At 36.1% G+C, this 137060-nt stretch overlaps 2 protein-coding genes across 2 annotated transcripts; both read left to right on the forward strand.

Annotated features, from left to right (window-relative positions):
* The first annotated feature begins 64077 nt into the window (after window positions 1-64077).
* On the forward strand, window positions 64078-70730 carry LOC115421784 (H/ACA ribonucleoprotein complex non-core subunit NAF1-like). The gene is made up of 9 exons (XM_030137714.1): window positions 64078-64181; window positions 64715-64956; window positions 65061-65205; window positions 67275-67368; window positions 67451-67533; window positions 67624-67784; window positions 67883-67934; window positions 69187-69265; window positions 69347-70730. Exons 1-9 carry the CDS (start codon window positions 64098-64100, stop codon window positions 69715-69717), a joined length of 1311 nt encoding a protein of 436 aa, XP_029993574.1. The 5' UTR covers window positions 64078-64097; the 3' UTR covers window positions 69718-70730.
* A 14083-nt stretch (window positions 70731-84813) lies between these two features.
* LOC115421799 (CD209 antigen-like protein C) lies at window positions 84814-97416 on the forward strand. The gene is made up of 6 exons (XM_030137738.1): window positions 84814-85063; window positions 91599-91688; window positions 94027-94101; window positions 94181-94332; window positions 95282-95385; window positions 96677-97416. The coding sequence occupies exons 1-6, from the start codon at window positions 84952-84954 to the stop codon at window positions 96819-96821; spliced, it is 678 nt and encodes a 225-aa protein (XP_029993598.1). The 5' UTR covers window positions 84814-84951; the 3' UTR covers window positions 96822-97416.
* Window positions 97417-137060: the final 39644 nt, after the last annotated feature.

Raw genomic sequence — 137060 nt, forward strand, 5'->3', positions numbered from 1 at the left:
GTTAGGTTTAGGGTAGGGGTTAGGGTTAACGGTTAGCAATTAGCACAATTAGCGGCTAGCGCAATTAGCGGTTAGGGTTAGGGTTAGCGGTTACAAATATGTAAACTGGAGATCTTGGCGTACATTGACACATGGTCAAATGGCATTGAATAACACGCGAAAGGATGAAAATGTATAGCAGTGTTTCTCAAAAAGTGGGGTGGGCCCCCCTGGGGGGGGGGGGGTCACGAAGGCTTGCCAGGGGGGCATGGGATCATTCCTAGGTGTTTATTTTTTCTTCAGGTTTGAACATGTAGCAGGTGGAACTAATGTTTTAGCGTTGGAGCACCCTGGACTCATTTTAGGGACGTACAACAAACAAATCTACTGCCATGGTGATCTGTCACTAGACTAGACAAAGAGTTTAGGTTTGGAGAGTGGACAAGGACTGGACTGGAAAAGAAACATGTGCAATGTTTGTGTTTTTGCACAGTTTGTACAGTTTGCACTTTGATGTTCTCAGATGTGCAACGTAAACGGGCTCATTGCAGCCACTGATATTGTTAAAATGTTCATCTTTGTTACCAAAATGTGTTTGTTGTTCTGAAAAAAAATGTTTTACCTTATTGTCATAGTTGTAAGATAATTACACATTTCCTATTTTTATTTTGAAAAATAATGTCTCAGGGAGCAGTCTTGTTGAGTTCATTTGTATTGTTCAATCCAAATCTACGTTATTTTTAGTTTGCACAACGAATTATTCAAGGAAAAGCAAAAAGTATTCTTACGATATTGATGTTTCTTTCAACAAAAGTAATAATTGCACCACAGGTACAATGTTGTTGGGGTTGAGGGGGGCTTGGAGATTTTTCATGCTCAAAGGGGGGCCCGGGAGAAAAAGACTGAGAACCACTGGTATAGCCTAACACGGCAAATGTAAAAAGAACTGGCGTGACATACGATGTGATTTCATGAGATCAGTCTGAAAAAAAGAGCCCCAGAAGAAAAACTACTGGGCCAAAATTCAAATACTTGTGAAGGATTTCCTTTTCGTTTTTGGCAGACAGATAGAAAAAGTTGATTTTTACCTTGACGTGTTTCGGCCACAATCTGTAGCCTGGATAAAACAGCTGACAAAGACACGTCACAGGAACATCAAGGGACTTTTCTGAGGAAGGCTACAGGTTGGAGCCGAAACACGTCAAGGTAAAAATCAACTTTTTCTATCTGTCTGACAAAAAAGAAAAGGAAATCCTTCACAAGTATTTGAATTTTGGTCCAGTAGTTTTTCTTCTGGGGCTCTTTTTGTCAGGCTGATCTCATGAAATCGCATTGTATGTCACGCCAGTTCTTTTTGCATTTGCCGTGTTAGGCTGTACTTTATTGTTTATTGCTGTACTGTATTTTTCATTATGCCTGTAACGGTACACAAAATTTTCGATTCGGTACATTTTCAGTTTTCAGAGCCACAGTTCAGTTTTTTTTTCGGTTCAATACGGGAACAAAGAAAACCCCTCAAAATGTCTATTAATGCATTTATGAATTTTTTAACATTTTCCCCCCAATTTTTGGAGACAATAGAATATAGAAAAACAGGAATAATATAATTCTGCTGCAATAAATCAAATAGAAAATAAAATAAATTATTAACCCTTTCATGCATACTGGTCACTACATCGGACAGCTACTCTACAGCTGTTCTCTTGTATGTTCATGGATTTGGTTGTTCTTTTCTGGTTTTTTTTGTTTTGTTTTGTTTTTTTTGTTTTTTTTTACACATATCTCTATTAAAGTTTTAAGACACTACATATCTTTTCTGACATGAATTGGTGAAATTATGTAGATCTCTCCTGAGCATAAACCCCCAGAATCACAAGCCCTCCCCATAGTTTTCACACAATTTATCAGTAAATACATGTTTCTGTGCATCAAAAATTAAATGTGTGGTGTCCAGCTGAATGGATATTTTTTTTTTTTCTTTTTTTTTAATGTATTTTAAACATTTTTATTTTATTTTATTTTTTATTTTTTTTAATTAATTTTTCAGAAGAAAATTTTTAATCGCATTGTTGTTTTCATGCCTAAAGAGGAATAAAAACACTCAGGAACAAATTTTGATTAAGTTTCTCATAATTTGTGCATGAAAAGGTTAATATTACTAAATGTATTCTAAACATTAGTATTGCACTTTTCCCTGAAAGGTAGTTTCAAACAAACAAGAAAAATCTAATCACAGTTCTGTCAGTTCAAATTCTGCATAAAAATAACAAATACATAATAATGATACAAATAATAAATAAATAAAAATTCCATATGAGGTGAAGAATGAAGAAATGAAGAAGAGATGAAGAAAAGGAAATCCTTATAGTTTCAGTCACAGTATGAACCTAACCAGGTTGTTAAATACTTATTGTTTTTCAGTTTGTTCCAGTTCACAGTTCATGTTCAACATCCTAAATCTCTTACTGATGTACATTCTGAGTGCCTTATTTAGTAAAAATCTGTCAAACTTCAATTCTTTTTGCCTTTTTCTGTCATTCCACCCGGTTTTGACCCTTAAACACACAGTAGAACAAAACCACTGCAGAAAAAAAACACAAACACATACTCACAGCAGCTTTTACGACAATAAAACACGCAAATTCACAGCAGCACCTTTACCTGGAATAATATCTCAGAGGTTAAAGGGTTAAAAGTGAAGGACAGAACTCATCATCCCAATTAAAGTGATCAAATGCCCGGCGAGGCCCCCCACCCCCTGGCTGAGTCCATTCACACTTGACCCCTTTGACACCTGCCGTCATTGGCTCTTTTCTCCGGCTAATATGAAAACACTCCTTCCTAATCCTCCCCCCCTTTGGAAAACAGTCACCGCTCTCCCCCTCTCAGCCACTTTTCCTCATTTCAGCTCAGTCCTGATCTGCTCTGCTGGCATGGCTTTAAAGAGAGGTGTGTTTCAATAGTGAATCAATCCATCTGGTACAATAGAAACCGACAGATGAATAAAACCCACTGAACAAAAGCAAGTAGACGTCATGTACGTAAAACAATGAACTATGACATTTTTTAAAGTGGTCCGCTACGGAGAGATCGTCCAGTTTATACAACAGAATCAGTGTTTGTGTTTCTGCCTCTCGTCCTGATCCAGAATCAGCAGAAAATGCTCCGGTTAAAACTTTAATGATATCCTGTGCACCAGAACAGATGATTACAATCAGTTAGCAAAATATACTGGGAGAGATCCGGCTTTCTCTTCACTTCACATCAATGACTCTTACAAACACGCCTTTGGTTTTTGCATATTTAACCCGTAAAGTACGACTTTTGTGGCAGTTCCCAAATGAATTTTTCTCACTATTTAACCCTTTCATGCATGAATTGTGAGAACCTTAGTTAAGATTTTTTTCTTCAGTGTTTTTATTCCTCATTAGGCATGAAAAAAACAATGTGATTGAGTTTTTTTTTTTCCTATGGAGTTACAAAAATATCCATGCATTTAATTTTTGAAGTAAAGAAACGTGTTTAAAACCCAATATCAGAAAGTGATATGAAAACAATGAAATAAAAACATTTTTAATGCTGCTAATCTGATGTCTTCTCACATTTTAACATACTCTAATGCTAGTAATTACTCACTGCATGGAGATAATATGCAAAAAAAAAAAAACAAAACCTTCTTCTCTAACAAATAACAGCAAAGTTACAGTAATGGTATGAACGTCAGTGTATGGGATGGTGCGTAAGTGATGGCTGATATGGAACTAAAACATCAAAACCCATGAATATACAAGAGAACAGCTGGAGAAGAACTGTCCACTGGAGTGACCTATGCATGAAAGGGTTAATCTTTCCTCAGTGATTTATTACCATTTAGTATAACATTATCGTTTGTATTTGGCATTTTTTCAGTGGAAATCATGTGTTTTCCTATATTTAATTTACTGATCATGAAGATGTTGATAAAAACCCAGGGTAAAGTTGAGGGTTGTTATATCAGAAACACAGAAAACTGAAGAAAAAGTGACTTTTTCACTAAAATCTCTCATTAACTGAACATAAATCAAGTGTCTCCATTGACTGCCACTGATCCAACTCCATGGATTTTTACTGATGAATCAATGTTGTAGAAGATAAACGGTGTTTCCACGTTCACTGCGGAGTCTCTGAACATCCAAACGAGTCATATCTGATGACCATGAAAAGATGACAAACTGTATTTTACACCAATTATTTACATGTATTGATAGGATTAATGGATCAACAGGTATTTAACAGTTTAGATCAGTAGATGGTTTAGGCTGACGGTGGATATTTAGCTCTTTATGGGTTAACAAATGAATCCAGAACATTGGTAAGACTGCGTCAATTTGACGAAGAACATCTGGAGCTGGAAGTTTTTTTTTTCCATCTCACTGTTTTCAAACCGATTGTGGAGATAAATGCAGATTTCCTGGGGATATGTGTAAGAAACGGTTATGGAGTGGGCAAATCAGGCCATGGTTTCCACTCTGATTTATTCATTTAGTTGACATAGAGCAGCTTTTTCTGTCCAATGCCAAATGACCATTTTTTGGTTTAACTGTGTCCAACTTTTCCCACTTTTGGACTTTTCACAATTTATTTTAAAGGAAACTATCTAAATTTCCTAACATAAAAATCTAATGGTTCTTAAATGTCAAATTCAAGGCTGTAAAATTAGAATTAAAATAATTACAATTATTTTTTGGAATCTTTATGAGTGCAAAATCCTTGAAGCAACTTGTGAAATGTTAATCATGTTGTCAATAGGGGTTATTTTCTTCATTTTCCACTGTTTAGTAAGTGTTTATCATGTTAACATTGCGTTAGTGTGTGTTCCACAAATAATTTCAAATCACTCAAAATAACTGTCTTGCTTCTTCAGTATGGATCCTGGGCTAAGAATCTGTCTTTAAGCCATATTTTGATGATTATCATGAAGACATTTTTTTCCATAATAATACCACAACCACTGGCAACCCAAATCATCGACCATTATAAAATGGTTAATAACCTCTGATCCATTAATCCTATCGATATATGTAAATAATTGGTGTAAAATACAGTTTGTCATCTTTTCATGGTCATCAGATATGACCCATTGGATGTTCAGAGGCTCCATAGTTACCATGGAAACACCATCATCTTCTACAGCATTGATTCACCAGTAAAACCCATGGAGTTGGATCAATGACAGTGGATGGACACACTGGGTTTATGTTCAGTTCATGATAAATTTTGTTGAAAAAGTCACATTTTCTTCCTGTTTCTCTGTTTATGATATTATGACAATTAGCTTTAATATGAGCTTTTATGAACAGCTACATAACCAGTAAGTTTAACATGGGAAAATACTTGATTTTTATTGAAGAAATGCAAAATATAAAGGCTAATATTATAATAAATGGTGATAAATCACTTAAGAAAAGTTAAATAGAGAGAAAGATTCATTCTGGAACTGCTGCAGAAGTCACACTGGGTCTTTATGGGTTAATAAAATCTCTAAATGCACTGGATTTATCCTAAAAACATTTGTTCTGTTTCTTTTGACCCTCATTCACTCACAATTTGAAGTAAAACACACCTGAAGCATCCCTGAAGTTCAACCATAAGGATTATTAACCACAAACCTTGAACCCATAAAGACCCAGTGCTTCTTTTGTGGCAGCTGTCCTAAAGGAACCTTTCTTTACTGATTTATCACCAATTTAAAATATATAATCCTCTGTATTTTGCTTTTTTCAGTGTAAATCATGCATTTTCCTATGTTTAATTCACTGATCAGGCAGATGTTCATGAAAACTCAGAGTAAATTCAAAGTTAGTTATATCAAAACAGAGAAAAATGGAAAAAAAAGTTACTTTTTCATCAAAGATATAGCTAACTGAATGTAAAAACAAGTGTGTCCATCCACTGTCATTGATCCAACTCCATGGGTTTTACTGGTGAATCAATGTTGTAGAAGATGACGGTGTTTCCATGGTAACTACAGAGCCTTTGAACGTCCAAAAGGTTCATATCTGATGACCATGAAAAGATGAAGAACTGTATTTTACACCAATTATTTACATGTATTGGTGGTTCAGGAGATATTAAACATTTTAGATCAGTAGATGATTTTAGTCACCAGTGGTTAATAATGCTATAATTATGGGGAAAAAAAATCAAAGTTCATGTCAATCATCCAAATATGACTTAAACACAGATTTTTAGCCCAGGATCAATAATGAAGAAGTAAGATACACCAATTATTTACATCTATTGATGGAATTAGTGGATTGACAGCTATCAAACAGTTTAGATCAGTAGATGGTTTATGTCACCGGTGCCTATTTGGGTCTTTATGGGTTAACCCGCCAGTATTCCGTCCAGTAAAGCCCTAACTAAGCACCAAGTGTGCCTTTTTGGCACACTTGTGGAATAATGTCAAAAAATTTTTTCATACAATTTGTTTTTAATTCTTTTACACTTTTTTTTCTATTTCATCAACTTCAGCCATAAACAAAATACCAAATACTCAATAATTGTCAAATTTTTTAACCCTTTAAATGCTGTGTTTGTAATGTAAACAAACCATTTTTTTGGATGCAAAAAACAAAAAATTAAATTAAAAAAATTTAAAAAAAAAAAAAAATTCAGTACACTACATAAAAAGTGGATCACATATTATTTGATTTTTTTCATCCTGGCATATGTCAATGATTAACTCTAACATTGGTTAATTGGTTAAATTGGTTAATTAAATAATGTTCAAAAATACTAGCATCTGTCACCATAAAATGCACACCTATAAATCAAACTATTAAATATTATATATTGATTTATTTTTCTGCTCTAATTTGATTTTATTTTTGTAAATCCAGGTCAGTCCTAATCATACAGATCAAATGTTAGAAATAGTGCGTTTTAGGCACACGCGGCAGACAGATGCTAGTCTGGGCATTTTCTTTTGTTTACAATGTGCACATTTTAGTTGGTGGACAGAATTTTAAAGATCATGCACAAATGAAGAACTTTGAATTCTAACTTTATTTAACCCTTTCATGCATAGTGGTCACCACAGTGGACAGTTATTCTACAGCTGTTCTTTTGTATATTCAGTAATTTTGCTGTTTTAGTTCTATATCAGCCAACACAGTGGACACTTATGCATCATCCTATACACTGATATTCATACAGTTATCGCAAATTGTTGTTTTTATAAACCTAATCTGCAGTGACATATGTTAAAGTGTAAAAAATTGCTTGATATCATTATTTGACTGTAATTAACAACTTTTTTTTTTTTTTTTAACAAAAAGGTGTTTGGTTTTTTGCATATTATCTCCATGAAGTGAGTAAAAACTAGTATTAGTGTATGTTAAAATGTGACAAAACATCAGATTAACTGCATTAAAAATGTTTTCACACAGTAGATCAGTAAATACATGTTTATTTGCTTCAGAAATTCATCGCATGACATCCAGCTGAGTGGATATTTTTGCAACTTCATAAAAAGTAGGTTCAGAATTTTATTTTTATTTTTTTCAATTGCACTGTTTTTTTTTTGTTTTTTTTTTAATGCCTGAAGAGGAATAAAAATACTCAGGGAAAAAATAAATCTTGATTAAAGTTCTCATAATTCATGCATGAAAGGGTTAAACTGTGAAAAATAATATGAAGTTTTTTTTAAATGAAGTGCAAAGTGTGCGTAAAAGACGCAGCCAGATACCGGAGGGTTAAACAAAGTGACTTCAGAATTCATTCAGATCCATTGTACCCCCCCCTCCTGACCCCTTCACTGTCAGACCACCTCAGCTCCTCTCTCCATCTCCAGACTCTAAAGCTCAAAAAGATGAAACCCCAGATCCAGTGCAGCAGACCCTCCTCTGTAATCCACGGGATCACATGCAAACCCCGGTAATCCCAACGCAAACAGTGACATGACCCCTGCGGGACCCCTCTGGATCCGCATGACGGACCCCCCTGGTGGTCTGCGGACTCCATCCTTTTCCACTTAATTGGGTGAAAGTGAACCGCGGGGCGCGCACGGAGCGGACCCGGAGGTGCGTAAACTTACCGGCGCGTCCATCTGCTCGTGCTCGTAGTAATCATCATAATAATAGTCGGAGTGGCTGAAGTCACTGGCGAGGTTGGAGTAGAGCAGATATGCCAGTAAAAGAGATATTCCCAGTAGGTGCATGTTTATAAAGTCCTCAAGTGTTTATGATCCGCGAACCACAAAAAACAGGGGGACTTGGACAAAGCCTCCCCGCAGCTCACACTGGCTCATGTGCTCTGCCCCTGCCGGTCTGGGTCCACTGCGGCTCTGCAGCATGTGTGTGGGAGCTGCGGATGGAAGCCCGGTCATATGGAAACACACAAATCCGGTCAGAGGGGCTTACAGTCCGGCTGCGTCTGTTAAAGGCGTTAAGGCGCAAAATGACAGGGAAACCAACGGGCTGCCTTCAAAATAAAAGCCCAAATGTGGCCAAAAGCTCCTGCAGAACGCACGCATGTGTTCGGACTGATCGATATTTTCTACTGACCTCTGTCGCCAGATGATGGGAACTGCAAAGACGCGTGTTTGGACCTGTGGAGAGCCTGCACTGGGGATGGGACTGAAGGGAGTCTCAAGTCCATTAGAAAATAGAAGCTTTATATTTAGATAAGTGTTGAATATTGTTATTGCTGGAACAGATTATTGCACAACTTATTGAAAATAATTCACATTTGCAGAGTTAATGCACATTATTGAAAGTGATTATATGAGGATACAGGTTCAATAAGGCTAAATATTAAAGAGACGTCGACACTTTAGACAACGACCAACTGGCCTTTAACATCATACTGACCCAGGGATGGGAATCAAGAAGAATTTAACGATTCCAATTCCATCATCCATCCATTCATTCATATTCTGAACCTGCTTTATCCTCACTAGGGTCTCGGGGGTCTTTTGGAGCCTATCCCAGCTACATAGGTGCGAAGGCGGGGTTCACCCTGGACAAGTCGCCAGTTCATCGCAGGGCTGAACATATAGAGACAAACAATCACTTTCACATTCACACCTATGGGCAATTTAGATTAACCAATTAACCTATCAGTGCATGTGTTTGGATGGTGGGAGGAGCCAGAGAACCTGGAGAACCCACGCAGACACGGGGAGAACATGCAAACTCCACACAGAAAGGTCCCACCCCCCGTCGACTGGTGTTGGAATCAAACCCAGGACCTTCTGTCTGTGAGGCATGAGTGCTAACCACTGCACCACTGTGTCGCCGATATTTTATCTAATTTACTTACCTATTTATGTTTTTATGTAATTGTATTTAATTTCTTCCTGCCTCACCTCGAGCATTATGTTTTTTTTCTCCATGCCATGTTCTGGTATATGTGTATACGGTATTTTGTAAATAAAGTATGAAAAAAAACAAAAACAAACAATGGTTAACCTTATTAAAACACACACACAAAAAAAATCCAAACAGTTTGGGGCGCTTCTGTTGAAAAATCCGCTTTTTTTGGACATTATTAAGGAAATAGTCAGCCAGTCAAGCTCAAACTTGGTTCATATTGATCGTCCAAAAAATATCTATGATCTTTTCTGACATTATTCAGCAAATAATTTTTCAGGCTGAATATCCCTTATGTGAATGTGATAACCATCCCCCTTTAGCACCGACATAGGTGACCCCCAGGGGAAGAACCCTGTTGATTTTGGTAGTTCCAGGAATATTACCACTTGTCCAAATGCTTCTGTTGACAAATCAGTTTTTTTTAACATTATGAATAGATACAGTCGGCCAGTCACGCTCAAATTTGGTTCATATCCATCATCCAAAATGAAGTTGGTAAATTTTGTGCATTGTGTTGTTTATTTGCTTTATTATACAGGGCGTCCCAAAAAATATGACATCATTTCATCACCTAATAATTTGTTTAAAATTTGCTTGCTCTTTTTGCTCCAAAAAGTGTAAGAATTTTAATTGTTCTGCTTTCAGGAATAGACACGCCGTTTATTGCAACAGAAAAGGTGTTTTATGTATTGAAGTACGCCCAAACTCAGTCAAATGTGAATGTGCAACATGAATTTGTTTGAAAATTTCATAAACAAGTGCTAAAAGGAAAGCAGATTTCGACGCGGTATAAGAGGTTTCAAGAGGAAAACTGTTTGTGTCGGAACAAAGGAGCTCCACTACTGACTGGATGTGTACCGTGTCAGAAGTGGAGCACACACTGAACATTTGTAATAACTGTGAACATTATAAAATTACCATCCTCCAGAATGTTTCCTTTGAAATTTATAGAATAAAACCTTTTATTTCCAAAATAAATCCTGTTAAGTATCATTTCTCCTGACCATGCAGTCACTCTGATATGGACATCTCAAATGATGTCAGTTTTTTTGGGACACTGTAGAGCAGAGGATTGGAGGGGTTTGGGGGAGATACCCTGACTGTGGGCCTCTGACAGCGTAAGCTTGTTTTGTATTTGTTTTTTAATTAATTTTGATCTATCTATCTATCTATCTATCTATCTATCTATCTATCTATCTATCTATCTATCTATCTATCTATCTATCTATCTATCTATCTATCTATCTATCTATCTATCTATCTATCTATCTATCGTTCTATCTATCGTTCTATCGTTCTATCGTTCTATCTATCGTTCTATCTATCTATCGTTCTATCTATCGTTCTATCTATTGTTCTATCGTTCTATCTATTGTTCTATCTATCTGTCGTTCTATCTATCATTCTATCGTTCTATCATTCTGTCTATCTATCTATCTATCTATCTATCTATCTATCTATCTATCTATCTATCTATCTATCTATCGTTCTATCGTTCTATCGTTCTATCGTTCTATCTATCGTTCTATCTATCTATCGTTCTATCTATCGTTCTATCTATTGTTCTATCGTTCTATCTATTGTTCTATCTATCTGTCGTTCTATCTATCATTCTATCGTTCTATCATTCTGTCTATCTATCTATCTATCTATCTATCTATCTATCTATCTATCTATCTATCTATCTATCTATCTATCTATCTATCTATCGTTCTATCTATCGTTCTATCTATCGTTCTATCTATCGTTCTATCTATCAATCATTCTATCTATCGTTCTATCTATCGTTCTATCTATCGTTCTATCTATCTATCTATCTATCTATCTATCTATCTATCTATCTATCTATCTATCTATCTATCTATCTATCTATCTATTTACTTATATTTATTTTAAACCTCGATTGTTTTTTTGTTTGTTTGTTTTGTTTTATTTCATGTAGAAAAGTTTAATTCAGATTCTTCCAGAGGCCTCACATAGAAAAACAAGAAAAGCAGTCAGACAGCGCAGACCTGCGCCACGGCAGATCAGTGGGCCCCTGTGCCCCCCCGCCCCTGATCACCACCAAATTTAATCATTTTTTCCTTGTGCCAGTATCAACATTTCCCGAAAATTTCATGAAAATCCATCCATAACTTTTTGATTTTTTGTTATCTTGCTAACAAACAAACAAACAAACACACACGCAAACACACAAAGCAAAGCGATCACACTACCTCCTGGCAGAGGGAATCAGATGTACAATGCATTAAGTATGAAAAGGTTAAAGACGTGTAAACACAGATAGACCATAGTGATCTTATAAGTTTAAATCATGTAAAGAAAAATACATCATAAAATACATTTACAGGCATTTAAACAATGATTCAGTGAATTGAATATTTGAGTAAATGTTGTGATTTGTGCATTAACTGTGCAGTTTACAAAAAGACCATCTAATGGCATCTTACTGTATGTCGAATAATAAATACTGTATTGGTTATTACATGAAAAACTGACTGATTTACAGTTCTTTTCACTTTCTGTAGCATGAAAACTGGATTAGTGCAGGCTTTTCATGTGTATGGAATAGAAAGAAGAGTTTTAACCCTTTCATGCACAGTGGTCACTCCAGTGGTCACTCCAGTGGACAGTTCTTCTCCAGCTGTTCTCTTGTATATTCATGGGTTTTGTTGTTTTAGTTTCATATCAGCCAACACAGTGGACACTTATGCATCATCTCATAAACTGCAATTCATACCATTATTGTAACTTTGCTGTTCTTGATTGGTTCTTGAGTGGAAATCAATTGTTAATATTTATTTTTTGCATATTATCTCCATGAAGTGAGTAATAACTAGTATTAAAATATGTTGAAATGTGAGAAAACATCAGATTAGCTGCATTAAACATGGTTTCATTTCACTGTTTTCATATCACTTTATGATATTGGGTTTTAAATACATGTTTCTTTGCTTCAAGAATAAAATTCATGGTGTAGCTGAGTGGACAGTGCATCATCTCATACACTGACATTCAGACCATTACTGTAACTTTGGTGTTCTTGATGAACCTGATCTGCAGTAACATGTTTTAGTGTAAATCAATTGCTAATTGTTATGATACTGTAATTAACAGTTTTCTGAAACAAAAAGTTGTTTTTTTGTTGTTGTTGGTTTTTTTTTGCATATCCTCCTGAGACCCAGCAATGTATTGTGTCCTCTATAGGGGACAAAAGTTTAGCAGTTTAACTAAAATGCTGTCCATTGCAAAGGACATTCCATTAAAAAAAATCAATCAATCAATAAAAAATATTTTAAAAATGTATCTGAAAAAAACTGTTGCTTTGCAGTTTCCAATCAAGACAGTTTTTTAGTGTAAAAAAGCTAAAATTGTCAATTTCCTGTGTCTCAGAGGGTGTTATCTCCATGAAATGAGTAATAACTAGTATTTGAGTAGGATAAAATGTGAGAAAACATCAGGTTGGCGGCATTAAAAAGGTTTTTATTTCATAGTTTTCACACAGTATATCACTGTCTGATGATGAGTTTTAAATACATGTTTCTTTGGACATTTTTGTGACTCCACGAAAAATAGGTTCATAAAAAAAAATTCAATTGCTTTGTTTTTTTCATGTCTAAAGAGGAATAAAAACACTCAAGAAAAAAATATTGACTAAGGTTCTTATAATTCATGCATGGAAGGGTTAAACACTTCTCAGGTTTGACATGAAATTGCATTTGTTTTCGGCCTCTTTTTCCAGCTGCACTGCATGATATTCAGTAAGAAAGAAAAACATTTAGAGTTTGTATTTATTAGAGACATTATACTATTATACGAGCCTGGTTATAATCCTGGGAGTTAACCAAACACAAATATGGACTAAATACACCACAACGGCTTTGGAGGATGTAATAATGAATGTGTATAGTGTGTGTTTTGGCAAAGCCCGCTGTGCTGCTCCAGCTGGAATCGCAGCCTCCACAACCACACGTCTGCAAGATGTTAAATCAGAGCGAACGCGCCGCCAGCTGGCACGCCGTTCACGAAAGCGGTGGCCTTTACAGAACACCAAGCGGCTGGAGAGGCCGATGTGGAAGTTCACACTCTGTTAAGCCTGAATGTAGATCTGAGAGTGTGTCCAGCAGCGGGGCCGGTTCTGCTGAAAGCTCCACTGAACGGAGTCAGAGAACTTCTACTACAGCGTAAATACCACCCTGTCGGACATGACAGGACGACTATCAGTGAAACAGTTCACAAACCTCCACCTCCTCAAGGGTGAGTTAGGTCAAAACTGCAGCTCCATGAATAATGAACAGATAATAAAGAATGAAAATAAAGACGAGATTTTAACTCTGAGGTGGTCAGTGGTCTTCATGTTCACCTTCATGTCCGTTAGCATTTTCTTCAAACAACTCCAGATAAGATAAGGTAAGGTAAGGTAAGGTAAGGTAAGGTAAGGTAAGATAAGGTAAGGTAAGGTAAGGTAAGGTAAGGTAAGGTAAGGTAAGGTAAGGTAAGATAAGATAAGATAAGATAAGATAAGATAAGATAAGATAAGATAAGATAAGATAAGATAAGATAAGATAAGGTAAGGTAAGGTAAGGTAAGGTAAGGTAAGGTAAGCTAAGCTAAGATAAGATAAGATAAGATAAGGTAAGGTAAGGTAAGGTAAGGTAAGGTAAGGTAAGGTAAGGTAAGATAAGATAAGATAAGATAAGATAAGATAAGATAAGATAAGATAAGATAAGATAAGATAAGATAAGATAAGATAAGATAAGATAAGATAAGACAAGGTAAGATAAGGTGAGATAAGGTAAGGTAAGATAAGGTAAAGTAAAATAAGATAAGGTAAAGTAAGGTAAGATAAGATAAATTAAGATAAGATAAGATAAGATAAGATAAGATAAGATAAGATAAGGTAAGATAAGATAAGATAAGATAAGATAAGATAAGATAAGATAAGATAAGATAAGGTAAGGTAAGGTAAGGTAAGGTAAGGTAAGATAAGATAAGATAAGATAAGATAAGATAAGATAAGATAAGATAAGATAAGATAAGATAAGATAAGATAAGATAAGACAAGGTAAGATAAGGTGAGGTGAGATAAGGTAAGGTAAGATAAGGTAAAGTAAAATAAGATAAGGTAAAGTAAGGTAAGATAAGATAAATTAAGATAAGATAAGATAAGATGAGATGAGATGAGGTGAGGTGAGATAAGATAAGATAAAATAAGATAAGATAAAGTGAGATGAGATGAGATGAGGTAAGGTAAGATAAGAAGGTAAGATACGGTAAAGTAACATAAGATAAGGTAAAGTAAGGTAAGGTAAGATAAGGTAAAGTAAGATAAGATAAGATAAGATAAGATAAGATAAGATAAGATAAGATTAGATAAGATAAGATAAGGTAAAGTAAGATAAGGTAAGATGAGGTGAGATAAGGTAAGATAAGGTAAAGTAAGATAAGATAAGGTAAAGTAAGGTAAGATAAGATAAATTAAGATAAGATAAAATAAGATAAGGTGAGGTGAGGTAAGATAAGATAAGATAGGATAAGATAAAGTGAGATGAGATGAGATGAGGTAAGATAAGAAGGTAAGATACAGTAAAGTAAGATAAGATAAGGTAAAGTAAGGTAAGGTAAGGTAAGATAAGGTAAAGTAAGATAAGATCAGATCAGATATACTTTACTGACCCTCAAGGAGGAAATTCAAAACTACAGCAGCACAAGACAACATCTATCAAATACAACAGAAAAATAAAAAGATACAAAATATTAACACGTTCATGCAAATAGTTAAATATTTGCAAAATTAAACGTTACATTTTTACACTAAAACAAAGAGAAAAATTTGGAGTCGTCATTATTTATAGGCATCAAGTAATATTTTTTTCTTTCTTCACATTAAACCTAGAACAAATTTTGCGGTCATTATTTATCGGTTATTATTTTACTGATCCGACCCACTTGAGGTCAGTTTGGTCTTGTCATTCTTATTCGTGTAATGTAATATTATTTTTTTCAAATAAATCTGGAAAACTTTGAAATTCAAATTTTCAGCCTTAGTGTGTTATTGGAAGATGTAACAAGACTTTATTACTTTTGTGAACATTTTCAAAAAAATTTTTTTTTCATTGTTATGTTGAAAATCAAGGTTAATGAAGTTACCATTTTTTGTTCCTTACCCATAAGTGGCAAAAAAAAAAAAAAATCTAAGAAGTATATTCCGATAAAAAAAAAAAAATACAAGAAAAACACATGTAAGGTCAAAGGAACATGTGTTTTAGAACATTAGAAGATCACTTTTAGAACATTAGACCAACATAAGTGCTGATCCAGACCCCTGTCCACATCCACATGATCCCTTTGAACATCATTCTTTACATTAGTACCATTACTGCATGGTACCGAACAAAGCAGATACACTCACTGTTCATGCAGAGGTGGACCGTACAGACCCTGGAGACCACACTGGACCTCAGAAGAGGGCCTGACAGACCCTGGAGACCACACTGGACCTCAGAGGTGGAGCTGACAGACCCTGGAGACCACATTGGACCTCAGAGGTGGACCTGACAGACCCTGGAGACCACATGGAGACCACATTGGACCTCAGAGGTGGACCTTACAGACCCTGGAGACCACATTGGACCTCAGAGGTGGAGCTGACAGACCCTGGAGACCACATTGGACCTCAGATTGTTGACTCACTGTCCTCACTGGAACTGTTGATGTCACTGTCTTGTGTGTAATGCATGCAGAAATTACCAAAAATAGTCACTTGCCCAATAACGGGTTAAGGCATATATACTCATTTCACTGCAATATGCCAATTATTCCATTTATTCCTTTTGTTTTGTTGCTTTTATTTCTGTAAAGTCTGAAGATCTTAAGGTGGACGTTTTTCAATGTTTTGCAATAATTTGTTCAGTTCAAATACAATAAGCGTCCTCGAAATGAGCTGTGAACCAAAGCTGTAATGGAGCATGAAAGCAGTTTCTGATCAGTGTGTTTAATCTTTCTGTAAATTTCATTCAGATGCGCTTCGTGTTGTTTTCCATTTCACCGAATGTTTTTGTGAATTTTGCGCCAGTTTTCTCAGTGCACAAACACTCCCCTGGTCTGTCTCTGTTTTTACCAAGGTGTCACGAAATGTTCCTTCTGAATTTCTCAACAGATGATTATATTTTCCTGAAAGTTGATTAAAGTCGGAGGGTTTTTCAGACCTCATGCCCAGGATGTTGAGGTGAAGCCGGTCCCCAGTGTCTGCAGGTTCAGCTGGAGTAACTTGGCTTGAAACAGCCAAAGATGGATCCAGATCAAACTGTTTAACTCCACCTTCAAACCACATAACTGTAATTACATACAAAAGTATTTTTATTTCATTATTTTTGCACACTTATTATGCATATTTCTTTCATTAACATATTGATAATATTTTGTCTAGTGCATATTGTATAAATTGCTGTTTTAATTTTGTGTCTTAATAGAGTGTTTTCATGTGAATATAGTTCATAGTTCAAGAATTTTCATTTTATCTTCTTATCCTAAAGATACAGGGGTTATTCTCTTTTGTTCAGACAAAGTAGTAATAGAGTGATGTTCTCATACCTGACATGTCGTTTTTTATTATACTTGAATGGAGCAACTGTAACACCCAATAATTTCCCCCTGGGATTAACCCATAAAGACCCAGTACTACTTTTGTGTCAGTTCTCAAATGAATTTTCCGCTAGTTTTAACCTTTCTTAAATGATTTATCACCATTTATTATAATATTATCCTCTGTATTTTTCATTGTTTTGTTTTTGTTTGTTTTTTTTCAGTGAAAATCCTGCATTTTCCTGTATTTATTTCCCTGATCATGTAGATGTTCATGGTGAGGTTCTAATTAGGGATGTCCGATATTGGCTTTTTAGCCAAAAACCAATATGCCGACATTGTCCAATGCTTAATTTCCGATTCCAATATCTACCGATACCGCTGCTGATATATGTGTGATATTAAACTAATTTTAGGTAACATCACATATCTCCTGTCATGGAATTAACACATCATGCCTAATTTTATTGTGATGCCCCACTGGATGCATTCTCAAATGCAACAAGGCTTTTAAAATGTAAACACCGTCTGTGCAAAGAATACATACTTCAACTGAAGTTGTGGAAAAAATGCCATATTGATTTATTTTCTCTCCCTCCCTCCATGAGTCTATTACAGTGTGGCAACTCTACTGTAAGATTTTGAAAACTGCACATTTCTTTCAGCTACAAACAATGCTTCATTTACGCATCGGTAAATGCCGGCGAAATTGAGGCATTATTTTATTGGTTTTAATGATAGGCAAAAAAAACGATATTCACCGATATTACATTTTTATGCCAATATTGGGCCGATAATATCGGTGGGCCGACATTATCGGCCATCCCTAGTTCTAATAGTTTTGGATTTTTCATTCTAGTTTAGTTTTATTTAGTTTTAACTTTTTTTTTTTTCTCTAATTCAGTTAGTTTTAATTCATTTTTAGAGTAGGTTCACTAGTTTTTATTAGTTTTTGTTATTTTCTAAATGCTTAGTTTTAGTTTAGTTTTAGTTTCTTTGTATCTTTTCTCTTCTTCTCTGTCATCGTATTCAAATAAATCCCAGACAGGACTCTGCTGCTTTCTCCCATATTTAGTCTCCATGTTTCCAGGTAGAGTGGGGACCAGAACACGACTAAACGAGAAGTGACGGACCGTTAAATATCATATGGTGTCACCAGCTAAAATTGCTTGGGGGAAATAAATTGATTTCATATCAATCCGACACTGACAAAGACGAAAACGAACCGAATTTTATCCAGAATTTTTATCCGTTTTAGTTAGTTTCGTAAGCACATAATACAGTTTCAGTTAGTTATCATTTTTTTCTTTTAATTATAGTTTTTATTTATTTCAGTTATATTTCAGTATTTTCAGTTAACGAAAATGTTCTTACAATTCTAGTTTTCGTCATTTCGTTAGTTTTCCTTAACGATAATAACCTCGGTTCGTGGAAACTCAGAATAAAGTTGAGGGTTATTAAGTTAAAAAACAAAGAAAACTGAAATAAGTGACTTTTTTAAGCACAGATATCAATAACTGAATACAAAAATAACCATCTACAACCACTGCCATTTGTCCAACTCCATGGGTTTTACTGGTGAATCGATGTTGTAGAAGATGACGGTGTTTCCATGGTAACTACGGAGCCTCTGAACATCTAAATGGGTCATATCTGATGACCATGAAAAGATGACGAACTGTATTTTACACCAATTATTGACATATTTTGATAGGATTAGTGGATCAACAGGTATTAAACATTTAAGATAAGTCAATGGTTGCGGTTGCCAGTTGCTGTTTGGCTCTTTACGGGTTAATAAAGTATTCTGATTCTTATTGTTGAACAACACCGATGAGTTATGCTTCTATGTTTTAAGTGACAGTGCACGGAGAGTTACCCTAGCATTAACCATAACCACATGCCTAACCCTTCAACACTAACACAACATTGACCCTCACCTTAAACCGAGACTTAACCCTCAGATTTAATGATTGCATTAGGTCTCCGTGACATACAGTAAGTAATTCATGACCGTTCACTCACATACACAACAGCGAAGAGGAAAGATCGAGCCACGCAGGGGGTCTGTTTCCATGTCCAAGTTTAGCCAAGACTCTGTTATCCTGAGGAATGAGTGTGTGAGTGAGAGGCCATCCTGCAGACATTTAGGGGATATGAAATCCTGCAGCATGGCTGACATTCCACAGTATTACAGAACACTCACACATACACTATAGGAGCAGCAGCCTCAATGGACTCTTCTCCTTGGGGTATATTCAGTTTGGATTAAACAGAAAAAGCCAGCAGAAATAATATTGTGTCGGGGTCATTCAGAGAACCAGAATTTATCCTGAGTGTGTTTAGAAAAGACGAAGACAACGTTTGGCAGAGATGAATGTGGAAAAATTACAATCTGCATATTGGGATGTGATCACAGTTTATCCTATCCAATAGATTAGAAAGATTAGAAAATGACAAACGTGTATGTAGTGTGTAGGGCTGGGCAAGTTAACGCGTTATTACCGCATTAACGCATTCATTAAATAACGCTGACAATTTTTTAATCTCCCGTTTGCATCACACTGCTGCACTGTTTTGCTGTGTTTACCTCCATCTTGCCGATGATTCGAACAGAATTATGGGAAGTTTCTCCGACCCCTCCGTTCATAGTGTGGTCCTGAAAAATCTCCGTTTTGAGTGCAGCGTGTGTTTTGTGGTAATGCCGAATGCAATTCACTCTGTCTGCAAAACAAATCTACCCACGGGTAAATAAAGTAACCTTGAACCTTATACAGCCTTCCGCCTTAGACCTTCCCCTCCAACTAATCGGGAATCGGGACAACACTACGCCTTCACGTGTTCATGCAAAATGGAGGGGTAGGGGTAAGGGGGAGGGGCCAAGGGGTGAAATGGGATCCAGTCTTACACTGTAAGTCTGGATAAATAGAGTTTGAGGCAAGTGATTGCACTGAAATGATTTGAGTAATGATCGACTAATCAACTTTAATGCTAAAAGTATTGAACTGAAACTATTAAGTAGAAAACACTAAAAGACAAGTTATTTGTACTTTAAATCTGGTGTAAAATCAACCCCACTATCCAACCATTCAACTCAGCATTTTAGCTTACACTGACTAATTTTCTCAATTGCAGCCAGATTAATTTATTATTGATTAAACAACTTTTTTTTTAAGTTAATCAAACTCAAAATCCTATTCCTGACCATAATAGTTATGAAATTGTTTTACTTAACATACTACAGCATGAATGCAAGTTAGCTCAATGTCATTTGCCAGTACAGGAAATGCTTGAAAACTGACAAGACATTGAGCTTCCCATTGACTAATACAGTCTACTCTCGTTAAACCGCCCGCCGTTATACCGCCATTTTCGCTCACCGCCGACCAAAACCATTGCACAAAAATCCCCAATGCATTATTCCATTAGCTACCGCCATTTCCGCCTATCGCCATCTGCCAGCCCAGTTCCATGCACAAACAACACTTATACCATTGATTTCCCGACCGTTATACCGCCAGCGTGATTGCCATCGAGTACACATAAATTTTAACAATGCACTGAAACAAACGCGCCAGACGCTGATCGCGACAAGCTACGAGTAGGTCTACGGAACGGCCACCGTTCATTTATGGCAGAACACTCAGTAGGTCAGGATGTCGGGAAGAGGACGTGGGATTAAGCCAAAGCCTCAAGATGATGGGGTGTCATTTCCCGACACGGTATAATAATGCTTAAAATGTTTCCCCACTTTAAATGATCCCTTACAACATAACAGAATCAAGATTTATTTAGAAACGCAATTAGAACGGGTTAACGGAGGCAGCATAGACATCATATAGTAAAGACATGCACATTATGGACGCAACCCGTTGGAACGCCATTTTCGCTATACCGCCAATTTGGCCGTGAACGGAAGTTGGCGGTATAACGAGAGTAGACTATAACAGTCTTAGATGAACAGTAAAGCCATAGTTCTTCCTCTGGTTCTGACTCATGGTGCAGCTGTACAAAAATACAAAAACAAACCCAAAAAGGCCAATAAACACTGCCATACACACATTAAATCCAAATGAACACTAACACCACAACCCTGCTGAACCCCTGCACAGAAAAAGAACACATTTTCAACAACATGCCCAATACCCACAATGCAATGCGAAGATAAAACGGTGTGGTCAGGACTAAAACTGAGTGATTTAATTCCATTCAACTTCAACTTTTTCGTACTTTCAATTATGTCTACAAATTAGTAGAATATACTGAACATTTTATTGTAACATCATAAAACTTAAATCATTTCAGTGCATTGGAATTAAAGCATTTTAGTAAATACAAATTCTGGGCTTACAGTGTAGTCTGTGGTTCACTAAATGTTATCGTTGTCTGGACGTGGACCATTTGGACTCTAATGTTGTTTACGAATCTGTCCTTCTACTGTTATGGACGTCAGAATATGTGGAGAAAACCATACGAGTCACATCTTCATCTTTACTTTTATTGTCGTTTCAGGCTTGTGAGGTAATATGGGATGCATTCCTGCTGTCATCCTGGTCCCAGACCCCAAACCCACTCAGGAAACATACACCTCCTCCATCACAGCATGAACAATGGGATCCCCTCAACCCCTGGACAACAGTGGGAGGCTTTGTGCCAGTTCTGTCCTGGGTGGTTTGGTGGTTTAGTGAGTATAAGTCTGGATTTTAAAGGACCTCTGCTGGCTGATGCTTTTTGACAGAAGCATTAGGAAAATTACACTCCAGTGCTGTCTTATTGTCCTCAAACCTTATTTTTTAATCCAGGTACAGAAGATCAACCTGGAACCCCCTCCAGAAAACTAAACGACATTCATCATGCGTTCACTCAGCCACCCAGTCCAACTGTGGGAATTTTTATTCCACCGGAACTGAACAACAATAGGGAGGGTGGCAGCAGGGTATTTTGTTAGAGGGTGTGTGTGTGCATTTGTGTCTGCAAAATTAAGTGTTTATGTATTTGTAGTTAAGCTTGTATTTCCAAGAATGTATAATCTACAGATCAGCCAAGGCTAAAAGAAATGTTCATGTTGATTATAAAAGTAGAGGGGAAAAGGAAGTCACTGCAACACAGTATTCATTCATGTGGACCAGAGTGAGAAGGAACAAACCCACAAGATGGCGCTCTACCGTTTGGAGTCTCATGAAAACCCATAAAGACCTAAACAACCACTGGAGACCAAAAGCATCCACTAATGTTGAAGATCTTCTGAACCACTCGTCCATCAGTTCATGTAAATAATTGGTGTAAAATGCAGTTTATCATCTTTTCATGCGCTGGAAAAAATCTAAATCTTACCAAGTGTATTTTTCTCATTTCTAGTCAAAATATCTCATCACACTTTTCCAGTTTTTAGGAAATATTCAATACTACTCGTTCATGAACTCAGTGTTTATCACTTATGTTTATTTGTGCACAAGTTTATCAATAATAAGCAAGATCTTCCTGACACTTTTCATAATTTTTTTAGTTTTTCATCCGATTTACATTTATACTCAACTAGACATAGCAACAATCTTCATTGACCCTTCTGTCGAACATCTGGTCATCAATTTAATATTTTATTTAGAGGTCCTAAATTGTGGAACAATCTAGACATGTCTCTAAAGTCTATATTGTCATTTACATCTTTCAAAAACACTGAAAAAACATCTCCTGTCCCGACATTTTCAGTGTTTTCTATATTGTTATTTGTTGTTTAATTATTGTTTTCTTATGTTTGTACATTTTATTTTCTATTCATCGTAGATGATGGGAGTGGAACTCTGTACAAGCCCTTTGGGCTTCATTCCCTCCCTGCACTGTTTTTATTGTGCTAAATAAATAAATATAAATACAAATACACTTAAAATAAAAGATAATCACCAAAACAGTAACTTTTCAATGAGATATAACAACTTAATTTTAGACACTAGATCTGGAAAATCTGATTTCAAGAAACCTTACCAAGATAATTGTCACTTGTTCCATTGGCAGATTTTTGTGCTTGAATTAAGCAAAAAAAAAAAAAGTCTTGAATTGAGCAAAACAAGTATATAAAATAGGTCAAAGTTCAAAGTTGTTATGAATTTTTCAAATCTTTTTTTTTTTTTCCATTTACGTATAATAGGTGAAATCTCACGTCTGTAGCAGCAAAACTATTGGTTGAATTCATACCAAATATATTGCCAGTGACCAAGAATAGATGTCATTACATTGGAGAAATTAAAATCAAAGTTCAAATTGTTTATGAATTTTTAAAATCTTTTTTTCCCCATTTATTTATAATGGGTGAAATTTCAAATGTCTATAAAAAAAAACATCAATTTTGTTTCAATTTACTTCAAACTTGGCACATATGTAGAGGCAATTGATATGCTGACATCAGCACATGCATAGACATGATGACATTAACTGGGTCGATGCCAAAATAAGACAGAATACGTGCGAGGGGCGGGGTTTGTTGTGTCTGGAACCACTTATTGTACCTTGTTCCCTTTCCACCTCTGTTACACAAAAAGAAAAGGCTGAAAAATGTGAAAGTGCCAAAGGTGAAGAGGCAGATTAAAATATCAGATGTGCAGGTTGGTTTCAGCCCGGAGGTAATCAGCCCAGGTATTTAGGGTTAGATACACAATGAAGGGAAAAACAACAGAAACACTTGGATTTCAGGGACCAGTCTACATGCACATAATCACACACCAGCAGGATGAGAAGTTACTAACATTATCTGTCCACACCAACCAAACTGGAGTTTAGTCAAGTACTTTTTCCGTAGTGTTTTTTCTGCTGTGACCATTCCCTTATATGGACCCAAAGAGAATAATGATGAGTTTATAAAAAGAATGCATATTTTCTCATCATGTAATCCCCCATGTATATACAGTACGTTCTATAACTCATACAGAAAAGAAGATATAAAGACTGCTGACTCTTAACCCGTAATTTATTTACACCGTCCCATAGCAATGTGTCCTCACCATCGCTTTATTCTTACATTTTCAGATCTATCTTTAGAAGTAGAAGATATTCTGCCGGAATGAGGGTTTCTATAGTTACATGTCACTTTCATTTTGTAGATGATAAATCTCTATTAAATGTATCATTCTGTTTCCCACTCAGGTTTTGAACATTTCTCCTTTGACATGTTTGTAAACATGTCCGTCAACATCTGGGTTTTTTTTGTTTTTTTTTAACCCTTTCATGCATGACTTGTGAGAACCTTGGTCAAGATTTTTTTCTTCAGTGTTTTTATTCCTCCTTAGGCATGAAAAAAACAATGCAATTGAGTTTTTGGTTTTTTTTTTTCTATGGAGTTCCAAAAATATCCATGCATTTAATTTTTGAAGTAAAGAAACATGTGTTTAAAACCCAATATCAGAAAGTGATATGAAAACAATGAAATAAAAACATTTTTAATGCTGCTAATCTGATGTCTTCTCACATTTTAACATATTCTAATGCTAGTAATTACTCACTTCATGGAGATAATATGCAAAAACAAAAAAACTTCTTGTCTAACAAATAATTGATTTACACTCAAACATGTTACTGCAGATCAGGTTTATCAAGAACAGCACAGTTACAGTAATGGTCTGAATGTCAGTGTATGTGATGGTGCATAAGTGTCCACTGTGTTGGCTGATATGGAACTAAAACAACAAAACCCATGAATATACAAGAGAACAGCTGGAGAACAACTGACCTCTGGAGTGACCACTATGCATGAAAGGGTTAAATTCACGTGACTCTAGTTGCGGAAAAAGGTCTTTCTATTGCAAGTTTGCATGATATACCAATTGCGCTGAACCACCTCTTGCCAGCACAAAAACTTTCAACTGAAAAATGAGACCTTTGAAGAAATTGTCATTTTTTCTTGTTTGGTCAATTTTTATGCGCAAGTAATATTTGCGCAGTAATAGGAAAGCAACCAGTGTGCCATTTTCAGTGTGTAGTTGCAGCTCAGAGGTTTTTATTCCTTCATGTATTAAGGAGGACTTTCTAAACGGTAACGCTAAGAAAGACGACAGAAGAAGAATGTCCTGCCACTGTAAGACTGAAATGTCCATTAGTTTATCGCCTACAAACCAGACTAATACACTACTGAGGTGAAAAAAGATGAAAATATCTTTAGTGCAAAAGAAAGAAATCCTGTTCCTCTCCATAAAAACAGACAGAACCCCATTCCCCTGTTCCTCTGTCATTGTGGACACTGACCTGTGTCCCTGGTCTCAGTCTCATTCAGTGTTTCTCAAAAAGTGGGGCGGCCCCCCCAGGGGGGTGCGAAGGCTTGCCGGGGGGGCATGGGATCATTCCTAGGTGTTTATTTTTTCTTCAGGTTCGAACATGTAGCAGGTGGAACTAATGTTTTAGCGTCGGAGCACCCTGGACTCATTTTAGGGACGTACAACAAACAAATCTACTGCCATGGTGATCTGACACTAGACTAGACAAAGAGTTTAGGTTTGGAGAGTGGACAAGGACTGGACTGGAAAAGAAACATGTGCAATGTTTGTGTTTTTGCACAGTTTGTACAGTTTGCACTTTGATGTTCTCAGATGTGCAACGTAAACGGGCTCATTGCAGCCACTGATATTGTTAAAATGTTCATCTTTGTTACCAAAATGTGTTTGTTGTTCTCAAACAAAATTTTATCTTGTTGTCATAGTTGTAAGATAATTACATATTTCCTATTTTTATTTTGAAAAATAATGTCTCAGGGAGCAGTGTTGTTGAGTTCATTTGTATTGTTCAATCCAAATCTACGTTATTTTTAGTTTGCACAACGAATTATTCAAGGAAAAGCAAAAAGTATTCTTACGATCTTGATGTTTCTTTCAACAAAAGTAATAATTGCACCACAGGTACAATGTTGTTGGGGTTGAGGGGGGCTTGGAGATTTTTCGTGCTCCAAAGGGGGGCCCGGGAGAAAAAGACTGAGAACCACTGGTCTAATTAATGGTGTTTAAGTGTCGACCTGCCAACACAGAAGGCTTATAACTGCACCAACACACTTTCCCTCCCATCAGCTGGAGTGTGTGTTGGACTATTTGGATCTGCAATTCATGTGTTTTTATTCGTCACTCATCCACATTGGGATTTTAGTTTGGAAATTACTTGATTTTCCTGGTTGGCTTTGTTGCTTATATGTGAAATAAACTAAAAAGAAGTTCATTTCATCCTTAAAAGCATCATCCAGGTCTTTGAAATGTTGTTGACTTTGCCGAAAAAAGTTGAGTTGAATATGATATTATTGATATTGTAACCGGTTTATCATTCTGGTTTTATTTGAGTAAAGATTTATGTGGAGAAGAAAATACTAAAAAAAAAAAAAAAAAAACAGGTTTCTGTAAGTGTATTTAATGTTCATGTTGAAACTTTGCACCAGAAAATATTGGAAACAGATTTTTTTTTTTTTTTTTTGAGCTTATCAAATTTAGCCAAAATGTTTTTCTGCTCGAATAAGATGGTTTGTCATTTTTTCCACCAAAGACAAAACGAGTTTAAAGGAAATGGAACCATCTATGTTCAATTAATTCTGTCATAGTGAACATTTAACCCTGTAACACTAGAACCATTAAATCATTGTCAGAAAATTCCAGTTCTTTGGAACTAGAGCCTTCATTGGTCCTTCTGAACAACCCCCCCAAATTTTTTTTTTTTAAATATCAATTTCCATGTATGAGATTCAGTTTTGTTTCATATTTGATACATCAGGTCTCAATGCTCAAATATTATTATTTTTAAACAAACAAAAACATAACACAAACATGTCTAAGAAATTGGTATTTCCTTTTCAAAATTGTCAAAGTTCTTCCTCCTTCCTCATTAACCCTCTGGTATCCCGTCCAGCAAGGCTCAAGCAAGCACCAAGTGTGCCTTTTTGGCACACTTGTGGAATAATGTCAAAAAAAAATTTCATACAGTTTGTTTTTAATTCTTTTACACTTTTTTCTATTTCATCAACTTGAGCCGTAAATGAAAATACCAAATACTCAATAATTGTCACATTTTTTAACCCTTTAAATGCTGTGTTTATAATGTAAACAAACTATTTTTTTGGATGCAAAAAACATAAAATAATGTTTTTTTCAATATACTACATAAAAAGTGGATCACATATTATTTGATTTCTTCATCCTGGCATATGTCAATGATTAACAGCAACGCTGGTTAATTTGCATTATTTTTTTTGGCACTAGGTCAAATGTTCAAAAATACTAGCATCTGTCACCAAGTGTGCCAAAAATGCACACCTATAAATCAAATTATTAAATATTATACATTGATTTATTTTTCTGCTCTAATTTGATTTTGTTTTGGTAAATCCAGGTCAGCCCTAATCATACAGATCAAATGGAAGAAATAGTGCGTTTTAGGCACACTGTGCAGACAGATGCTAGTCTGGTCATTTTCTTTTGTTTTCAATGTGCACATTTTAGTTGGTGGCCAGAATTTTAAAGATCATGCACAAATGAACAACTTTTGAATTCTAACCTTATTTAAATTGTGAAAAATAATATGAAGTTTTTTAACACGAAGTGCAAAGTGTGCCTAAAAAGCGCACCCGGATACCGGAGGGTTAATGACAGTCTTGTAGTGTCACTGGAAAGGCCTCTGGTGAACCAATTCCCCCCCTGGTGGATTATCTGTGTATTGCATGTGTCTAATTGTATACATCAGGTTTTTCAAGACAAAAAATATTACACTGATCATGTAGTGGGTTTCAAAACTCATGTATCAAATATGTTACGTTTGGCGTTATAGGGTTAAATCACATGATTGATCACCTGACTGGTCAACATGGCCTACAGCGCCACCTGTTGATGAATCAGTGCAGCCTGGATTATTTATTTAAAAGTAGTTTGTAGAAACACAAGTGGCTGAAACCCTGGAAAAAGCTCCTGAACTAGTGGAAAATATTCTGTTTGTCACTTGGCTGATTTATCATTTATTTAATCATGGAAAAAAAAAAACAGAACCGCTGATTAGAGCAGCTTTGACTGAAGGAAATGCCACTGATTTTCCATGAAGAGGTCAGCGGACTTGACATAAAGTGTAACACTGTAAAAATATGAAGCCTGTTTTAAATGTTTTCTGTTGCCCATAATCTAGGCATGTCCAAGTCATTTTAGTTCCAGGTCCACATACTGCCCAATATGACCTCAAGTGGGCTGAACCAGTAAAAATAGCCGACAAATACTGACAATTCCACAGCTTGAGTGCAAAGAATTTAGATTTGATAATGAAAATGTTCAAATGTCTACATTTACAAACATTCCTTTTACAAAAAAATAACGAAAAACCTGAACAATGTGAAATTTTAAAGAAAAGTAAGTGCAATTTTAACAGTATTATGACTCAACTTATCATGTATATATGTACACTCAAAAAAAGGATTCTTGGCTCTAATAAACATGAAGTAATATTTTAAAGTAAAATGTGACTGAAATATATGAAATTTAAAGTTTATTTATCCGAAAAAGTCAAACATAATGTGAATATGCTTAGTATAAAGTGAATCTAAACAAATAAAGTAAACTTTATTTACTAGATCACATAAAAAGGCTGAGCGTCACAGTCAAACACAGTTTATGTAAAAGTTTGCATTAACCCTCTGGTATCCAGGTGTGCCTTTTAGGCACACTTTGCACTTCCTGTTAAAAAACTTCATATTATTTTTCACAATTTAAATAAGGTTAGAATTCAAAAGTTGTTCATTTTTGCATGGTCTTTAAAATTCTGTCCACCAACTAAAATGTGCACATTGTAAACAAAAGAAAATGACCAGACTAGCATCTGTCTGCCAAGTGTGCCTAAAACGCACTATTTCTAACATTTGATCTGTATGATTAGGGCTGACCTGGATTTACAAAAATAAAATCAAATTAGAGCAGAAAAATAAATCAATATATAATATTTAATAGTTTGATTTATAGGTGTGCCTTTTTGGCACACTTGGTGACAGATGCTAGTATTTTTGAACATTTGACCTAGCACAAAAAATAATAATGCAAATTAACCAGCGTTGCTGTTAATCATTGACATATGCCAGGATGACGAAATCAAATAATATGTGATCCACTTTTTATGTAGTATATTGAAAAAAACATTATTTTATGTTTTTTGCATCCAAAAAAATGGTTTGTTTACATTATAAACACGGCATTTAAAGGGTTAAAAAATGTGACAATTATTGAGTATTTGGTATTTTTATTTACAGCTGTATGAAAATTTTTTTGACATTATTCCACAAGTGTGCCAAAAAGGCACACTTGGTGCTTAGTAAGGACCTTGCTGGACGGGACACCGGAGGGTTAACTAAATCAAATCTGACTGAAGGTATTTAATTAATTCATATTGACTCAATATGATAGAAAAGACATCGTATTAAATGCAACTCTTTACATTAAACTTATGTAATAAAATTACATGGAAAATTTACATGTAATTAAAATACATAAAGTCAACATTTTTGGCCTAATTATTTTTTTGAGTGTACATTACAGGTGACAGCGGATCTTACGAAGGCATAAAACAATTAGTAACAGGCAGAATATTGTTAAAATTTTGGTTTTGAATTTGAAGCTGTTATTAGTTCCAGGTTATTCTGCTACTGTTTTACTGGTCTGACCCACATGCGATCATATTGGGTGAAAATTAGTTTGACACCAGTGTTTCAGTGTAAATTTTACACTTTGAGAATTCATTCCACAGGCTGGTTTGGAATCTGTGGTGGTGGGGGGGGGGGGGGGTTGGCCCATGGGTCGTATGTTTAATACAAGGAATCAAGAAAAAGGATGATAAATGGGGTAAGTGATTGTCTGACAGGTTCTGGTGTTGATCCGGGAAATGTTGGATCCTGTGTTTTGGCTTTTTCTCCATTTTTGATTGTGACAGTGGGAAGATTTTAGGATTTTTTTTTTTTTTTTGGAGAGCAGAAAGAGTTGGACAATAGCATGCAGCATCCTCAGCTGAACTCAAACCTGGAACATCGTCAGCTCCAGTTTATTAACAGGGAGTGCCGGCTATTTTTAACCACATTTTGGGAATGTTTATCTGCTTTTTACTGTAGAAGAGACATTCAATACAGTAATTCAATTTCCTCACTTATTAACACATGATTTCTAACTAAATGAGAGTCTTTATTGAGGTCAGATATTTTTTCTTTGGGTTTGGCCCATGAGGAAAAGCTTTTTGTTGACTGTTCTAACTTATAGCCTTCTTTATAATGAGTTACAGTGTTGAAAAGAGGGGGCAGCATTAACCCTTTCATGCATAGGTCCCTCCAGTGGACAGTTCTTCTCCAGCTGTTCTCTTGTATATTCATGGGTTTTGTTGTTTTAGTCCCATATCGGCCAACACAGTGATGCTTAAGCACCATCCCATACACTGACATTCAGACCATTACTGTAACTTTGCTGTTCTTGATAAACCTGATCTGCACTAACATGTTTGAGTGTAAATCATTTGTTATTTGTTGGACAAAAAGTTTTTTTTTCATATTATCTCCATGAAGTGAGTAATTACTAGCATTAGAATATGTTAAAATGTGAGAAGACATCAGATTACACTGTAAACCCGGACTTTGTATTTACTAAAATGCTTTAATTACAATGTACTTGAATGATTTCAGTTTTATTCCATTACTATAGAAATGTTCATTATATTCTACTAATTTGTAGACATAGTCGAAAGTACGAAAAAGTTGAAGTTGAATGGAATTAAATCACTCAGTTTTAGTCCTGACCACACCTTTTTATCTCTGCATTGCATTGTGGGTATTGGGCATGTTGTTGAAAATGTGTTCTTTTTCTGTGCAGGGGTTCAGTGGGGTTGTGGTGTTAGTGTTAATTTGGACTTAATGTGTGTATGTCAGTGTTTATTGGCCTTTTTGTGTTTGTTTTTGTATTTTTGTACAGCTGCACCATGAGTCAGAGCCAGAGGAAGAACTATGGCTTTACTGTTCATCTATAATAAATCTTGTTTAATGACAGTCTTTCTGCCTTGCCAAAATAAAAACACTTCCTGTACTGGTAAATTACACTGAGCTATCTTCCTGCTTATCTTCCATCCACACTGCAATATATTAAGTTGAATAATTTCATAAAGCAATTTATATTGCAAAAGATTTTAATTTAAGTCAACTCAGAATGAGTCCAATGCACTGATGATATTAAGTTAGTGATTATCCAAAGCAATTGACATTGCAACAAATTTTAAGTTAAATTAACTTGGCATTTAGTGTGTTCTACTTAAAATAGCGTTTCCATTCAAGTCAAGCATTTAAGTTTAATACACTCAAGTTTTCATTACTCATTACTTAAATTTTTTAAGGTAACCAGTTTACTCAAATTTTTTAAGTAAACTCAACTTATCGGGTCTTACAGTGTAGCAGCATTAAAAATGTTTTTATTTCATTGTTTTCAAAGGGCGACACGGTGGTGCAGTGGTTAGCACTCATGCCTCACAACAAGAAGGTCCTGGGTTCGATTCCAACACCAGTCGATGGGGGATGGGATCTTCTGTGTGGAGTTTGCATGTTCTCCCCATGTCTGCGTGGGTTCTCTCCAGGTACTCACCCACCATCCAAAGAAATGCACTGATTGGTTAATCTAAATTGCCCATAGGTGTGAGCGTGATTGTTTGTTTTTATATTTCAGCCCTGCGATGAACTGGCGAAATGTCCAGGGTGTACCCCGCCTTTGCCCATAAGCAGCTGGGATAGGCTCCAAGCGACCCCCGTGACCCTAGTGAGGATAAAGCAGGTTCAGATAATGAATGAATGAATGTTTTCTAATCACTTTCTGATATTGGGTTTTAAACACATGTTTCTTTACTTCAAAAATTAAATGCATGGAAATTTTTGTAACTCCGTAGAAAAAAAAACTTGATCGATTTTTTTTTTTTATGGCTAAGGAGGAATAAAAATACTCAAAAAATAAATCTTGACTAAGGTTCTCACAATTCATGCATGAAAGGGTTAAATTAAGGAAACGATAACTTTGGACACCAACGAATCTGGCCGCTGAAAGCATTCAACCCAAAAGTGAAGCCGAACAGAGTTAACACCAATGGACACTGGTGTTAAAATGAATAATAAACAAGTTTACAGCCTGGAAAACAAAAAACATTTTTGTCTCTGTAGTAAACCCTTTAAGCACCAAAGCTGCAATGTCGCAACAAGTAACATAAGTGAATGAAACAGACCATAGCTCTAGATCAGGGGTGTCAAACATGCGGCCCAGGGGCCAAACCCGGCCCGCCAAAGGGTCCATTCCGGCCCGCAGGATGAATTTGTGAAATGCAAAAATTACACTGACAATAGTAATCATTTTAGTTCAGGTTCCACATTGAGACCAATTCAATGTCAAGTGGGTCAGACCAGTAAAATACGATTATGATAGCCTACAAATAATGACAACTCGAAAATTTTCTTTTCGTAAATGTAAACATTTTTTTTTGTCATTTTACTGTATTTCTACTAAAAGAAACTATCATTTCTCATAAAAAAAGAATAACCTGAACAAGTATGAGCCTGAAATGTCTGAAGTATCAATATTCAGTCTGTTATTAAATGTTTTGTGTATTTGTAGATGCATTGTGATCTGTAAGTTATTATATACATGTGTAAATGATAAACTGAAGTGTAAAACTGTTAAAATTGCAATTATTTTTCTTAAGAAATTTCAGTTTGTTTCTGTTATTCACATTGTTTTAAAGGACAGTTCTTAGATGTAAACATTTTTAGAATGTAATCTTACTTTTTTCATTCTAAAACATGGAGAAGAGTTTGGAGTTGATATTGTCTGTTTATTATTATGTTATTATTTTACTATTTCACTTCAGATCAAATGTGGCTAAATGTGGCCCCTGAACTAACATGAGTTTGACCCCCCTGCTCCAGATGGAGTTCCAAATGTTGTTACCACCTCCCAACAACAGATGGTGGACATGTGCCCCTTCAATCCTAACACTTTTTAAGGACATGTTTCTATTCAAAGTGAAGAAGAAAATGAAAGATGAAACTTGGTCCAGACATAGCCCATGGTAGGACAAGTAAAAAATTACATCATGGCCCCGCCCTAAACCCAACAGGAAGTCGGCCATATTGGGTGGAAGTGTGGACCTCTAAAATCCCACCCCTCATACTTTCATCATCTCCTCCTAGGGTTTACATCCAATTTGGACCAAACTGGGTGAAAATCACCTACACACATGTGTGATCAAAAGTTTTCACCTACATTTTTGATCAAATTTTGGGCGTGGCTTTGATGACCTCACAATGAAGCGGCCATTTTTACAAGTATAAAAGTGTGTATATCTCGCAAAGAAAGTGTCAGATTGAGTTGGACCCAATGTAACATTTGTGCAAAATGACAACCTGAACATGATGATATGTAACTTATATAGTTGGATCATAAAATGGCTCTCTGGCGCCCCCTAAATTATTTGAATGGGGCAAAAAAATTTTTTTGGCCGTAGTCAAACAAAATTTGACACACACATCCCTGATGCCAAACTGAACCAAAAAGCCAATGAGGACACACCCGTATTTACAATCGTGTTGCCCTGACGACACCAAAACTGTGCCATTCAAATGAATGGGGTTTTGCCACAATGATGCAATGGATGAAAAATTCTTTGTGTTCCACTAATGGTACACAGACTGAAAATTACACTGTGGAAAAGCAGAATTTTCCAGCAAGAAAAAATTTCAAAATATTGAAAAATGACTTGGCCACGCCCCCTCAAAATATGAAAATACATTGCACGGATGGGAACCCACCCAAAAAAATGTCAACATAGAAACATGAAACTTGGTCCAGACATAGCCCATGGTAGGACAAGTAAAAAATTACATTATGGCCCCGCCCTAAACCCAACAGGAAGTTGGCCATATTGGGTGGAAGTGTGGACCTCTAAAATCCCACCCCTCATACTTTCATCATCTCCTCCTAGGGTTTACATCCAATTAGGACCAAACTGGGTGAAGATCACCTACACACATGTGTGATCAAAAGTTTTCACCTACATTTTTGATCAAATGTTGGGCGTGGCTGTGATGAGCTCGCAATTAAGCGGCCGTTGTCAGAATTATAATGCGGTGTATATCTCGCAGAATGTCGGCTCGAGCCCACGATACGGTGTCCTCTCACTGTCGGTGACCTCGGCGGTCGTGCGGGAGGGTGAGGGCCTTAACACCGCTTGCGGTTTTAATTTGCTTTTTCTGCTTTTTTACGCATTTGGCAGACGCTTTTTTCCAAAGCGACTTACAGGGGAAAACCAATTAAATCACTCAATCAATCAAATTTTATTTATATAGCGCCAGATCACAAGAAAGTTATCTCTTGACATTTTATATATAGAGTTGGTCAAAACCAGACTCTAAGTCAATTTACAGAAACCCAACAGAAGCTCTCTAATTTGTGGTGGTTTCTGCAATCCTTAAGTCTCTGAATCTTTAAATGATTTCAGATGACTCATATATTTTTACTGTTGAAGAACTTGAGATTTTGTCCTGTCAGTTACACTGAAAACGCATTGTGAAAAGATATTGAATGTACGGTGTTGACACAGAGTGATTACAGCAGCCTGTTGCAGTGTTCATATGAGAAAAAGAAGTGTTGTTTTAAGACAGAGCTGAAAAAACGAACTGAACCTTTAATCTGATCCCTCTGTAGAGCTGCAGTATATATGGGCCTGGATATAACATGCATGTTAAATGTTCCAGAAAATGTTCCAAAAACAGCAGCACATATAGTAGTTGGAGTAGTTAGTGTGTTGTTTTAATAAGTTTACATTTGTGTCGCTGCTTTCTGCCCATCTTTCTGCAGCTCGGGGTTATATAAACAACAAAATCCTTGGCTCAACGTTGACCTTTCACTCGGGCAATTAATTGTGCGCACACACTCCTAGTCACAGTACATTCTAACATTAATAGTGCAGACCCCCCACAAACAGCAGGTCAAGGTTGTGTGCACTGTGTGTGTGTGTGTGTGTGTTCGTGTTTGTGTGTGTTCCCTAAATTGGAATGCTACGCCCTCGGACACGCAATCACAGACGTCTGAGGAATTTGAGCTGATATGAAAATAATTGCTCGGCTTTGGCTCGGTCAGACGTCGTAACGAGCGCCGTGTTTGCACAGAGTCGGAGATGTAACACAATACGCTCAATGTTTACGCTCAGACTTGTTCTAACCTGTTCGCAGGATGTTGTTTGACCCGGGATGCCACAATCAACTTCCAGATAAACGTCTCATTTTATGTCAGGCAGTTTATTTCTAACGCTGTATCGTGGCAGAAAATTGGCTTGTGTGAGTCTGGAAGTATGTGTTCAGTGTGTTTTTGTCCAGTATGTGAATCCATAATTAGTTCTTTAACGTAAACATCCTTCAGTAACTTATCAAATAGGAACCGCAAATATTGCAGATTGGATGAGATGTAAACTATGTGAGACTTTTAATGCCATAAACTGAGCTGTAATCATAGTTTTAACATAAGGTCAAATGTACTTTGACAATAACATAATGCTGATACTTCGATCAAATATATTTTGTTCATTAGTGTATTGTAACAACATGTACAGCAGGCACGAGCACACACAGGGCCCAAAGGGGGCTTGAGCCCCTGCCCTTTTTGCCTCGTAGAAAAAGTGCCCTTTTGACTTTTAAAAATAAATAAATTCCTGTTCTGCATAGGAATGTAAAAGAAAACGGCTGTATAAAAACGCCACGGTTTGTGTCTGACTGAGGGGCGGGGCTTATTTTCAACAATATATAGCCTGATAATTAGCAAACGTTTTATTGCTTTTTAGAATTGCAGTTGAATCGCATGTCCTCCAAACCTCAGAATTACACTGGTCAACAACAAATGTATTGTTGAAGTTTTTTGAGCTGATTTAGGATAATTTTGGTGCTGAATCCAAAAATCACATTCATTTTGCTCAATCAGGTCAACTTTCTGAACTATGCTACATATTGGCTTTTGAACATTTTTGCTTACATTTATGGGCATTTTCACATCATATGATACAAAATTCTTTCATATTTCTTGCAATAAATGAGTTCTGAAGATTTTACTTTTGCCAACTTATGATTAATGTTTTTTTTAATATTACAGGTGAATGAAATGGCTTCGACTACAAGATCTTGCAAAAATAAGCCTGACGTATTCTGCTACATCTGCGGTGAATACACCATTGTACCTAACAGGAATCAAGTCACAAGTTTCATAAAGTGTGCTTACCAATCTTAATTTGGTATTAATTATTACATTTTGTGAGAAGATCAAATTTTTCAAAATCAAATTAGCAAAAAAAAAACCTGACCTGATTGAGAAAAACAGATGTCATTTTTGGATTTAGCGGTGCAAAATGGTCCGAATTCAGTTGAAAAAACCGAGACAACTTGCAAAAAACATTTTTTTGTAACCCAGTGTTATGATACATTTTGACAATAATTTGTTGACACAAGAGAAACAGCAATTGCATCACTCACAGCTACACAGTATACACTACTATGTTGTTGTTGTTATCTATGGCTACTTTATTCATTTTACATTCAGCCACATATTGTGTTATTAAGGCCTGAAAAAAATTTGGCGCACACATACTGTCTTTTGTGACTTTGAGCCCCTGCCCCTCTATAATCCTGTGCACGTCCCTGATGTACAGTATAAATGATGCCTTCAGGTGCTATCGGGACAATGATCCTTTCCACTTGTGAATTCTAAATTACAAGTGTGTTGAGTTCAAGTGCTTTTGTTGTCATAGTGAAATGAAAAATGGCCGTCACACAATTTATTATGAAAGCTGCTTTCATTTCTTTCTTTTTTAAAATGTATTTATCTAGACAGGGATAATACACAGTATACATAAACCTTAAACAGGACAGATGTAGTGTGCCAGGTTGTAGCACTAGTGTCAATTACCTTCACCAGGAGGGAATGTGATCACTTTGCTTTGTGTGTTTGTTTGATTGTTAGCAAGATAACTCAAAAAGTTATGGATGGATTTGGATGAAAATTTCAGGAAATGTTGATACTGGCACAAGGAAGAAATGATTAAATTTTGGTGGTGAATGGGGGGGGGGATGCTCAAGGTTTTAATAGTTTTGGATTTTTCATTCTAGTTTAGTTTTATTCAGTTTTGACCTTTTTTTTTTCTCTAATTCAGTTCGTTTTAATTCGTTTTTAGAGCAGGTTTGCTAGTTTTTATTAGTTTTCATTATTTTCTAAATGCTTAGTTTTAGTATTAATTTTAGCTTAGTCGTCTCTTTTCTCTTCTTCTCTGTCGTCATATTCAAATAAATCCCAGACAGGACTCTGCTGCTTTCTCCCAACTTTAGTCTCCATGTTTCCAGGTAGAGTGGGGACCAGAAGACGACTGGAAACCACAAGTGAACACAAGTGACGGACCGTCAGGTGTTGTATGGTGCCGCTAGAGAAAATTGCTAGAGCGAAATAAATCAATTTCGTATCAGTCTGACATTGACAAAGACAAAAACGAAGGGAATTTTATCCATAATTTTTATCCGTTCTAGTTAGTTTTGTAAACACACAATACAGTTTCAGTTAGTTATGGTTTTTTTCTTTTAATTATAGTTTTTATTTATTTCAGTTAACGAAAATGTTTTTACAGTTCTAGTTGTCATCATTTTGTTAGTTTTCATTAACAATAATAACCTTGTGACTGATCTGCCTTGGCGGAGGTCTGTGCTCTCCAAGTGCTTTTCTTGTTTCCACCTGTTGTCTCTGGGCAGGCTGGTGTGATCATTACAAAAGCATTCATTCATTCATTCATTCATTCATTTTCTGAACCTGCTTTATCCTCACTAGGGTCACAGGGGTCGCTTGGAGCCTATCCCAGCTACTTACGGTTGAGGGCGGGGTACACCCTGGACATTTCGCCAGTTCATCACAGACTGAACATATAGAGAACATATAGAGGTTCTCAGCCTCATTCCAGAGATGACCAGCTGAAGCAGAGCCAGAGTCCACCAAAGTCCATAAGATGGAGATAAGCTGAGTGAGATGGAAGAAGAGCAGTGTAAACAGAAGGAACGGGCTTTTCTTCTCAAACAAATGGAAAACCTCAGGATTGAAAGTTGAAAGGAAATGGTCCTGGATTGGAAAGCGGCAGCAAGAGTGGTAACATCTGGATAAGATAAGATAAGATAAGATAAGATAAGACAGAATTATTGTTTGGTCTTCTGCCTCTTAATGCAGAAAGGAACAGGAGCTGACTGAAAATATACAAATCCCAGAATCTCAAGGCTCTGAGGACAGTGTTGTAGAAATCTGTAATAAGACCTTCGTCTTGGACTGGTCTTTTTAGCTTACCGGCCAACAGGTTGTAAGGTATTGTCGTCATGCGGCGTCCGTCGTCGTCTGTCGTCCGTTGCAAAAATTTCAGTCATCTTCTTCTCCGAAACTACAATTCTGATTGACTTCAAACTTGGTATACAGCTTCTTTATGATGATGTCAACAAAAGTTAGTGACATTATTTGGATCTGGATCTGATTCTGGATTTGGTGCCACTTTGAAAAATTTCCCCATTATAAGAGATAGGAAGTGGATGGATGCAATAACTCAGTAAATATAAATGATCTCCAGTGTAAATGTCTCCAGTCCAGCCCTGATGGGGAGATGAGCAAAACATAATGTCCACATGCTGATCAGGATCTTCTTCTGGATCCGGGAACTGACGGAAAATTGAACATGGGCTCTTATGGGGAAAACATTTCAATCGTCTTTTTCTCCCAAACTCCAGTTCTGGTCGACTTCAAACTTGGTATACAGCTTCTGTATGATGATGTCACCACAAGGTATTGAAATTATTTCCATTCGGATCTGATTCTGGATTTGGTGCGACTTTGAAAAATTTCCCCATTATAAGAGATAGGAAGTGGATTGATCCAATAAATCAGTATCAATGTTATTAAGTTGGAATTTGAATTTTTTACAGATCTGATTGGAATATGAGCAAAACATGGGCTATTTCTGTAATAGAATAAATACACAGAACTGGGTGATAATTAATGGCATCTGGATACATTTCCCAAAGCTTTGAATTTGGCCGGTAAGCTACAGGGCCATTGGTCCTGTTTTTTGTCTTTAATGTGGCTTTTGCAAAAGGGAAAGTCAAAAAACTTATTTATTACTTATTTATTTGTGAAGCATGGCAAACCAGCTCAGCCAGCCTTACACTTACTTTACATTTAAGATAATCTTGTCACAACAGGGGGGAAAAGAGAGGACTTAAATGCACGGTACTGAAGAGAAAAAAAATACAAGTTTATTTAACCAAAAAAATGAAAACCAAACAACGGAAAACCTAACACAAAAACTAAGACAGAGTCCATAAAAAACAACATACAAAACCTGGATCAGAGTCCGTAGATGAATAAATGTCCGGGTTATGGAGTGAAATGGAAAGAAATGAACCAGCGCTGCATGGCTGCAAACCTAATCCTTAAATAGGTAAGAGGTAATTGGCTGCAGCCACGCAGCGCCAGCAGGTGAGTCAGATGATGATGATGAGAAGGAGGAGGAGCTGAGAGTCATACAGGCACAGATCCTGACAAATCTGAAGGAAGAGTCGGTCACTCAAAAGCCAGAATACAGAACAGAGAACATTTAAAAGACACTAGGGATGCTCTAATATATTAGCTGGATATCTGTATTGGCCGACATTTGCTGATATGTATGTTTAGTATGAGTGGTGTTTGTTCAAATGCTAATGCTAATAGCTTGTAATGCAGTACTGTGAGTAGAACATAGTAATACACGGATACTCAAACCACAGTTAATGTTGTAAGTATGACCTGTAGTGGTACACTTTAACCCTTTCATGCATGTCACTCCAGTGGACAGTTCTTCTCCAGCTGTTCTCTTGTATATTCATGGGTTTTGTTGTTTTAGTTCCATATCAGCCAACACAGTGGACACTTAGGCATCATCTCATACCCTGACATTCAGACCATTACTGTAAGTTGTTTTTTTGTTTTTGTTTTTTTTTAATATCTTTATTTCACACAGGAGAATCCTCCAGATACAGTACAAACAGTCATACTGGGTCTCACTTTTTTACAATTCTCCTTTGTGCGTTCTTCCCACCTTCTATCCCTAAAGAAATAAATCAACTAAACACACACAAAAGTAACAGGCCAAAAATATACATATCTAAAGATAAATAAATAAATAAATAAATAAATACATAATAAAATTATAATTTAAAAAAAAAAATCATCATCCTCACAATAACATTAATAAGGGTAACAACATAAGCATGAACATAATTATGCATGCTGTAACATAAATAGCAATAATAGGGCAGTATTCCATTACTGTAACTTTGCTGTTCTTGATAAACCTGATCTGCAGTAACATGTTTAAGTGTAAATCAATTGTTATTTGTTAGACAAGAAGGGTTTTTTTTTTGTGCATATTATCTCCATGAAGTGAGTAATTACTAGCATTAGAATAAGTTAAAATGTGAGAAGACATCAGATAAACAGCATTAAATATGTTTTTATTTCATTGTTTTCATATCACTTTCTGATATTGGGTTTCAAACATGTTTCTTTTCTTCAAAAATTAAATGCATGGATATTTTTGTAACTCCACAGAAAAAAAAACTTGATCATATTGTTTCTTTTCATGCGTAAGGAGGAATAAAAACACTGAAGAAAAAAAATCTTGACTAAGGTTCTCACAATTCATGCATGAAAGGGTGAATGATGTGCAAACCTTTAACCAGGAGAGTCAAGAGCAGAAAAATGACAAGGAAATACTCCAGTGGCAGGAGGACAGATCTTCTCTTATTCAATGTGCAGAGGGAGAGTAGATGTCGACGTTCTCAAGGAGCTCAACGTAAACCCACACAAAAGAAAGAGGAGGAAAAGTGGACTCTGCTTGAGAATAGGTGGAAGTACCACAAATCATTCTCAGGATTTCTATAAACAACTTGTCTACTCTCTCCATGATTCCACGGCTCATTGACCTTAAAGATCTCATACTGATATTCATGAGCCTCTATGTCAAACCTGCAAACACGCCATTAGAGTCTTAAAATTCCAAGTTGTTCTCTTTGCTTTGATAAAAACATTTCTACCATGCACAACTGGAGCCCGTCTTACCTCTCACCTTCAAACTGAGACTCAGTGACGGAGAATCAAACCGAGTGGGAGGTGAATTCCTCAGAGTCAAGTGGGAATACTGCAGTGATAGGAACAAGAGATAACCCAGGACAAAATGAAAGGTGAAAGATGAGGTGAGACGGAGAAGTGAGAAGTGTGTCTGTGTGGTTTGGTGGCAGTCCATAAAGTCCTCATTCATGGGTTTGTACTGTAGAACATCTAGCTGAATGAAAGATGGGGGTCCGCAATTAACCGTAAACACAATGTCATGACAAATGACTTCATTTTCTGGCTCAGAATTATTAGTGTCATTAACCCTGTGGTACGGCTGCAGGTTTGGGTAAGTTGGGTAAGTAAATTATGTGGTATAAAACTATTACAGACTATTATACAGCATTTTAAAGTTGTGTAAATGATCTTTGAGATAAATAAAGATTTATGCAACTGTTGTTATGACCCTGGGTCATAATTTGTCTATTTATATGTATATGTACAGGGTGGGGAAGCAAAATTTACAATATTTTGAGGCAGGGATTGAAAGACAGTGTATGACCAATTAGTTTATTGAAAGTCATGAGAATTTATTTGCCACAAGAAAATGTCCATAATAGAAAATGTTTTTATTCTATGTGTCCTCCTTCTTTCTCAATAGCTGCCTTCACACGCTTCCTGAAACTTGCGCAAGTGTTCCTCAGATATTCGGGTGACAGCTTCTCCCATTCTTCTTTAATAGTATCTTCCAGACTTTCTGGTAATAGTTTTGCTCATAGTCATTCTCTTCTTTCCATTATAAACAGTCTTTATGGACACTCCAACTATTTTTGAAATCTCCTTTGGTGTGACGAGTGCATTCAGCAAATCACACACTCTTTGACGTTTGCTTTCCTGATTACTCATATGGGCAAAAGTTTGTGAAAAGGTATGGATAATAGTGTTAGGTATGATTATGACATCAGTATATGTTTGGGTTTAAAACAACTGACGTAGTGCCTGCTGAGAAAAAACAACTAAATGTTCATTGTAAATTTTGCTTCCCCACCCTGTGTGTATGTTTCTGTTTAGTGTGTGTGTTCTCCTGTAGGTGTGCTGTGTCCTTTTTGTGTCTGTTTGTGTTGCAGGAAGCTGATTGGTGGAGCATGATTGCCCGGCCCCTTTAAAAATGGCCCTAGATCTCCAATTCGCTCTCTCTCTCTTACCTCCTGCCAACTCCCAACAGAGTGCTCCTGTGTGATCGTCAGCCGTTGTGTGTTTGTGTGACTTTTGTATTTGTATATAGTTGTAAATAGTTTTTTTTGTAAACTTGACCCTTTGTCTGATAGAGGAGGTCGGCTCTTTTATTTTGACCTTTTCTCCTGTTTTTTCGGTTAGGGAGTTTAGGTAAGTTTTCTGTATTTTATTTCGTGCATTTATTTTTGATGAGGTAAGTTAGTTTGAACTCCAGAAGAAGATATTTTGTTTGTTGTTTTCGCTGCACCCTCCCCTAACCCTCCTTTAGTTGATTAAAATAAATCTTGTGAATTTTTGTTTTTTTGACTGACCTGTGTGCTTAGGAGCTGGGAGGGGACAAAGTGAGCATGTTATGTTCGCCCTGGTGAACCCCTAGGCTGGGGCGTAACACTGTTAATTCACATATCCAGCATTATCTAATATAAGACTATTATATCCTGTGTATATCAATGTTCTTATTTCATATATCGGCCAATATATTGGTCATCAGCCAATGTCGGATATCGGCCGATATATCTGATATCAGGTTTTTTTTAGCCCCCAATATCGGTATCGGCATCAGCCCCAAAAATCCCATATGGGTTGGGCTCTAATCCAGACTTCTCCAGGTGAAAGGACTGAAAATGCCAGATGTCAGTCTCCAGGTATAACCCACCATGGAGTCTTCAAAAGAAGTCTGATCTATCTGGAGAAGCGTCTCCATAGCAACCAGATGACCTCTGTGATGATAGCATACATGTTTCTGTAAAACACTTGTGGTGTTCTGTTGTTAAGATGGAGCAAAGGGAGACCTCTAGTGGTCAGGATAAGTTGCAGTAGTGTACATTTTTTACTTTCAGAGTTCTTGTAGTCATTTCAGACCTAAGGAGGAACTAAACAGACACGTTTTTCTTACTCTGTTTGTACGGACAGGAAAACGTTTATCTGTGAGTATTTTTACGTTCAGTTGTTGTATGAATGTTTACTGAATATATTTCTGATGTAAACCTTTGTTGTTGGATAGAATGACATTGTAAACCTCAAATTTATTTGCATGAATGAATGTTTTTATTATTGTGTCTTGCATAAAGAACATGCCCAGCCCTTACATGGGCTTATAAGACACCAGAAATACACACCAAAAATCAAACACCAGACAATAGGCACAAAAGATACGAACAAAACAAAATACTGACCTATTTAAACAAACGAATCTGCCGCTTTTTCCAGGCTTTACAAACAAATAATCCTAATTTATATACATTAGAACTAAACCATTTCATCTTGTCATCATCAGAGCTCCAGAACAGATCAGGATTTCGGGAACACATATCATCAAACACAGAGGTTCTCAGTTCATCATATAGAGGACAAAACAAAAGAACATGGGATTCATTTTCCACTTCCCCCAAATCACACAGTCCACAAAGTCTGGTTTCTTCTGGGCTTTGGGTGAACCTCCCAGTTTCTAAAGCCAAGGGAAGGATTCCTGTTCGCAACTGAGCAATTAGGGACCTTTGGTTCCTGGTCAAATTTGCGCTGACATAAAATTCTGTTTTATATGTTTTTTAGTTGAATGTATGTCCACAGCTTCGGTTTAATCAGGATCCCATTCATCCGTTTTTCTTCAAAAGCAGACATTAGGTTAGCTCCGATCTTATTAATACTACGTGAAAGGTTGTTGTGAAATATATATTGAAGTTGTGCTTCTGCAAAGACAGATCTGACCTCTGCCGCCCAGGCATTGTAAATGCTATTTGTTAGCATGTATATGGAATTTCCTATTCAAGTTAGCCTCGAGCTAAACACTCAGTTTCTATTCAGTTAACATGTAATGTCATGTAAATGTACAAAGGCAACAAACATAACTGAGATACGTTTTGCAGTTTTACAGTGAGTCTTAAGTAAAGCTTTGGTGAGAATTTCAAAATCCAGCTATTCTTTCGAAACCTGTTATCTATCTGCACATACACACACACAGACACACACACACACACACACACACACAAGCAGGGGCAAAATACACTTGTACATGAACATGTGGCGCAGAGGCTCATGATGGGTCAGCCTTAATGTTCTGTCTGTTTTTGACCAGCAGTATTGATTTTGATGCAGCATTTTACATAAATGAATAAATAAATGAATAAGTAAATAAATAAATAAATAACATAGCAGAATGGGTCCAAATGGGTCATATCTGATGACCATGAAAAGATGACAAACTATATTTTACACCAGTTATTTACATGTATTGATAGGATTAATGGATCAGAAGTTATTATCATTAGTTCAGTAGAATGTTTTGGTCATCTGTGGCTGTTTGGGTCTTTAAGGGTTAACACCAGTTCAACACCTTTGACTGTTGCAGTGGTGATTTCTGTCAGACTGCAGTGGAAGCCCGGCTTCCCCTAAAATTACGAAAATTAAATGGTTAAATCTGTTCGGTTGTGTTGACATTTCATTGACTCCAAATGTGTTAGAACACGTTCATCTCACAGACGAGTTCGTTCAGAATCAGTTTTATCACAAATCGGTGTACTGGATGTTGTTCACTTCTCCTCCATTCCCGTGTCTGTGTTTTCTCCTCCATCTCTGCTCAGTGCATTTGTCCGTAGACTGTGTCCGTCTCTGGGCTTCAGTGGGACTGAGTGGAACTGTTTTTTTCATTGCCTCAAAACTGGATGGTAATTGGATAAATGCCACCATGTTGTCCCGCCCCCGGACGCCGGGCGTCTCTGGGGGTGAATGGAGCTGTGGGTGGAGCTCGGCCGGGCCGGATGCCAGAATCCCACGTGCTGATTGGAGGATCAGTTGAAAGGCTGAATCCCGTTTGATTGACAGCTGTTTTCAGATCTGCTCCTTCACTGACACAGTTCAGTTTAATACCGTCACACATTCTGCTGGGAAATCAGAGAAACCACTACGAAATTACTCATTCATTTCTTGCACTGTAAATAAAACCCACTCATTGTACTTCCTTGTTTCAATTTAACATAATTTCAGCGTTTTCTTGTTTCAGTTCCATAATTTAATCATTTCTTGTTTGAGTTTAATATCATTTTGTAGATAGTTAAATCAATCAAACTGTCGGCTAGGTCGCAGTGAAAGGAGCATCTGTAGTTTAAAAGGCTGAAGTCTGACACCCACAATGCACTGGGCCAAGGCCGTCTGAGCAGCCCAGCTCTGCTGGACATTCAGAGGACACTGGTCCAGTCCTGGAAAAACACCTACTTGGTACGATAAGGGCACTGAGCATTTTCTTAAAAAGGAACGGAGGGACGAATGTATGTTTAAATAACTTGACAATTTTTTTTGATGTAATGAGCTTCTCCTGTCTGAAAGACGAGCAGCCGCCACTGATCAGAAATTATTATCATTAGTTCAGTAGAATGTTTTGGTCATCGGTGGCTGTTTGGGTCTTTAAGGGTTAACACCAGTTCAACACCTTTGACTGTTGATACCTTCAGTGTCATTTCTGCACCTGGATTGGAACCTTCAGAGTCTGTTTGTGGCCCGCGGGCCGCATGTTTGACACCCCTGGTCTAGACCATAAACCAGCTGCTACACCTGACTGTGAGAACCTTACATCCTCCCCCAGAGCCACTCTGAAACTGTAGTGTTTTTTTCCCTCGACACAGCGATTAGGAACTGGCAGAGGTTTTGATGTTGAAAAATGCAAAAGTAAATCTCATGTGAAAAAGGCTGGCCACCTCTGGTTTAAATAAATCCATCAACACACAAACACACACTGCGACGGGGTTTGTTACTGGGGCTTTTCAGGCTTTTCCCTGGGCCACTGTTTGCCAGGTCCTGTCAGAGTAATCCTGTGGGAGAAACCAGCCTCACCATTCACACACACTCACATTCCTGTGTTTCCTTAATGGGAATAAACCCTGGGTCTTTATTCTTTCTAGGTCAAACAGCCTCACTTCTCCCGCTCGGCCTCAGCTGCTTTTCTGAGGACAACAAAGTACGTTTGGATAGTTGGATAAGGAGGCCACGGCAGGATAATAAGTTCAGTTATTTATTTAGCTTTTATTGAACCAGCAAAGACTCACTGAGATTAAAAATCTGTTTCGCAAGAGTGTCCTGGATGAGACAGGCAGCGTTTTGGTTAAAGTTTAGACAAGAATACAGTCATACAAACACAAATATATACATGGAAACATTATGTAACATAGAATACAAAAGAATCACAACATCTACAGGCTCATTTATATGCCTTAAAGTTAATGATAAAAAAAAAATAAATAAATAAAGTTAAAATGAAAAAAGAGACCTTACATTTCAGGTCATTTTTACATTCATCTGAATCAGCGTAGTATCAGTTTAGTCAAACACCTTTTCCCAATTCAGCACTTACACTTGAAACACATTTTAACCCATAAAGACCCAGTGCTACTTTCGTGGCAGTTCCCAAATGAATTTTTCTTGATTTAACATTCTAACTCTCTGTTTCTTAACTGATTTATCACATCTTATTATAATATTATTCTCTGTATTTTCTTTTTCTTTTTTTTTTTTTTGGTTTAAATCATATTTTTTCCTATATTTATTTCACTGATCATGTAGATGTTCATAAAAGGTCAGAGAAAATTCACAGGTTATCATATTACAACTGAATTCTATGCCCATACTGATAATTAAAACATTTTGGTAAATAACCCATGCCAATTCTACTTTCTTTTTACATTTATTACATTACATTGCATTTTTTAAATTGTTATTTATCCCTCATTAACCCATAAAGACCCAGTGCTACTTTTACGGCAGTTCTCAAATGATTTTTTCTTTATTTAACACTCTAACTCTATTTCTGAAGTGTTTTATCACAACATATTAGAATATTATTCTCTGTATTTTCTTTTTTCTTTTTTTTTGGTTTAAATCATATTTTTTCCTACTGTATATTTAATTCACTGATCATGTAGATGTTTATAAAAGGTTATCATATTACAACTGAATTCTATGCCGATACTGATAATTAAAACAACATTTTGGTAAATAACCCATGCCAATTCTACTTTCTTTTTATGTTTATTACATTACATTGCATTTTTTTAAATTGTTATTTATCCCTCATTAACCCATAAAGACCCAGTGCTACTTTTACGGCAGTTCCCAAAGGAATTTTTGTCTCTATTTAGACTTTGTTACACTATAATGCTCTGTATTTTATATTTCTTCCGTGTAAACCATGCATTATCTTGTATTTAATTCATTGATCATTCATTAAATTCAAAAGTTATGATATCAAAACAGAGAAAACTGATGAAAAGCAGAATATATTATTAAACTGAACATAAAAATAAGTGTGTCCATCCACTGTCATTGATCCAACTCCACGGGTTTAACTGGTGAATCAATGTTGTAGAAGATGACGGTGTTTCCATGGTAACCACGGAGCCTCAGAGCGTCCAAATGGGTCATATCTGATGACCACGAAAAGATGACAAACTGTATTTTACGCCATTTATTTACATGTATTGATAGGATTAGTGGATAAACAGGTATTAAACATGATACATCAGTAGATTACACTGGTCAATAACAAATTTATTGTTTCAGTTTTTTGAGCTGATTTAGGATCATTTTGGTGCTGAATCCAAAAATCACATTCATTTTGCTCAATCAGGTCAACTTTCTGAACTATGCTACATATTGGCTTTTGAACATTTTTGCTTACATTTATGGGCATTTTCACATCATATGATACAAAATTCTTTCATATTTCTTGCAATAAACGAGTTCTGAAGATTTTACTTTTGCCAATTTATGATTAATGTTTTTTTTAATATTACAGGTGAATGAAATGGCTTCAACTTGAAGATCTTGCAAAAATAAGCCTGACGTATTCTGCTACATCTGCGGTGAATACACCATTGTACCTAACAGGAATCAAGTGATCAAATTTTTTTTTTTTTTCTCTTAAAACCTATTTTGGGTGAGAACTATATAAAAAATCCACTGATAAAGTCACAAAATGTAATCAATTTTGTGAGAAGATCAAATTTTTCAAAATCAAATGAGCAAAAAAACCTGACCTGATTGAGAAAAACAGATGTCATTTTGGATTTAGCGGTGCAAAAGGGTCCGAATTCAGTTGAAAAAACCTAGACAACTTGCAAAAAACATTTTTTTTGTAACCCAGTGTAATTTTTGGTATTGTGGTGAATGTTTGGGTCTTTATGTTAAGAATAACTCTGAACACCTACAACACACCCGACTAGAACTAAACCTAAGACAGATTTATAAACGTCCATCTAACAGTGAATTTAAAGGAGTGGAGAAAACACCAAATGGCCCCTAAAACGCCACAATACCATCTTATATTCAGAGAACGAACTGAATAGAAGTTGTCATCACTCTCAGATGGAGAGGACAAATTTTTCACCGGGGAAAAATACACAACTTATTTATTTGATCGGAAAACTTTCATTTCTCAGTCTGCAGGATGAACACATTTCAACACATTCAGACTTCAGCATGAGCCAGTAGACTGTCAGACATGAAGAATGGTTTTATCCACTGAGGAACCTGAATAAAGACATGTTCTGACTCCTCCATTTATATTATTTCTATTCAAAAACACAAATGAAAACACAGTGAAAGCTCCTGTTTTTAGAGTCTGGACAGTTTTTACCCTCATGTGGGCCGTCTAGACCAGAGGTGTCAAAGGTTCCACATTCAGCCCAGTTCAATCTGAAAGTGAATCAGACCAGTAAAACACTATCATAGTAACCTATAAATAATGAAAACTTCAAAATGTTCTCTTTGTTTTAGTGTAAAATGAATAAAGTTAGATGAAAATGTTTACATTTACAAATCTGTTCACAAAAACAGTGACTATTTTAACCCATAAAGACCCAAACATCCACCAAAAACATCTACTGATCTAAACTGTTTAATACCTGTTGATCCATTAATCCTATCAATCCATGCAAATAATTGGTGTAAAATGCAGTTTTTCATCTTTTCATGGTCATCAGATATGATCCATTTGGACGTTCAGAGGCTCTGTTGTTACCATGGAAACACCGTTATCTTCTACAACACTGATTCGCCAGTAAAACCCATGGAGTTGGATCAATGACAGTGGATGGAGACGTTTGTTTTTATGTTCACTAATCAATATTTTTGCCGAAAAAGTCACTTTTTTTTCAGTTTTTTCTATTTTGATATCATAACCATTGAATTAAGTCTGAGTTTTTGTGACCATTTAAATTAAAAATAGCAAATTAGGTTACAGTGAAAAATGAAGTGGATTATATCATAATAAATGGAGATAAATCACTTACAAAAGGTCAAATAGAGAGAAAAATTCATTTGGGAACTGCTGCAAAAGTAGTAATGGGTCTTTAGGGGTTAATACACATCTATATGGCCACTAGTTCACCAAGGCAAGGCAGCTTTATTTCTATAGCACATTTCATGTACAAGACAATTCAAAGTGCTTTACATAAAACATTAAAAGCATTACAGCAGAAGGCATGAGAAGAACAAACAAACAAACAAACAAACAAAAATCAGATAAATAGGTAAAACAGATAAACAGATAAAAGAGACAAGCAGATTAAACAGATAAAAAACTTTTAGCTTAAAAGGAACAGTGCAGATCTGAACTGATGAATAAAAACTCTATTCAAATGCAGGTGTGAACAGGTGAGTCTTTAACCTGGATTTAAATAATGCAATAATTATAATTACTCACAAATAATAATGTAATGCACCAGTAAAACCCATGGAGTTGGATCAATGACAGTGGATGGACACACTTGTTTTTTATGTAAAGTTATTAACCCTTTCATGCATGACTAATGAGAACCTTAGTCAAGATTTTTTTTTTTTTTCTGGAGTGTTTTTATACCTCCTTAGGCATAAAAAAAAAATTGCGATTGAGTTTTTTTTCCCATGGAGTTACAAAAATGTCCATGCATTTAATTTTTTAAGTAAAGAAATATGTATTTAAAACCTAATATCAGAAAGTAAAATGAAAACAATGAAATAAAAACATTTTTAAGGCTGCTAATTTGATGTTTTCTCACATTTGAACATACTCTAATGCTAGTTATTACCTCATATAATATGCAAAAAAAAACTCTTCTTGTCTAACAAATAACTACTGATTTACACTTTAACATGTCACTGCAGATCAGGTTTATTAAGAATAGCAAAGTTATAGTAATGGTATGAATTGCAGTGTATTATGGGATGTTGCATAAGTGTCCACTGTGTTGGCTGATATGGAACTAAAACAACAAAACCTATGAATATACAAGAGAACAGCTGGAGAAGAACTGTCCACTGGAGTGACCACAGTGCATGAAAGGGTTAATATCTTTGCAAAAAAAGTGACTTTTTCTTCAGTTTCCTCTGATTCTGATATAATAACCTCAACTTTAACGTGCGTTTGTATGAATTTCTACATGTTTAGTGAATTAAATACAGGAAAACCCCTGATTTTTACTGAAAAAGATGGAAAATATAGAAGATAATATTATAATAAATGTGTTAAATCACTTGAGAAAGGTTAAATATAGAGAAAAATTTATTTGGAAACAGCCACAAAAGTAGCACTGGGTCTTACTTGTGTAAATGATAAACTGAGACATGATATTGTTAAAATTGCACTTATTTTTCTTGATAATTTCAGCTTGTTCATGTTAGTCCCATTTTTGTAAAGGATACTCTAGATGTAAACATTTCTATAATGTAATTGTACGTTTCCACTGTTTTTATTGCTGTGGCCCACTTCAGATCATATTGGGTTGAATGACTTTGACACCCTGTTGAGCCACATTATGTAATAAATTCCCATTATGTAATAAAAGTTCAAAATGTAATAAGAATGTCACATCATCTTGTAATGAAGCCGCATTATGTAATAAACTGATGCATTTTGTAATAAACTACTTCAACACATTATATAGTAAATTTTTTCACATTATGTAGTAAGTTATTACAATTTGAGAAATTTATTACAAAATGCACTTCACACATTTTTATGAAAAAAAAAAAGTGATAACATGGTTCATGATGTAACAATCCAAATTAATATAATTTCAGAGCAATTTAGAAGAAATTAGTCACAGGAGCTACAGGTAATGGAATCAGAACTTTAACCACACAGTTTACAGATTAATTTAGCATATTACATTTTCCTGAAAATAAAAATGTGTCAAGTGCATTTTGTAATAAATTTCTCAAATTGTAATAACTTATTACATAATGTGAAAAAATTTACAGCATAATGCATTGATGTAGTTTATTACAGAATGCATCAGTTTATTACATAATGCGGCTTTATTACAAGATGATGTGACATTCTTATTACATTTTGAACTTTTATTACATAATGGGAATTTATTACATAATGTGGCTCAACACACCCCTGTTATAAACTGAAGGGGACACGAGTGTCTCCTTGGGGTGAATAAAGTCTGAAAAATATAAATCTGAGTGCCTCAATAGGTGCTCATATGTAAAAAAGAATCTATTTTTCATTAAGTCTATGAATATTTTAGTAAAACAAACAGTCCCTAAGTGTATTTCATGTCCAAAGTAAAACATGTATATTTCAGTTCTTGTCGACCTTTTATGGTCATTTATCGTTTAAACATTTCCTTTAATGTCCAGAATAGCTGAAACCTGTGACCAGAGCGAGGAAACATGGAAGTGACACATGGACAACAGGAAAACCTCCAGGAATCTGTGGAATTCTGTCTGACACATGCAGAGTAAATGTCCGGAGTGTGACTGAGCGAGTGTTTGTGCATGTGTGGAATTCCGTTGACAGTATTCTGTCATGTTTGTCACAAAGAGTGACACTGGGAACGCTAAAAAGAAGAATGCTCTGTGGCAAACAACACCTGCTCAGTGGACCAAACAATGCAAAGAAAACACCTGCTGCCTTTTAAGAGCAGTAAACACATCCTGAAGTCACCGAGAGGCGCCGGTTCAAGTCAGGAAACAGGATCAGGTGGACCAACTCGAAACTACATGACGCCATAGGGACCGGCGTTCGACGGAGTCTGCACAGGCCTTTTGTTTTGACATTAAAATAGAAGAGGTCATGATTAATTCAATGCAAGGTCATTCACAAGATTCACTACACTAACTCACGATTAGCCAAGATTTATCCTTCTGTAAGTGACGAATGTGGCCGATGCCAACTCTCTCCTGCCGATCATTCACATATGTTCTGGGCATGTCCTAACTTGGGACCATTTTGGGCAGAAATATTTAACACACTAACTGAAGCATATGGTTTTTTTGTTGCTCTTAATCCTATTGCTGAATGAATGAATGAATGAATGAATGAATGAATGAATGTTTATTTCAGTTAAATACAAAATACAAAACACATACATATTAAAAAAAAAAACAACAAAACAAAACACCTACATATTAAAAAAAACAAACATAAAATTAACACATTTTGTAACTGAAAAAGGAAGAAGCTGAAGCCGGAGGCTTATTTCTGCTTCTCCTATTTCCATCCTTAGTCCATGTCCACACCTTAAGTTGCAGCAGATAAATACTTAAACTTAAATTATACTACATTCAGTGTAATAAGTTATTTTGTAATCATATTACTTTCATAGCCCTTCATAATTTGACCAATTAAATTCTTTTTGAAACTCAACAGTGAGCTACACAATTTCACTTTATCCTTCAGTTCGTTCCATAGCCTGACACCAATAACTGAAACACTGTGATATTTAACATTTGTTCTTACTTTACATTTTTCAAACACAAACATCCCTCTTAAATTATAATGTCCTTCTCTTAACTTAAAAATTTTCTGAATACAAAAAGGAAGGTGTTTACTTTTAACGCGAAACATAAATTCCATTGTTTTTAAATATACAATGTCAAGAAATTTTAGTAAACCAGATTCTACAAAAAGTGGATTACTTGATTGGAGATAACCAGCTTTGTTTATGACTCTAATAGCTTTTTTTTGGAGTTTAATTATTGGGTCTAAATTAGTTTTATACACATTGCCCCATATTTCCACACAGTATGACATATATGGCATTACAAGTGAACAATACAACATATGCAAACATTTTTTGCTTAACAAGTCTCGAGTTTTATAAAGAATCGCAACAGCTTTGGACATTTTGCGTTTGCTGCAATTTTTAGTGTTTCTCCTGCTTCAAATGTACCAAAAGCGCTGAAGCGGGCTATAGCATTTACCACACTCTTAGCCCGAAGGTTGATTCTACTTAACTGGAAGGTCTCCCATCCCCCTTCACATGTCCGGTGGGTACGTGAGGTGCTTTACAATCTTAAGGTTGAAAAGTTGAGATTTTCTCTTAGAGGCTCAATTAAATTATTTCATACCACTTGGGTTCCATTTTTACGGTATTTCAATTCTTTAGATTTTCCTCAGAATATAGATGATTAAGCATCATTGAGAAAGAGGGGAAAGGAGAGGAAAAGAGGGAATGAGAAATTATGTGTAGTCTTTTCCTTTCTTCTCTTATTTCTGTGTACTATACTAATTTTTATTTTTATGATTTGAGTTCCTTTATCATTATTTATGGTTTCTGTTTTTGATTTTTATTTATTTTTTTGGCCTGTGGGTTGGGTGGGAGGGAAGGGATGGGTGTTGACAGTCAGATATGTCATTCTTGATTGTGCATTGACTGCTATGAATTGATATGTCTGTCGTGTTCATTGAAAATGTTCAATAAATATAGTTGGAAAAAAAAAAAAAAAAAAAAAAAAAAATATATATATATATATATATATAAGAGGTCATATCTACAAAATAACCTACACTGCAGATCCTTATCGCATTCACAAGTCTGGCCCCAACCCTCTGGAATAGTCTTCCCCATTACATCAGATCATCAGATTCTATAGACACCTTCAAGTGACTCTTAAAAACTCACTTTTATAAACAAGCATGTCATTAAATCTCTTCTGTTTACGCCCCAGTGAATTCATGTTACTGACTTGACTTCTTCCCTGGAGTCTCTGTGCTTTATCACCTCACAGGTTTTCCCAGGATCATCACAGGCTTTCCTAAGATCATCTCTGCTCCTGCTGCTGTGGTCCTGCCTCTCTCCACCTTCATCGTCATCACTCACTTATCCATATAGTTACAATAGTGTTTATTATACTGTTCCACAGATGTTCTAGTTCAGTTATCTGTGCATGCGTCTCCCCCTACCTCCTACCTCCCCCCTCTCCCCCTTTCCCCCAGTCTCTCTCTATCTCTATCGCTCTCTTTTTTCTCCTCCTTTACTTTCTCTCTTTAACCCCAGCTGGTCCTGTCAGTCGTCCATCCTTCAGGAGTCTGGCTCTGCTCCAGGTTTCTGCTGTTAAAGTTTTTCCTTCCACTGTCACCAGTCATAAGTGTTTGCTCCTGGAGGATTCTGTTGGGTTTCTGTAAATTGGCTTAAAATTTGATTTGATTTGATTTGATCTATCTCCCCTTTATGTGAAGCACTTTGTAACATGTTGTTTTAAAAAGTGCTATATAAATAAAGCTTTACTTACTTACTTACTTCCTTAATTTATTGCTCATTCATTCGTTTAAATTGTTTCTATGCAGTATTGGTATCGTAAACTCTCCCCAGCAGGGGTCAGTCCGGCACCAGAACACACTTAGTTCAACCAAAACCACAAATAAATCAGTTCTACATATTTACAGACTGTAAAAGTCACTGAATAAAGTATGAAGCTCATTCAATTCAATTCAACTTTATTCTAGACTCAAGGTCCAAGATAGACTGATTTGGACGTTCAGAGGTTCTGTAGTTACCGAGGAAACACCGTCATCTTCTACAACATTGATTCACCAGTAAAACTCATGGAGTTAGATCAATGACAGTGGATGGACACACTTGGATTATGAATATTAAATAATATATAAAGTGAACAAAAATTATTCAAACATGTAGAAGTAATTAAAAAAAAAACGTGGAAAAAGTTTGACTAAAATGAAGTAAAAAAAAAAAAAAAAAAAAAAAAAGAAAATAATATGCAACAAAATGAAAAAAACAGCCAAAGTCATCAATTCAGTCAGATGAATATATAAAAATGAATTAAGAAAATAATAAACATGAAGAAAGTATGCCACAAACTGAACAAAATTGTAGAAAAAATAATAGAATAGTCATCTTCTACAACATTGATTCACCAGTAAAACCCATGGAGTTGGATCAATAACAGTGGATGGACACACTTGGATTATGAATATTAAATAATATATAAAATGAACAAAAATTATTCAGACATGTAGAAATTTTTTTTTTTTTAAATGTGGAAAAAGTTTGACTAAAATGAAGTAAAAAAAAAAAAAAAAAAAAAAAAAAGCAACAAAATTTAAAAAAAAGCAGCCAAAGTCACCAATACAATTAGATGAATATATACAAATGAATTAAGAAAATAATAAACATGAAGAAAGTATGCCACAAACTGAACAAAATTGTAGAAAAAATAATAGAATAGTCATCTTCTACAACACTGATTCACCAGTAAAACTCATGGAGTTGGATCAATGACAGTGGATGGACACACTTGGATTATGAATATTAAATAATATATAAAATGAACAAAAATTATACATGTAGAAGTAATTTAAAAAAAAAAAAACTTGGAAAAAGTTTGACTAAAATGAAGTAAAAAAAAAGAAAAAAAGAAAGAAAATAATAAGCAACAAGATGAAAAAAACAGCCAAAGTCATCAATTCAGTCAGATGAATATATAAAAATGAATTAAGAAAATAATAAACATGAAGAAAGTATGCCACAAACTGAACAAAATTGTAGAAAAAATAATAGAATAGTCATCTTCTACAACATTGATTCACCAGTAAAACTCATGGAGTTGGATCAATGACAGTGGATGGACACACTTGGATTATGAATATTAAATAATATATAAAATGAACAAAAATTACTCAAACATGTAGACATAATTTTAAAAAGTTTGACAAAAATTAAGTAAAAAATAAAGAAGAAAAAAAGAAGCAACAAAATGGAAAAAAAACAAAACAGCCAAAGTCATCAATACAGTCAGATGAATATATAAAAATTAATCAAGAAAATAATAAACTGCAATATAATAAATGACTGATCTGCCTCGGCGGAGGTCTGCGCTCTCCGAGTGCTTTTCTAGTATTATATTTTTGTTTGTTCAAAAATAATAATATTTGAGCATTGAGACCCAATGTATCAAATATGATACAAAATTTAAGCTCAGACATGGAAATCGATATTTGAAAAAATAATTTTTGGGTTGTTCAGAAGGACCAATAAAGGCTCCAGTTTCCAAGAACTGGAATTTTCTGTCAATGATTTAATGGTTCAGGCTTTACAGGGTTAAGCTTAAGCATATAAAAATAGAAGAAATACTACAAAAGGACAAAAATAGCTAACCTAGAAAAACACAATCAACTAGGAAAATATCTGCAATATTATTAATCAAAAATAGACAAAATTATTAGGTTATTTAATCAGCTGTTTCTATGTAATGTTGTCAGATTAATGTTTGTCGCATCTTTTTGAGATTTATTTTATTTATTTTCATTTTATGTATTTATTTTGCTTTATTTATATATATTTATTTTCTTTTATTCATTTATTTATTTATATTTTTATTTTTATTTATTTATATTTTTATTTTTTCTCTGCCATGTTCTAGGCCATTCAACATGATGTTTAAAGTTTTGTATGAATGAAAAATAATAAATAAATGTTTATTAAAAAAAAACAAAAAAAAAAAACAAAAAAAAAACAAATAGACAAAATTAACAAAGTCAAAAAGAAGGAAAAGACTAGAAAAATAGTACATGGCACCAAACATAACCTTTGAATTTACTCTGAGCTTTTATTAACATCTACACCAGCCAGGAATTAAATATAGGAAAATACATGATTTACACTGAAAGAACTCCAAATAAAAAGAATAATATTGCAATAAATGGTAATAAAACACTTAAAAAAAAGGTTCAATATAGAGGAAAAAATCCTTTGGGAACTGCCACAAAAGTAGAACTGGGTCTTTATGGGTTAAATAAAATGAGCTAAACTTTAATCTTAACCCTTTCATGCATGAATTATGAGAACCCTAATCAAGATTTTTTTTTCCTGAGTGTTTTTATTCCTCTTTAGGCATGATAAAAAAAACAATGTGATTGAAATTTTTTTTTTTTTAAATCAACCTGTTTTTCATGGAGTTACAAAAATGTCCACTCAGCTACACCATGAATTTTATTCTTGAAGCAAAGAAACATGTATTTAAAACCCAATATCATAAAGTCATATGAAAACAGTGAAATGAAACCATGTTTAATGCAGATAATCTGATGTTTTCTCACATTTTAACATATTCTAATACTAGTTATTACTCACTTCATGGAGATAATATGCAAAAAATAAATATTAACAATTGATTTCCACTCAAGAACCAATCAAGAACAGCAAAGTTACAATAATGGTATGAATTGCAGTTTATGAGATGGTGCATAAGTGTCCACTGTGTTGGCTGATATGGAACTAAAACAACAAAACCCATGAATATACAAGAGAACAGCTGGAGAAGAACGGTCCACTGGAGTGACCACTATGCATGAAAGGGTTAATCAATGCATTGGCATCGTTGCATCTTTTCTCTGCTCATTTGAAATGTTTTTGTGGAACTTCTCACTTTTAACCCCTGACCCACACTGTATAATAATAAAGAGAACAATAACAGTAATAATAGCAGTGACCTTGACGTGATTCTGTTATTTCTAAGTGTTTTTTCTTTTACTTTAACTGAGCTGAGACGTGATGAACCCACAGGAAACCAGGTGAGCCGGATCACTGCTGACACCACCGAGTTAGAAACACATCTGAGTCTGCTGAATATAACCCAGAGCCCCCCCGAGTCCATGACGTGGACCCACTGAATTGTTTTCTAAAGTACTGGAGCAAAACTTTTCAAGGTTTTCTTTTCACGTTTTGGGACTTCTGCTGACTGCTTTTGTCCTGTGAGACAATGGGAAGCAGAGTCAGACAAATGCCTCATACATTATCGTAGGAAATATCATAGGACGCAGAAGGAGTACCTCAGTGATGTCACTTCCTGTCGACTTTGGGCTCGGACTGCAGTTCTACTGAAGCATTCTGCAGAGGTGAGTCACACACTCAGCAACAACAATAGCACATTTCTCAACTCCTTTGGTGCATGCAAATATAAATCCTGCTGGGACTCCTTTATAATTAGTCTCAGCGGTGACGTAGAGCTGGACCGACTGGGCTGTTGGTGTCTGTTCTACAATAACACCAGAATATTTACTCAATATTTAGCAAAATAGAAATGCACTATTTTTATATAGACTTATATAGAGTTCATAGATGTACTGTTTTCATTGCTAATATATACTGTTAATATTGTTAATATTATTCATGGATGTACATACTCTCACATACTGTTAATATTGTAAATATTGTGTGTTGACTATTCATAGTTTATGTCTTTTTTTATTCTTAGCTGTATTTTTATCTTCCTTTTTATCCTCCATTTTTTCTGATTTACTCTATTCTTGTTTTCTGAATATTGTTTTTTTTTTTTAATTCATATAAGGCTATTCTATTCAGTTCTATTGTATCCTATCTTCTCCTATCCTATTCTGTTCTATTCTACTCTAATCTGTTCTATCCTGCTATATTGTATTGTATTGTATTGTATTGTATTGTATTGTATTGTATTGTATTCTATTCTATTCTATTCTATTCTATTCTATTCTATTCTGTTCCGTTCCGTTCTATTCTATTCTATTCTATTCTATTCTATTCTATTCTATTCTATTCTATTCTATTCTATTCAGTTGTATTCTATTCCAGTCTATTCTATTCCGTTCTTTTCTGTTCTATTCTATCTATTCTTTTCTTTTCTTTTCATTTCATTCTATTCTATTCTATTCTATTCTATTCTATTCTATCTATTCAGTTCTAGTCTATTCTATTCAGTTGTATTCTATTGTATTCTATTCTATTCTATTCTATTCTATTCTATTCTTTTCTTTTCTTTTGTTTTCTTTTGTATCTATTCAGTTGTATTATTTTCTATTCTATTCTATTCTATTCTATTCTATTCTATTCCGTTCTGTTCTATTCTATCTATTCTTTTCTTTTCTTTTCTTTTGTTTTCTTTTGTATCTATTCAGTTGTATTATTTTCTATTCTATTCTATTCTATTCTATTCTATTCTATTCTATTCTATTCTATTCTATTCTATTCTATTCAGTTGTATTATTTTCTATTCTATTCTATTCTATCTATTCTATTCTGTTCTATTCTATTCTATTCTCTTCTGTTCTGTTCTGTTCTATTCTATTCTATTCTATCTATTCAGTTCTATTCTATTCTATTCTATTCTATTCTATTCTATTCTATTCTGTTCTGTTCTATTCTATTCTATTCTATTCTATCTATTCAGTTCTATTCTATTCTATTCTGTTCTGTTCTGTTCTATTCTATTCTGTTCTATTCTATTCTATTCTATTCTATTCTATTCTATTCTATTCTGTTCTGTTCTATTCTATTCTGTTCTATTCTGTTCTGTTCTGTTCTATTCTGTTCTGTTCTGTTCTATTCTATTCTATTCTGTTCTGTTCTGTTCTATTCTATTCTGTTCTGTTCTGTTCTGTTCTATTCTATTCTGTTCTATTCTATTCTATTCTGTTCTGTTCTATTCTATTCTATTCTATTCTGTTCTGTTCTATTCTATTCTGTTCTATTCTGTTCTGTTCTGTTCTATTCTATTCTGTTCTGTTCTATTCTATTCTATTCTATTCTGTTCTGTTCTATTCTATTCTATTCTGTTCTGTTCTGTTCTATTCTATTCTATTCTATTCTGTTCTATTCTATTCTGTTCTGTTCTGTTCTGTTCTATTCTATTCTATTCTGTTCTGTTCTATTCTATGCTGTTCTGTTCTATTCTATTCTGTTCTGTTCTGTTCTGTTCTATTCTATTCTATTCTGTTCTGTTCTGTTCTGTTCTATTCTATTCTATTCTGTTCTATTCTATTCTGTTCTGTTCTGTTCTGTTCTGTTCTATTCTATTCTATTCTGTTCTGTTCTGTTCTATTCTATTCTGTTCTGTTCTGTTCTGTTCTATTCTATTCTATTCTATTCTGTTCTATTCTATTCTGTTCTGTTCTGTTCTGTTCTATTCTATTCTATTCTATTCTATTCTGTTCTGTTCTGTTCTATTCTATTCTGTTCTGTTCTGTTCTGTTCTGTTCTGTTCTGTTCTGTTCTATTCTATTCTATTCTATTCTGTTCTATTCTGTTCTGTTCTGTTCTGTTCTGTTCTGTTCTATTCTATTCTGTTCTGTTCTGTTCTATTCTATTCTGTTCTGTTCTGTTCTGTTCTATTCTATTCTATTCTATTCTGTTCTATTCTATTCTGTTCTGTTCTGTTCTGTTCTATTCTATTCTATTCTATTCTATTCTATTCTATTCTGTTCTATTCTATTCTGTTCTGTTCTGTTCTGTTCTGTTCTGTTCTGTTCTATTCTATTCTATTCTATTCTATTCTGTTCTATTCTATTCTGTTCTGTTCTGTTCTGTTCTGTTCTATTCTATTCTATTCTGTTCTATTCTATTCTATTCTGTTCTGTTCTATTCTATTCTGTTCTATTCTATTCTATTCTGTTCTGTTCTGTTCTATTCTGTTCTATTCTATTCTATTCTATCCTCAGAAGCTGAACTGGTTGGATCAGAGTGGGTTCGTTGTGTTGGATGTGAGTGGGTTTTGAACACAGTTTTAGTTCACGCTGCCGTCGGTATCTTCGATTACTTCAGTAACAGTAGAAGTATTCAGAGGACACATCAGCTGACTCTGTAGTATGTATCTGACCTGCTGCCAGGTGAGAAGCTGCAGAACGGCCTGCATTCGAGCCCATTTTCAGTGAACAGGGAAGTGGAGACACTGGGAAATGGATCTGGAGGTTCTGAGCTCTGAGCTGTGAAGTAACAAAGGTGATGATAATTGGAAATGTCATGTTCTTCTGCAGGAGTTCAAACATTCTACACCAGCAGCTTCCACCGGCGAGGGGTCACGAAAGGACAACATGAGAACCGGGCAGATTTCAACAGCCGTAGTTGAGCTGGGCTGAAGGAAAAACCGCACAAATGCAAACACTTTTTTTGGCCAGAATTGAACACACACTTCACATCCCAAAATCTGTCTGTGCGTGGTGTCGGTTTCCACTCCACTGGATCATCAGTACAAGCGATGGAAGGAGGACGATGGTAACGAAAACATGATGAGCTTGTCAAACAGCTCATTTCAGCACCAATATACAAGTTTTCCTGCTTCTGATGGACCTTCATATTTACTCTCAGTTCTCATAATACAAAGCCTTTTCACTCTCATCAAATACATTCCTCACATTTCTCTACTTCACACACAATAATGGCAATAAACTCAGTGTAATAATAATGATACAAGGTGATGCTTCCACCTGCTGGTTAATGGAAGTACTGCAGGGGTGTTCAACTCATTTCAGTTCAGGGGCCACATCCTCCCAATGGGACCTGAAGTGGGTCAGACCACTAAAATTTTAGCATAATAACATATAAATAATGAAAACAGAGAACTTTTCTCGATGTTTTAGTGTGAAAAAGTAAAATTACATTGTAAAAACGCTGACATCTACAAACTATCCTTTAACCCATAAAGACCCAAACATCCATCTTTCACTAAATCCATCTACTGATCTAAACTGTTTAATGCCTGTTGATCCACTAATCTTATCAATACATGCAATTAATTTGTGTAAAATACAGTTAGTCATCTTTTCATGGTCGTCAGATATGACCCTTACAGACGTTCGGAGGCTCCGTAGTTACCACGGAAACACCATCATCTTCTACAACATTGGTTCACCAGTAAAACCCATGGAGTTGGATCAATGACAGTGGATGGACACACTTGTTTTTGCATTCAGTCATTGATATCTTTGCTGATAGAGTCACCTTTTCCTCAGTTTTCTCTGGTTTTGATATAATAACTTTCAAATGTAGTCTGAGCTACACAAAAAACAGAGGATAGTATTATTAAAAATAGAACCAATGGCCCTGTAGCTTACCCGCCAAATGAAAAGCTTTGCGAAATGTATCCAGATGCCATTTATTCTCACCCAGTTCTGTGTATTTATTCTATTACAGAAATAGTCATGTTTTGGTATTCCAATCAGATCTGTCAAAAATTCAAATTCCAACTTTATTGGATCAATCCACTTCCTATCTGTTATAATGGGAAAATGTTTCAAAGTCGCACAAAATCCAGAATCAGATCCAGATCCAAATAATTTCAATCCCTTGTGTTGACATCATCATACAGAAGCTGTATACCAAGTTTGAAGTCAATCAGAACTGGAGTTTGGGAGAAAAAGACGACTGAAATTTTTACCCCATAAGAGCCCATGTTAAATTTTCCATAAGTTCCCGGATCCAGAAGAAGATCCTGATCTGCATGTGGACATTATGTTTGGGTCATCTCCCCATCAGGGCTGGACTGGAGACATTTACACTGGATATCATTTATATTTACTGAGTTATTGCATCCATCCACTTCCTATCTCTTATAATGGGGACATTTTTCAAAGTGGCACCAAATCCAGAATCAGATCCGGATCCAAAGAATTTCACTAAGTTTTGTTGACATCATCATGAAGAAGCTGTATACCAAGTTTGAAGTCAATCGGAATTGTAGTTTCGGAGAAGAAGATGATTTACGGCCTGTCGGCTGGTAAGCTAAAAATGGTGATAAATCACTTAAGAAAAGTAAAAAATAGAGGAAGAAACTATTTTGGAAGTGCCACAAAAGTAGCACTGGGTCTTAATGGAGTAAAAAATGTGAAATTTATTAAGAAAAATAAGTTCAGTTTAAGAATATTCTGCCTCAGTTTATCATTTACACGTGCATTACAACTTACAGATCACAGTGGACCTATAATAATGGATTACATTTATATAGCGCTTTTCTATGAACGCATACTCAAAGCGCGTACAGTGGATCCATTATTCATTCGTTCTCACATTCTCCCTCTGCTGGTGGTAAACTACATCTGTATCCACAGCTGTCCTGTATCCTTGCTGTTTTAATTATATCTTGTCTAGTCCTTTGTGCTCTGTTGTCCAGTCTGACTCAGTCATTTATTTTTCTTTCTGCTTCAATATTTTCATTACACCTCAAATGTCTAAAAATTATTATTATTATTTTGTTTGTTTGTTTTTTGTTTCTGATAGTTGTAATAGTTGTGTTTAATCATTCCTCCATGTCTCAAATGTATTTCTGTATTTCTCTTTTGTAATGTTTATCCCATTCTTGTTCAGTAAATTTGCTTTGTACCAATAAAAAATTCAATTCAATTCAATTCAATTAAATTAAAAAAAAAACAAAAAAAAAAACAGCTGGTTTACAGTGCGCAACACCACTGCGCATACCAGGAAAAACATGAGCCCACATGGTGAATACGGAGCATGCACCAGAGGGGTCAGGGTTCACGTGTGAAGCTTCCTGGGTTTACACCGGAAGTGCGTCAAAATAAAAACATAGCATTGTTTTACTACGATTTATTAGCTCAATACAAAAAGACCAGCTGGTGAAATTCAGACATTTTCCACAAATATGAACTCTTTAATGTATATACAGTCATAACACATCCACAGTAATTATTTAAGCGCAGTAGATCCCTAAAGTATTTCATGTTTGAACTGTTATTTTTGAATGGGTGAAATCGTTAGGTTGAGCTGGACTTTTACTTTGAAGGTCACCGGAAGTGGAGCCGGTTTGTAGAAACATGGATCCCGCCGAAGAAACACATGAAGCTTGTCACGGCGCTGACCCATATTCTGCTTCATCGCTGCAGATTAAAACAGAAAATGTAAGATTATTTACCAGACTTCTATAAAGGTCGCTGCGCTGCTGCCGGTCCGTGGATGTTTAAAGCCTGTCGTAGCTGAAAATTTGCCTCGTTAGCTCTGGTTAGCATGTTAGCAAGCTAGCTAAAGAGGCTAATGTAACTAGTGATGTGTGTGTTTTATTTCATGGTATTATACTTTGTTACGTTTTTGTTGATTTTTATGTGTAAACGCTGTACAGCAATCTTGAAATCATACCTGGGAGAGGTTGGCGTTAGTGGTGTATGTTTTACTTTGCTCTGCTACCTTTTCTGAACTAGAAAGGAGCTAAAATAAGAAATGTTCAACTATAGTCAAACTTAAATGATCTGACTTTTAATGTTGTTCTCTATGTTTCTGGTTACTATCCACAGCTGCAGTAATATTGCAGTCTATAGCAAGTATATCAGACAGTTAAAACATAAGCAAACATGAAAGCTGTATATTGAATCAGTAATATACTACACATCACCTGTAAATGTGTCTTCATGAGTTTTCCACTGTGTCTTCTTTCCAGATGGAAGAAAGACTGTTTGAAGAAAATGGACAGGTATTATTAACTCCAAAAGAGGAAGAGGAGGAGATGGAGGTCACAGGAGCGTCTAATTATACAGAAGCAGAAGCACAAGTGAAAACTGAGCCAGAGGCTGAAATGGGAATCACAGACACAGACTCCACTGCAGGGATGCAGTCTGAAGACAACGCGTGGACAGAACCGCTTGAGTGTAAGACGGAGGACGAAGATGATGATTCAGACAGGTATCTGCACACAACGATTTCACAAACAACCTCTTAGATCTGGTTACAGTTGTTTTCATCTGGAAGGTTAAAAGGTTCTGATGCTTTTCTAATGTCATCTATAGTGATAGCTCTTCCTCCTCGTCATCTACATCATCTTCTTCTACATCCTCCTCTTCGCCTTCTGCACCGGTGCATGACATTGATGACGATGATGAGGGTTTCAGCCAATCAGCCCCAGTCAAAACACGAGACGAAGTCCTCCTCGAGGTCAGTCTGCAGTGATGGTTCATCTGAGTTTTAGTCCTGGAAATAAACAGACTGTTAGAATATAATACTTATGAAAGAGAAAATACAACAAAAAAACTGAGTTGTACATGAATATTCTGTTACACATATCATCATGTTGTCGAAGTAATTTTATTTTTTATTTGTATATATACTCTCGTACAACTTCGAAGTGTACTCCATCACAAGCTTTCTGTTTGTTTACTTGCCAAACCAAACATCACTTGGGCCTTTTCGGAATTCTACACAACCGCAGCAGCAAGACACTATGAAGCCGTTTCCGTGTTTGTTGCTACTGCGGCCATACTGTAGCTGCGTGGAATTCCCATTCCCACAATGCACTTCACAACAAAATTTCCAAAAGGCCTGAGTGACATATCGGTTTGGTATGTAAACAAATGGACTCCTTGTGATGGAGTACACTGTGAAGTTGTTCACCGTGAGGGAAGTGATTCAGGTGCGTAATCACAGATTCGTGATACTTAGGATATGACTGGGGTTTTACAGATTTGATGGAAAGTTGGTGATGAAAGTCATAATCAGCTTAAAGACACATAACAATACAATGTGATATGAATTATTGCTACAGTAATCTGCTTTGTCGTTTATTAACTTATCTAAAATTACCTCCCCATCAATGAATTTCAGCAATAGGCATGTGTTTTGTAAATATTATTTTGGGAAATGTATAATACGCTAATATAATACTTTGGTAATGTACTTGATCCTTTTTGGTGATAATGCATGTACACTTTTATTGTAGTCATGTTATTTCTACACTGTGCTATTTCTACGTTTGAGATTTATGAGTTTTTAAAGGGTACCTGTAGTGAATTGTCATTGCTAGCCATTTGTATTTTGGCTGCTCCCTATACAGGGTGAGTCAGAAAAAACGCTCTTTTCATTTAAAGAAATTGTACCACTGAAATGGAAATGCTTATTTTTCTTTTGATCATACAGTCATATTGATGTGGTTATTGAGCATGTCTGGCGATTGAATCATTGATTTATGGCATAGCATAACAGAGGGAATGTCCATTGTTTATTGTGCACCGAAATATCTGCCAACACAGTTTATGCCACCGTGAATGAAATTGAAATCGTCAACCATTACAGCATGTTTACTCACCATCAAAATATTTTGTCTCAACGAAGTCGTCCGGCACGACCTTCAACCTGGCTACCATTCAGATTGATGCAAATCTGTGCTCGTTGTCGCATCTCTAACACAGCTCTTCTCGCCATTCGTGTTCGTCGTAGGGCTCGGATTTCAGCCGTGATGCGATTTCGGAGTTCCTGAAGAGTTTGTGGAACAGTCTGATACACACGGTTTTTAAGATACCCCCACAAGAAAAAATCAAGGGGGGTCAAGTCCGGGGATCTAGGTGGCCACTCTCTCTCCTGACCCAAACAGACAACTCGATGAGGAAATAATACCTGCAATCGCTGTGGTCTTGCCATGATGAAAACTCCCTGGGCACTGTCATGTAGGCCTATGTCCTGAGTGTGAAAGCAAAGCCCCGACTCCTGTAATTGTTGTCAATTTCAAGTTTGTTCACTGTGGCATACATTGTGTTGGCAGGTATTTCAGTGCCCAATAAACAATGGACCTTCTCTCTCTTATGCAATGCAATAAATCTATGACTACATCACCAGACATGCTCAATAACCACATCAATATGACTGTATGGTCAAAAGGAAAATCAGTGTTTCCGTTTTAGCAGTACAATTTCTTTAAATGGAAAGAGCGTTTTTTCTGACTCACCCTATAGGTTCTGCCCACTGGTTAATTCATGTCATAAAAGGTCCAGTGTGGTGCATTTACTTGTTTGTTTTTTTTATTACTGAACGTGCACCTCTTTTGCTTATACGTAATACACAGTTAATGTTGCAAGTATGACCAGTACAGGTACACTTTAAGCACAAGACGGTGTCAGGTTATATGGGCCTTGTTTAATTTGTATTAAGTGAGTGTGAAAATGGCACCGACCAATGCAAACTGACCAGGCTGACTAGACCAGATGCTCAGATATCCTCATATTTGTGTGCAGGACCTGCCAGCGGTGGAGGATCTGAGCGTGTTGTTACCAGAGGAAGCTGAACTGCAGCCGGTGGGAACGGTGTCCCGTATCATGAAGCAACTCGGTAAATATATACAAACAGGTGTGATGTGGTGGGAGGAGGATGTTTGATCAGCACCGTGTTCAACCATTCTCTGTCTCTGCAGTTATCATTCAGTCTCTAGGGGACACGCCCCCTCTGACAGACGACAGCATCTTATTCACATCTGAGCGTCAGGCTGTGGGCAAGGTCAGGAACAGCAGACGAGTGTTTTGTCTTCATGCAGTTTAGTTCCTGATTTCACAGTCTAACCTCCTCTTCTTGTTTTCTGTGTTCCAGGTGTTTGAAGTGTTTGGTCCAGTTTGCAATCCATTCTACATACTGCGCTTTAACTCTCCTGAGCAGATAAACGAAAGAGGGTTAACACCGGGAGTCACGCTTTATTTTGCTCCAAACATCAAGGAGTACACAGGCTACATCCTCACACAGCAGCTCAAACTGTGAGTCCACACACAGGCCAAGAAAAAACATGATTAGGAGCCTAGTTCCGAACTAACAAAGCCAGTTAATTTGTGATTTTCCCTTTTTTGTTTTTTAGTATAAAAGGATCTGATGCATCCTGGAAGAACGATCAAGAACCACCAGCAGAGGTAAACCAGATCAGACATAATGTGGATCAGTTCAGGGGCTTATTACAAATTGGAGCAACTTTCAGTGCTTCTTTGTGGACATACACAGACATTTTATGGTATAGTCTTCTCAAAGGGAACTCAACGCTAGCTATTGTAATGGCAAGTTTGCATATATTCTATATTACATATAAGTTTGGTTGAACTCTGTATTATATGAGACAGGGTTTTATTCCTGTTAGACAAATGACTGTTTTGCATTCTGTGTTTGGTCAATGACATAGGGACATCTGTGTTGGAAACAGCTTTCTCACAGAAGTTATCTCTTCCAGATAGTCCATTCTAGCACAGGAGATATTGTGACACAGAGAGAGCATGATTTTTTTTTATTAGTTTTCATATAAGAGACAATGATGACTGTAATTTCTTGTACACTCATGCAGCTTGCCTCTGTACGATCGTACCTTGGAGCTCCAAGTAAAATTATACTGAAAAGACACTGATCGTATGAACTGACCATTTCTTATTTTGAGGACGAATGAGTAGAGTATTATTTTTTCCATAACACTATTTCAGAAGAGCACGTATAATACTAGCGGTTCCATCAGGTGACTTAGGTCATAGCTCGTTGTCAAGTACACGAGTACTAAAGCCAAGTTTCCACTATGTGGTATGGACTCAACTCGACTCAGCTTTTTTTGTTTCCGTTATGGAAAAGTACCTGGAATCTGGTACCCGATACTATTTTTTAGTATCTGCTCGGCCGAGGTTTGAAAATGGGTTGAAGAGATACTAAAATGTGACATGTAAACACAGCAGACCACTGATTGGTCAGAGAGTTGTCACTGTGTCATCAATGTGCGGCCCGTCATATTTAACAAATCAGATCCGGAACTTTATAGTTAATATACCGGTACGTTAAGTACATCCATGATGACAGCCCACAGAACGACACCGTGGTCAGTTGAGGAGGTTTAGACATTTCTGTCCTTAGTGACCAATGAATTGATTCAGCGTGAGCTTGACGGGGCATGAGTGAGTTTATGTCGTCTAGGAGTCATAAATTTTTGCCATTCTGGCCGTGAAATAGGAGTTAAATTCTGTTCTATGTAGTCTTAAAACGTCTTAACTTGTAGAAACCTGTAGGAACCCTGATTATACTTGAATGGAGCAAATGTAACACAGTAATTTCCCCCTGGGATTAATAAAGGATTCTGATTCATGTACTTTTCGGAGCTCACATTGTTCACCTGAATCTGTCCTCCGTCCTCAGGCTTTAGATTACAGCGACGACGAGAAAGAACAAGAAGCAAAGAGGAAAGCACGAAAGAAGAAGAACAGTAATAATCCAGGTGATCAGACCCTCTAACCTTCATGACGTTCAATGGTTCTTTTTGTTCTTCCCTCTTACATCCTTTTATGTTCCCTCTCAGATAAACCTTCCCAGAATGCCTCGCCTCAGCATCGGGACGGCAAGGGTTTCCAACCAAGACGTTCAGGGGCTTCGTTCAGACCCCAGAACCCGAGGAACCAACAACCACCATTCCACCACACTCCCCCTCCTCCACCTCCGCCCGGTCACCAGCACGTCTCCCCAGCATACCTGCCCCCTCCCTGCCCTTACCCCCCTCCACCTCCACACCACTTCCCTCTACCCGGCTTCCCCCTCTATCCCCCTCCTCCTCCCTCCTTCTTCAATCCGGCTTTCTCCCCTCCCCTCTGGCCCCCGAACTCCATCCCCTACTCCAACCTCCCTCCTCCTCCTCCTCCTCCCCCTCCGCCTCCCCCTCATCCACCTCAGTGAAACCCAGCGCAGTCCTCAGTACATCCCAGTGAAAGGCTAAAGTCTTGACGCATTCATACCAGAGATTCGCAATGAGACGAAACATTTTAAGAAAGATTTGTGGAGAAGTTGTCGTTGGTCGGTCTGAGCTGGACTAAAGCCTGAACCACAGACGATGAATAAGAGGTAAATGGAAGCACCGTGGGTTTGTGTTTTGTCCATAAAAGTACCTTTTATTCAGTAAGCAGACGCACACGAGCTGTTTATCAAAGTCAAAGTCTCCTGTTCAGCCTAAAACATGTTAAAGGAGAAATCATTTACAGATCCACCACAACACCTACTGCACTGTCCAGATAAAATAAATGTAGGGATGCACTGATGCCGATACCAGTATCGGTCCAATACTGAGCGCGTGTACTTCTACTCATACTTGTAAAAATGCTCCGATACGAACCACTTTACTGCAGCATTCAGTGCAGCAGGTACGTGGCGGAGGGGTAATGTCAGCACTGTGGAGATTTTTCAAAATAAACGATGGTGACAGAAGTAACAGCGACTGAAAGTTACGTTTGAGACACAGACGGATACAGATGGAGCGTTCTGTCTGTCCTCTGCTTACAGTTTGTGCATAATTCTGTCGGTTTTCCGGGTGCTCGCCAATGTGTACCCAGATGGAGAATTCGGAGCAGTACCATCGGGAACCGTGGAGGTAGAGGATCCTTTCAAAGAGCGACTGTGTGAGTTAGAGAAAAACTACTGACGCATTTATACCAACTAACCTCATCAGTATCAACATTAGCATCCACATAAGTATTACCTCCTCTGTCGTCGCCGTGTTTGTTATTACTGACCTTCTTCGTCTCAAAAGACTACCGTACTTTCCAGGCAATAAAGTGCACCGGAATATAATCCACAACTGACTATAAACTGCGGCTGACTTTAAGTCGCACCTGACTATAAGCCGCAGGTGTCCACACTGTGACATGAGATATTTACACAGAAAGATGGTAAACAGACAGATTATTTAAATATTTATTTCCATCCCTTAACTGCTTTTTTCCAAACAGTGCCTGTAACACGGCAGTAAAACGTCAGGAACAGGCTGGTTCACAAACCCAGAAAAGTCATTGATCTGTATCTTCATCTTCCTTCTGCTCATTAAACCGCTGCAGTCGTCGTCTTCAGTGTTGGAGTTGAACGTCCTCAAAGGTTCCGTCACACTTCTTCTACGTCTCTCCTCCGTTGTTGCTCAGTGTCACTTCTGTGCTGCAGCTCTGTTTCCTTCTTTACAGACACATCGATTGCTTTTAACTTAAAAGCTGCAAAATCTGCATTTCTTCATGTGTTTTCCATGATGAGGGTTTGTGCATGACACGCAAAATGATTGTTCAAAGTTCCGATTCAAACTCCTCCTCTTCATCACCTCTTCCTCCTGTCTGTCTCACTTTTGTGCGTCCTCCTAGAGCGCCCCCTGGTGGCCGTTAGCCTGTAAAACTATACTGGAGCTGCATCATGTATAAGCCGCAGGGTTCAAAACAAGAAAAAAGTAGCGGCTTATAGTCCAGAAAGTACAGTACTCTTCTTTGTGGTATTTGACAAGTAATTAAGAGCGTGCAATAAATGTCAGTAGCAGCACATTGTGCCAGTCAGAATAATGACAACAACAATAAAGCACATTTTCAAAGGTAACTAAGAATTGTAATGGTATTATTAAGTACTCATGTCGGTATCGGTGCATCCCTAATTAAACGAGACCAGAATGACTCCTGGGAGAAGTTGACATAGTGCAGACTCTTTCACACCTGGAAGTTCAGACCAAAGTTCGTATTCATGTTATATTCTCTACATTTGATTTTGTTCGTTTTGCTGCAGTGATTTAAAAGATTCTATTGTCATTGTCTGCACAGTCCGTGTTTCCCTTTATAGTAATTTTTAACACTTTCTAACATTTATCTAATTGTTGCATAACTGCCTGTCATTTATGAGAGTTTTGTTATTATCCAAAAACTGTTTCTGCTGTGTGTATAAACTGAAAAATGGTTCGGTTTGATCTGGACTGAAACCTGTTCTGTTGTCCGGTCCACATTGTGGTTCTGGGGAGGTTCCAGACCTGAAGAGGCAGGTTTGAGAGTGCGTTAACTCTATGGGAGCGTCTAGTTTAAGACAGTGGGTGTGTCACCTGTTTGAGCAGCCAATCAGCTTGTAGCAAACAGTCAGCTGGTCACGATGAGTGGAACAACACGAGACTTATGCTGCCTTCAGGTGCTATCGGGAAAATCATCCTTTCCACTTGTGAATTCAAAATTGCGAGTGCGCTGTGTTCAAGTGCTTTTGTAGTTGTAGTGAAATTAAAAATTACGAACACACAATCTACCGTGACCTGAAACTTGGATAAAACAGTTTTGGATGTGTTAATTAATCTGTTTTGACATGTTTTTTTGCAAATCGTCTGTTATAAATGCGCCAAATCCTCAGCTAGCTACAACAAAATAGTAATAAAAGCATTTATTGTTTAGCATTCGCCATGAATCCCTTGTTGCTCTATGCCATGTTGAAAAGGTCAAAGGTTATTTTCATCTCTGCATCTCGTGTATTAAAATTTTCCCCAGTTCTCCATTGGAAAAACAACGTGATGGGGCGTTCATGTGCAGTTTTTGGGTTCGTAACTAACATTTACCGTAGTTCCCAATAGCACGAGAAGGCAGGATGAATGGAATGGGATGGATCGTACAGGACATGTTTTTCTCAGTCTTTACTGTGATTCGTTTTTCTTCTGGTGTTGTATCTCCATGGTTACAGTCGTCTGTTTAGGGTGACGTTAACTCTTCTACTGATTCTGTCTCAAGTTTGGGGCATATATGTACAGCAGCTACAGTAGGTGCCGTTTTCAGTTAGAGCATTTTCATGGAAATGGATGGAAACTCATAAAAAAAAGTTTTCTCACTTTAAGTGGCCGATGCTTTTTGTCTGAGAAGAGTAAATACCCGTAAGGGGAAATAAAAACACCTTTCCTAAATAAATTCTGACGTATTGAACATTTAACTCATGACTGATTGATATTCTGACGTGAGGGACTATGTTTTGTGTTGGATGTAGATAGGGATGCACAGATAATACTTTTTCCCAGACAGAGTACGAGTACTTACATTTGAGTACTTGCCGATACCGAGTACCGATACGAGTACTTAATAATCCCATTCCAGTTGTTAGTTCCTTTTGTAAATGTGCTTTATTGTCGTTGTCATTAGTCTGACTGGAACAAAGTGCTGCTACTGACATTTAATGTGTTGGAATGAGCGTTTGTCAATTAATCCACCAGGGGGCGCCGCTCTGAATTAACCATACTGGACAAATACCACAATGAAAATGAAAAACAAAACGAGTGGTCTTTTTGTTTTTTTGATTTTTGGTTTTAAATTGAAAAACGAATGAATGAATGATACATGGATTAGTGTGTCTTTTGGTAATTGGATTTTTTTTTTTTTCAGAAACAAAAGAAAAACTAGTGGTTAATTGATTTTTGTTTTAAAATAGAAGAATTAAAATTGAATTTCAAGGCATTTTTTTCAGTGTCAAAAACAGATAAACCAAATTTTAAAAACGGATTGATTTTCATTTTCTCTTCCTAATAACAAAAAAGTTACAACACAGACAGAAACAGACCAAAAATGCCTGTTTTTTTCATTTTCTGAGACCAAATGTCATTTTCAAGGAAAGAGCGCTAATGCTTAGGTCACAAAGATTCTAACAAAGGATGGGTTTGGAGGAATCTTCCAGTTCGCATGAAATCTGGAGTTCGTAGACATTCGTGGAGGGAAGGAATGCACCAATACCACTTTTTTCCAGACCGAGTACGAGTACTTACATTTGAGTACTTGCCGATACCGAGTACCGATACGAGTACTTAATAATCCCATTCCAGTTGTTAGTTCCTTTTGTAAATGTGCTTTATTGTCGTTGTCATTAGTCTGACTGGAACAAAGTGCTGCTACTGACATTTAATGTGTTGGAATGAGCGTTTGTCAATTAATCCACCAGGGGGCGCCGCTCTGAATTAACCATACTGGACAAATACCACGAAGAAGAGGAAAGTTTAATGAGAAGAAGAAGAAAGTCAGTAATAACAAACATGGAGACGACAGAGGGAACACTAATGTGATACTAATGTTGCAGCGTTTTCGTTAGTAAGGTTTAAAAGTTTAGCTTCAGCAGGAAGAGAAAAGAGAAATGAGTGATCAGTTTCATTTTCACTTCCACTGGCGGTGGTCCGCACCACTCCGTACTCTTCTCCGTCTGGGTACTCATCCGCGAGCACCTGGAAAACGGATGGAATGTACGCAGAGGACGGACAGAAGGCTGCGTCTGTATCTGTCTGTGTCTGGAACGGTACTGTCAGTCAGTGCTACTTTTATCACCGTCATTTATTTCGTTAAATCTTCACACTCTTCACACTCCGCACACATTATTCCTCCTCCTCGTACCTGCTGCACTGAACTGGGAATGTCACACGGCCATAAGCGGTATCAGTGCATTTGTATCGGATTACTTTTACGAGTACGAATATGAGTACACACACTGAGTATCCGAGCCGATACCCAATACTTGTATCAGAATCGGTGCATCCCAAGATGTACGAGGGCCATTCATTAAGTTCATGGCCTCACCCAGAACAGAACAACACAGACTGATAATTTATATTTTATTTTTCAACATAATCTCCATTTACAGCAATGCACTTGGTCCATCAATGTTCAAGCATCACTATCCCATCACGAAAGAATGTAACATCCTGTATTATAACAACCAGTATTTCTGGGTGAGGCCATGAACTTATTGAACAGCCCTCGTAGATATTAATAATATAATAATAATAAATAAATAAAAATAATAATAAGATAAGATATTCCTTTATTGATCCCACAATGGGGAAATTCACAGTGTTGTCAGCAGCAAAATATACACATAAACATACACATACACGTAAAACAAAAACAGTCATACAAATTTGAGTAAAAAAGTGTTCAAAAGGAGAGTGCAAAATAATAATAAACAATAAAATAATAATACTAATAATAATACTATGCAGCTTATGTTAAGTGTTAAACATGTCTGGTCCAGATTTCATCACTGCCACTTTTCATGAAAACATTAACATAATATTCTGCTTCTTCTACTGTTTATTAGACACATGTAACGTAGCCTACAGCGCCACCTTCTGACCACATGACTCAGCCTGGTTTATTGATTCCAGACAATTTATGGAAACTTGGCGACTTTTACAAAACTCATTTCAAAATTTTCTTGACATTTTATGGAAACACAGCGGTTGAAGCACTGATAAACGCCTCAGCATTCTGACACTTAAGGTTTTTTTTGTTTGTTTTTTTTCATTTTCACCATTTCATCAAAAAAAAAAAAACAGGGGGAACAAACTGACCCCACAGCCCGAAGGGGAGGCAAGGGGTATTGTTTTTAGCTCAGTTTGGCTCTTTGTTAACACTCTAGCAGAAAAACTATCGGTTGAATTCAGACCAAATGTGGTTTATAGATTGCCAGTGACTAGAATAGATGTCATTACATTTTGGAAAAAGTAGGTCAAAGTTCAAATTTTTGATGAATTTTCAAATCTTTTTTTTCTTCCATTTACTCATAATGGGCAAAATTTCACCTGTCTTTAAAAACATCAATTTTGTTTCAATTTACTTCAAACTTGGCACAAATATAGAGGTTATTGATATGATGACATCAGCTGGATCGATGCCAAAATAAGCTACAATATGTGCGAGGGGCGGGGTTTGTTGTGCCTGGAACCACTTGTTCATATTTTTTTATTAAATCAGACACTGTGTAAATCCTTCTGTTTACAGTTAAAGAAGGAACCATAAACTAGAACTCAGGTGTCAAACATAACTGGCCGCCAAAGGGTCCAATTCGGCCCGTGGGATACATTTGCGAAATGCAAAAATTCTACTTAAGAAATTAATTATTTTAGTTCAGGGGCAACATATGAATAACCTGAAATGTCTTATGAGAAGTGCAATTTTACCAATATTCCCCCTGTTACTAAATGTTTTTTTGTATTTGTAGATCCACTCTGATCTGTAAGTTGTAATCCACATGTGTAAATGATAAACAAAGGCAGAATATTGCTAAAATTGCACTTATTTTTCTTAATAAATTTCAATTTGTTCATAGTTTTTGATGTAATTCATATTTTTTCTAAAGGATGTAAACATTTTCATTATGTAATTGTGTTTTTTTTTTTTTTACTCTAAAACAGGTAAAAGTTTGGAGTGAATATTATTTAAATATTACACTGGTCAACGAGAAATGTGTTGTTGAAGTTTTTTGAGCTGATTTAGGATCATTTTGGTGCTGAATCCAAAAATCACATTAATTTTGCTCAATCAGGTCAACTTTCTGAACTATGCTACATATTGGCTTTTGAACATTTTTGCTTACATTTATGGGCATTTTCACATCATATGATACAAAATTCTTTCATATTTCTTGCAATAAACGAGTTCTGAAGATTTTACTGTTGCCAATTTATGATTAATTTTTTTTAATATTACAGGTGAATGAAATGGCTTCGACTAGAAGATCTTGCAAAAATAAGCCTGACATTCTGCTACATCTGCGGTGAATACATAATAAATAATAAATACATCCTTTTAGAAAATGATTTTTTTTCTCTTAAAACCTATTTTGGTTGAGAACTATATAAAAAATCAACTGATAAAGTCACAAAAATGTAATCACTTATGTGAGAAGATCAAATTTTTCAAAATCAAATTAGCAAAAAAAACCTGACCTGATTGAGAAAAACACATGTCATTTTTGGATTTAGTGGTGCAAAATGGTCCTAATTCAGTTGAAAAAACCAAGACAACTTGCAAAAAACATTTTTTTGTAACCCAGTGTAATTATGATGTTATTTTACTTCAGATCATGTTGGACTGTGTGTGGCCCCTAAACTAAAATAAATGTGACACCCCTAAAATAAATACTAAAAAACAATTAAATACAATGTCAAAGATTCAGATTACAATAGAAATGGTAAAAAAAAAAATGTTGTGGTTAAAAACTGAAATCCAGACAGTTGTTGCTATGGAAACGATGCGCTGTTTCTCGGTGTGAAGTGGCAGGTTTTCAGAAAGTTTCAGCTCATCTCATTGTGAATCTCTGGTGCGAACTGGGCTTCAACTGTTCAATCACTGACTGAAATGTGAAATAATGGAACATCACGTTGGCGTCTCCTTCATCAGCGACTCGTTTATGTTCAGGACGACGTGTTTAATACTTGAGGATTTTTTAAATATCTGTTGATTTTTATATAAACACATTTTTGTACATTTTTTGTGAAAACATTTAATTTTTATTTGCCATATTGTTAGTCTCAGCATAAATACCAAAGTCATATTTTTGGCTGATTAATTCTATTCTTCCAACTCTGCTGATTCATTTCATGCAGATATCACAGTTTGGCCAAAAATATGACTTCGACAATTATGCAAAATATGCTAACGATATGTAAAGTATGTGAACAGTTTATTAATCGTTGCAGATGTGACATTTCACTTCATTTTGTAAGATAACACTGGGTTACAAAAAAATGTTTTTTGCAAGTTGTCTCGGTTTTTTCAACTGAATTCGGACCATTTTGCACCGCTAAATCCAAAAATGACATCTGTTTTTCTCAATCAGGTCAGGTTGTTTTTGCTAATTTGATTTTGAAAAATTTGATCTTCTCACAAAATATAATAATTAATACCAAAATAAGATTGGTAAGCACACTTTATGAAACTTGTGACTTGATTCCTGTTAGGTACAATGGTGTATTCACCGCAGATGGAGCAGAATATGTCAGGCTTATTTTTGCAAGATCTTCTAGTCGAAGCCATTTCATTCACCTGTAATATTAAAAAAAAATATTCATCATAAATTGGCAAAAGTCAAATCTTCAGAACTCGTTTATTGCAAGAAATATGAAAGAATTTTGTATCATATGATGTGAAAATGCCCATAAATGTAAGCAAAAATGTTCAAAAGCCAATATGTAGCATAGTTCAGAAAGTTGACCTGATTGAGCAAAATGAATGTGATTTTTGGATTCAGCACCAAAATTATCCGAAATCAGCTCAAAAAACTTCAACAATAAATTTGTTGTTGACCAGTGTAATAGAAGTAAATAAAGACAAAACTGACTTTTTTCTCTCTCGGTTAAAGAGATTTTTGACATCTCATCACTCCTGTTGTATTTGGGGGTTTGTAAAATAGAAATATGTGCACATTATGACTAGAAATCTGTGTTACCAGGTTAAAATGGCCATATGTTTATTGATGCCTTTGTTATTTTAGAAAATCCAAGACAAGGTCCGTAAAAAGTAAAAGCTAACACCTTTTTTTTTCCCCTATTATTTTATAACAGATGTATTTTCAAGTATATATTGTGGTTGAATTTACCAGTACAGGTGGTAAAAGTGTGTGCAATGAAAGTTAAAGCAGAAATGACATGTAAATGACTTGTATTGAGAGCAGAATAACATATATATCAGTGTATTTTTGTAGCGTCAATGGTGTTCACGTCCTTTAAAACGGTTGGAAATTCATTTCAGCTGTCGTCTGATGTGTCCTTTTCAGATTTTGTACTATTTTACGAAGCTGCGTCAGTGTGAAATAAATGGTTTTGTTTCAGCGTGTTGAGCCATAGTTTCCTTCAGCAACGTGTTTGTGTCTGTGTTGTGCAAAAGTGACGCCGTGTTCACCGTTTTGCTCAACAGGATGTTTCTACATCAAATTTAAATGGTACGCAGAGGAAAAGCATCTAACTAATGAAGGAATGTTAACCCATGAAGACCCAAACATCCACTGTCCACCTAAACCATCTGCTGATCTGAACTATTTAAAACCTGAACTTCAATTCATGTAAATAATTGGTGTAAAATACAGTTTATCATCTTTTCATTGTCATCACATATGAGCCATTTGGACGTTCAGAGGCTCTGTAGTTACCGTGGAAACACCGTCATCTTCTACAACAATGATTCACCAGTAAAACCCATGGAGTTGGATCAATGACAGTGGATGGACACACTGGGTTTATGTTCAGATGATGAGAGATTTGACTGAAAAATCACTTTTTATTCAATTTTCTGTTTTTGATATAATAGCTCTGAACTTTAATCTGAGCTTTTATGAACATCTACATCAGGGCTGTCAAACTCATTTTGGTTCAGTTCCATATTCAGCCCAATTTGATCTCAAGTGGGCCAGACCAGTAAAATAATGACTTAATAACCTATAAATAATGACAAATCCAAGTTTTTCTTTTTGTTTTAGTACAAAAAAAACCCCAATTAAATTATGAAAATATTTACATTTTACAAAAAAAGATATGAATAACCTGAAAAAACAGAAATTTCATTAGAAAAATTTGTGCAATTTTAACAATATTATGCCTCGACTTATTATTTATACATGTACATTTACACATGATGTTCCATAAACATTTGGTAACAGGAAGAATATTGTTAAAATTTTGGAGTTTGGAACTAAAATTTGAACAATTTCTACAATATTCCATCTCTTATTATTAACACAACTCCAGATCACAGTGGATCCATAAACGCACAAAACATTTAGGAACAGGCAGAATATTGTTCAAATTGCACATTTCAGGTTGTTCATCTTTGTTTTTATTTGTGTTTATTTGCATTTTATTGTCAAAGAATAGTTTTGTAAATGTAAATATTTTCACAGTGTAATGTTATTTTTTTACTTAATTTTTTTCCACATACTTTTTCACAAAGAAAATTTGGAGTTGTCTTTATTTATGGGTTATTCTGTTGTTACTTTTACTTGAGATCCCACTGGTCTGTATGTGGAACCTGAACCAAAAGGATTTTGATAACCTTGACTGCTCAGGTTCATTTCTGCACTTTCATCCTGCGGGCCAGATTGAACCCTTTGGCGGGCCAGATTTGGGCCCCGGGCCGCATGTTTGGCACCTGTGATCTACATGATCAGTGAATTAAATGTAGGAGAATACATGATTTACACTCACTGGTTTGAGCAGGCGACATCACATCACCTCACCCCTATCCTGGCTTCCCTCCATTGGCTCCCTGTGTGTTTTAGAATTCATTTTAAGATTTTACTGATCACTTTTAAAGCCCGAATGGCTCTGGCCCCTAGCTATACAGGGTGTTTCAAAAAAAAAGTATACACTCAGAAAAAGGCCTAAAAAATGAAAGTTCCATAAGTTTCAGAAAATATCTATATGGTTATTGATAGACCAAGGTCTCATGCTTTCATCACCACAATGGCAGGTATCGGCCATACCACGTGAGTGAACACAGTCCTTGTACTTAATTGGGATAGAAAATGGCTTGCGCACAGATATGAGAGGGTTAAAACAAGATCAGACACCACAATTGGAAAGCTTAGGCAGGTGCTTTAATGCTGTGTAATTTACAAGAAAATTCAGTTAACCCTTTGTCTTCCAGAAGCCTCCAAACTTTGCACCCAGGCTGAGCCTACCTTCACTTAAACAGCAAGTCCTTGCACGTCTGAAGGCCAGGAAGTGCACATTTTTAAGGCCATGGTTCATTGATTTGTCAAAGAAGACACAGCCACAGTCCATTTCAATTTGCCCTTAGCTCTCCACAGGCCTAAAATGGACTGTGGTCTGACAAATGTAAACAGTGCTTCGTAGCTTCTGAGAAATTTACGTAGTCATGCCTGGATGGCTCAACCTGGGTGCAAAGTTTGGAGGCTTCTGGAAGACAAAGGGTTAACTGAATTTTCTTATAAATTACACAGCATTAAAGCACCTGCCTAAGCTTTCCAATTGTGGTGTCTGATCTTGTTTTATCCCTCTCATATCTGTGAGCAAGCCATTTTCTATCCCAATAAAGTACAAGGACCGTGCTCACTCACGTGGAACGGCTGATACCTGCCATTGTGGTGATGAAAGCATGAGACCTTGGTCTATCAATAACCATATAGATATTTTCTGAAACGTATGAAATTTTCATTTTTTAGGCGTTTTTCTGAGTGTATACTTTTTTTTGAAACACCCTGTGTAGCTGAGATGCTAGTTGACAATGAGCCAGTACGCAGCCTTAGATCCTCGGGGGGGCAGAGGGCTTCTGGCTGTTCCAAAGTCCAGGCTTAAATCTAAAGGTGACCGGGCCTTTTCCATCAGGACCCCTCCACTTTGGAACGGCCTGACCCAGGAGATAAGGCTGAGGAATCAGTGACATCTTTTAAATCAAGGTCAAGGTTACTTTATTTGTACCCGTAGGTAGATTTGTTTTACAGTCTAGGTGATTGCATTGGCATGACAACAACACATACATTGAACATGTAAGACAGGCACTTGATCACACTTACAGACAGGACAAAAAGTGCTCAGTGTTCCACCATTCATCGGTATAGCAGCATGGATAAGGAAAAGAATAAAATAAATAAATAAGATCAAATAAATAAAAACAAGATGCAATAAAACACAATAAAAACCAGAAAAGATAAAAACAGTCTGGGATAAAAACCAGGATAAGAACATAAAATTCAAAAATTTGAAGTCACAAAAATAATAAATTAAGCAAAGAAATAGAATAAATAACTAAATAAGTTAGTAAAGTGCAATGTCACTATTTCTTATTGAGCTCAGTGACAGCGACAGGAACAAAGCTGTTTTTATAAACGCTGTGTCCTGCACCTGGGGACTAAGAACCTCCGTCCAGAGGAAAGGAGCTGAAATTCACCTAAATCACTTCTTAAAACACATTTTTATAGACTTGCTTTTATGTGATGTTTGTCCCTATTATTATTATTATTATTATTATTATTATTATTATTATTATCATTATTATTATTATTATTATTATTGAAGCCAAAATACAGTTTTGTTTGTTTATTCCTCTTTTTGTTTTGACCTTAATTTACTAACTGTTTAGTGGGTGTGGCTGTGATTGCCACAGGTGCAATTCATCTAGGGCGTGGCGAACTTACATATACCTGGTGTGTGAGGTGGGCGAGGTGTGTGTGAGGACAGCCCCAAACAATTTTCTGACCGTAGAACATGAAAGCAAGAGATTGAGTTGGTCGGCTTTTGGAATGTCTTCTTTTGTGTTAAGAGGCTTATTTTGTTTATATATCGAGAGTATTTAGAAAGACAATCGTGAACTGTGTTGAACTCTTGGACTTTCCACTGGAAAATAAATGGATTGGCATATCCAAACACAAAGAAGCTCAGCCGGACATTCATTCATTCACGCGTCGAAAATACAACAGGTTGAACCCTTCCACACCGTTGTAGTGGTTAAAGGTAAAGCCACTACAATTATTATTATTGTTATTATTATTATTATTATTATTATTATTATTACACAGAGTGTCCCAAAAAAATTGACATCATCTGAGATGTCCATATCGGAGTAACTACATGGTCAGGAGAAATGATACTTAATAGGATTGATTTTGGACATAAAATGTTTTATTCTACAAATTTCCAACATAAAATTCTGGGGGATGGTAATTTTATAATGTTCCAAAGTTATTACAAATGTTCAGTGTGTGTACTGTTCGTGACACAGCACACATCCAGTCAGTAGCGGAGTTCCTTTTTTCCGACACAAACATCCTTTTTCTTGAAACTTCTTATGCCACGTCCAAATCTGCTTTCCTGTCGGTGCCTGTTTATGAAACTTTCTAAGAAATTCACGTTGCACATTCACATTTGACTGAGTTTGATCATACTTCAGTACACAGAACACCTTTTCTGTTGCAGTAAACGTCATGTCAACAATAAAAATGATTCCACTTTTTTGAGCAAACAAATTTTAAACAAATTATTAGATGATGAAATGATGTAAAAAATTTTGGGACACCCTGTATTGTCCTCTGAATTTTGCATTTTCCAGTGAAAATCATGTATTTTCCTATATTTAATTTGCTGATCATATACATGTTCATAAAAGCTTGGTGTAAATTAGTTACTGATAAAATTAGTGGTTGAAGAGTTATTAAACATTTTATGTCAGTAGATGCTTTTGGTTGACGGTGGCTCTTTAGTGTGACTTTTTCAACGTTAAACCATGTCCTTAATGTCAATGACAGACATTCTTAGAAGCAATATGTAGGAAAATCAAACTAATGTAGTTTTTTTTTTTTTTTTTTTTTGGCAATGTTGAATTTCTCCTCTGCTATCTTGGGGGGGGGGATGTAGCAAAATTATATAAAATATGTAAAAAAAAAAATTATATGAAGCTCAAAACCATCTAATACTGACTGAAAACCTATGTAACAGTATGTAACAACAAGATATTTGCAGTTATTCATGTATATTTGTTTAATTATCATATTGATAATATATTGTGTAGTGCATATTGTACAAATCGCTGTTCTAATTTGGTATATGGGATAGATAGATAGATAGATAGATAGATAGATAGATAGATAGATAGATAGATAGATAGATAGATAGATAGATAGATAGATAGATAGATAGATAGATAGATAGATAGATAGATAGATAGATAGATAGATAGATAGATAGATAGATAGATAGATAGATAGATAGATAGATAGATAGATAGATAGATAGATAGAGTTGTGGAAAAAATTCTTAGACCACCCCTTGTTTTCTTCAGTTTCTTGTTCATTTTAATGCCTGGTCCAACTAAAGGTCCATTTGTTTGGACAAATATATTGATAACAACAAAAATAGCTCATAGTAGTTTAATTTCACAGCTGATATTTATCCATTTAACACGTTTTCTTGATAAAAACCAAAATCACTTCAGTTCTTCCATCATTATCTATGTCACTGTACTGACAAAAACAGTGCTTTTAGACATGCCATGTTTTCTTTTCTGTCTGTTTTAGTCACATGACACACACAGGAGTTAGGACTGGATTGCAGAACCATTGATTCTGAGGACTTTTGATGGTCTAATAATTTTTTTCCGTGACTGTAGATAGAGAGACTATACATAATAAATTAATAAAGTAGAAGTAAGTAAAAACAGAACTGGGTAAGGAATCTGGATAATTTAAACAAAAAGGTGAAATAATAAACTATAAAGTGCAAAGTCAAATGTAATTTTCCAGTAGGATGGAGGTGCATTATTATCACTACGAACCTCCTTCTGCTGTCCTTAATGTGTGTAATTAACCCTTTCATGCATAGTGGTCACTCCAGTGGACACCTGTTCTCCAGCTGTTCTCTTCTATGTTCATGGGTTTAGTTGTTTTAGTTCCATGTCCTCCTGAGACCCAGCAATACGTTTTTGTCCTCTGTAGGGGCAAAAGTTTGACAGTTTCACTAAAAAAAAATGCTGTTCATTGCCAAGGACATTCCATTAAAAAATAAATAAATGAAAATAATTTTAAAAATGTATCTGAAAAAAATGTTGCATTGTGCAGTTTCCAATTAAAATAACTGTTTAATGTAAAAAAAAAAAAAAAAAATGTTCACTTTCCTAGGTCTCACAAGGATATCAACCAACACAGTGGACGCTCAGGCATGATCTACACTGATAATCAGACCATGACTGTAACTTTGCCGTTCTTGATAAACCTGATCTGCACCAACATGTTTGCATGTAAATCAACTGCTAATTTTCTCAAACAAAAAGTTGTTGTTTTTTTTTGCATATTATCTCCATAACGGTGGATAATGGATGGATGGATGGATTATCTCCATAACTCCATAACTAGTATTAGAATCTGATAAAATGTGTGAAAAAGTGAGATTAGCTGCATTAAAAAAAAAAAAAAAAAAAAAAAAAAAAAATATATATATATATATATATATATATATATATATATATACACATATATATATATATATATTTCATAGTTTTCACTCAGTATATCACTTTATGATGGTGGGTTTTAAATATATGTTTCTTTGCTTCAGAAATCAAATGCATGCTGTCCAGCTGAGTGGACATTTTTGTAACTCTGTGAAAAATAGATTCATAAAAAAAAATTCAAAAAATTCAGTCGCATTGTTTTTTTCATGCCTAAATAGAAATAAAAATACTCAGACAAAAAAATCTTGAGTGAGGTTCTCATAATCCATGCATAAAAGGGTTAACATTTAAATTGAAGGCCATACATTACAGGGGATGACGTTTGTCGCGCGTGTCGACAGAACAGAGAGGAAATGATGCTGAGGATGATGAAAAATGGAAGCAGTGGGTGTGCAGTGACTCCATCAGTGAAGACAAACACACTCTGAGCATGGCCGTGTTCCTCCACGCCAGCACGTCTGACATCAGCTTCGAGGTCGGCGAATATGAGCGATTCTCCAGAGGTGACTCCGAGAAGGCTCCAGTGAAGACATGGAGGTCAAGTAGGTGAAGTCAGACTGTGATGGGACTGTTGGCTCTTTGAAGGGAGCCGTTCAATCAGGAGTCGTTCACTGAAAAGAGCCGTTCAACAGACTGGCTCTTTGATGTTTTTTGCATTACTTTGAAACACCAATGTTTTAATGACTAAATAGGCTACATGTGATGATTGACTTTACATTTTAAAGGTGTTTAATTGGCGCGGCAGTAAATATTATCTTACCGTAAAAAAGAATCGTTAGTTCAAATGTGTGGGTTAAATCCACGACATGAGAGGTGACATTAGACAAATGATGGAACTGGACCAAAAACATCACGGTACATTATGTGGACTAGTCTGTAGAATAAAAATGAAGAAGAAAATCAAACATTTTCTTAAGGTCAAGGTCAAGGTTACTTTATTTGTACCCGTGGGTAGATTTGTTTTGCAGTCTAGGTGATTGCTTTGGTATAACAACAAGACATACGTATGTCGAACATGTAGGACAGGTACTTGATCACGCTTACAGACAGGACAAAAATGTTATGAAATAACATTTTATTCTCCTCAAAACAAGAACAATAAATGTGTGTAAACATACGGAAAAAACTGCACAAAATACTGTTTAACCCTGACCATATTTTCAGGGGAAAAACGCCTAAACAGACATACCCAAAGTAAATGAAGAATTACTTATAATACTTATAATAATAAGGTTCATATGGATGTTCTTGGTGTCTGTGGACATTTACAGACCTCACAGAATCTATTCCCATTGTCTAAAATATTGTATCTATTACTATGCCTGAGTAAACTGGAACAAACTAAAAGAGAAATTAGAATTTTTTATCCTCGCCTGTTTTTTTTTCGGCTGGATTGACGATGATATGCATAAATTAATTGTTCGTGTCGGAGATTTTTAATAGCGTATATTTCACCCCACAAAGATTAAAAATCATGTTTGAACATTAAAGTTTGCACTAAGATACACTTTTGATGTACTTTTATTAACATTAGGGTCTAAACTTTGAGCAAAAGTTGAAAAAAACATCCATTGTCCTGATTTATTATATTTTTATAGTAGATGAATATTAATATAATTTTTTCGGCCTGCGGGCGGGCTGATAGGGCTAAAGGGGTTAATTAATCACTGCAATTACTTAAATACCTGAACTGTAGTGCAATTCTCAGAACAAGAACAGTATGTTGGTAAACATACAGAAAAAAATGCACAAAACACAAAAGTGATTTATCATTGCAATTACTTAAATACCTTAACAACTGTTGTGCATTTTCCCTCAGAACAAGAACAATAAATGTGTGTAAACATACGGAAAAAATTGCACAAAACACAACAGTGATTAATCACTGTTATTAATCAATTAAAAAAAAAAAAAAAAAAAAAAAAAAAAGAACGGCTCTTTACAACGACTCGGTTCCCATCGTTCATTTCAAAGAGCCGTTCAAAAGATTCGATTCATTCGTGAACGTCACATCACTAAGTCAGACTGTGACGTGGAGGCAGCGGTGGAGAACCCCAGCTCCATCCAGACAAAGTCCTGCCCTGTATGGGTTCCACCTGTTCACTTAACTCTGGTAATTCCACTAATTATCCCATTTTCCTGATGAGGAGTTGTGCTCATCCAAACGGGCTGGTTCAGTGAACGGTTGGAACAAATACATGGTTGGACTTTGACTTTATGGAGCTGGAAGATCAGTCCCATGTTTGGTCAGTGTGTGTTTTGTTTTTCAATTTAAAACCAAAAATCTAAAAACAAAGAAACGACTAGTTTTTTTAGTTTTCATTTTCAAAACCAGAATGAAAAACTGAAAACGGTTTGTGTTTCCATTTCCCAATTTTGTGCTCAAATGAAAAATGGAAAAAATGGATAACGACCGTTTCATCTGATTTTGCTATTTTCAATATAGTTCAGTTTTCTGACCTGGAAGTAGTCGTTACGAGGGAAAAAATAAACAAACGGAATCATGGCCGGACTGGAGGAATATTTGGCTATAATTAAGCAGCTGTTTGATACAGAAGCGTATTGCATTCACAGAAAAAAAATGATTCAGTTCTGTTTTTCTGAATTAATTAATTCAGAAAAACAGAGGCGAATTTAATTCTTTTCAGAAAACAGTATCTCGTTAATTCAGAAAATTCCGTTTGTTTATTTTTTCCCTAGTAATGACTACTTCCAGATCAGACAACTGAACTATATTGAAAATAGCAAAATCGGATGAAACGATCATTTTCCGTTTTTTCCATTTTTCATTTGAGCCCAAAATTGGGAAATGGAAAAATGAACTGTTGTCCGTTTTTCATTGTGGTTTTGAAAATGATAAACAAAAAAATGAGCGGTCTTTTTGTTTTTTTGATTTTTGGTTTTAAATTGAAAAACGAATGAATGAATGGTACACGGATTAGTGTGTCTTTTGGTAATTGGATTTTTTTTTTTTCAGAAACAAAAGAAAAACTAGTGGTTAACTGATTTTCATTTTAAAATAGAAGAATTAAAATTGAATTTCAAGGCGTTTTTTTCAGTGTCAAAAATAGATAAACCAAATTTTAAAATGGATTGATTTTCATTTTCTCTTCCTAATAACAAAAAAGTTACTACATGATAGCAATGAAAAAACAGACCAAAAACGCTTGTTTTTTTCATTTTCTGAGACCTAACGTTGTCATTTTCAAGGAAAGAGCACTAATGCTTAGGCCACAAAGATTCTTACAAGAGATGGGTTTGGAGGAATCTTCCAGTTCACATGAAATCTGGAGTTCGTAGACATTCGTGGAGGGAAGGGATGCACCCATACCACTTTTTTCCAGACCGAGTATGACTACTTACATTTGAGTACTTGCCGATACCGAGTACCGATACGAGTACTTAATAATCCCATTCCAGTTGTTTGTTCCTTTTGTAAATGTGCTTTATTGTCGTTGTCATTAGTCTGACTGGAACAAAGTGCTGCTACTGACATTTAATGTGTTGGAACGAGCGTTTGTCAGTTAATCCATCAGGGGGCGCCGCTCTGAATTAACCATACTGGACAAATACCACGAAGAAGAGGAAAGTTTAATGAGAAGAAGAAGAAGAAAGTCAGTAATAACAAATATGGAGACGACAGAGGGAACACTAATGTGATACTAATACTGCAGCGTTTTCTCTGGTAAGGTTTAAAAGTTTAGCTTCAGCAGGAAGAGAAAAGAGAAATGAGTGAGAAGTTTGGTTTGTACTTCTGCTGGTGGGGGTCTGCACCACATGGGCCTGACTGGTATGGAATAACGAATGACCACTGGGGTTAGGGGGCTAGGGTTAGGGTTAGCGTTAGGGGGCTAGGGTGAGGGGGTTAGGGTTAGGGGTTGGAGGTTAGGGTTAGGGGTTATGGTTATGGATCTAGGGTTAGGGTTATGGTTAGGGTTAAGGGGCTAGGGTTAGGGGTTGGGGTTAAGGTTAGGGGTTGGGGTTAAGGTTAGGGGTTGGGGTTAGGGGGCTAGGGTTAGGGTTAGCGTTAGGGGGCTAGGGTTAGGGGGTTAGGGTTAGCGTTAGCGGGCTAGCGTTAGGGGGTTAGGGTTATGGTTAGGGTTCTAGGGTTAGGGGTTGGGGTTAGGGGGCTAGGGTTAGGGGTTGGGGTTAAGGTTAGGGGTTGGGGTTAGGGGGCTAGGGTTAGGGGGTTAGGGTTAAGGTTAGGGGGTTAGGGTTAGCGTTAGGGGGCTAGGGTTAGGGTTAGGGGGTTAGGGTTATGGTTAGGGTTCTAGGGTTAGGGGGCTAGGGTTTGGGGTTAGGGGGCTAGGGTTAGGGGGTTAGGGTTAAGGTTAGGGGGTTAGCGTTAGGGGGCTAGCGTTAGGGGTCTAGGGTTAGGTGGTTAGGGTTATGGTTAGGATTCTAGGGTTAGGGGCTAGGGTTAGGGGGTTAGGGTTATGGTTCTAGGGTTAGGGGGCTAGGGTTAGGGGTTGGGGTTAAGGTTAGGGGTTGGGGTTAGGGGGCTAGGGTTAGGGGTTTAGGGTTAAGGTTAGGGGTTAAGGTCAGGGTTAGGGGTTGGGGTTAGGTCATTCATTATTCCATGCCATTTGTCATTCAGATCAGGAAGGCCCCTGCTCCGTACCCCTCTCTGTCTGGCTACTCATCCTCCATCACCTGGTAAACAGATGGAATGTCGTCAGAGTCAGGGCTCAAAATTAACTTTTTGACCTAGGAGCACTGTGCTCCTAACCCTAAAAAGTTAGGAGCACAGGCTAAAATCTAGGCGCACCACTATTATATAAAAAATTTGGAGAACAAGCAAAACTCTTGGCCATACCAAGTAATATTCCTATATGTATTTAAGCAGTGTTAACAACCTAGAATAAAGTATTTGAATAGAGTATGAAAGAAAAAGCTTAGATTGACACAGGTGCAAAACAATTGTCAATGTGTGGTATATACTTTAGTTGGTTCTTGGAGAAGAAAGACGAATCACACCATTATTTGCAACAACCAACTTTTTTTATTTCATGGTCTAAAGACCCTTAGTCACTGTGGTCTACACCACGCCTGAAGTCAGGCCTCCTTGACCTGGTGCCAGAGTGTAGGTACTTCCTGACCGCTGGCAGTGCATCGAAGTCATGCAGTGTTGGACCATCCGCAGAGATGCGCACGCGAGGGGGCGGGGACTAGATTTTCCGCTTCAGTCAGCGGGGCGTGGAGCTTGTTTATTTTCAGCTGACGAGTTACTTCTGCAGCCATTATTCTAGGCGCACGTATTAATTTTCGCTCATTTTTTTATTGGCGCACCGTGCGATCGTAATCTCAAAAACAGTCGCACTACCGAAATTCTCAGGCGCATGCGACCGTAATTCAGTCGCAGTCACGAGCCCTGAGAGTACAGACAGAACACTGCGTCTGTATCTGTCTGTGTCTGGAACGGTACTGTCAGTCAGCATTACTTTTATCACTCTCATTTATTTGGTTCAGTCTCCACACTCTTCACACTCCACACACATTATTCCTCCTCCTCATACCTGCTGCACTGAACTGGGAATGTCACACAGCTGTAAGTGGTATCGATGCATTTGTATCGGATTACTTTTACAAGTACACACACAGAATATTGGAGCCGATACCCGATACTTGTATCGGAATCGGTGCATCCCCAGTGGAGGGAGCATGTCTACAATGTCCAGATTTCATACAAACCCATCGTTTGTAAGAATCTTTGTGATCTATGCATTAGCGCTCTTTCCTTGAAAATCAACAACATCTGGTCTCAGAAAATGAAAAAAAAAAACAAAAAAAAAAACAGGCATTTTTGGTCTGTTTTTCTATTTCTGTCAGGTCGTAACTTTATTTTTTATTCGAAAGAGAAAATGAAAATCAATCCATTTTTTAAAATTTGATGTGTCTGTTTTGACACTGAAAAAGAAAAACACTTTGAAATTAGATTTTAATTCTTCTGTTTTAAAGCAAAGATCAATTAATCACTAGTTAGTTTACCAGCCCACAGGCTGTCAGGGCTGGAAGCTATTGTCGTCATGCGTCGTCTGCTGTCGTCATCTGTCGTCCGTTACAAAAATTTCAATCTTCTTCTTCGAAACTACAATTCTGATCAACTTCAAACTTGGTATACAGCTTCTTTATGATGATGTCAACAAAAGTTAGTGAAATTATTGGGATCTGGATCTGATTCTGGATTTGGTGCCACTTTGAAAAATGTCCCCATTATAAGAGATAGGAAGTGGATGGATGCAATAACTCAGTAAATATAAATGATCTCCAGTGTAAATGTCTCCAGTCCAGCCCTGATGGGGAGATGACCCAAACATAATGTCCACATGCTGATCAGGATCTTCTTCTGCATCTGGGAACTTGTGGAAAATTTAACATTTCATGAGCACTTTTTGCAAAGTTGACTTTGGAAGGTGTCCTTTTTATGTATTTGTTTTATGTGTGGAAGTCTGTGTCTGTAACTGTTTAATGTACTGCTGCCCGTCTTGGCCAGGACACTCTTGAAAAAGAGATTTGTAATCTCAGTGAGGTTTTCCTGGTTAAATAAAGGTAAAATAAAATAAAATAAAATAAAATGAAATAAACATGGGCTCTTATGGGGAAAAAATTTCAATTGTCTTCTTTTCCGAAACGCCAGTTCTGATTGACTTCAAACTTGGTATACAGCTTCTGTATGTTGATGTCACCACAAGGTATTGAAATTATTTCCATTCGGATCTGATTCTGGATTTGGTGCCACTTTGAAAAATGTTCCCATTATAACAGATAGGAAGTGGATTGATCCAATAAATCAGTATCAATGATATCAAATTGGAATTTGAATTTTTGACAGATCTGATTGGAATATGAGTAAAACATGGGCTATTTCTGTAATAGAATAAATACACAGAACTGGGTGAGAATAAATGTCATCTGGATACATTTTCCAAAGCTTTTAATTTGGCCGGTAAACTACAGGGCCATTGCTCCTATTTTTTTGTTTTGTTTCTGAAAAGATGAAAAGATAATCCAATTACCAACAGATACCTTGACCATGTTAGTGCTTCCCGATGCTTAACAGGTGTTCTGTTTTTGCAGAGTTGGGGCGCTTCAACGTGGTTCTGCTGGGACTGGGGCTGCTCTGTGTGGTCCAGGCGATCCTCAACATCTGTCTGAGACTGAGTCTGAGTGAGTGAAAGCACACTGTTCATGTCCATATGAACTCAAACAGGTTCACTTCGGTCGTTGTTCCTGTTAAAACAACCTTTTTCACTTTCAGAGTAATGAAGTCCTTATTCTGTGTACAAACACACGGACATTTCATTTAGTTTTGTTGTGTTTTTCTGTTTGTTTTATTACACTAGGTTACAAAAAAATGTTTTTTGCAAGTTGTCTCGGTTTTTTCAACTGAATTAGGACCATTTTGCACCGCTAAATCCAAAAATGACATCTGTTTTTCTCAATCAGGTCAGGTTTTTTTGCTAATTTGATTTTGAAAAATTTGATCTTCTCACAAAATCTAATAATTCATACCAAAATCAGATTGGTAAGCACACTTTATGAAACTTGTGACTTGATTCCTGTTAGGTACAATGGTGTATTCACTGCAGATGTAGCAGAATACGTCAGGCTTATTTTTCCAAGATCTTCTAGTCGAAGCCATTTCATTCACCTGTAATATTAAAAAAAACATTAATCATAAATGGGCAAAAGTAAAATCTTCAGAACTCGTTTATTGCAAGAAATATGAAAGAATTTTGTATCATATGATGTGAAAATGCCCATAAATGTAAGCAAAAATGTTCAAAAGCCAATATGTAGCATAGTTCAGAAAGTTGACCTGATTGAGCAAAATTAATGTGATTTTTGAATTCAGCACCAAAATTATCCTAAATCAGCTCAAAAAACTTCAGCAATACATTTGTTGTTGACCAGTGTAATGGACATTGTGTTTTGACTTTTTGACTGCGTAAACCACAAACCCATGGTGCATCTAGTGGTTATTTGAGTTCTGTTACAGTCTTAAGTTCAGTCGCCTTTAAGTTGATTTAATTTTGATGACAAATAGCTGCTACACTATCTATCTACAGCTGTGGAAAAAAATTATTATCCCATCAAGTCATCAAAAACAACAGTTATGCAATCCAGTCCTAACTCCTGTGTGTATCATATGACTAAAACAGACAGAAAAGAAAACATGGAATGTCTAAAAGCACTGTTTTTGTCAGTACAATGACGTAGATATTGATATAAGAACTGAAGTGATTTTGGTTATTATTAAGAAAACGTGTTAAATGGATAAATATCAGCTGTGAAATTAAACTACTATGAGCTAGTTTTGTTGTTATCCCTATATTTGTCCAAACAAATGGACCTTTAGTTGGACCAGGCATTAAAATGAACAAGAAATTGAAGAAAACAAGGGGTGGTCTAATAATTTTTTCCACGATTGTAGATGCATTTTGTAAGGTTCTAGGACACAGGTGTCACACATGCGGCCCGGGGGCCAAAGGAACCAGTCTGGCCCTTGGGATGAATTTATGAAATACAAAAATTACACTAAGATGTGAACAATCCTTTTAGTTCAGGTTCCACATTCAGACCAATTCAATCTCAAGTGGACAGGAGCAGTAAAATACTATCATAATAACATAAATAATGACAACTCCAAATTTTTCTCTTTGTAAATGTAAATATTTTCATGTATTTACAATAAAACAAAGTATAATTTCGCAAAAAAAAATTTGAATAACGTGAACAAATATGAACAACCTGAAATGTCTTAAGAGAAGTAAGTATAATTTTAACAAGATTCCGCCTGTTACTAAATGTTTTGTGTATTTTTTATAATATAATGTGCATGTGTAAATGATAAACTGAGGCAGAATATTGTAAAAATTACATTTATTTTTTCAGTTTGTTCATGTGATTCACATTATTTGAAAGGATAGTTTGTAGATGTAAACCTTTTCATAGTGTTAATTAACTTTTTTGCTCTTAAACATAGAGAAAAGTTTGGAGTTGACATTATTTCTATATTATTATGTTATCATTTTACTGGTTCGGTCCACTGCAGATCAAATTTAGCTGAATGTGGAACTGAACTAAAATGAGTTTGACACCCCTGTTCTAGGACATGGGTGTCAAACATATGGTCCATGGACTGAAACTGGCTCACCACAGGGGTCCAATCCGGCCCATGGGATGAATTTGTGAAGTATAAAAATGATAAGATAAATCTTTGTCATTTCACCAACATTCTATGTACATAGTGTAATGAAATTGGACCACTTCCCCACACAGTGTAAAAGAGAAGGCACGCAGTAATAAAAAAAACACCCACAGCAATAAAAATAGAACCAAATATACACAGAATAAAATCAACAACATCTGCAAAAATACGCATATGTGCTAAATAAGTAAATAAAATATGTAAAAGTAAAAGTCTATCATACAGTTTTTTCTTCTCTTTAAATAATGGAAGGAAATATGAGTATCTTAAAACTCACTACTATTTATTTAACAGGAGACGCTTCTGTGGTGTCGTCAACACCTGGTTCCATTACACAAACGCAGGCCCCGCCCATTAAAGCGACTCGAGGTGAGGGAGACTTCCTGTTGGCTGTTGCATCATGGTGTTGAGACATGTGGTGTTGACACAGGCTGTTTGTGCTGCTCAGAGGCAGAGGCAGAGCGCTGCCCTCAGGACTGGCTGATGTTCGACTCCAGCTGTTACTACATCTCGACACAGAGGAAGACCTGGGACGACAGCCGGAGGGACTGCCTCCAGAGAGGGGCGGACCTGGTCGTCATCGGCAACCGACAGGAACAGGTGAAGGCGGGGGTGGGCTGTGCATTTAGTACCCCCCACCCACTATGATGTCATCTGTCTGTCTATCTATCTATCTATCTATCTATCTATCTATCTATCTATCTATCTATCTATCTATCTATCTATCTGTCTGTCTATCTGTATTCTACCATCCATCCATCCGTCCATCCATCCATCCATTTGTATTCTACCCATCCATCCATCCATCCATCCATCCATTCATTCATTTGTATTCTACCCACTCCATCCATCCATCCATCCATCCATCCATCCATCCATCCATCCATTTGTATTCTACCCATCCATCCACCCATCCATCTCTCCACCCATCCATCCATCCATCCATCCATCCATCCATTTGTGTTCTACCCATCCATCCATCCATCCATCCATCCATCCATTCATTTGTATTCTACCCACTCCATCCATCCATCCATCCATCCATTCATTTGTATTCTACCCACTCCATCCATCCATCCATCCATCCATCCATCCATTTGTATTCTACCCATCCATCCATCCATCCATCCATCCATTTGTATTCTAGCCATCCATCCATCCATCTTTGTCATTTCACCAACATACTTTGTACATAGTACAGTGAAATGGGAACACTGCCCCACACAGTGTAAAACAGAAGGATTGTCATTTTGTTAATCTTCTTCTGTTGTAATTAGGAAAACAGTATTTACAGTTGGTATTGATATTACAAAAGGTAGGTGGTTTATTAAAAATGACATTTCCTGTGATAATGCATCAATTTGCAAAACAAATTATCAGTAGAACTTGCTAATTGGCTAAAAACATCAGCTAAATTATCATATTCTCTAAGTGGCTGAGGCTCGACATTAACAGATAAAACTAAATAAAACCTCAAAATGTCCAACGTGTTTATTGTGACGTCTCCATTTTCAGCATGTTTTTCATCAGTGTCTTGGTTTCCCTCCAGGCGTTCCTCACCGGGTTCACGGAAGTAGCGTGGGTTGGAATGACTGACAGGAGGAGGGAGGGGAGGTTTGTATGGGTGGACAGAACCCCAGTCAACAGAAACCAGTAAGTACACTGGAGGGATCTTTGCTTCAAAGCAAGATCAAACTCCAGTTGGTTTTGATTCAGCCGTTCTAGGAATAGAATAGGCTTTGTTGTCATTACACAGGTTGTGCAACAATTCTTTTTTTTTGAAACTGCAAATAAAATTTTAACAAAACTAGAGTAATGGGTTGGAACTGGGATTGGGCCTTAAAGGAGTGATATTTTGCTTTTTTAAATGGAATTATGCATTTTAAAACATTTCCCGGTGGTCTACATGAACTGTAAATGCTCTGCTTGGGTCTGAATTCTGGCCCTTTAAATGCAAATAGCCCCACCCCCTACAGGTTGTTGACTGTGTGTTATGTCCCGTTCAGCCACTTGTGTTTGTTAATACAACCAACAACTGAACATTTGAGGTAATTGGCTCGACGTTTGGACATGTTTTCAGTGTGGACTACAACCGCTGCAGCTGATAAACAATTATGTCGTACTTGGAGAAATGTTCGTCGGAAGTCTTGACCTTATATGTGCAAATGTTGTGATGTAACTAGTTATAAAACGTAACAAATTAAGCAGGAATTCAAACAGGTTGTAGAAATCCACTCGATTTTTGCCAGAATGAATATAAAGATAGTTTTGCAACACCTGGAGGGTTCAAATTCTAACTTTTGGGACTGTTAGGGTCCAAATACACAAAGAAATGAACCACAGACTAAGAAAAGTGGGTTTAGATAAATATGAGCCCTTTAACTCTTTCGGTGCCAGACAGTTAAGGGGCTAATAAGCCTTAAAAGTGCCACAGAATTTGGCCGTTCTTCAGTATTTCGCGTCGTTTTTGTAATCAAAGTCTGAATCGTCATCAGAACTCATTTTCTAGCAGATGGGACTGTTTTGACAGATCGCTGTGTTTACGATATTACTACAAAATGGCCATCTAATTTGCATATGATTTCATTCATAAATTCATTCATAAAATTTCCCAAGCAGAAAACGAAACGCGAGCTCTTCCTTGGTCAAAAACCGCTCGGTAACATCCGACCGATTGCTACTTAGATTCAAAACGCACCGGACGCAGCCGATTCATTATTGATCGTAATTTGCAAGAAGATTTGAAAGAACGTCATCGAAATGTGAGAAAGAAATGGGGGTGGATGGTTTGTTTGTACACAAATATGGCGTGTTCTCCAAAGCTGATCTGATCGGCCCGTGGCACTTTAAAGGTTGTAATCGTAAAGCCGATTTAATCGGCCCATGGCACTGAAAGAGTTAAGTATTAATTGGTGATGTGAGCGGTGGGTTTGTGCGTCTGCAGGCTCCAGTGGGCACGTGGCCAGCCCGATAACTCCAACGGAGCAGAAGACTGTGGCGACCTCTACACCAGGATCGACTTCATCGGCCTGAATGACTCTGCGTGCACAACCCTGAGGCAGTGGATCTGTGAGAGAAAACTGTCCTAAATGTCACTGATAGGAATGTAATAAACACAGCTTCAACTGCACCTAATATTACTCCTCATGCATCTAATACGATGTGCGTTTCTATTCGAACAATTATCTGATATTAAGGTAACTTTTCACACCTTTTTGCGGAATCGTCAGATTTGTAGGGCTGCTTTATTTTCATTGTTAACCAGTTGAAATGTCAGATTTTAATGTCATTTTAGTGTCATAGAGGAGGAAATAAACCAGGGAAGATTACAGTTTAAGTGGTTGGAATTAGAACGTGATTGACTTTTTCCTTTCCTTAAAACACTCATAGTGGTTAATTTGGTCATCAGGGTAGATGGTGATTAACTCTTTATGCACCAAAGTTGCAATATTGCGACAAGCAACATGGCTGAATGAAACGGACAGCTTTTGGAAATCTTGATATCAAACTTGAATATAAAAAAAAAAAAAAGAATAAAAATAACTTTGGTTCTTCAATTTCCTGAAGCCTCTAATCTAATCTAATCTAATATAGTCTAATCTAGTCTAATGTAATCTAATCTAATCTAGTCTAATGTAATCTAATCTACTCTAATGTAATCTGATCTAATCTAGTCTAATGTAATCTAATCTAGTCTAATCTAATCTAGTCTAATATAATGTAATGTAATCTAATCTAATGTAATATAATATAGTCTAACATAACCTGATCTAATCTAATTAATTTTATCTAATCTAATCTCGTCCAATCTAATGTAATCTAATATAGTCTAACATAACCTAATCTAATCTAATTAATTTTAGCTAATCTAATCTAGTCTAATATAATGTAATGTAATGTAATCTAATACAGTTTTACATAACCTGATCTAATCTAATATAATCTAATTAATTTTAGCTAATCTAATCTAGTCTAATATAATGTAATGTAATCTAATATAGTTTTACATAACCTGATCTAATCTAATCTAATATCATGTAATTAATTTTATCTAATCTAGTCTAATATAATGTAATGTAATGTAATCTAATATAATATAATTTTATCTAATCTAGTCTAATATAATGTAATCTAATCTAATCTAATGTAATCTAATATAGACTAACATAATCTAATCTAATCTAATCTAAAGGGTTGATGAAATAGTTACAGACAAATAATTACCTGATGAATCACACAGCTCTAGATTCAAGTTGATATTCAATGACAAATATATAGCAATTGTAATCTAACTGCGTGAACGTATTTATGATTAAATATTTCAATACTACCACTGTAACCAACAAATAATATCATCATTATACATAATACACAGAATAAAAATGTCACTTTAATCAAGTATTATACAAATGTAATGTTTCACACAGGAAATAAACCTAGCCATTTTTTTTATACCTACGACTATTATCTAATCTGTTTATTTATGGGATATTGAAACAAAGGGGAAGGGCCTCAGATCCGTAATGAAGCCTGAAATTAACATGTAATACCACTGATGGCCACTAGATGCTGCTCTAAAAAGAAAGCCCTCATTTCCCAGTGGATTTACATTGAAATTCTTTATAAAAATACTGTCATTAATTTTTTTTAGGACTCTTTCCCTTCTAATCAGCTTTATTGAATCAGTGTTCTGGTTGTTCTGTAAATATTTCTTCCGTTAATAAAATCTCAGGGTGAATAGAAACATTGGCTTTGGGCTTTGATTGACAGGTGTGATATTTTTGGAGCTTTATGCTTCTTTAACAAAATGTTTTTTTTTTTTCAGGATACAACAAGACTGTAAAATGACTTTGTTACACAAGTATTTGATGAAATTTGCAGTTTAATGTGAGTAAAAAAAAAAAAAAAAAAAAAATTCTTCCATGATGCCTCTTGCTCCCACAGCTCCTCCCCTTTCATCCAAATATGGTCTTGTCCAGTTCCAAAAAGCTAACAGCAGTGACTGCAACACAAACTACTAACTTCACAACTATCCAGAAATCCCTGGGGGATGATACACAGACTATGACACCAGCCTGAAATGTTTGTTCTTCTATTGTACATGAGTGGAATAATGTGAAATGACAAACACTGGAACATTCTGGAAGTGTTCAAACTGAGAATGTGAATAAAATAAACTCTGAAGTCACAAGAAAACTGTATATCATGATAAATATAGCTTATTCCATATTAAAAATATCATGTAAGTGATAATTATCATTTTATTGCCCAGCCTTAGATTAATATCAATCAATTCATATTTATATTTAAACATAAAAATGAACCCACATCATTTAATGTAATATAATTTACTGTAGTCAGTTGTATTTACAAAAATGACTTGAAGACTTTTTTGTGGTTTCCTCTGCACAACATCGCACACTGGCTCTATGATGGTGTCTATCAGCATGATTTTTACTGATTCTAAAGATGATCCAGAACTGAAAGCATATTTTGATTAAATTTCTTAATCCTCCTTATTTTTGATGGTCGCTCCTGACCTCAGTTTCTAACCGTCAGCTTTGGTTTTTACGTTCATTGTTTATTCCTTTCTCCTCGTTCGATCTGATAATAATTATCTTAATACATAATACATGAGTAAGTTTCTTTGACAGTGTTCACACCAAGGTGGAATTATTCTTTAAACTCAGATTTTCTAGTATTAAGGCAGATAAAAACAGAATGTGACTGTGACTGACCTGCTTCAGGCTTCAACCACTCACCCTGTAGTAGAAGACCCTGCCTCTAGGTGGTGCTGTTCTACTGCAGGACACGGCATCTCCAACGGTAAGAGCAGCCTCGTACTGAGGTCAATGGAAAAACTGAACTGATAGTGTATTATATTGTCTGTTATTATTTTAACCCTTTCGTGCATGAATTATGAGAACCTTAGTCAAGATTTTTTTTTCTTCTGGAGTGTTTTTATACCTCAGGCATAAAAAAAAATTGCGATTGAGTTTTTTTTTTTTTTTTCATGGAGTTACAAAAATGTCCATGCATTTAATTTTTTAAGTAAAGAAAGATGTATTTAAAACCCAATATCAGAAAGTAAAATGAAAACAATGAAATAAAACCATTTTTAAGGCTGCCAATTTGATGTTTTCTCACCTTTGAACATACTCTAATGCTAGTTATTACCTCATATAATATACAAAAAACAACTCTTTTTGTCTAACAAATATCAACTGATTTACACTTTAACATGTCACTGCAGATCAGGTTTATCAAGAGCAGCAAAGTTATAGTAATGGTATGAATTGCAGTGTATTATGGGATGCTGCATAAGTATCCACTGTGTTGGCTGATATGGAACTAAAACAACAAAACCTATGAATATACAAGAGAACAGCTGGAGAAGAACTGTCCACTGGAGCGACCACAATGCATGAAAGGGTTAATGATGATCTTAACTGTCTGTGAATTCTCTATGAGGTCATATTTGCTGTATAATAATGTTGAAACATTGAATGAAAAATGCAACAAGCTCTTTGGGTATCAGTGACTCCAGTGTTTATTTCAATAAAAGACTTTTGCAGAAGACTAGCATGAAATACAATCACAAAACAGGAAACAGAACAATCATGACAATTGTTGAAACGACTCTTGGATGTAAATTAGAGCGGCTAGGGCAACTTGAAGGTCTGTCACAGGGAAATAATTCGACATGTTGTGTTCCTGCACTGGTGTGTGCCTGTGGTGTAAACTCTACATGACGAGAAAACACTGTTTTATGTTTTCAATCCTTTAGACGGTGACATGAGAGTGGAGTGTTTTTAAGATTTCCACTCTGGAGGGTGGTTTCACTTTCTTGCCTTTTCAACCCCCCAAAAAACGCTGTTACTGTCTAAACGAAAGGCACATCTGATAAAATATTTTGTCGTTTTCACCTGAGAGTGTTGTCGTGTAAACTGGGTCTCATCCTGCCCCCTCACATAAAAGTTTCCACAGCTAGGGAAAAGGAAAATGAAGTGCACAACAGCGGGAGACATAGAAGAATTAGTAAAGCATCTTAAATTTCAGTTTTAACTGTATGGTGGTATGGTGTGACCCCCCCGCCCCTATATGACTATCTGGAACCAGGCCCAGCATCATCTGTTTTTATTATTTGTGCAAACTGTATATATTATACCGTACTTTGTGGACTATTGGCCGCACCTGACTAGAAGCCACACCCACCCTGTCTCCAACGTCTCACCATCGATTCATTAGCGCCAAATTTTCATGCAGCAGCTCTATTTCCTTCTTCAACAGCCGGATCGATCATTAGCCCGGAAAACATAAATTAGCCACATCATTTTTGAGCTGTGGGTTCACAGTGTGTGGAAAAAAGTAGTGGCTTTTAGACCAGAAAGTATGGTATGTTCTGTGCAGAGATGGAAATATAAAAGACAGTTAATGCAAATAAACCCATCTGTTTTATTCCCTCACCCAATGACAATCGATAAGGAATCAGATCGATAAGCAAAATTGATAATGGAATTGGAATCAGTAAATTATTATTGATTCCCATCCCTAGTCATTATAAACATAAGGCACATACACAGAATTAGTCTAACCCACTATTTATGTTGTATTTTCCATCAGTGGGTGATAGAGGTCATTGTTGTTGACTCGTCTCCAAGAGTCTGTTTCACAGAGAACTGGAACACAACTGTAGACGGAGTCAGCGAGGGTGACGTAAACCAGCACCTGAACGCAGCCACAGGTCAAATAAAATCCCACCAAACGATAGTTGACTTCAGGTTTAACTAGGAATGGGAATCAAGAACCAGTTCTTTTTGAGAACCGGATCCCAGTAGCTTGATTCCTTGGAATCATTTGCCTGCCTGCTTAACGGTTCTGCTTATCAATTCCGCCTTTGTTGGGCATGCATGATGACATCACGGGTACGCTGCATTGTTTTGGTCAGAATGTAGACAACCTGGCGTTGGGGCAGAAACGGTCTAAAAAGATGACACCAGGTCCAGTTGTAACTCCTGCAAAGCTTCCATGTCTTCAAAAGGGTGGAATCCCTCCAGTATGCTCAAACACTTGTCCACAGCATGTGACTCATTTACAGAAATGTCATGTATTTGATTCGCTACTTATCGATGCTTGTGAATGTAGTGGCAGAGTGAACGCCAGGCCCAGTTCCAGTTCCGGTGTGGGCAACAAACATCATACCCAAATACAAGTTTCTGAAGGTAGGGGAAAGGAAATGAGGTGCACAACAGCGGGAGCCTAGCCGAGCTGAGTCAAACTGGTTCCACGTAGTGGACATGCAGCAATAGAGGAGTTAGTAAAGCGTCTTTAGTTTCACTTTCACTGCACATCTCCCCCCAAACCAGGCCTGGCATCATCTGTTATTATTACTTGTACATACTGTATATGTTCTATTTTCTGTGCAAATGGAAATATAAAAGACAGTTAATGCAAACACACCTATTTGTACTCTTTTATTCCCTCACCCAATGAGAATCGATAAGGAATCGGATCGATAAGCAAAATCGATAATGGAATCAGAATCATTAAATTTTTAACGATTCCCATCCCTAGGTTTAACGCTGTGGACTGGACGTCTGTCATAAACATTTACACTGTTTTAACTCCCCTTTGTTGTAGAGGTAAAACAAGCAGTTAAAACACAACGACAGCAGGACGAACCACAAATGAAACGAGTAAACAGCACAGAACTGTTTTTCATTCACCAAATGTCGAAAACCAATAATGATAAGTGGTGGGAGGTAGCAAACTATCAGATAAATCTGGGTCATGAAGACTACTGTGAAGGCTTTCTTTTTTATCTGATAACCCTGACTTTTCTTGTCCGTCTTTCTGTCTTTAAGGTCTCTCAGTCTTCCATCCCCTGGCGGGGGTCGGATTAAAGCTCTGAGGACGCAAACGCAGCAGAAGGTGTTGACAGTGATGATAATGAGTAACACCGCATACTGGAATGACAGGTATGGTTTGTTGTGATTCTGATGAGTCACACATGTGATGATAGCTCCGCTGCTTGTCAGCAGCAGCACCGGCCAAACCACAGCCAGCAGAGTTAGACGGTAACGCGGCGGCCTGTACCTGAGGAAGAAGGTGGGGTGTTCCACGGCCAAGTAGCGCTCCACGCAGATCAGACACTGGAAGAGCGGACGACCACATGTGAGGAGGCAGAGCACGAAACCCCAGATGAAGTGAGGGAGTTGAAGTTGGACGAACATCCCCACCATGGTCAGAGCGGTGGACAGGCACAGGAGGAAGTCATTGACTATCAGGTTGAAGCTCAGCAGGTCGATCTTCTCTGTGAAGGGAGATGAAACCAGGATCCACACAGTCTTGCCGGTAATGGGAACACCTACCGCACACATGGTGCCAAGCACAAGGGTGTACGTTCCTGGGATGGTGGACACGCAGGGGTCGCAGACTGTCAGTGGATTATCAGTGGTGGTGTTGGCGGCCCAAGACATGACTGTAGAAGTTCTGGAGGAAAAACACACCAGAAGAGTTAGACGAACAGAAGGACTCAGTGAAGTCACAGAACATGGGTGTAGCAAAGCAGAGATCAGGCTAGAAGATGACATTAAGCTGAAGCAAAGCCACCTTGTTTTTTACATGTCATGTTTTTAACACTGAAGACTTGTCATAATGAAGGAAACGACTCAAGAATGTGCCCAAGACAAGGAACTTCAAAGGGGACCTGGAGCGAATTTTCATTGCGAGCTATTGCAAAAAATCACATATAATACTAGTTAAGATAGTTAAGACAGGTCATTTATGTCGTAGCTCATTGTCAAGTACGTTCAAGTACTTCGTCACTAGCCTGGCCAGCCATCCCTCTTTCTCAATGAGAAATCCATTTGGAATCGTGGGGCTGGAATCCAAACATGAAGCTGGGCTAACAGGCGCAGAGTAAACCAATCACAGACTAGAAAAGCACTCAGAGAGCGCAGACCTCCACCAAGGCAGAGCAGCCCCCCCCCATCGCCACCAAAATTTAATAATTTGTTCCTTGTGCCGATATCAACATTTCCTGAAAATTTCATCCAATTCCGTCCATAACTTTTTGAGTTATCTTGCACACAGACAGACAGACAGACCCCAAGGAAAACATAACCTCTGCTGTTACACTTGGCGGACGTAATAAGACGGATGTGACACTTATGTCAGAGAAATTTAAGAATACAGGGTGTAATCTGTAATCCAATCCTTACATTTGAATCAAACAACTGACAACACTTGTACAGAGATTTGTGGATTTGGAACTGACTTTGACTCGTGACTAAAAGAAGTCGGTGTGTTTGAAGTATTGTGAAACACCTGCCCCCCCAGACTTGTGATCGGGCATTCACATCACGTAGATGTCAGAGACTGCAAGGGAAGCTCGGCTTTCCCAAAAATTACAAAAATTAAATGGTTAAATCTGTTCGGTTGTGTTGACATTTCATTGACTCCAAATGTGTTCGAACACGTTCATCTCACAGAGTTCGTTCAGAATCAGTTTGATCCCAGATCAGTGGACTGGATGTTGTTCACTTCTCCTCCATTCCCGTGTCTGTGTTTTCTCATTCCATCTCTGCTCAGTGCATTTGTCCGTAGACGCTCAGTGTCCATGCACTTCAATGGGACTGAGTGGAACTGCTTTAAACTGACTCTAAACTGGACGCTAATTGGATAAATGACACCATGTTGTCCCGCCCCCGGACGCTCGGCATCTCTTGGGGTGAATGGAGCTGTGGGCGGAGCTCGGCCGGGCTGAACGCCAGGCTTCCACGTGCTGATTGGAGGATCGGTCCAAAGGCGGAATCCCATTTGATTGACAGCTGTTTTCAGGTCTGCTCCTTCACTGACACAGTTCAGTTTAATACCGTCACACATTCTGCTGGGAGATCGAGAGAGAAACTCCTGTGAAATGATTTGTTCATTTCTTGCACTGTAAATAAAACACACTCACTGTACTTCCTTGTTTCAATTTAACATAATTTCAGCGTTTTCTTGTTTACTTGGTACAATAAGGTCACTGAGCATTTTCTGAAAAAGGAACGGAGGGACGAGTTTATGTTTAAATAACTTGACCATTTTTTTGATGTAAGCCGACAATGAGTTTCCCCTGTCTGAAAGACGAGCAGCCGACACTGGTAGATGTTCATAAAAGTTCAGATTACAGTTGACTGTTATTATATCAGAAACAGAGAAAACTGAAGAAAAAGTGACTTTTTCAGTCAAATCTCTCATTAACTGAACATAAACCCAGTGTGTCCATCCACTGTCACTGATCCAACTCCATGGGTTTTACTGGTGAATCAGTGTTGTAGAAGATGACGGTGTTTCCATGGTAACTACGGAGCCTCTGAACGTCCAAATGGGTCATATCTGATGACCATGAAAAGATGAAGAACTGTATTTTACACCAATTATTTACATGTATTGATAGGATTAGTGGATCAGCAGGTATGAAACAGTTTAGATCAGTCGATGGTTCTGTCACCAGTGGCTGTTTGGGTCTTCATGGGTTAAATCAGGTCTAGACCACAGTAAGACCGTCACTTCATTTCCACTTCTATCATCACTGTTTTGAGGGGAATCTTCCAAACCTTTGTTTTAGATGTAAAACTGTTCAACAATTTTTGACTTTTCTTTCTTTATTCCTCTACTCAGGTATAATTTCAGCCTACATATCCTATCAGTCTGTATATTTGAGGATCTTGGTTCCCATAATGTTCCTTTAGATCCGTGACTCCTCCACTTTTACACCCATGTCCTACGCATTTCGGTTGCTACATCAATTCAGATTGTAAACAGGTTTTATAACTGTGTGTTCTCAACAGAAATTACACTGACAGACACATGGAATGGGGTTTAATCTTTTTTTTTTTTTTTTTTATCATTGTTTATTCTTGTTGTTTTTCTTCAAGGATGAAAATGTAACAAATGAACAAATGTCATAATTACAATACAATTAGTTTAAGAAAGGCCCTGAAAATATTTAGAAAATATGATGTTTGGTAATCTGTGAGGTGAGGTAGAAGAAAGAAATGAAACATATGTACATACAATCACAGAAAACATCATTAGACCACTCATTTTTTTCAGTTTCATGTTCATTTTAATGCCTGGTCCAACTAAAGGTCCATTTGTTTGGACAAATATAATGATAACAACAAAAATAGTTCATAGTAGTTTAATTTCACAGCTGATCTCTATCTATTTTCCATTTGTTCTTGATAAAAACCGAAATCACTTCATTTCTTACATTAATATCTGTCATTGTACTGACAAAAACAGTGCTTTTAGGCATTCCGTGTTTTCTTTTGTCTGTTTTAGTCACATGATACACACAGGAGTTAGCACTGGATTGCATAACCATTGATTCTGAGGACTTCTGATGGACTAATAATTTTTTCTGCGACTGTATATGTAAGAGGAAAAAAGAGCTGGTGTAAAAAATAAATCAAATAATTCCTGGGTACGTACCGTTAAAAGCTGCAGGTCTTTATGGCGCAGATTTAAATCCTGATGTGAATGTGTTCATAATGTAAATACTCATCACACTCCCACTGCCACGCCCTGTCTAACACAAACACACACACCTGTGAACTGGTTAATGTACAAGTACACAACACATACACTCTGGACTGGACAGAACTACAGATAGTACTCAGGTCTATAAGTACAAATACTACAGAGCACAAATACTCTGATAGAAGTTAATGACCTTAATCAAGATGTTAAACAAGTACAACACTGGTCAACAACAAATGTATTGTTGAAGTTTTTGATGTAATTCATATTTTTTCTAAAGGATGTAAACATTTTCATTATGTAATTGTTTTTTTTTTTTTTTTAACTCTAAAACAGGTAAAAGTTTGGAGTGAATATTATTTAAATATTACACTGGTCAACAACAAATGTATTGTTTCAGTTTTTTGAGCTGATTTAGGATCATTTTGGTGCTGAATCCAAAAATCACATTCATTTTGCTCAATCAGGTCAACTTTCTGAACTATGCTACATATTGGCTTTTGAACATTTTTGCTTACATTTATGGGCATTTTCACATCATATGATACAAAATTCTTTCATATTTCTTGCAATAAACGAGTTCTGAAGATTTGACTTTTGCCAATTTATGATTAATGTTTTTTTTTTAATATTACAGGTGAATGAAATGGCTTCGACTAGAAGATTTTGCAAAAATAAGCCTGACGTATTCTGCTACATCTGCGCTGAATACACCATTGTACCTAACAGGAATCAAGTCACAAGTTTCATAAAGTGTGCTTACCAATCTTATTTTGGTATTATTTATTATATTTTGTGAGAAGATCAAATTTTTCAAAATCAAATGAGCAAAAAAACCTGACCTGATTGAGAAAAACAGATGTCATTTTTGGATTTAGCGGTGCAAAATGGTCCGAATTCAGTTGAAAAAACCGAGACAACTTGCAAAAAACATTTTTTTGTAACCCAGTGTAATATTAGCCGGAAAGTGTGCTTTTATATATTTTACTTATATAAACAATTGTATTTTCAAGCAAATTCGCACTGATCGTTAGTGTGCAATATAACTCAAAAAGTTCTGGACAGATTTGGATGAAATTTTCAGGGTTTGTTGGAAATGGGATAAGGAAGAAATGATTAAATTTTGGTGGTGATCGGGGGTGGGGGGGCCCACGGGGGGGGGGCCACTGATCAGCCTTGGCGGAGGTCTGCGCTCTCTGAGTGCTTCTAGTTCACATCTTTTTTGTTTTGGATAGAAATAGTTTCATCATTTAAGGTTATTTTTTACACTAAAAAATTTGGAGTTGTCATTATTTATAGGCTATTATGCTATTATTTTAGTGGTCCGGCCCACTGGAGATCAAATTGGGCTGAATGTGGCCCTTGAAAGAAAGTGAGTTTGACACCCCTGCTTTAGACAATATTTGGTTTTATACAATAACTCTGATCACAGATTATGAAGAGAAACCATCAGGTGAAGATGATTAAAGTCAGGTTTCACAAATTTGAGCTGAAAACAAACAAACAAACAAACAAAACCCCCTGAGGTTCTGCTTGTTCCTGCGTAAAATTGAATATTTTGTTAATTTATTAGAACATATTTTGTCATTTGTTGTTCTTTTTATTGAATATTTGTTCATTTTGTTGATTATGAGCTTAATATTTCCACTTTTGTTCATTCTATTAATGGTTTCCATTTCTTGTACATTTTCTTGATTATTTTTGTTTACTCTCATTTATTTTATTCTGATTTCCATTCATTTTATTAATTATTTTGTTCATTTGTTCTAAATGTTGTCTTTATTTTGGTGTTTACACTGTTCGTTCTTATGCTTTTTGTTGTTCATTTGTTCATTTTATTGATTATTTTGCTCACTTTTATTTATTTTGTTCAATTTTTTTTCTTAACTTATGATTTTTTTTATATCCATTATTTATTTACCTTGTAGATTTGGTCAGTTTTTTGTGAATTTTGTTCATTTCATTGATTATTTTATTGAATTTTGTTCATTTGGAGGTTCATATGCTCTTTTTCACAACTTTAAACAGAATGATGAAAATCAGTTCCATCTTTTTTCTTATTAAACTTATTAGTTTTCCTTTTCATCAGCGGGAGGATCAAATAAATAGTTTGATATCAGCAGTATTCATTCTTAAGTTTATTTCTGAAGTTATACAGACATTATTTCTAAATGTAAATCCATTTTGGTGAAAGTTTCACATTTGTCTTGGTTTCTCGTGTCTTAGTCTCCATTGGAATTTGATCTGCCAGGTCGTTACTTGTATATTTTTTCTAATTCTCCTCTGTAAATGATAAGTCGGAATAATACAATCCAGACCGTGCTGGGACACACATGCACACATATCACAGATGGGATTTCACGCTGCTCAGGGCTTTACATTTTTTGTGCCGGCCAGAAATGGAAGCGTCATCTCTCATATCAGTCAACACCTGTCACTCTGTGGTTTGGGATGGTTTCCAGCCGCTCCCAGGAGCACACACACCATGCCAAACCTCTGATTTACAAACACAGCAAGAAGAAAACCACCTTTATTTAGAAGAATTATTAGCGCTGCACATATCCCACAATCAAAACACATAAGAACCAAAGGAATCGAGGCTAATAAATCCAAAAATGTCCAGATAATGCGTTGGCTTTAGGTACAGACGGAAGACGGGCTGAAGAGGTGAAGACAACACATTCCAGGATATAAAAAGAAAGATATCAGAGGAGTTTAGGGTGTTAAGAGTACGGTCAAATCCCTTCAGAACCAGTGCATTTATTTGATAAGGGGCTGTGAAGTCTTATACACTGTCCTTCTAGTATTAAATGACTTATTGGTGTTTCTCCGTCCGAGTGCTGCCTTCAGACCCACCGCTGGGTAAATTTATCGGCTGTGTTCTGACAAGTGCTGGTGTGAAGACAGCGGGGGTTATGACCTATACCACCTCCAGTCAGCAAGGGGGGGGGGGTGCAAAGGTGTCGGCTTCACTGTGAATGAGTTGCTGCCACATCTGTGTTTTATGTCAATTCCACAAAGAAACAAAAAGGTGCATTTATCTCCGACAACAACAGCAATTTTGCATTTTTTCATCCATACTTTGAGCATCACACTGTAGGGGCAAGTTATTTAATGAGTAGCTCATGTTAGCATATTTAGCATGTTAGCATTATGTAGATTTACCCCGCCCCCCAAAGGGGAGGCAAGGGGGGTTGTTTTTGGTTCGGTTTGTTTGTTTGTTTGTTTGTTTGTTTGTTTGTTTGTTTGTTAACACTCTAGCAGCAAAACTATTGGTTAAATTCATACCAAATTTGGTTTATAGATTGCCATTGACCAAGAATAGATCTTATTACATTTTGGGAAAAATAGGTCAAAGTTCAAATTTTTTATGCATTTTTTAATATCTTTTTTCCCCCATTTACTTATAATGGGTGAAATTTCTAATGTCTGTAGCAGTAAAAGTATTGGTTGAATTCATACCAAATTGGGTGTATAGATTGCCTTTCACCAAGAATAGATCTCATTACATTTTGGGAACAGTAGGTCAAAGTTCAAATTTTTTATGCATTTTTTAATATCTTTTTTTCCCCCATTTACTTATAATGGGTGAAATTTCTAATGTCTGTAGCAGCAAAACTATTGGCTGAATTCATATCAAATTTGGTTTATAGATTGCAGTTGACTAAGAATAGATCTCGTTATATTTTGGGAACAGTAGGTCAAAGTTCAAATTTGTTATGCTTTTTTTTTTTTTTTAACTATTTACTTCTAATGGTTGAAATTTGTAATGTTTGTAGCAGTAAAACTATTGGTTGAATTCATACCAAATTTGGTTTATAGATTGCCTTTGACCAAGAATAGATCTCATTACATTTTGGGAAAAATAGGTCAAAGTTCAAATTTTTTATGCTTTTTTTTTTTTTTTTTTTTTTTACAATTTACTTATAATGGGTGAAATTTCTAATGTCTGTAGCAGCCAAACTATTGGTTGAATTCATACCAAATTTGGTTTATAGATTATCAGTGATCCCAGAGAGATATCATTACATTTCGGGAAAAATAGGTCTAAGTTCCAATGTTTTACGAATTAAAAAAAAAAAAAAATTCTCCCATTTACTTCTAATGGGTGAAATTTCACGTCTATAAAAACAGCAATTTAGTTTCAGTTTACTTCAAACTCGGCACATATATAGAGGCAACTGATATGCTGACATAAGCACACATATAGACATGATGACATCAGCTCAGTCAGTGCTAAAATAAGTTACAATACATGTGAGGGGCGGGGTTTGTTGTGCCTGGCAGCACTTGTTATATTTATATTTCACTCAGTTGGTTAATTAATGACGTGAACTTTCCTCCTCTGACTTACAGTTGTTTTGTTCTTTCTTATTCCTAAGTATTCATATGTAAATAACAACAACAACAATAATATATATATATATATATATTTTTTTTTTTTTTCATTGACATTAAAAATCTTTTTTTGCAATAGAGATTTCATCCGTACATCCACACTAAAAATGTACATTACACTACATACATAAAACACTTAACTAAAAGCACACATATAAAACACCATCAATAATTTAAAAGGTACTAAAAATATAACTACAATGTTCCTTAAAAGCATCGCAAAGCAGAACCTGATTCAGTCGGTTAGAAAAACATCTGCATCTGGCTCTATCCTTTTCCATTTAATTTAAGATGATTTTGAATGGATTTAAACAGAGCAGTTCCTTCAGTTTGATCTCTTTCTGTTGGTTGTTCCAGGCAGAGGGAGCAGAACATTTAAAAGCTTACTTTCCAAGGTCTGTTCTGACTTTTGGAACATGTAGAGATGACAGACACTGGGACCAGAGACTGTAATTAATAACCACATTGCAACAAATGTAGATAATTAAATTTACCACTACTACTACTACTAGTAATAATAATAATTTTGACTTATTTATGTCATATTTATACTCATACTTAATTCAGAATACATATTTATACTGTACATTCATTATCCTTAATCCCATTATAGTTAAATTAATATAGGGTAATTGACAAAATCTTGTTGCACTGTATTGTGTTTTGTAATGACAATAAACCCTATTCTATTCTATTCTATTCTATTCTATTACTTTACCTTCTAAAGTTCTCGGGTTGATTTTGTAGTGTGTTTTGGGTCATTATTCATCTGTGATGTCAAATTTTTGATGTGATCACTCATTAAGTTTTCACTATCTCTCTGACTGATTGATTTTTTAAATATTTATTTATTTATTATTTTTTTTATTTATGTTTATGTTTATGCATTTGGCAGACGCTTTCTTCCAAAGCGACTTACAGGGGAAAACCAATCAAATCACTCAATCAATCAAATTTTATTTATATAGCGCCAGATCACAACAAAAAAGTTCTCTCATGACACTTTATAGATAGAGTTGGTCCAAACCAGACTCTAAGCCAATTTACTGAAACCCATCAGAATCCTCCAGGAGCTATTTATTTATTTATTTATTTATTTATTTATTTATCTATTTATCTATTTATTTATTTATTTATTTATTTATTCATTCCGATTCCCTTGCATTGACACCTCTCTGGACGTTGTATTGACATTTCCAGTGAACAGCTACCAATGCACATTCTCCACCTGGACTCAACTTTTCAGATTCTTCATGCTTTGTTCTTCTTTATGGAACAGTGAACTTCAGTCCATTGCCTTGTTTGTCCTCAGACTCAAACCCACGCTCTCCTTCCTCTTCTACTGCTGTGCCTGGAGGTGTTCCCCCTCTTCTCCCCTCTTAACGCTAACGTCATTCTGGCTAGCCTTCGCCGTCCCCCTGCTCTTCACCCCTCCACCTCTGAGTCAGCGGTCTGGTGTAATCGAACCCTCAACCATCTTAACTTGTGACCCCATAATTCCTGTCATCCATTAGCAGAGGGCTATCCCTGGATGTTCCCCACGCCAACTGGGTGTACTGTAACCCTCCCATATGCAAATGTTCAGTTTAAACTGAAGCAGAACTGTTTATTTTGGCATCTACAAAGCGTAAAAGTCAAATCTGCACCTCTTCAGTCTGGTTGTAGATTTAAGTTTTTTTCTATTTAAATTTACGGATATGCTGGATCCTGTTTAACCCTTTAAGCGCCAAAGTTGCAATATTGCGCCAACCAACATAACTGAATGAAACAGACCATAACTCCAGATAAAGTTTCCAAATCTTGTTACCACCTCCCACCAATAGATGGCGGACACATGCCCTTTCAATCCTAACACCGTTTCAGGACGTGTTTCTATTGAATGTGAAGAAGGAAATCCAGTTTTGTGGTGTGGTTCTGAGCTGGTTTTATTAAATAAGTATAGTTTCTTTAGTTTTAGTTTGGATAGATAAGGACAGATTTGGGTACTTATTGCATCTTACTTTATATTAATGTTTAAGTTCATTTATTTTAAGGGTAAGATGACAAAAATAAAACAAAAACACAAAGAAAACTTCCATGTAAAAGTTTGATTTTGCTAAGAGTTATGCAATCCAATATGGCTGCCGCCCTGTGACATCATAATATTCAAATTAGATGAGAAAATTTACTCCCATCATCAACTTTGGGTCATACCTAATATTTTTCTCATTTACATTAGTCACTTTTCCGTTGACCCTCAAATTCTGCGAATATAACTTACGCATAAAAATGTACCTAATGGAAAAACGACAATTTCGCCACAACTCTTGTTTTTGATTAAAAATTTTTGCGCTGGCAAGAGGTGCTTTTTTGGGTGTAGTGCAATTCATATATCATGCAAAAGTGCAATAGAAAGATGTTTTTCTGCAATTAGAGTCACTTGAATAAAAAAATGAATCCTGACGGACGTTACAACAAGTGTTTTCAAATATTTTTATTTCGAAGCTTCATCACAGTTACAGATGTGAAATCCCCCGGTTGGCCCATCATGCTTCATTTTTAATATCAACACAAAAAACACACATTCAAAAATAGACGGCATTGACAGGGTGACAAAAGAAAAGAAAAAAAACAAAAAGGGAAAAAACAAAACAAAACAGAAAACAACAGGACAAAATATGCAATATGCAATTCATATATCACACAAAAGTGCAATAGAAACATGTTTTTCTGCAATTAGAGTCACGTGAATAAAAAAAAAAAAAAAAAAAAAAAAATGGATGCTGACGGACAATACAACAAGTGAAGAAGAAGAGTTTTAAAAGAAACATGATGTGGTTTGTGTGGACACACCAGGAAACCAAATAATTTTTGAATTTAGTACGGGACAGAGGGGTAATATATAAAAAATAATGAATATATCTGTAAGTCAACACCATATTTACGTTCGTCGTCATGTTTATGGAATGATGTCTTGTGTCATCTCGTGATAATAAATGTAACGTGAGGGTTCGTTGGTGGTCAATAGTTCATTCTTTATAAAATGAGACTGCAGGATGGAGACGGATTTCTTCTTACAACAGCGCTTTACTTTTCATGTGCCATGACAGCTACCACAACACTTCCTGAAAACATCATCTCACATGACCAAACCAGCCAATCAGGAACTAACAGTACCTAGATCGGTAAATGTTAAGTGATTTAGAAAGGCACATTCAACAAATTATTTTAGCTGCTTATAGACAACAAATGAAAATAATTAAATGTGAATATGTGTAAATAATAATTCTACAACATAAATGTAAATAGTTATTTGTGTAAACACTGCCAATATATTTTTTGTAACAAATACCTGAATTAACTTATTCCCTGTAATTTACTCCTTTGTTAAACTTTACATTCCTTCAACATAAATTATTTTAACTTCTGAGCCTTACATAGATAAACAAATCATTACCTCCGCCAAGGAGGTTATGTTTTTGCCAGGGTTTGTTTGTTTGTCTGTCCGTTAGTGTGCAACATAACTCAAAAAGTTATGGACAGATTTTGATGAAATTTTCAGGGTTTGTTGGAAATGGGATAAGGAAGAAATGATTAAATTTTGGGGGTGATCCGGAAGAAATCCTGGATTCTGGATCACTTTGACATTTTCGTTAACATTGTGGTAAATGGGGCCAAAATTTTTGTTTCCCAATATCTCACTTAATTCTTAACCAAAACTCATGAAATTTCACTCAGGAATTGACAATGGGGTCCTCTATCACATTTCAAAGGCTGATCCGGATCTGATCCAGAAGGCGGATTTTATCTCAATTTATATAAAAAATGGGGGTGCCCTTACTTTTTGGCCTACTGTGCCTTTAATATTAAAGGTATAAATTTCTGACAAGCGCCATCGTGTAGCTCAGTCAGTTCTGCATCGGGAGTATGCCACCGGATTTCATGTAGCTTTAATACTTAAGGAGCTAGATCCAGAAGGAAACCGCCATTATGAGAAATGTGATTTTCGTGAATAACTACTGAACTAATAAGGATATAATTATGAATCCAGTTGCTAATGGTATGTTTTCATGGTCAAGGAATCTTAAAATATAGGTCAAATAAATATGGGACTAATATTTATGGTGGAAATCACAATATGGGGGAATTGTGCAAATCTCATGCAATTTGACTCAGGGATTTACAATGGGGTGTTCTATCAAATGGCAAAGACTGATCCGGATCTTTCAAAAAGTTATGGACAGATTTGGATGAAAATTTATGGAAATATTGATACCGGCACAAGGAACAAATGATTAAATTTTGGTGGTGATCGGGGGGGGGGGGGGGGGGCACTGATCTGCCTTGGCGGAGGTCTGCGCTCTCAGAGTGCTTTTCTAGTTGTATTTGTGATTTAATGGAAAAACCGACATTATGAACTTCTGTTTTTAAAACATTTAGTAAATATTGGTAAAGTTTTGTCCAGTGGAAAAGTGACTAGTATGACTTTATCTCTAACCTCTCTCAAGATACAGCTTTTCGAAGTGTTGATATCAAACTTAATGTTTTTTTTTTTAAACATTGCCTAAAGAGTGAATATAGGATGGAGGCTCTTCTTTTAGGTATGCATTTCTGACCGTCTAAGAGGGTCATAAAAATTCTTCACATAAGTTCAGAGAGTCTGAGGGGGCTACTGTTGTGAATCTGCCAGAGCGGGGGGAGGGAGGAGGAGAAGGTGCAAAGTGAGAACACTTCAAACCCGACTGTGGCCGTCGCACATGGACCAGTGTTCAGATCCAACACTCACAACCTGGCTTCCTCTTTTCTTGAAGCTGATGGTGAAGACAGGCCTTTGAAGTTTTGTAGATTTGGACTATTTCTCCTTTACTTTGTTGGGTTTTTCTTTCCTGGATCTCCAGAGCAGGCTTTTGGGTTTCAACCTGGAGATGCAGAAGAACAAGAACAAGAAGAAGAGGCGAATGCAGAGGACGAAAACCACTACTGTCACCAAAGGAGCGCAGCAGTGAGTAACTGGGTTTAATTCCACTGGTCTACAAGGAAAATACTTCCAGAATAAAAGTAATGAAATTTGACCACATGAGAGTCACTGGTAAAGAAAAATCAAGTCAAAAATGCTGGTTGGCTGAACTTTCCAAGATACAGCCTTGGGTCAAAATGTGAAATTCAAGAATTAACGAGAGAATGGGTTTGACTCCAAAGGAATATTTGTCTCAGATCTACAATATCTACTTCAAAACACTGTCTGCACATTAGAATACATTCACTCTACAGGTTCTATTTAGTGGAAGATTTATAAAACTATTATATAAATGTACATAAACCAATATATATGTGTAATAACACTTAATCATATACCTAGAAAACATCAGCAAACCGGCACTTTTGTCATTTATTTTTCAATTAATCTTATTAAAATACATAACATTTAGCACATTTAATGTCTGAAGCAAATTATTTCTAAAAAAAATTGTAGACCAGTGTAATGGGAGAAAGTCAGCAAAATAAAATCATGTACAGTGTTTGGTGGATTTTTTTTTTTTTTTTTCTCTCATTTCACAGTAACTTTAAAATAAAACTAAAGACTATGAGGTGTTGAGCATTTAACACTAGAAGCACCAGCAGTCTGTATAAAACTAAAACTACCATTTCTAGTCCACAAAAGTTTCCAAATTCTCTTCACAAAGGATGTGAAATCACTCAAAATGACAGTGAAAACAGATGTTAGAAGAAAATAATCTCATATCCATTGTAAACTAGTTTTCGGACCATACACTAACAAATGCCATTTTCTAAAACCTTGGTAAATAATGTGAAATTCACTGCATATATTTCTACAAAAGAGGGTAAATTAAGTGTAAATACCGATATATTTGACCTGGATTTGTCTTCGTCGTATCGTTAGCCTAATTCATTTCAGATCATATGGTGCAAAATGAAGCAGTAGTCTTAATGGAAAAAATGTACGCAGATTTCATAATTTAGCCAAAAATATGACTTGGGCAAAAATGCTATGACGCTAACGATACAATACAGACTGAAACACAACACAGCACAATTACAGGAAAAGTAAAGTGTGAGGATTCAATATTTGACAACATGTAGAATTGAAAGCCATCTGTAGGTTAATTAAGTTTCACCAATAGAGCCATTTGTCAGTGATTAAAAACAGCCATAAATGAATAAAAATCATGTGGAAATCCCTGCAGGCAAGTTAAGATAAGAGCTTTAATTTAAAAAAGAAGCTGTACATGACAGATTTATGATGAGGATTAATGTTCTGGACACAACGGCACAGTTTATGACTCTACACTCTTAGAACTAATGATATCAGTGATAAATTGATTTGGAGTGTTCTGGTTTGTGTTTACACCAGGGTCATGGACTTTTACAGTCTTTTAAGTGTCTATTTAATACTAATCAAATGATTTAACACACTGTAAACCTGGAATTTGTATTTACTAAAATGCTTTAATTACAACGCACTTAAATGATTTCAGTTTTATGATGTTACTATAAAATGTTCAGTATACTCTACTAATTTGTCGACATAGTTGAAAGTATGAAAAAGTTGAAGTTGAATGGAATTAAATCACTAAGTTTTAGTCATGACCACACCTTTTTATCTTCGCATTGCATTGTGGGTATTGGGCATGTTGTTGAAAATGTGTTCTTTTTCTGTGCAGGGGTTCAGCGGGGTTGTGCTGTTAGTGTTAATTTGGATTTAATGTGTGTATGTCAGTGTTTATTGGCCTTTTTGTGTTTGTTTTTGTATTTTTGTACAGCTGCACCATGAGTCAGAGCCAGAGGAAGAACTATGGCTTTACTATTCATCTAAAAATATTGTTTTATAATGGAAATCTTAATGTCATGTCAACTTGAAAGCATTTCCTGTACTGGCAAATTATATTGAGCTAACTTCCATTTATGCTACATTATATTAAATTGAATAATTGCCTAACTATATTGGTCAGTAAAAGGATTTTGAGTTTGATTATCTTAAAAAAGTTGTTTAATCAATGATAAATTAATCTTGTTACAATTGAGAAAATTAGTCAGTGTAACCTAAAATGCTGAGTTGAATGGTTGGATAGTGGGGCTGATTTTACAACAGATTTAAAGTACAAATAACTTGTCTGTTAGTGTTTTCTACTTAATAGTTTCAGTTCAATACTTTTAGCATTAAAGTTGAACCTACTTAAACCAATTGATTAGTTGATCATTACTCAAATCATTTAAGTGCAATCACTTGCCTCAAGTTTTTTTAGTAAACTCTACTTATCCGGGCTTACAGTGCAGTAACTTCTCTAAACTGTGCATGTTTTGCTACGAATTAACAAACTTTTTGGATTATTTTGTGTAATAATCTTAATTCACTCCAATTGTCACAGAACATAACTTGGTAAATGATGTGTCTCTGTTGCATGGGTTGTTTTTCCGGTCATTCTTCTTTGTTTCAGATGCCTTTACATTACTTGCATGTGATTTAAGATCTGAAACAAAGTAAGAATCCAGTGTGATGTTTACTGACTGTATAGAAGCACAGACATCATCAGCACTTAAAGGAAATCTATAATATCACGATTAAGATAGTCCAAGCTTTGATCGAGACCAGACACGGCAAATATTGCAATTAAATTATGGAGATAATATGAAAAAAACAGTTGATTTTCTTACTGTAACACCATCATATTTAACCCATAAAGACCCAAACATCCACCGTCGACCAAAAGCATCTACTGATCTAAAATATTAAATACCTGTTGATCCACTAATCCTATCAATCCATGTCAATAATTGGTGTATAATACAGTTCTTCATCTTTTCATGGTCATCAGATATGACCCATTTGGACGTTCAGAGGCTCCGTAGTTACCGTGGAAACACAGTCATCTTCTACAACATTGATTCACCAGTAAAACCCATGGAGTTGGATCAATGACAGTGGATGGACACACTGGGTTTATGTTCAATTAATGACAGATTTGACTGAAAAAAGTCACTTTTTCTTCAGTTTTGTGTGTTTGTGATATAATAACCTTTAACTTTAATCTGAGCTTTAATGAACATCTACATTACCAGTGAATTAAATATAGGAAAAGAATAAGAATAAGAATAATACATTTTATTTATAGGCGCCTTTCTTAGCACTCAAGGACACCATACAATAAAACAGTAAAACAGGAGAGTATAAAACAAGCAATAAAGCAGAGTAAAAAAAATAAAAGGCAGGTTAAAAAATTGGACAATGCAAATACATGATTTTCACTTAAAAAAAAAAAAAAAAAAACACAGAGGATAATATTGTAATAAACAATTCCGTTTAAAAACAGTGATAAATTGCTGAAGAAAGATTAAATAGAGAGAAAAATGAATTCAGGAACTGCCATAAAAGTAGCACTGGGTCGTTATGGGTTAAGGTAATTCAATTTAACAGGGGATAGAAGTGTATTTTTCTGTTTTCAATGTGTGTAAAATAATAATAATAATAACAACAACAACGACAACAACAACAACAACAATAATAATAATAATACATTTTATTTATAAGTGCCTTTCTTGGCACTCAAGGACACCATACAATAAAACAGTAAAACAGGAGAGTATAAAACAAGCAATAAAGCAGAGTAAAAAATAAAAGGCAGGCTAAAAAATTGGACAATACAAATACATGATTTTCACTTAAAAAAAAACAAACCAAAAAAAAAAAAAAAACGCAGAGGATAATATTGTAATAAACAATTCAGTTTAAAAACAGTGATAAATTGCTGAAGAAAGATTAAATAGAGAGAAAAATGAATTTAGGAAATGGCATAAAAGTAGCACTGGGTCGTTATGGGTTAAGGTAATTCAATTTAACAGGGGATAGAAGTGTATTTTTCTGTTTTCAATGTGTGTAAAATAATAATAATAATAATAATAATAATAATGTGTATGTATGATGAATCAAGAGTTATGTATTAGTCTGTTCAGTTATGTATTAGATCAGATAGTGCAGATTAAATCCATATGGTTGGAGGTCTTGGCTAGTCTTGAAATAAAATCCTGACTCTTCTTTGTCCAATACTGAGACAAGACCAGGACCTTTAAAGGGTGGTTTTGAGTACTAGACAATAAGTTACAACTTTTATTTTTCCAATACAGTAAAAGAGGAATTAATAGTCGAACATTATTTATTAAATGTACATTTTTAATCTGCTAAGTACTTTCAATACTTACTTCAGAGAGTTAAATATATACAGCACTGGTAGTGGTTTGTGTTTGGCCTTTTGGCTCCAGCTGTACAGTACATACATATATATCCTGTACATAAATACAGTAAAACATTATCCTTTAGCACTACAGCGGCTGTTAAACTGGATCTGCGTGTTTTCACCGTTTGGTTTCATGTTTTATTTTCATATTCTTTTTACGAAGGGCTCTGTTTTTACTTGGTGTGGACAGGTGTTATTTATAAAGCTCATCCAATAAACCCCTGCTTATTGCCATGCTTCACCTTTAATATTTTGTCTCTTCTAAAAACTCACCAGCGATCAGCAGCACTTAAGAACATTTATCACTTACTGAAGTTCGATCAAATGTCACTACCTTTCGTCTTAGTACTAATTACCTTCCAACCAATAGCAGTACTACAGGATTAAATGATGACCTAGTTTATTACACTGGGTTACAAAAAAAATGTTTTTTGCAAGTTGTCTAGGTTTTTTTCAACTGAATTCGGACCATTTTGCACCGCTAAATCCAAAAATGACATGTGTTTTTCTCAATCAGGTCAGGTTTTTTTTGCTAATTTGATTTTGAAAAATTTGATCTTCTCACAAAATTGATTACATTTTTGTGACTTTATCAGTTGATTTTTTATATAGTTCTCACCCAAAATAGGTTTTAAGAGGAAAAAAAATCATTTTCTAACAGGATGTATTTATTATTTGTTATGTATTCACTGCAGATGTAGCAGAATACATCAGGCTTTTTTTGCAAGATCTTCTAGTCGAAGCCATTTCATTCACCTGTAATATTAAAAAAAACATTAATCATAAATTGGCAAAAGTCAAATCTTCAGAACTCGTTTATTGCAAGAAATATGAAAGAATTTTTGTATCATATGATGTGAAAATGCCCATAAATGTAAGCAAAAATGTTCAAAAGCCAATATGTAGCATAGTTCAGAATGTTGACCTGATTGAGCAAAATGAATGTGATTTTTGGATTCAGCACCAAACTGATCCTAAATCAGCTCAAAAAACTGAAACAATAAATTTGTTGTTGACCAGTGTTATTTATTCCATTAGTCTGTCTGTCATTAGAATTAAACGACTACTGCGGCAGTTTTCACGAAGCTTTGGTGGATGGTCAGGACATGGACAGATCTACAAAAGATGATGAAGGTTGGAATTTTACTTTCTTCACTTCCTGGAACATGTGGGAGATCCATCCCTTAAGAAAACTTAGATGTAAACATTTAATACCACAGTAAAAGGCAAGGGATACTTAAATATATGACCTACTTAAAGGTAATGTGATGTGCTTTACATGAATAAGAGGAACATCCAGAGGAAAGTGAGAGTAAAAACAATAAAAGATTAGACTATTTCAAAATCCAATCATTAAAGAGTACAGAGTGCTTCAAATCATAGTTAAAATAATGAAAACATCTCTATAAAAAATGATTGAAAATCAGTTGAACTAACTTAAGGAGAGAAATATAGACAATTATTTGTGGTTTAACAAGGATGTTGAATGAGAAAAAGAGTGGATCTAATGATGGACTAATGTCATGTAATGATGTATTTGCCATTTTCAACTAGAAAGTGAAATTTAGAGCCAGAATCTTCTTACTTTCAGTGATATTTGTGCAGGACATTTTCATGCTATGTAAGCATGCATTGGCTGTTTCCTGTAGTTGAATAAAAATTGAGCATTTTTGCATCATTTTGCCTCTATATTATTACAGTGTTTAGAAAACACCTGGAATGACGTTAATGCACAATCAAATTTGTAAGCATATATATATATATATATATATATATATATATATATATATATATATATATTTTTTTTTTTTTTTTTTTTTTTTTTTTTTTAACTTTTTATTTAGATTTTTGCACAATATAAAACAGAACAAAACATCTGAGACAAGATTTAAATCAAAAAATAAATTACACCACATAGTATTATTATTGTTACAAATATTATACTACATCTATAGATACATTGCCAAATATCGAAATATTCATATATTTGTATACATATGCACACATCTATATAAATACAAAACACCTCATGTCAGGGCTTATAAGAGCAATTCTCGTCAACAACCCAAAAAGTTTAATTATACAAATAGTCTTCGACCATGTGCCATCTCCACTTAAAAAGATCCATTTTCATTTGTAATGATGCGGTCATTCTTTCCATAGTGTACACGTGTTTCAGTCTTTGTTTCCATTCTATTACCGTTAGTGGTTTGACACTCTTCTAATTTACTGTTACTATTTTTTTAGCAATCAGTAGTAAAATATGTCAAATATATCTCTGCTCTGCATTAAAATCATTGACCGGTATGACTCCAAGTAAATAGAACAAAACATTTGAAGGGACTTCTCTTTTTACAATTCTTTCAATTTCTTCTTTGATATTTTTCCAGTATATAAACAAGCTCGGACAGTCCCAAAATACTGTGTGTATGGTCACCTGTTTTACCACAGTTTCTCCAGCATAAAGCTGTAGATGGATCCTTGACAAAATAAGATATAACCAAAGGAGTATGAAAAAATCTGGTCTTGAGTTTCCAATCAAATTCCCTTCACTGCTGACTATTGATGCCTTTATGACTAATATTACATCATTTGTCCCACAATTCATCTTCTATAACAGTACTTGATTCCAATTCCCATTTTTCTTTGATATTATAGGTATTTTAAAAGTATCTGGTGAGAGTCTTTCATAGAGATGAGAGATATGTTTGCCCGCTAGAAATCCTTTTTCTGAAATTGCAATAAAATATTGTTCTATAGCATTTGGTGTTTTTAAGCATATTTAAAAGAGTGATATTTTGCTTTTTTAAAATGGAATTTTGCATTTTCAGTCATTTCCCTGTGGTCTCCATAAACTGTAAACACTCTGCTTGGGTCAGAATTCTTCATTCATTCAACTCCACAGGTCCATCTTCAGTCCAGGTCGTTGACTGTACTTCTCTGTCCCATTCAGCCACTTGTGTTCATTAATTCAAACAACAACTGAACATTTTAGATGACTGGCCCGATGTTTGGACATATTTTCAGTTTTTACTCCAACCGCTGCTGCTGACAAACAATTGTGTCGTACCCAAAGAAATGTTCGTTGGAAGTCTGGACCTTATATGTGCAAATGTTGTGACGTAACTACTTATAAAACATAACAAATTAAGCGGGAATGAAAACAGTTTGTCGAAATCCACTCAGTTTTTGCCAAAATAAATATAATGATAGCTGTGCAGCACCTGGAGGGTTCAAATTCAAAATTTTCCAACTATTAGGGTCCAAACACACAAATAAATGAACCAAAGACTAATAAAAGTGGGTTTCGCAAAATATGACCTCTTTAAGGCTAATAAAGTGTTTTGTTGACAGCTTTGTGGTCATTGATTTGCACCAAGTTGGACTTCGAATACCCTGAAAGAATTATAGGGATACATAAGATGCACATGACGGTTGTGACATCATTAGTTTGGGTTGGAACTGGTTGGAGGTGCATCTCATGGTAGGTGTCATTTTTCTGCTTTGAGCCAAGAATTCAGGGTGTTGGATTTCAGGTTCTGGAAACTTGCCTGTCTTTACATTGGACCAGCAGTTTGTCATCCAGAGGGTCTCATCAGTGACAAGCAGCAGTGTGAACACTAAAATACAGAGAAATTATTGGAGATTATTTGTGCTAACAGACCAGACGAATACTGCACTGAAGCTGTAATTACGGGTTTTGGGATGTATCATTTGGACATCTAGAGTACGACAAATAACACCCTGTTTGTTAGAGAAATTGAAGTCCAACTCGATGCCAATCAATGACCACAAAGCTGTCAACAGAACACTTTATTAGCCTTAAAGGGGTCATATTTTGCTAAATCCACTTTTATTCGTCTGTGAATGGGCTAGGGACTCCTTTATTCCTGCGGCTATTAGGAATCTGAATTCACGTAGCTGATATCGAGGTTTTTCGTTTTTTTTTTTTTCTTCATATGTCAATTTTTAAAATCTTTCTTTGTGATTATTTATTTTTTAAGGCCCATGGCCATATGGCAGTTAACTTGTGTACTGCCCTATTAGACCTTTTTTTACTTGTGTTGGGAAGGGGAGTGGCTCCATTGTGTGTTGTCCTGTATTGTGTAATTTTATTGGGGTGGCATCTGGGGGTGCTGTTTCTGTGTATGTGTTTCTGCGTATGTGCTTATGTGTCTATGACCCCTGCTGCACACTGAATTTCCTTTTCTAAGGATAAATAAAGTTGAATTTGTAAATTTGGACCCTAACAGTTCATACAGTTTGAATTTGAACCCTCCAGCTGCTGCAAAACTATCTTTATTTTCATTTGGGCAAAAATCCAGTGGATTTCTACAACCTGTTTTAATTCCTGCGTAATTTGTTATTTTTTATAACTAGTTACATCACGACATTTGCACATATAAGGTCAAGACTTCCGACAAACATTTCTCAAATTACAACATAACTGTTTGTCGTCATCAGCGGTTGTTGTCCTGACTGTAATTATGTCCAAACTTGGAGCCCATTACCTAAAATGTTCAGTTGTTGGTTGAATGGGACAGAGCAGCACAGCCAACAACCTGGAGGGGGCGGGGCCTGAAGTGGCTCATGTGCATTTAAAGGGCCAGCGCTCCAAACCACCTTTCTGGTGTCATTACTCAGAAATATTGTTGAAGATGGACCTGTGGAGTTGAATGAATGAAGAATTCAGAGCCAAGCAGAGCATTTACAGTTTATGGAGACCACAGGGAAATGTTTGAAAAGGCATAATTCCATTTAAAACAAGCAAAAAATTACTCCTTTAAAATTTTAGTAATGAAACAAGGATCAGTCTGAGGTGATGGACCACCTCCAAGGCCATCTCGGTAGAGGTCTCTTCTTCTCGTGTGGGTGGTAGGAGGTAGAACGGGGTATCCAATAACAGAGAGTTGGCAGTTATGGTATGACAAATTATGGTCTATGCTTTCCTTCATTTTTGTTCTTCGTACCAAATGGTGAATTTTCCTTCTTAAGGACTTACTCTAGTGGTTAATGGACCCCTTCATTGTTAAAATCCCAGTTTTCAACCCTTTTACGCATCAGCTCTTAAATGTATCAGGTAAATTTTTCATGAAACACTGCCATGTTTGTGTTATCCTACTGACAGACAACCAGGAAGTCTAAAAATATGTAAATACATGCACTCATTATTACTACGGCAAAGCAAAAACATACAAATGTCCAATACCACACCCTGTACAATCACTTCTTGTACGTTTCAGTCATGTGGGACGCACGATGTGTGATCTCACACCCTTTTCTGACTATGTCTAGCGTCTCATTCCCCCAACACGTCATCGCTGCCAACTTCTATTCTTGGATGTGGTTTTGTGTGTGTTTGTGCGTCTGTGTGCATATAGACAGGCTTTGCATTTCTCATGGGGAATGCAATCTGTTTACATGTGAAGACCAGGGAGACAGCATTCAGCTTAGAATGGGTCTAAAGGTTCAGTGTGTGATATTTAGGGACAACTAATGGTGAAAATGCAGCTTGAAACTGACTAAATACCCCTCACCTCACACTTCCCTACAGTGGCTGCAAAAAGTCCAGTGTTTGCTTTTTAGTTCTGAGTTTTCGGTTAGTTTTTATTTTTTAGTATCATTTTTAGTCCACACATAGACTTTAAAGAAACAGTTGAAAAAATGTCCATGATACCTTGTATTGGTTTATTTACAATAATTCTGAAGTCTTGAGATGTTGTCACCATGTTGTTTATTTGTAGAAAAAAAATAAATAAATAATTAGACAGGTAGAATTGTAGAAGAGCAATGGATGAAACCAGAACTTGCTGAAAACATAGAACACATCAACTAATAGTGTCATAATAAACACCATCAGGTCTTTACAGCACATAAAGTTGTGTTTGACAACTGTACTTTCAAAGTTATGAAATGTTCAAACACAGTAATAATGGCTACCTAAGCTAATTAGCAGGCTAGCTGAAAGACTTAATTCAATACATACTGATGCTAACATCAGCTAATATGACCAAGTTACCATGGTTACTGTAATTGATCACCAGTGAACTTCATGACAGAATCCTCTGACGGTCTTGTTAGCGTAGCTCCGCAGCAGACCTGTCTGTCAGAGATAAAAATCAGTTTTATGAAATAAACAAGCACTCTAAATGTCCAACTTGGTGGTTTAGCCAATCACAGCAGCACCTTCCTATTATCCATAGCTAACTACCCTAATGTAACCTAAATGGGTGAGTTGTATAAAAAATCCCAGCTGTACAGTGGAAGGTTAACAAGTATAAAACTAACCCACTTTCTTATCCCCATAGGTGTCCCTGCATTTCCCCCATCCTAACCACCTGTTATTAGCATTAATGCATTGGGAGCGATTGTCATTTTGGACAAACCACTTGCTGTTTCAAGCTGTAAACATGTTTATGCTGTAAAGTTGGACATGTTAACGTGGTGGTCTATGAGGATTGACTCACTTTTTGGCTAGCCCCCCAGTGGACATTCAAGGAACTGCAGATGTTTATATTTCAGAGCTAGCTTCATTTTTCAGCCCTTGAGGTTAATACTCGGTCCATCCAGATACTATAGTAGAGTACAGTAATGCATTTAACAGTGGTTTCCACTCACCTCCAAACAGAAAAACTGAGCAGGAGACACCTGGAAATGGAAGCTATGCATAAAACTGAGTCCTTCTGTAGAAAAAAAAAAGTGCAGTATGGTAATGAAAACACAAAGATTCTTTTTTCTAGGTGATTATATGCCCATAAATTCTACACCCTGAACCTTTAGGTCCTGGGGTAAGTGCATGAGACACACACACACAAAAAAAAATCATTCAAATGTCAAATAAACCCTATTATTTGCAGAGTACACATATTTTGATAAATGAATGTGCTGTTTCTTAGTCTGTGCGTTCTTTTATAGTTATCATCAGGTCTAAATATCCAGGAAGGGGCTACTAAAAATAATAAAGTCTTTAACCGTAGGATGTAACTATGTGTCAGGTATGGTTTCACTGTTTTTATGTTCCTAAAATGTGTCTGTTTCCAAACTCAGTTCCTTCCACACCATCCCTTCACCATGAGGCTTTGATAAATCTATTTAACCTGCTTGCCACTGGTTGCTTTTTAAGTAAGACTGTAATGTGCTGACGACGCTGCCATAAATCACAGTCACTTTTATGATGAGCAGGCGCTCAGGCTCATCCTATACAGACATTTAGGGAAGTTGGTCGTTGGTCATGGGACAGAAAACATAGCAGTCATCTCAAATGACACATAGAGTGAGATGACTGTCACGTCTAAGAAGTACAGTAAGACGCTGGGTCGTCTTCACAGTCACGTATGGAGACATTTGTGAACACAAGCCATGTTGACCTGCAAAGTCAAGTTCTTGCTTCTCCAAAATATTAGATAAATAAACTCGAAGTCATCCAAAGCTATTCTTGTAGTTTGAGAATAAAACTGGAGGGGCAGTTGGTCAGCAGGTCTTCTGTCAAGGCCATCAGTTCAGTTTTATACTTTTTATAGGTTGACGCCACTGTTAAGTTTCCTTTTTATGCAGAGCAGGTGAAGGACAAAATAACCAGTTTCATTGACTTTCTCAGCTTCCTTCTTCTCACTGATTCCTCTGTAGAGATCTTAATTTTCCATGAAAACTGTATAGGTAATCAGTGCAGCTGTTTATGTTTAGCTTTCAGAATAGAATAGACTTTATTTGCCATTTGCACAGATACGTAGCAGTATAGGTACACTGGAATTCTTGTGTTTCCCTGAGTCAGAAAAAGTGTTGGAAAAAGGTAAAGATATGACAAAAACGACAGATACAAAACATAAACACAGATAAAACATATAAAAAACAGTTATTGCACATACAAGCACAAATACACATTTGTAAAATAGAGTATTATGAAAAGAGTAATAATAATAATAATATTAATAATAATAGTAATAATAAGAGTACTGAGAGGTAACAACAAGTTATTGCACATTTGATTTTATTTTACGTCAATCAAATGGTGATGTCCACCCCAAAACTATGAAGTCAATGTCAAGAACAATATCATTCAAAGCAATTTGATAAACTGTAAAAACACTGGCGGTCACTTTGAATATATCACGTATCTGTTGTGGAATTTTTTTCTTCTGAATTTCAGTAATTCAGGTCCATTGCAGTTTTCAGCTTTTTAGCAGCAGGAGATGTGTCTTATTATGTAGAGGCTCCATCATCATTTCTGTAATACTGATTCACCAGTGTAACCTACGTAGTTTGATAAATGACAGTGGTATAAGGACTTTCTTTTATGTTCAGTTAATGAGCTACTTTGTTTAAAAAAAAAAAAAAAAGTCAATTTTGCTTAAATTTTCCCTCCTCCGACATAATAACTTTTGAAAACACTCTGAGCTTCTATGAACATCTATATGATCTGAAAATTAAATGAAGGACAAATCCTGATTTTCAATGAAAAATACAAAATGCAGATGATAATATTATAAAGAATTGTGATAAATGACTAAAGAAAGGTTAGACGTAGAGAAAAGAAAATTTGTAAGTCACAAACACTGGTATTTGAAGGTTAATAGACTTATTTTTGCCTTTTCTACTTCTTCCACCTTCCAGCTATGTTCATCTAAAATTTTACCGTCAGTTCCAGACAAAAGACTTCTCATTGCCTCGTGTATTTTTACAACGTTATTGTTCTAAACTAAGTGGTGATCTCGACTTAAAGCATCTGTCAGTAAGACTTAAAATACCAGCTAACCTTTCTACTCTCAATGCACCGTTTGGAAAACTGCAAGACCTTGGGCCTCAGAATAGTGCCAGTAGTTAAATGGTCAATAAATCTTGAAGACATCAGTAGCTTGCATACCCAGGCTGCTTGACACAATGTTGACCTTCAGAGGTGAAAGGATCTGACAAGTGTTTGGATGGTTGTTGAAGTTTGCAGCCAGTAGTCATGTGCAACATCAACTTACTGTAGCTGTGGTAACTCTCAAAATACTTGTTGTTGACCGACATAGCTCCACACCTGTCCCTATAAAGGAGGTAGCTGCTGCAGAGAGGAACAGCGGCACCAACAATGAAATAGTACAAGTGTGATGAGGCAAACACTTCGGTGGATCGATCCGATTCTTTGACTTCATCCTGAAAAAAACTGTTTTAACCCTTTCATGCATAAATTATGAGAACCTTAGTCGAGATTTTATTCCTGAGTGTTTTTATTCCACGTTAGGTATGAAAAAACAATGTGATTGAATTTTTTTAATTGAACTTATTTTTTATGAAAGTAGATTTGTTTCTTTAATGCTCTAACCTTTAAAAAAAAATTTCAATCAAAAAAAAATTTGCCATAAAAAACCTTTTCAATCAAAGAAAAAAATTGTTGAATGCAAAAAAAAAAAAAAAAAAAAAAATTAAGATCCAAAAAATTGCATTTGAACACTTCTTTTCTTTGATTGAATTTTTTTTTTTTTTTTTTCGATTGAAAATATTTGGTTTTGGTTTGTACTTGTAGCATAGTAAATGTACTGTGGTTCATTAAACTACTAGAAAACAAAGTCCAATAAAGCAATTTTGGGTGATTTAACTGGTAAAATATTCAATAAAATAATCACAAATATAATTAAAAGTAACAAAATAAAATGAATGCAAAAACAAATATTTAAGATCCAAAAAATTGCATTTCAACACTTTTTTTCTTTGATTGAGTGGTTCTTTTTTTATATTGAAGTGATTTTTTTTTAATTGAAATTTTTTTTTAATTGAATTTTTTTTTTTTTTTTTTTTTTTTTTTGGTTAAAACAATGAAGAAACAAATCTACCTTCATATTTTTTCCGTGGAGTTCCAAAAATGTCCAATCCACTGGACACCATGTGTTTAATTTTTGAAGCAAAGAATACAGTATCAGAAAGTGAAAAACTGTGTGAAAACTACAAAATCCAAACATTTTTAATGCAGCTAATCTGATGTTTTCTCACATTTTATCATATTCCCAATTTTTTTTAGCAATTGATTTACACTCAAACATGTTACTGCAGATCAGGTTTATCAAGAACAGCAAAGTTACAGTGATGGTGTGAATGTCAGTGTATTATTATGGGATGGTGCATGAGTGTCCACTGTGTTGGCTGATATGGAACTAAAACAACAAAACCCATGAATATATAAGAGAACAGCTGGAGAAGAACTGTCCACTGGAGTGACCACTATGCATGAAAGGGTTAAGAGTCATTTATTGATTTATGTAACCTTCATTTAACAGTTAACCCATAAAGACCCAAACATCCACCGTCAACCAAAAGCATCTCCTGATCTAAACTGGTGATCCACTAATCCTATCAATCCGCGTAAATACTTGGTATCGAATACAGTTGGTCATTTTTTCACGGTCATCAGATATGACCCATTTGGACGTTCAGAGGCTGCGTGGTTACCATGGAAACACCGTCATCATCTACAACATTGATTCCCCAGTAAAACCCATGGAGTTGGATCAATGACAGTGGATGGAGACACTGGGTTTATGTTCAATTAATGAGAGATTTCACTGAAAACGTCACTTTTTGTTCATTTTTTTCTGTTTTGATACAGGGTGGGGAAGCAAAATTTACAATGAACATTTAGTTGTTTTTTCTCAGCAGGCACTACGTCAATTGTTTTGAACCCAAACATATATTGATGTCATAATCATACCTAACACTATTATCCATACCTTTTCACAAACTTTTGCCCATATGAGTAATCAGGAAAGCAAACGTCAAAGAGTGTGTGATTTGCTGAATGCACTCGTCACACCAAAGGAGATTTCAAAAATAGTTGGAGTGTCCATAAAGACTGTTTATAATGGAAAGAAGAGAATGACTATGAGCAAAACTATTACCAGAAAGTCTGGAAGATACTATTAAAGAAGAATGGGAGAAGTTGTCACCCCAATATTTGAGGAACACTTGCGCAAGTTTCAGGAAGTGTGTGAAGGTAGTTATTGAGAAAGAAGGAGGACACATAGAAGAAAAACATTTTCTATTATATCAATTTTCTTGTGGCAAATAAATTCTCATGACTTTCAATAAACTAATTGGTCATACACTGTCTTTCAATCCCTGCCTCAAAATACTGTAAATTTTGCTTCCCCACCCTGTACAGTAACCTTTGACTTTAATCTGAATTTTTATGAATATCTACGTGATCAGTCAATTAAACATAGAAAAATAACTGAACTAAATAATTAACTGAAAAAAAGGTTAAATTCAGAGGATAATATGATAATAAATGGTGATAAATCACTTAGGAAAGGTTAAATACAGAGAAAAATTCATTTAGGAACTGACACAAAAGTCACACTGGGTCTTTATGGGTTAAATCCCCTGACCATAAAATCTGTTTTTGTTGTTGTTCATTAAAATGTGGGATATTTTCTCTAAAAAAAACCATAGTAGTACAAAATTATAACCCTGTCATTCATAACCTCTGAGCTGTGGGTGTGTGATGGTATATTTGCAGATGCCCTGAACTCTGTCTGGATCTTTCCTTGTTGTGCTTGTGATGTTTCTGGTCATTAACTTTCAGATAATGTAAATGTACCTCCAGCCACCCATGTGCACTGTAAATGTAGTTAAGAAAAATGAAACTCTGACTCCATGGCTCTCACCTCTATCTGCTGTTGTTTACATGCAGTTCTGTCTGAGACACAAAAATCTGGGCCTTCAATCCTCTCACCTTCAACAGTCCCCTTGGCTCTTTATCCCCTTCTGAAATGTTCCAATAGAAATTTGTGGAGGTCTGACTGTGTTTATTTATGTTTTTACAACATAACCATCATGACCAAATCAGTAAATACCTTTTTTTCTTTCTGTTTCACTGCTTCTTTGGATTTTTCTTATTGGTCAGTTCCACCCATAACTGCTCTTGAGGTTGGAAACTTCAAGAAAGTATTTACCCCATCGACTGCATATAACAAGTGGATGGAGGATTAGTTTCTGATCTGTCCATCATATTGGCTTTTGGAACTGGAAGTGATCATGTTTAGACAAAAGAGGCGAAGCTGCATGAGCACAAGTGGTTCTTGAATGAGCTAATCCTAAATTACTAACTCGGCAAAACTGTAAATGTCATAAAGTACTACGTAACATACCTGTTTTAGAGTGTTGTTAGTGTAACCTATGAAGCACCACGACAGTTGTGATGACAAAATGAACATTTTGTATAAAAACACTCAACATCGCTGTGACTTTTTACACTTACGTAAAAATTGCTTAACCCATAAAGACCCAGTGTGACTATTGTGTCAATTCCCAAATAAAACTTTCTATTTAACCTTTCCTGAAGGATTTATCACCATTTTATTGTAATATTATCCTCTGCATTTTGCATTTTTTCAGTGAATATCATCTATTTTCCTATATTTAATTTACTGATTCTGTAGATGTTCATAGAAGTTCAGATTAAAGTCAAAGGTTATTGTATCAAAACAGAAAAAAAATGAAGAAAAAGTGACTTTTTCAGTCAAATCTCTCATTAAGTGAACATAAACCCAGTGTGTCCATCCACTGTCATTGATCCAACTCCATGGGTTTTACCGGTGAATCAATGTTGTAGAAGATGACGGTGTTTCCATGGTAACTACGGAGCCTCTGAACGTCCAAATGGGTCATATCTGATGACCATGAAAAGATGAAGAACTGTATTTTACACCAATTATTTACATGAACTGATAAGATTAAAAAGTTCAGATCAGTAGATGCTTTTGGTCGACAGTGGCTGTTTGGGTCTTTAGGGGTTAAAGTTTAGTAAAGATGTAGAAAGAAGCAGGAGGAATGTTTTTTTTAGACTTGTAGTTGGGTTTTTTTTGTAACATAATTGCTGCATTTCTTTCCAAATGTGTTTGAGGGGTATGAGGACTAGAATCGTTCATTTTTTAATCATATACTGTCAGACCGCAGCAGGCCGTGGCCATCCACACCCCACTGAAGCCAACACTCGATCTAGATGAATTAAGTTGTTAAGCCCTGAGTCATATGACATGAGAATAGGAATGTTGCCTGGGTGTAGAAGTGAGTATCAAGTTGAGTGGGAACATGGGGGCTAATCCAACATACAGTCCATCTAGAACATGATTAAATACGTCGAAGTATTTGGGTTCGGTATCAGACGCTGCGTGAGTCGGGCTGGTCTTTGTGTGTATGTGATGTGCGAACACACACGCAGCCTAGTGGCAAATAAAGTTCAACCCTTGACATTCAGGTTCAGAGGGCCAGCATTACAAACTCATAGCAGAAACAGATGATCACATTAGAGCTGTTTCATTACACTCTGTTCTTTCAGTCTCAGCTTTCAGGGCAGTTATTTTGGTACATTTTGCTTTTGCTTTTGCCAACCTCACTCATGAATTTTTCAGCGACCATAAAGTGGCACCGAGTGGATGCATTCTAATGACTCATGACTGTGCTGGCAGTGACATGGTGTCCCAGTGAACACTTGGGTGTCTGTAAGTGAAGTTCAGGAAACTACTGAGTAACTAAATGCAAACAGATAGCAGTACAGTTAATGCTTTGGTAAATAAAGTTTGACACACTTCATAAACTAGAAGCACTCGGAGAGCGCAGACCTCCGCCAAGGCTGATCAGTGGCCCCCCCACCCCGTGGGCCCCCCCACGCCAAGGAGGTTATGTTTTTGCCAGGGTTTGTTTGTTTGTTTGTTTGTCTGTCTGTCTGTTTGTCTGTCCGTTAGTGTACAACATAACTCAAAAAGTTATGGACAGATTTTGATTAAATTTTGTGGTCTGCGCCCCCCCCGTGGGCCCCCCCACCCCCGATCACCACCAAAATTTAATCATTTCTTTCCTTATCCCATTTCCAACAAACCCTGAAAATTTCATCAAAATCTGTCCATAACTTTTTGAGTTATGTTGCACACTAACGGACAGACAAACAGACAGACAAACAAACAAACAAACAAACAAACCCTGACAAAAACATAACCTCCTTGGTGGAGGTAAATATGGTCATCTGTTTTTAACCCTTTTATGCATTAATTATGAGAACCTTAATCAAGATATTTTTCCTGAGTGATTTTATTCCTCTTTAGGCATGAAAAAAAAAAGGAAAATTTTTATGAGCCTATTTTTCATGGAGTTGCAAAAACGTCCACTCAGCTGAAGAAGCAAAGAAACATGTATTTACTGACATACTGCATGAAAACTATGAAACAAAAAACATTTTTAATGCTGCTAATCTAATGTTTTTTTCACATTTTAACATACCTGCATGGAGATAATTTGCAAAAAAAAAAAACAACCTTTTTGTTTAAAAAACAAAATAGTTAATCACAGTTTAATAACAATTAGCATTTTTTTTTTACACTCAAACATGTTTCTGCAGATCAGGTTTATCTAGATCAGCAAATTTACAGCAATGGTGTGAATTACAGTGTATGGGATGATGCATAAGCGTATCCACTGTGTTGGCTGATATGGAACTAAAACAACAAAATCCATAAATATATAAGAGAACAGCTTTGAACAGCTGTCCACTGTAGTGACCACTATGCATGAAAGGGTTAAAGATAGTTTTCAGCAGTGTTATTTCAGTGCATACTCTGGCTTGCAACTTCTTCAGTCAACAAGCGGAGGGGCATTATCATTGTCTTTTCCTGTCTATATCTATGAGTTACCATGTTGACAGTCAGGCATTTGCTGTTGTTACCTGTGCCAAGGAACGGCGGAGGTTATGTTTTCATCGGGGTTTGTCTGTCTGTTTGTCTGTCTGTCTGTTAGCAGGATAACTCAAAAAGGTATGGACGAATTTGGCTGAAATGTTCAGGAAATGTTGTTACTGGCACAAGGAAGAAATGATCTAATTTTGGTGGTGATCCAGGGGGGGGGGGGCTGATCTGTCTTGGTGGAGGTCTGCGCTCTCTGAGTGCTTTTCTAGTTTGAAATAAAGCATTCATTCATTCATTCATTCATTCATTCAAAGTCCACAACAACCTCTAAAAAATTATCTAAAAATGGCACATTTTGAAAAAGACACGTCATTTCCTTTTATAGGCTTTAAGACAGAGTTCTCAAACATGTGGCTCAAGGGCCAAATCCAGCCCGCCAAAGGGTCCAGTCTGACCCGTGAGATAAATTTGTGAAATGCAAAAATTACACTGAACATAATAATCAGTTTAATTCAGGTTCCACATCCAGACCAATTTCATCTCAAGTGGGTCGGATCAGTAAAATACCATCATAAGAACCTATAAATACTCACAACTCCAAATTTTTCTCTTTGTAAATGTAAACATTGTCATGTCATTTTACTGTATTATAGCATCTACACCATTTTATTTTGTAGTATATAGCATATATGCTATTATATTTGGTTGTGTTTAGAACCCACAGTGTTTTATTTTGTAGTATTTAGGATCTAGGTTGTTCTGTCTTGTAGTATATAGCATTTGTGCTGTTTTATTTTGTCGCACTTAGCATCTGCTTTGTTTTATTTTGTAGTATTTAGCATATATACTGTTACTATACTGTATACTATACTGTTACTATATACTATTATTTTGTTGTATCTAATGCCCACAGTGTTTTTTTGTTTTGTTTTGTATTTAACATACATACTGTTTTATTTTTTGTAGTATTTAGTACCTACAGCATTTTATTTTGTAGTATTTAGCATAAATACTGTTTTATTTTTTGTAGTATTTAGTACCCATAGTGTTCTATTTTGCGGTATTCAGCATCTATACTGTTTTATTTTGTAGTTTTTAGTACCCACAGTGTTTTAATTTGTAGTATTAAGCATATTTATTGTTTTATTTTGTACTCTTTAGTACCCACAGTGTTTTATTTTGTAGTATTTAACATCTAGGCTGTTCTGTCTTGTAGTATATAGCATTTGTGCTGTTTTATTTCATCACACTTAGCATCTGTATTGTTTTATTTTGTAGTATTATGCAACTATATAGTTCATTTTACAGGATTTAGTATGTATAGTGTTTTATTTTGTACTGTTTCCATTTCCTGTCCTGACTGTGACCTCCACTGCGTCTCCAGAGCAGAGTTCTTCTGCCAGATGCATCTCCATTTATAACCAGCTGAAACGTGGCTATAAAATCTAAGTTCTACCAAGTTCATCTGACCACTCGTCTCGCTCAGTTCGCTTCAGTCAGCCTTTTCCTGCTCTGTCCGGTCTTGCTGCTAATGCTGGCTCAGATCAGCAGATACTTCCACACATCATTTCTTCACCTGTCCACATTATTTTGTCACCTCCTCAGTCTCACTGCCAGTTAATCAGTCTCCCCTTCCTGGCTTGTGGCGTTAATGACAACTTCCCACAGCGGCTATTTCTGTTTGTGTGCGTTTGTATTTGTCGCTCTGTGTTTGTGTGTATTTACCAAAGAGAGATGTGTTTCACCTTCTGCCGGTGGAGACGAGTGCTGATATCATCAACAGCTAATCGTTTCAAAGCAGTGGTATTCCTGTGTCGACCTGTTAACAAGGCAGTATTGACTCAACACATCTGGCATCTGTGGAATTCACTGACGTTCTGCTCAGTAGCAACAGCCTGAATGAATGAAAATGAAGAGTCCTGGAAAACAGAAGGAATTGATTTTGATATAATCTATAAAATGATTCAGTCAACAATAGTCACTTTTCCATTGACCCTCAAATTGCACAAATATAACTTGCGCATAAAAAATTTACCAAATGGAAAAATGACAACTTTGCCCAAACTTGTTTTTTGCACTGGCAAGAAGTGTTTTTTGGGGTGTAGCACAATTGGTATATCATGCAAAACTGCCATGGAAAGACCTTTTTCCGCAACTAGAGTCACATGAAAAAAAAAAAAGAATGTTGACAGACGTTACAACAAGCGAAGAAGAAGAGTTTTAAAAGAAACATGACACGGCACACCAGGAAACCGAATCATATTTTAATTTAGTACGGGATAGAGGAGTAATATATAATAATAATAATGAATATATCTGTAAATCAATACAAAATTTACATTTGTCGTCATGTTTATGGCATGACTTCTCGGGTCATCTCGCGATAATAAATAAACAAATCATCACATTTGTGATTTCATGGAAAAACCAACATTACGCACTTCTTCTCTTCACTTACCTACTAGTAAATATCGATAAAGTTTTGCGCATATGTCCAATAGAAAAGTAACTAATGACT

Source organism: Sphaeramia orbicularis, chromosome 1, assembly GCF_902148855.1.
Source record: "Sphaeramia orbicularis chromosome 1, fSphaOr1.1, whole genome shotgun sequence".
Lineage (NCBI taxonomy): Eukaryota > Metazoa > Chordata > Actinopteri > Kurtiformes > Apogonidae > Sphaeramia > Sphaeramia orbicularis.

What these genes read in the sequence shown, in the direction of transcription:
- LOC115421784 (XM_030137714.1), top strand. Translation starts at nt 64,098, where the DNA reads ATGGATCCCGCCGAAGAAACACATGAAGCTTGTCACGGCGCTGACCCA. An exon ending in AGCGTCAGGCTGTGGGCAAG is followed by an intron (nt 67,534 to 67,623) that starts GTCAGGAACAGC and finishes TCTGTGTTCCAG; the next exon opens with GTGTTTGAAGTGTTTGGTCC. An exon ending in GAAGAACAGTAATAATCCAG is followed by an intron (nt 69,266 to 69,346) that starts GTGATCAGACCC and finishes GTTCCCTCTCAG; the next exon opens with ATAAACCTTCCCAGAATGCC.
- LOC115421799 (XM_030137738.1), top strand. Translation starts at nt 84,952, where the DNA reads ATGGCCGTGTTCCTCCACGCCAGCACGTCTGACATCAGCTTCGAGGTC. An exon ending in CTGTCTGAGACTGAGTCTGA is followed by an intron (nt 91,689 to 94,026) that starts GTGAGTGAAAGC and finishes TTTATTTAACAG; the next exon opens with GAGACGCTTCTGTGGTGTCG. An exon ending in GCCCATTAAAGCGACTCGAG is followed by an intron (nt 94,102 to 94,180) that starts GTGAGGGAGACT and finishes TGTGCTGCTCAG; the next exon opens with AGGCAGAGGCAGAGCGCTGC.